The sequence below is a fragment of the Mya arenaria genome, chromosome 7, assembly GCF_026914265.1.
Source record: "Mya arenaria isolate MELC-2E11 chromosome 7, ASM2691426v1".
In the NCBI taxonomy this organism is placed as follows: domain Eukaryota; kingdom Metazoa; phylum Mollusca; class Bivalvia; order Myida; family Myidae; genus Mya; species Mya arenaria.
In genome coordinates this window covers 24,366,793-24,510,971 of record NC_069128.1, presented here as the reverse complement: position 1 = coordinate 24,510,971, position 144,179 = coordinate 24,366,793, and the positions used below count along the sequence as shown (strand labels likewise).

General features: G+C 35.8%; 6 protein-coding genes across 10 annotated transcripts; all 6 read right to left on the bottom strand.

Annotated features, from left to right (window-relative positions):
- Positions 1 to 20,656: 20,656 nt before the first annotated feature.
- On the bottom strand, positions 20,657 to 27,827 carry LOC128241022 (uncharacterized). Its single transcript, XM_052958007.1, has 5 exons — positions 27,680 to 27,827; positions 25,504 to 25,727; positions 21,425 to 21,551; positions 21,093 to 21,283; positions 20,657 to 20,779 (listed from the first exon to the last, which is right to left on the bottom strand). The coding sequence occupies exons 1-5, from the start codon at positions 27,825 to 27,827 to the stop codon at positions 20,657 to 20,659; spliced, it is 813 nt and encodes a 270-aa protein (XP_052813967.1).
- A 12,142-nt stretch (positions 27,828 to 39,969) lies between these two features.
- LOC128240538 (protein PALS2-like) lies at positions 39,970 to 59,878 on the bottom strand. The gene is made up of 15 exons (XM_052957200.1): positions 59,825 to 59,878; positions 56,656 to 56,730; positions 56,347 to 56,468; positions 55,677 to 55,844; positions 55,041 to 55,199; positions 54,650 to 54,728; positions 54,026 to 54,174; positions 52,644 to 52,775; positions 52,179 to 52,293; positions 51,193 to 51,252; positions 50,616 to 50,777; positions 49,380 to 49,582; positions 48,818 to 48,937; positions 46,917 to 46,949; positions 39,970 to 45,198 (listed from the first exon to the last, which is right to left on the bottom strand). Exons 2-15 carry the CDS (start codon positions 56,687 to 56,689, stop codon positions 45,022 to 45,024), a joined length of 1,713 nt encoding a protein of 570 aa, XP_052813160.1. The 5' UTR covers positions 56,690 to 56,730; positions 59,825 to 59,878; the 3' UTR covers positions 39,970 to 45,021.
- Positions 59,879 to 62,318: 2,440 nt separating this feature from the next.
- LOC128241571 (flagellum-associated coiled-coil domain-containing protein 1-like) lies at positions 62,319 to 97,072 on the bottom strand. 4 transcript variants are annotated; one of them, XM_052958573.1, is made up of 16 exons: positions 96,990 to 97,072; positions 95,605 to 95,716; positions 85,680 to 85,835; positions 85,110 to 85,218; positions 80,689 to 80,804; positions 75,218 to 75,241; positions 74,841 to 74,934; positions 74,340 to 74,401; positions 73,527 to 73,624; positions 72,769 to 72,921; positions 71,765 to 71,868; positions 68,644 to 68,715; positions 68,300 to 68,389; positions 67,711 to 67,820; positions 67,294 to 67,393; positions 62,319 to 64,977 (listed from the first exon to the last, which is right to left on the bottom strand). In XM_052958573.1, exons 2-16 carry the CDS (start codon positions 95,697 to 95,699, stop codon positions 64,675 to 64,677), a joined length of 1,686 nt encoding a protein of 561 aa, XP_052814533.1. In that variant the 5' UTR covers positions 95,700 to 95,716; positions 96,990 to 97,072; the 3' UTR covers positions 62,319 to 64,674. The 4 variants fall into 4 exon arrangements, with proteins under 4 accessions (XP_052814533.1, XP_052814535.1, XP_052814534.1 ...); XM_052958575.1 differs by lacking the exons at positions 95,605 to 95,716; positions 96,990 to 97,072 and adding an exon at positions 90,371 to 91,484; XM_052958574.1 differs by lacking the exons at positions 95,605 to 95,716; positions 96,990 to 97,072 and adding an exon at positions 88,766 to 89,131.
- Positions 97,073 to 100,321: 3,249 nt separating this feature from the next.
- On the bottom strand, positions 100,322 to 104,948 carry LOC128239907 (uncharacterized). Its single transcript, XM_052956352.1, has 3 exons — positions 104,791 to 104,948; positions 103,639 to 103,768; positions 100,322 to 100,789 (listed from the first exon to the last, which is right to left on the bottom strand). The coding sequence occupies exons 1-3, from the start codon at positions 104,886 to 104,888 to the stop codon at positions 100,490 to 100,492; spliced, it is 528 nt and encodes a 175-aa protein (XP_052812312.1). The 5' UTR covers positions 104,889 to 104,948; the 3' UTR covers positions 100,322 to 100,489.
- A 4,632-nt stretch (positions 104,949 to 109,580) lies between these two features.
- Positions 109,581 to 121,172, bottom strand: LOC128241858 (uncharacterized). 2 transcript variants are annotated; one of them, XM_052958967.1, is made up of 7 exons: positions 121,073 to 121,172; positions 115,475 to 115,537; positions 114,087 to 114,194; positions 113,358 to 113,498; positions 112,326 to 112,474; positions 111,661 to 111,789; positions 109,581 to 110,344 (listed from the first exon to the last, which is right to left on the bottom strand). In XM_052958967.1, the coding sequence occupies exons 1-7, from the start codon at positions 121,086 to 121,088 to the stop codon at positions 110,243 to 110,245; spliced, it is 708 nt and encodes a 235-aa protein (XP_052814927.1). In that variant the 5' UTR covers positions 121,089 to 121,172; the 3' UTR covers positions 109,581 to 110,242. The 2 variants fall into 2 exon arrangements, with proteins under 2 accessions (XP_052814927.1, XP_052814926.1); XM_052958966.1 differs by lacking the exon at positions 121,073 to 121,172 and having other exon boundaries at positions 115,475 to 115,595.
- Positions 121,173 to 125,617: 4,445 nt separating this feature from the next.
- LOC128241005 (death-associated protein 1-like) lies at positions 125,618 to 136,063 on the bottom strand. Its single transcript, XM_052957990.1, has 4 exons — positions 135,914 to 136,063; positions 130,776 to 130,869; positions 128,089 to 128,146; positions 125,618 to 127,530 (listed from the first exon to the last, which is right to left on the bottom strand). The coding sequence occupies exons 1-4, from the start codon at positions 135,963 to 135,965 to the stop codon at positions 127,408 to 127,410; spliced, it is 327 nt and encodes a 108-aa protein (XP_052813950.1). The 5' UTR covers positions 135,966 to 136,063; the 3' UTR covers positions 125,618 to 127,407.
- Between the last annotated feature and the right edge of the window lie 8,116 nt (positions 136,064 to 144,179).

The window sequence follows — 144,179 nt, the reverse complement described above, 5'->3', positions numbered from 1 at the left end:
TTGTGTGTGAGTGTTCTACCGAAATTCTAGATATAGTAACTATATTGAAAATGTTACTATTGAAATCTTATTTCCTTAAGCTTAATTAAGAAACAGAAGTCAAACGCAATCTTATGCACCAGTCAATTGTAACCACGGCCCTCGCAGGTCCGGGGATATACCGGGGATAGCCGGGGAAATGGGCCGTGTTTTTACCTTTCAAGTGAGCCCGCAGTGCCGGGTAAATGCGGTGGTTTTTGTCTTCGCGCAGAATATAGCGGGAAATGGGCCTTACCTAGGGTCCCTGGGGTGCGAGGGCATTTGGCGAGGATTTTACCATATGTTCGTCTCCGCAGGGCGGGGATTTAACCCGGGGTTGGCTGGACCGAAAGACAAAATACCCGCTATTCCCCGGACCTGGGGGGCCGTGGTTACAATTGACTGGTGCATTACAGACTGGCTGTATCCCGTTTGTGAGATGTTAGAGGACACGTCGCCGTAATCAAATCAAGCCCAATCCAGTTAATATATTTCAAACGGAGGATTTTTCATTCCGATTTATTTTAGCACACCAGATTGTTATTTCTAACACACCAGATAGGCATTTCTAGCATACCGGATAGGCAATTCCTGTGAATTCAGCAGTGCTGAAATAATATCTGTCATGTGTTTCCGTTCCGTATAGAAAAATCAAACCCGAGGGCACCTGCGTTGCCAGATAACGATGCTTGTCGAGTTACCGGCAACGCAGCGTGCTCGAGGGTCAGATTTTTCTATCCGGAACGGACACACATAAAATATATTTCACCAAAAAGCACGTGAGATGATGTTTACTGACCGTGTATTGCACATTGTTGTACATTGCAATTCAGTTCAGGTCATTTTTTCAAGGTGCATTAATTGTGTTAGTCAATAGTTCTTGTTTGTGTTCAGTTTTTCTCATTTAAAATTCTCTGTGTACCACCTCAAATATTTACAAAGTCCATTGACATCTGGCTTTGAAACTTTGCACGCTTGTTCACTATCATGCCTCCAACCTGTACAAAGGAGGAGGTAACTGTATCAAGCATTTTGACAAAATTATGCCCCTTTTTCGACTTAGAATTTACGTTAAAGTTTGCGTACCACCTCAGATATTTTCAAAGTCCATTGACATCTGGCTTTGAAACTTTACACGCTTGTTCACCATCATGCCCCCCATCCTGTACACAGGAGGAGGTAACTCTATCAAGCATTTTGACAAAATTATGCCCCTTTTTCGACTTAGAATTTACGTTAAAATTTGCGTACCACCTCAGATATTTCAAAGTCCATTGACATCTGGCTTTGAGACTTTGCACGCTTGTTCACCATCATACCCCAACCTGTACACAGGAGGAGGTAACTCTGGGAAACATTTTGACAAAATAATGCCCCTTTTTCTACTTAGAATTTACGTTAAAGTTTGCGTATCATTTAAAATATTTTCCATTCAATTTCTGTAAATATCTCAGCACATAATGTATTGCATTGAAATCTAATCTAACAGTGATCCATGCATGTTTCGCCAAAACTTTTCAATCTATACTCCGAAAAGCGGCGAGCGCGCTGTCTCTGTGACAGCTCTTGTTGTGATTGAACTCAATGTGACAATTAACTTGAAACTGTTAGTTCATTTCTGGATTGAAATGCTGCTTTATGTCTAAGCAATATTGTTATACTTGTATGTGTTAATTCTCTACATGTTCTGTTTATTAGAATTGTGCGTCTTTCAATGTGTGTATAATTTTAAACACATTTGTGAAAGCATTTGGAGCTCCTCCGCCATTTTTGTTAAAAACAACCTTGGATGTATGCTGGTAAAATAGTTTGTAAATGTTTGAATTTTATCATTAATTAAACGTAGGGTTTTAGTGTTGTATTTATTGATCTAAGTTTAAATTGATTGCTAGTGAAGTGTATTTTTGCAATTAAGATTCCGTTGAGTTAAGTCATGAAGTTGAACTGTTAAATAAAATTACTACGAAATCTACTTGAAGCAGACTTAAACATGCCGCTTTTTGAGTATGTAAACCGTCCAAATACATCCGAAGTTGTTTTCCATGAAAATAGCCGAAGACGTCCGAATGACGTTAAAGCCTTTAAAATGTGTGTTCTATTAAATAAAATTTTTGACAGGCTTTTTCAGTTTGACAGTTTTAAGTGACAGATACAATCAATAAAACGAAGTTTAGACTTATTATTAAGTTATTAATCAAATTCCCATATAGATGTACTAGATCTAGTCAAACTAAACTGAAAAAATGTGTCAAAATTTCAGTCACATTTTTTCTTGTGTGCCACTTTTATATTGCCAGTATAACGCAAAATCCAAAGTATTTAATTGTTGTTGACATATGTATTTTTGTACATCTTGTTTTACATTTCTGATGTTTTCGTGTTAATAAACTTAATAAGATTATTGCTATTTTTGTTGTGTAATGAAATATTATGTTGACATTATGTCATTTGTCCAACATAACTGTCGGTCTAGATAACGAATGAAAGACTAGTTATGCAATAGGTGAACACTCGAGATCATATATTTTAGGTAATTGGAATCAATATAATTATAATAACATTTATAACAAAAGTAACGGATTTCCCCAAATTTATTGCTTAGATATGGCCCATATACAGCCCACATACACAATGTGGGACCCATGTGGGACCCATATGGGTCCCATATGTTTTGCTGACTGGATGTATATTAATAATGACAGTGAATTGCACATTTTTTGCTATTGTATATGTATATTGACCGTGTATTGCACACTGTTGCTATTGTATATGTATATTGACCGTGTATTGCACACTATTGCTATTGTATATGTATATTGACCGTGTATTGCACACTGTTGCTATTGTATGTGTATATTGACCGTGTAATACACATTGTTGCTATTGTATATGTATATTGACCGTGTATTGCACACTGTTGCTATTGTATATGTATATTGATCATGTAATGCACACTGTTGCTATTGTATATGTAGATTGACCGGGTATTGCACACTGTTGCTATTGTATATGTATATTGACCGTGTATTGCACACTGTTGCTATTGTATATGTATATTGACTGTGTATTGCACAGTTGCTATTGTATATGTATATTGGCCGTGTAATGCACACTGTTGCTATTGTATATGTATATTGACCGTGTAATGCACACTGTTGCTATTGAATATGTATATTGACCTTGTATCGCACATTCTCTGGAGATGGAATAATCCGAATCACTACACGCATTATCAGCGTTAAGGCAATTTGCAGAAAACTCAATTTCCAAATCCATTGAAGAAAACCAACATTTGGTCTGATCGGATATGGGTAAATGTGTGCAATGGGGATTACTCATAATGAATTTATATTGTCATTTCAGTTGTAAGCTTTACGTACGGTACACTACTCTTATTCATCTTAAAGCTTTTTGCTTTGCATAAAAGGAAGATTTAGACGGTTGGTTTTGTTATCCAAAACAATGATGTCCCCCTCTGCACAACATGGTGAACAAGATATTTCAAATTCTTAAAGAGGTACAAGAGATATTGAGCGGGTACGAAATGTAAATATATGATCTTTAACCTCTATGTAACCTTTTACCGAACTGTTTGTGACATGCGCTCCGAACATCGTCTCAATATGGTGAACATTTGTATCGAATTATTTTAAAATGCAGCAATTCAAGATATATGGAGCGAACAAGTTTATTGACGGTCAGAGAGACATTTATACATACAAACATTTTGATATTAAGACATACATACAGACATTAAAACAGACAGAAATTTAGACAGATATGTAGACAAAGATACAGACATTAAGACATACAAACAGTCATTAAGAAATGCATATAGACATTTACACAGGAATTTAGACACACACGCACGCACGCACGCACGCACGCACGCACGTACGCACGCACGCACGCACAACATGCATCGATCCATTCATCCATCCATACACATACATAGCATGCATGCATGTATGCGGGCAGACCGACTGACAGACGAATGGATAGACAGACGATTCTAGAAAAAACAATATTTCTCCCCACTTAATAGGGATACATTGCAACACTTGCTTGGACAAAAAGAACATTTTGCAGAGCCTTGGAATTGTTAACAAGGTTTTTTCAATACAATTCAGTCTCGAGTGATTTAATTTTAACGTCTACAATACTTTCCTGTTACGACTTACAAAGCCGATAAAAGAACTGGGATGGTTAATCATCCAAATCTTTGCACTTCAAAGTTGCAGGAATATATAGCATCTGGCATGTATTATTTATTTTTCAAAGCTTTAGCAAGTGGTGAAGTACAAACAAGCCCCTAACAGATCCGATATGTGTTAAAGAACGCCAGGTCACTACCAAAATCGTTAAGATGTGAATGTATGTTATTGCAAAGGCCATTACTTTGAATGCATTATTATTGTTTTGAAGTGTTTCATTCTCTCTGACCTTCGAACTAAGAATAAATAATAAACCAGCTCCATCTGTCTAAACAAATCCTGTTTTAAGTGGTATGCGCATGTATACATGCCATGTGTCTAATTACTTTTTCACTAAAGAACTAGTCCCTTTGTTACCAATGGATACAGGAAATACATGTTACAGGACAGTAAGAGATTGACAAGTGGTAGGAATAATGTTTTATTACACATTATGGTAGTAAATTATCATTATTCAATACACGTTTAAAGAAATCATAGACATTTGTAGAAATATGTTAAAGATGGAAACACCTCTTATCATCCCAATCCACATGATTTATCCATCAATGTCAAATTGCAGTGCAGATGGAGGAAAATACACAACAAATAACACAGTGTATATACTACCATTGCTATGGGATTTGGTGGGTTATTGAAACAAGAGATTAAAATAGTATTTTAAACATGAGTTTGCGTTTGAACTTATTTTAGCCCATTTCCCTTGAAAAAGAACAAATGCTGGGAATAAAATTTCAATTTAGTTGTTTCTGGTTTGACTTTATTTCGGTGGTTTTCAAAATAATGAGGCAAAAGTGTGACATAGTGGTTGAAAATTCAAACCCAGTTTTCATGATTGTCACCTATTTTACATGAAAGTAAATACTTCAAATTACACAGGAACAACTTTGGGAAAGTATCAGGAAATACAGATAAAAAAATATTTTGACCTTTAATCCAAATATTGTGAACATTTCTTACAATATGGGTGATTTATAAAAGTGTCTTATGACAAGAACCTTGCATAAATCATATGCTTTTTCTGAATTACATAATCAGTAATTGGTACCTGTGTGTAGTCATGTGCATAATAACTCAGTTGTTTAAGAAAAATAAAACAAATCAACTCATTTTGTCTAAATTTGTAACCAAAAATAAATTGTTACCTCACAAAGTTTTTGCTGTAATTAAGACAAGAATCAAATAAGGGGAAAATCTACATTAACCTCACCTTATGCATCTTTTTAGACCACATACCAAATTTCAAGAATGTATTTTAACTTACAATTGCCAAATTTTTCATTTCAAAATTGAACTATTTTTCGGTGCACAGGGGACACATATTGAGGGCCAATATAATATGCATTATTATTCACTTTCATGTTAATAAAATAATGATTTGTGATCAACCTCAGACATTTCTGTGTATATGATAGAGTGTTTTCCTCAAAATTTCTTCAGTATCACATTTTTCACAACAATTTCCTCAAAATTCAATAGCATGTAATGATTCAAATGGAAAATAGTGGCTAAGAGAACAACTTACAGCAAACAATCACATATATAACATTTATTACTTCATATTGAGTCTAAAAATAAGAAAATATCATCAATGGTAATATAAAGTACTAGAATTCATACATGTTTAATACTTTGTTAAATAATGGAAAGGGTGCACAGGGGACAAATCATAATGCAATTAATATTTTTTTAATTATGTAATTATTTTTGTAACTTAACTTAACCTGGTAAACATTTTTACAATTTGTAAGAGGAACTGTACTTTCAGTAAAGCTTGAAACAATACTGTAATTTTTTGAAAGATTATATTAGAGCGTACATTAAAACTAATTTTTTAAACAATGGAATAAAATATGTCCATAGAGTGGAATAAAGATTTTGGTCTCAATGCACCTGTTACCATTAAACACTTATGTGAACATGTCTAAATTTAATTCACATGTCTAAATTTAAAAGATGCCTCTTTGCCTTTGGCATCCTACTCAATAGAATAGTATTTTTTTATTAGGCATTATTCAAGAATTAAATTCAAGAAAATTCTCAAGTTTTGGTTTCCACAAGGATTTAAATTCACCTGGCTTTGACATGATTTAACTTTGGTCCATTTTTAGGCGCTCAAATTGTCAAAGACTTTTTTTGCAACTCCACATATTCTTAGCATTGCTTGTGTATTCTAGCTGCCTTTTTATTTTTTTCCTGATTAAGTTGGTTTGCCTACTTTTCTTATGACTATGACTTACAGACATCACCAATTGTGTAATTTTCTACAACATGACTTATTTTAAGACCTTCACTTTGGTGTGGCATTATTACCAGACGGTTAATTGTGGAGGCCCATGCCATGGAATCCCTCCTAAGGGGTTGTTTTGCATGTTGTGCCTTTTCTGAACTGATGCTGCTTCAACTGTGTGTATTCATACCTTCTCATTTTAACCTTTCTCCTTTTATTCTGTCTGTCATTTTCTGGACTTTTGTTGTTTCCTCATTTCGCTTCATTTTATTTCTTCTTTGTCCCTGCTTCTTAATTTCTCCTTTTCTTTTATTTGTAAATCATATATAGGATCTATTTGTCCTCCTTCTTAGCATTTGAGCAATACCTGGCAAATTTTGCCCTTTTTCTCAGTATCTCATCTACATTTTCTGCACTTTTTGATCTTTCCTAAGTCATTCTCTGCGCTTCCTAGACTTCATTTTGTTAATGTTTTCAACAGTCTATTCTTCATTTGTTTTCATATTTTCTATGTGATCTCTTTGGGAAAGGAAGCTTAACTACAAGCTTTTCCACTAGGGTACTTATTTCCTGTACAAAATTATAATCTGGTATATTTGCTATCCATATGGAAAAAAATGTCCCCTGTGCACTGAATTGAAGAATATAATACCTTGCACATATAAAAGCATTACATGAATAATTTCAATTTGATTTGATGTTTTTTAATTGTCATGATAAAATCAAAATAGAATATTTAAACAAAATATGTTATCTTATGTGCCTCTGAATACTGAAACTGTATTTAAATTAATTTGATAAACCTTAAAAGAAAACATTTAATGGCTTTATAATTAAATAACAAAAAAAAATATTTTTAACACACTTACCATCAAGTTGCTAAACTATCAAGTGATGCCTAAATATAACATACACATTTCTCAGAATGTGGAAATAGCACCATATTTGTTGGTTTATGACATTTTATTGAAATCTGCTAAAACAGGATGCACAGGGGACATTGCTTTAAACCATGCAGTTGCTTCAAATCTCTGTATGTGAGAGGCAGAAAACTGTTTTTGCATCTGTTGTAACTTTCTTTTCTGGGAAATACAGCAGAATATCATTTTATTGAAGAAATTATAGAAATCTGACAACTAACAACCGAAAAGGTGCACAGGGGACATGTTGGGGTAATAAGTCATGCATCTGAGTTACGGACAAAATGATGTATGAAATAATAAATCTATGTTATTTATATAAAGCTGGCAGGTTAAAGTTATAAAAATAACATAGTAATTTAATATAAATAGTGTTTAAATGGAATGGTAGTATTCTCAATGTGAATACATTATTCTATCTTCTTTACTAAATGAATGGGGGTCAGTCATATGACATTAAAATTTGGTTAAGATAATACATATTTTTTATTTGAAGTATGTTTTTTTAAATGAGAAAGGGTTAAGTTACATAAAAAACAATAAAAAAAATACTATATCATTCAGTTTCAAAAAATAAAACACATTTGAATAAAGGTCTTTATGTAAAATGTCACACTTTTTTGGGTGCACAGGGGACAAATTTAGCAACATATTCTTACATAACGTTTTTGCTAATTGAGCCATTCATTTGAAACTCAACAATTTTCTTAACAAGATTGATTGGCCCATAATGCCTGCTTACACTTTCCAAAAGTGAAAGGAATAAAAGTTAGGAGAGATAAAAGAAAAAGCCTCATTATTTTGAAAACCACCCATTTAGCTTATAAAAGGACCGGTTTTCCCCCTATTAGACACACTTTAATTGTGTATTTGGATGAATTACATGCATTAAAGTAAAAAGGAACTCAGTTGTTTCGTTAAAAGAGTGCAATACATTTCATGCTATGACAACAAATGTAAAACGACCGTAGGTGTTCAATCGGTACAATATATTGCTATGGTTAACCTCCACGAAACAACTGCTACTTAAGTTAATAGCTGACTCGAAAAGTAACTTATGATAATTGAACAACAGTTTCAGGCTATATTTAGTGTGTTTAATGACGGGAGGCGAGGCGGGGAGCTGGTGGGGGGCGTTAACAGTACTGTACCGTTGTTGTGTAGAGGCTGGAGGCTAGTGGGGCGGTAACAGTACCGTACCGTTGTTGTGTAGAGGCAGGAGGCTGGTGGGGCGTTAACAATGCCGTACCGTTGTTGTGTAGAGGCAGGAGGCTGGTGGGGCGTTAACAGTACTGTACCGTTGTTGTGTAGAGGCAGGGAGCTGGTGGGGCGTTAACCGTACTGTACCGTTGTTTTGTAGAGGCAGGACGGTGGTGGGGCGTTAACAGTACTATGCCGTTGTTGTGTAGAGGCTGGAGGCTGGTGGGGCATTAACCGTACTGTATCTTTGTTGTGTAGAGGCAGGAGGCTGGTGGGGGCGTTAACAGTATTGTCCGATGTTGTGTAGAGGCAGGAGGCTGGTGGGACGTTAACAGTACTGTACCGTTGTTGCGTAGAGGCAGGAGGCTGGTGGGGGGCGTTAACAGTGCTGTACCGATGTTGTGTAGAGGCAGGAGGCTGGTTGGGCGTTAACAGTACAATACCGTTGTTGTCTAGAGGCAGGAGACTGGTGGGGGCGTTATCAGCATGTACCGTTGTTGTGTAGAGGCAGGATGCTGATGGGGCGTTCACAGTACTGTACCGTTGTTGTGTAGAGGTAGGATGCTGATGGGGCGTTAACAGTACTGTACCGTTGTTGTGTAGAGGCCGGAGGCTGGTGGGGCGTTAACAGTACTGTATCGATGTTGTGTAGAGGCAGGAGGCTGGTGGGGCGTTAACAGTACTTTACCGTTATTGTGTAGAGGGGGTGGCTGGTGGTGGACGTTAACAGTACCGTTGTTCCGTGGAGGGAGGTGGCTGGTGAAAGACGTTGACAGTGCTGTACCATTGTTGTGTAGAGGGGTTGGCTTTTAGGAGACGTTGACAGTGGTGTACCGTTTTTACTTCAACTTTCGTTGTCCGTATTTACTTCAACGTTTGTTGTCAATATTTACTTCAACGTTTGTGTCAATATTTACTTCAACGTTTGTTGTCAATATTTACTTCAACGTTCAGTGTCAGTATTTAAATACTTTAATGTTTGTTGTCCGTTTTTACTTTAACGTTCGTTGTCAATATTTACTTCAATGTTCGTTGTCAATATTAACTTCAACGTTCGTTGTCCGTATTTACTTCAATGTTTGTTGTCAATATTTACTTCAATGTTTGTTGTCAATATTAACTTCAACGTTCGTTGTCCGTATTTACTTCAATGTTTGTTGTCAATATTTACTTCAATGTTTGTTGTCAATATTAACTTCAACGTTCGTTGTCCGTATTTACTTCAATGTTTGTTGTCAATATTTACTTCAATGTTTGTTGTCAATATTTACTTCAACGTTTCTTGTCAATATTTACTTCAATGTTTGTTGTCAATATTTACTTCAATGTTTGTTGTCAATTTTTACTTCAACGTTTCTTATCAATATTTACTTCAATGTTAGTTGCCAATATTTACTTCAACGTTTGTTGTCAATATTTACTTCAACGTTTGTTGTCCGTATTTACTCTAGCGTTTGTTGTCCGTATTTACTTCAACGTTTGTTGTCCGATATTAACTTCAACGTTTGTTGTCCGATATTTACTTCGACGTTTACTCTAGCGTTTGTTGTCCTTATTTACTTCAACGTTTGTTGTCAATATTTACTCTAGCGTTTGTTGTCCTTATTTACTTCAACGTGTGTTGTCAATATTTACTCTTGCGTTTGTTGTCATTATTTATTTAACGTTTGTTGTCCGTATTTAATTCAACGTTCGTTGTCTGTATTTACTCCCTATCTGCCGTTTGTTTTACCAAGCTATCGTTTTCGGTTATTATCTATTCAAAGAAACTAAACCATCTATTTGGAATTTGACATTGTTTTGTTGCTTAGTAAAATGATGGCAGAAGGTAATTCTGGGTTTCTAAAACAATGGTTAGCTTTGAGAGAACGTTTAAAATGCAAAGAACAAAAATGAACTGAAACGATCATATTAATCCGATACTGAAAGTATTGCACTGAAAATATAAAACTAAACTATGTATTCATTTAGCTAGTTTAGAAATAAGGTGAAACGGTTTCTAATCAATAAAATCCCTTAGTTGATCGTGGGTTAGAGCGCTTCTATGTCAACCAAAGAAACGTACAAGAGAGCAAAATGATTTAAAACAATATTGAAGTATTTTTACTATCAATTGAAACACGTAAATGCTTGTTTGCACATCATATAGAAGTAGAGATATTGAATTTTAAATATATTTTTTAGTATCATGGTTTCGAAAATTAAAAACGTATTTAGATCCTTGTTTAATGTATTTCAGATTTACGAGGGGTATCACTCATGAACGTTTGATGCTTATCAGTGGTCAAACGGTCTAATACACGTTGTTGTCTTTTCGTATTGACTCCTACAAACTAACTTTTCACTTATTGTATCACGAATCCGATCCTGTTCATGCCACGTGAAGAATGTTATAAACAGTTTATTTGACAAATCATTTTCTGATAGCCCTGATTTTATTTCCAAACACATAAACTAGTATGCTATAAATGCAGGTAATTCGGCTTTGATCATTGGGGATACTGAGTGGATATTGTAGGAGAAAAGACGAAGACTTAATCATGGAATAATATACAATGTTTTATTGTTAATTGTCCGGTTGTAACAAGGTCATTTTTATAATATTTGTAGCATGTACTCTTACCGTTCCCATTTGTAATTGTAGTACTCATTATCTCCCTTAGACCATAATGGGGACTTTACAATAAGGTGGACTACTCTACGAGTCTCGTATGTTCAGATTCTAATATCAATCAAATGTGTTCCCTTTCATCATATTGTAACAACCACTCAGGTATGAAAGGTTTCCCGCTGTTTTTTTTAAACATCTTCGACTGTTGTACCATGTGACTGTCAGGACCACGGTTATAATAATAATAGACTGATTGGAAAATGTTCGAAGAGTAATGTTTGCCTACTTAGCTTTAGTCCAGGTAATTTGTAGAAGAGACTTTTACGGAATAACGTTTCCTTCGGCACCGGTGTCCAGTGTGAATTGAACTGTTGTGTCATCTTCAAGTTTTATATTTTCGTAACATCCATTTTGGCTGTTAATTGCCAATTCAGCTGACAATCACTAATCCCAAATATCAACCTATCTCTGATCATTAAGTCTTTTCTGGTCGCCTAACTCACACTTTTTGCCTTTGTTTTCAATTCCGTAGCAAAATCGTATATCGTTCATGCATTCTGTTGAATTGTCCAAAAAATAATTAAGGTTTTGTTTTGGCTCACACTACGCTCTGAATTTTGACAACACATTTTCTAGATTTTCGTCTCTTTCTTCTTCTTCATATTAAAAATTAATGTAAATTTCAATTCTTTCATATCCTATGCATGTTAGAAGAACTGCGACTTGGACTTTTTGTCTTGTCGGAAGCCAACATATACAAGTTGAATATATACGATTCACATGCCACAATGTAAACCCTGTTTAGAGGCGCAAGGCATGGGCTTAAACGGAAATAAGCTAAAGGACGGATTTGATCCGCTAGATATGGGCATGACGTGATCTGCTTGATCTCTAGTTATTAATTGAGATGACATGTGGTTAGTGAATATAAACATTTTTTTTTTCAGTAATAAGATATATCAAAGTTTACCTCTGAAACTGGATCATCCCAGTGGATCAGCATTTGGTTCTGGGCTCCTTTTCAAAATAGGTCGTAAAGCGTAAGAGCGTCAATTGCAAGGCGTTACCCCGTTATGGGCGCAAACTGTGTTTCAATTAATGTTTCGTTAGATCATGTATCGGATTGATTTGGTCCGTTACTTGACGGGAGCCCTAGAGCTGTCTTTATCAGCGGAACGTTTCCGACCAAGACATCTTACTGAATCAGAGCCCTGGTACGGGAGGTGTAGGAGCTCTGGGCCGTGTCATTCAAGAGACGCCTCAGATGGTGTACGAATGGCTTATAAGGTGCTTCTCTAATGTGTTCCTGTATCAGACACTGGTTGTCAATCCCCACTCGCAGCTTCGTCGAATAGTAATACTTTTAGTTTTTACTCAGAAATTGCATGTGTTTTATAATCACATCTTCTTAATTTAAAAAATTGGTTGAGCTATGCAAAATAAAATTGTAATGTGTAGATAAGGGCAGTATTTGACACTGAAAACACGTAACGGTAATTGAGTGTGTTATTTGTATACCATGACACTTGTCAGCCATTTTTTGGAATTGATTGTTTTTCCGTTATTTTTTTTCGTTTTGCCGGTTATTTAATGACACTCACACGGGCCTGCAATTCTTAACAATGAAGTGTTTTACTTTGATGCCATGTTACGTCCTTTCTTAAGTTAAATTGAGGTCGTCATTCCGTATATAATAAAACATCCTTATTCATAAGCTCAAATAAACGTTTTATCGCATGACATTCATCCACTGATAAAGTGAATGCAAACCTTTTAATTAAAGGGCATACACTTAATCGTATGTACTATCCTTATACAATATCGTCTTGTTATTGAAAATAAATGATGATTTTAAATTCATTCAATATCTCTAGAGCAAAAAAACAGCAAATACTACATCATAAGAACGTGTTTATTTCCTTCGCCTGGTAAAGTCAACATTTATATAATTTGTGATTTGGAGGAAGCTGGAAAACTTCATTGTGAAATAGACATCAAACACTCATTTGAACTGCCATTACTTAGCTATAAAACATAAACAATCCACACTAGTAGTTGCAAAGGATATACTGCATGTCTAATAAAACATATGAATTGAACATAAGTCTCATATTGTCTTGAAAATGTCAGGAATTATAAATAATAATTAAGCCTATGAATATTATCAACTACTGGATTGCAACCCATGTATGGGTCGGGGACACTGGGTATCTCTTGTTGTGAGACAGAACGACACCGGGTATCTCTTGTTGTCAGACAGTACGACAATGGGTATCTCTTGTTGTGAGACAGAACGACACCGGGTATCTCTTGTTGTCAGACAGTACGACACTGGGTATCTCTTGTTGTGAGACATTAGGACACTGGGTTTCTCTTGTTGTCAGACAGTACGACACTGGGTATCTCTTATTGTCAGACATTACGACACTGGGTATCTCTTGTTGTCAGACAGTACGACACTGGGTATCTCTTGTTGTGAGACATTAGGACACTGGGTTTCTCTTGTTGTCAGACAGTACGACACTGGGTATCTCTTATTGTCAGACATTACGACACTGGGTATCTCTTGTTGTCAGACAGTACATCACTGGGTATCTCTCGTTGTGAGGCAGTACCAAACGGGGTATCTCTTGCTGTCAGGCGGCATCAAACTGGGTATCTGTTACTATCAGAGAAAACCAAACTGGGTTCCTCTTACTGTCAGGCAGTACTAATTTTCGTATCTCTTACTGTCAGGCATTACCAAACTGGGTATATCTTACTGTCAGGCAGAACTAAACTGACTCTCTCTTACTATCAGTCAGTACCAAACTTGGTATCTCTTGAAATCAGACAATACCTAATTGAGTATATATAACTGTCAGGCCGTACCAAACTGGGTATCTTTTACTATCAGGCTGTACCAAACTGGGTCTATATAACTGTCAGGATATACCAAGCTGGGAATTTCTTGTTGTCAATCTTTCAAACTGGGTATCTCTTGTTGTCAGGCAGGTATCTCTTGCTATCAGGCAGTACCAAACTGGGTATCTCTTGTTGTCAGACAGTACCAAACTGGGTATCTCTTGTTGTCAGACAGTACCAAACTGGGTATCTCTTGTTGTCAGGCAGTACCAAACTGGGTATCTCTTGTTGTCAGGCAGTACCAAACTGGGTATCTCTTGTTGTCAGGCAGGTATCTCTTGCTATCAGACAGTACCAAACTGGGTATCTCTTGTTGTCAGACAGTACCAAACCGGGTATCTCTTGTTGTCAGGCAGTACCAAACTGGGTATCTTTTGCTATCAGGTAGTACCAAACTGGGTATCTCGTATTGTCAGACAGTAACAAACTGGTTATCTTTGTTGTCAGAAAGTACCAAACTGGTTATCTCTTGCTATCAGGCAGTACCAAACTGGGCATCTCGTAATATCAGGCAGTACCAAACTGGACATCTCTTACTGTCAGGCAGTACCAAACTGGACATCCCTTAATGTCAGGCAGTACCAAACCGGATATCTCTTGTTGTCAGATAGTACCAAATTGGGTATCTGTTACTAACAGACGGTAGAAAACTTGGTATGTATTGTTGTCAGATAGTACCAAACTGTGTATTTATTGATGTCAGACGGTACCAAACTTGGGATCTATTGTTGTGAGACAGTACAAAACTGGGTATGTCTTACTGTCAGGCAGTTCCAAACTTGGTATCTGTTACAGTCAGGCAGTTCCAAACTGGGTATCTCTTACTATCAGCCAATACCAAACTGGTTATCTCTTACTGTCAGGAAGTACCAAACGGGGTATATCTTACTATCAGCAGTACGTCGTAGGCTTAACAAACGAATGACAGCAAAAACATTTATTAGACCACTTAAAACGGTTATAAAGAGATACAATATAAAATGATGAACATGCTTTTCAAAGGATTTACTTTCGAAGACTCATAATGAAAGTAGTTGTAAAAGAGCATTGTCGAGCGTGGAGTATGGCATCTGTTAGAGTGGCTTCATACATTGTCCACGAAGTTTTGATGTATTGGGGTAACATCATTGTATTCATCATACAAGCATGACAAAACCTCTGTTGCAACATATATGCTAATGATTAATTTAAGCATTCTGTATAATTTTTTATGATTATGCGAATTTGATAGCGGGGAAAATAATATGAAAGCACCTGTTGATATAATTTGGATAAAAACAAACATTATTTCTTCGTTCGATTAAAGTTTTTCTTCGAAAAATTTGCCCAAATTTACAAATTAAAGCATTTAGCAAAGACAATACCACAATATGACAAAACCTTTAATGATACATCTGCTTAAAAGTTGACTAAGCCAAACAGCCAATAGAGGAACAAGTACATATGTGTATAATAAAATGAAAACACACACTGTGACACAGCCTATATTTAGTATGATTACATTAAATTCAATTCATTCAAACGTTGTACATATATTATGTGATAATAAATTATATTACAAAACGATACTGTATACACCTGGCAAAATTATCTACGCAACATATTTCAAATATTTCTAAAGTGTTTAACTTCATTTATTATCATATTTCATATGAACGTGCAAATCGTTATTACGGAATAGTTCATTCAAATTTGTGTTCAAATTGCCATGGTGATTTTTCTGACTATCGGCCGAACCGTTCTAAATAGAGTTGTACCTGTTCGGATGTTGATGTTTCGGATATTGATATGAAAGTGTATATATTAATGGTACTCTATGATATGCCTTAACAACGCCTTTATTAATTATAATATTTCGATACTTAGCTACGCACTCTTCACTTCCCAAACTTATCCGTGTCAAAAACGTTTAACCTAACTTCAAGTTTCTGTCAACAATTCAACGTATTTTAAATTAGCAAAAAGATCTGAAATTTATGTTTTAATGTTGATGCACACAGGAAAGTGATAAAAAAAATCCCAATAACTGCGATAGAAAATTTGCATAGGGAAATGTACGGATGCGTGTACGTGTGAGCAACAATTTATGTGCTACGGCTTTCAATGAGGTGTGAAATCAACTAGTTGCAAAAGATATGTGAAAATGAGTGATGTTATGTGGGTACCAATAAGCCTACAACTATAAACGGAAATTTCGCTAACAACCTTTGATCTCATCTGCAACCTTTACACATACCTCTATGTTTTCACAACACGAATGGTAAATTAAAGATATTGAAATACACATCTACTAAAGCGCTACATGTACCAAAAGTCGATTGGAATACATAATTTTGTTTCACACAATCGCCACTTGCATCGTCCTACTTATTGATACAAACAAATCTGGTGACATATCTAGAGAATGGTTTAGCTATGTTATAATGCAAATACAAGTCAGAAGAATCCGATCAAATTGTCCCTGTTATAGTAGAAAGAGAATAAGGGAACCGGTGTTAATACTCTAACTTCTTTCCGGAAGGTTAAATGTGTGGTACGTGATGGTCACAAGGAAGATAATGGTTGTTTTTCTTATTTATTGTATTGGTAGTTGTACATTATCAAAGCAAAATTAGAGCTGCGAGTGTTCTAGTGGTATAGTCTTGATCCTTATCCGAGAGGTCAGGGCTACTTGATCATGGCCTCTCAAAATGCACACAAGTAATGGTTTCTATTTATGAAGCAGACTCGAGAGAAACGGAGATATAATAAATAAAGTTCATTTAAATGGTGTGTGAGCACACACCATATGCGTGTTGTTTTCACTGCTGCTCTTTTATTGGACATCCAAGAATATCGAACCTCAGTGCGATCCCTTGATACCACGTGACTGGGTTGATTCTGACACAGAGAGCGGTCACCTGACTTGGGAACATCGATGTTACAACCGTATCCCCGTCCGTGTTTCCATCAAATATCTGTGGATATAATTAAACAATGTATGGCAATGCGTCATGTTTGCGTTGGTTTAAGCCGAGCGTTTACAATAACGCCAGTATATAATCTAATTTTAAAAACTACTCGAACATCCCACCTCGATATGCGTTGGTTTGAATAATCTATAATTAAACCTTACAACCGATATATACATGTATGTAGGGCTCACAATCGCAGGCTTCAACAAATGGGCAGAGTTTAGACAGTTTCCCACATTTAAAGAAATATGCTTTAAATATAAAAAATATGTCAAATGAATATTGCGGAATACACATTTTTTGCAACGAATTTAAGAAATGAAATTTTACCAACAATTTAATATATTTGAGTTAAATATTGAACCTTAAGTTATACCTTATTCTGACTGTTTGGAATATATTGGAATAATATACATGTATGTAATAACATCTCATGCATATATTTGTATACATAACATCCCTTTGTTAAGTTCTGTTCACCACTTTTCATATGTTATTTTTCATTGCTATAAACTTTGTAAGTTTAATGCCAAAATAAACGTATTGTATGGTATTGTATTGTATTGTATTGTATTGTATTGTATTGTATTGTATGGTATTGTATTGTATTGTATTGTATTGTATTGTATTGTATTGTATGGTATTGTATTGTATTGTATTGTATTGTATTGTATTGTATTGTATATAGGTTTTCCATAAATTGGCAGATTTAGTTCTTGCATACTTTTTTAGATTTAAACACATTCTTAAGCGTATCTAGTAAGTATAGTTTAATAGACTCTTCCAAGTCATAAAATCTGGTGTTCTCCGTTTGACTGCAAATATAACTTTTATAATTTGCCACCTTTTCTTAATATATAATCTTCGACATGTACTTGAGAGTTTAAGCTCGATTCAATTTGTAAACTTTGATGAACATTTTAAAAGGAAAACAGTCTAAATCAAGGAGCCTGACTTGGCAGCATCGATGTAATAACTGTATCCTTATCCGTGTTTCCGTAATATATGTGGAAATCAATGAATTATGTAATGTGTGAAGTTTTGCTTTCATTTGTAATTCGTATTTTTGAAAATAGAGACAAGCAAATACAATTACACCATCTCAAACAGGAAAGGTGCCACCAATGTGCGACTTCGATTAATGGGCATATTTGCGACATTTTCCCACCGACATCTGCCGGAAAGACTAAATTGTGCATGATTAATTTATCATTAGCAGTTATACTTATATCATCCCAACAAATCTTAAGATATGCTAGCATATATAGTTTGGTAGACACTTTGATAGGCTCAAATCTAGTACAAGCTGTTTATAACCGCCTTTTAATTTTAATTATTCGTTATAGCCTATATTTGTGTTCAATGATTTGAATCGACCTTACACTCTATACATGCATTTTTATAAGCTGCCACATGTTCTTACTAGAAACATTTAGATGTGTGTTTACGAGTGTAAGGTCGATTCAAATCATTGAAAAAAAAATATAGGCTATAACGAATAATTAAAATTAAAAGGCAGTTTTAACAAAACATTAGACATCGTCTTAAAGAATCCATAATTTGCAAACATCAACATTGGTTCACACTGCCACGGACGACACAACCACATATATCACACAAGGTTTACACTCAAAGAGAACAACTGAAACAAAGTGTGTATTGATATTATACATTACCACATCAGTCCCATTGGTGTTTTTGATAGTGAGAAAGTTAACGCAGTCTAGGCTGTATAGTACTTTGTAGGAGGTCACGTAGTTATAGTTTGTATTACCTTGCAAGGCCACGCCTACCACGTTGTTTGGACAATTGAACTGCACCTGTTTAAATATATATAAACTATACATTGCATAAGTATGCATCACTAGATCCCAATCAGTAACGTATTAAATACCTGACCGATATCGGACAGATATCTTTCAAACATCGGATAAACGAAATCGAATGTCGTCATCCGATACTCACGAGTGACTCGTTACCCGTGGATTATTTCGTTCTCATTCTGTCGTTGTCGTTGTGTGTCTTCCTTCAGACATTTAACATATCAAGCGTGACATTTCTTTCTAAATGGAACTGAAAACTTATTTGTAACGACTAGTCTATGATTGAAGAGTCTACATAAGACTGTAAATAGCCCGTGAACTGTGTGAAGCGCAATCGAATATTGAACTGTACATTTTGCGCTATACAAATAAAATTGTATTTGTATTCGAGGAGTGTTTCGAGCCATTTCATTTGTCACCTCATGACCTGATGGAATTTTGGTGCCAATGGTATCGCTCGTTTAAATTGTTTCTGCAAACTCATAAAATGATAGTGATGTTATTTAACTCGTGTAAAGTTAACAACATTGATAAGTATCGGAATAACACCGTCACCTTTTTCCGAAATTCAAAAGCATCGATCTGTCAAGAATCGTTTCGTTTACAACTCTTTGACTAAACAGCTATATACTAAGACAAAAATAATATCAAAGTTCTAATTTTCTTTCTCAAGGTAATACCTATTTTGAAGTATAAATTGAATTAAAATAATCATATTGTAAAGTAGTTAATGGATGGTGAGAATATATAGATTTTGTCATGGATATTATTTTCAATAATGTACCCTTGCATAATTCTAAAATAATTGTTTTCGTAAGTTTAAACCTGTTTATGCGAAAGTGCATAAATTGGCGAGGTCAAAATTCAATCAGGCTAAAGTGCGCCATATGGTAGTGCGAACAGCGGTATAATAGTGCAGCCCATTTCCACCACGCTCTTTGTGTATTTCTACATTTGGTTGGATTTTCGCATCAACTTCGCATTTTCTGCTCCCGAATTGGCACATTGTCACATTTTGGCCCCGCCCCTTGATGTGTTTTCGCATTATCACTTGCCACTTATTGCATTTTCAACTTCCGGTGGCCATACACAAATTGGTTTAAACCTTTACACGTATACAGCCATTGTATTTAATAAATGTATGTACAATTGTTTACACTTATGTATGTGCGGGGCGTTTCATCGCTACATAAATGCACAGGATGCGGGGTTTTTTCCTTATCATGATTTGTATAATAAGTCGAATCGTATTCGTTACTATTATAAATGGCACTTGTAAAAAATACAGTGAGTAGATTGATTTAATTAAATAAAAAGAAGAAAAGCACTGACAGATCATAATAAATAGAAATACTCTTATCCCTACAGTTGAAAAACCTTAAAGACTCTTTAATATTTTGTCTATTAACTCTTGCCAAAAGCTGTCGCACATGTATGAATACGCTGAGAACCCCTGGCATAATGGCATTAAGTAGTACAGCTTTGTTACGCCGTATTTGGTAGCGACAAGGACTGGAAGTGATAACCAAATCATCATCGTCATCATCATCATCATCATCATCATCATCATCATCATCATCATCATCATCATCATCCTTCCCCTCATCTCCATCCTCAGCCTCACCGTCACCCTCGTCCTCAACCACGTCTTCATCCTCATCCTGATCCTCACCTTCATCCTAATCCTTACCCTCACCCTCATCCTTCCCCATCGGCCTCATCTTCATCACCACCCTTATTCACACCCTCATCATCATCCACTTCCTTATCCTCACCCTCATCCTACTCCTCAACCTTATCCCAAACATTACCCTCGTCCTCATCGTTGCCCTTATCCTCACCCTCGTCCTTATCCTCATTCTCACCTTCATCCTCATCCTCACCCTCATCCTCATCCTCATCCCCCTAATCATCCTGACCTTTATTATGCTAATCATCCTCAGCATCATCCTCCCCCATTCTTCCCCTCCACCTTAACTTCATCATCACCCTCATACTTATCCCCAACCACATCCTCCTCCCCATCATCACCCTAATTCTCATCCTCAATCTCATCATCATCTTCATTCTCATCCTCACCCTCGTCCTCAACCTCGTCTTCATCATCACCATCATCCTCATCCTCATCCTTCCCCTCCACCTTATCTTCATCTTCACCTTCGTCCTCAACCTCGTCTTCATCCTCATCCTCACCCTCACCCTCATCCTTCCACTAAACCTCATCTTCATCATCACCCACATATGCATCCTCAACCTCATCCTCCTCTCCATCATCACCCTCATCCTCATCCTCATCTTCATTCTCATCCTCACCCTCGTCCTCAACCTCGTCTTCATCCTCATCATCACCCTCATCCTCATCTTGACCCTCATCCTCAACCTTGTCCTCACCCTCACCCCCCCCCCCCCCTTACCCTCATCCTCATCATCACCCTCATCCTCACCCTCGTCCTCGCCCTCATCCTCATCATCACCCTCATCCTCATCATCACCCTAATCCTCATCATCACTCTCATCCGCACCCTCATCATTAACGTCACTCGTTATCACCCTCATCCTCGTCCTCACCCTCACCCTCGTCCACACCCTCATCCTCACTCTCATTCTCGTCCTCACCCTCATCCTTATCCTCACCCTCACCCTCGTCCTTACCCTCATCCGCATCCACACCCTCATCCTAATCATCACCATCTTAATCATTATCTCCCTCGTCCTCATCTTCATTCTCCTCCTCATCCTCCTACTCATCCTCATACTCAGTATGATCATATCCCTTATCGTCAACTCAAAGTGACGATGATCATCTTTATTATAATGAAAATTAATGAAGATTTCCCCAATACTACCGAAATACATTCCATTGCAAGCTTTGTTAACGAATTGTAAAGACTCAGTCATTGTTGACTAGTATGCTTTTATTTCGTTATTTTTTTGGTGCAGCCACTTATACTTGCGTCTTCAAACACAAAGGTCAATTTGGGGTTAGAATTCAATCATGGAATGTCCCTGATTCGCGTGATTGTAGATCGTGATTAATATTCAATTAAAAAACAGCGTTACACGATCACGATTAGCAATTGTGATTCCGATTGTCAATTAAAAAAGGAACCTCAGGTATCACACACACACACTATGATTTATTTGGCACAAGCCTTCCGGAAGCCAACAAAATGCTAATATGGAAGTAGCACCATGTTGAGTTTACTCGGCAAAAATGCGACAATGCCAAAATGGGCAAAATGCCCTAAGTAGCGGCAAGTTGTGGGGGAAAAGGGGCCAATTAGTAGCGCTTAAATGTGCCATTTGGTGGGGCTCATTTGGCTGGGCTCTTTGGCGGGGCTGAAATGCGCCATTTGGCTGTTTTTGCCGGGCTGAAATGCGCCATTTGGCGTTGCGAAATAGCGAAAATGTGCTATGTAGCGGGGCGAAACTGCGCTAAAAAGAGGGGCGAAAGCGCGCGATGTAGCAGGGAGAATTTGCGGCAAGTGGCGGGCTAAAAACAATGTGCTGGGGAGAAGTGTGCCAAGTGGCGAGGCGAAAATGCGAAGTGGTCGTGCCAAAATGCGTCAATGATAACATGCGCTAAGTGGCGGAACGAGAATGCGCCATAATTATGTCGTATTTCACCCAGTCAGAAGGTGCATTTTCACCCCGTCCCTTGGCAATGTGTTTTCCCCGCCACATCGCGTATTTTATGCATTGTAGCCTTTTTGCCCTTTCGCAGCAAAAATGAGGAAACAGGAAATGGCTCAAATCAGCCATCAAAGGCCTGGCTACATAGGAGAAAAACATAGCTAGATATTGTTATATGTTGTGTATAGGTATTTCATATTCAGTACATTGTTTGATAATCTATATGTGTCCATGGTGACAAAAAATCATTTAAATACACTTTGTTTTCCCATTTGATATTTTGCCCTCTATTTGTCACGTTTTTTTTTATATAAAGCATCTGCATTTCTTTTTCGAATATCTACTGTATAATTTGTTTTCGTTTAACTATGTATCTAACGATAAATGGCCGATGTTGGTTCGCTTTTGTTTTCATATAACAAAAGTCATAAACGAACAAAATATCATTTATCTATATGAAGTACGCGTATTGAGACGTTTCGACAATGAACAAGTACACGTATTGAGACGTTCCGACAATGAACAAGTACACGTATTGAGACGTTTCGACAATGAACAAGTACACGTATTGAGACGTTCCGACAATGAACAAGTGCGCGTATTGAGACGTTCTGATAATGAACAAGTACGTGTATCGAGACGTTCCAACAATGAACAAGTACGTGTATTGAGACGTTCCGACAATGAACAAGTACGTGTATCGAGAGGTTCCGACAATGAACAAGTACGCGTATTGAGACGTTCCGACAATGAACAAGTACACGTATTGAGACGTTCCAACAATGAACAAGTACGCTTATGGAGACGTTCTGACAATGAACAAGTACGTGTATCGAGACGTTCCGACAATGAACAAGTACACGTATTCAGATGTTCCGACAATGAACAAGTACGCGTATTCAGACGTTCCGACAATGAACAAGTACACGTATTCAGACGTTCCGACAATGAACAAGTACACGTATTCAGACGTTCCGACAATGAACAAGTACACGTATTGAGACGTTTCGACAATGAACAAGTACGCGTATTGAGACGTTCCGACAATGAACAAGTACACGTATTGAGACGTTCCGACAATGAACAAGTGCGCGTATTGAGACGTTCTGATAATGAACAAGTACGTGTATCGAGACGTTCCGACAATGAACAAGTACGTGTATTGAGACGTTCCGACAATTAACAAGTACGTGTATCGAGACGTTCCGACAATGAACAAGTACGTGTATTGAGACGTTCCGACAATGAACAAGTACGCTTATGGAGACGTTCTGACAATGAACAAGAACGTGTATCGAGACGTTCCGACAATGAACAAGTACACGTATCGCAACGTTCCGACAATGAACAAGTACGCGTATTCAGACGTAACGACAATGAACAAGTAAAAGTACTCGGACGTTCCGACAATGAACAAGTACACGTATTCAGATGTTCCGACAATGAACAAGTACACGTACTCAGACGTTCCGACAATGAACAAGTACGCGTATTGAGGCGTTCCGACAATTAACAAGAACACGTATTGAGATGTTCCGACAATGAACAAGTACCCGTATTCAGACGTTCCAACAGAGAACAAGTACTCGTATTGAGATCTTCTGACAATGAACAAGTAAACTTATTGAGACGTTCCGACAATAAACAAGTACACGTATTGAGACGTTCCGACAATGAACAAGTAAACTTATTGAGATGATCCGACAATAAACAAGTACACGTATTGAGACGTTCCGACAATGAACAAGTAAACTTTTTGAGACGTTCCGACAATAAACAAGTACACGTATTGAGACGTTCCGACAATGAACATGTACACGTATTGTACCCGTATTCAGACGTTCCGACAATGAACAAGTACGCGTATTGAGACGTTCCGACAATGAACAAGTACACGTATTGAGATGTTCCGACAATGAACAAGTACACGTATTCAGACGTTCCGACAATGAACGAGTACCCGTATTCAGACTTTCCGACAATGAACAAGTACACGTATTCAGACGTTTCGACAGTGAACAAGTACACGTATTCAGACGTTCCGATAGTTAACAAGTACACGTTCCGACATTGAACAAGTACACGTATTCAGACGTTCCGACAATTAACAAGTACACGTATTCAGACTTTCCTACAATGAACAAGTACACGTATTCAGACGTTCCGACAATAAACAATTACACGTATTAAGACGTTCCGACAATGAACAATTACACGTATTGAGACGTTCCGACAGTGAACAAGAACCCGTATTCAGACGTTCCGACAATGAACAAGTACACGTATTCAGACGTTCCGACAATAAACAATTACACGTATTAAGACGTTCCGACAATGAACAATTACACGTATTGAGACGTTCCGACAGTGAACAAGAACCCGTATTCAGACGTTCCGACAATGAACAAGTACTGAAACACACACTGTATTGCAATCTTACTCTGAAACACACACTGTATTACAATCTTACACTGAAACACACTCTGTATTGCAATCTTACACTGAAACACACACTGTATTGCAATTTTACACGGAAACACACACTGTATTGCAATCTTACACTGAAACACACACTGTATTGCAATCTTACACTGAAACACACACTGTATTATAAATTTTCACCGAAAAATATATGTTCCCTTTTTAATATATGCCTACTTATAATAAGACATTTTATTACAATTTCTAAAAAAAAAGCGCAAACTCTTTGCACACGTAATGTAAAAGACATTTGATATTGTGTCCAGGCCCTGTGCACACTGATGACTGATTTAGATAACAGAACGTTAAATTTCGAAATATCGAAACAGTAATAAATATCAAGTTTTAAGTGACTGGTAAATTTCTTAGATTCACCGAAAAGCATTTAATAATCATGTCTCTACGCACGTGTACCTCAATGAATTTCGAATATGAACTATTCATATTGCTATTATTCTGACTGCAGTTGCGGACATAATGTCAAGCACATCGTATGTACATTTATACATTTATACCTGTATGTACTGATTTTCGTCAAAGGTCGATGGAGCCCATGCCCCATAATGCGTATCAGTCGGTACGGAATTGAGTCTGGAACCTCTTGTGTCAAACAGCGCGCTATCCACCGACGAGGCGGTTATCTGGTCGTCGGACACAGGCTCTGCTCCGTTCACTAGGTACTCTGTACTCTGACAGGCATCTGTTCCGCTCACTAGGTACTCTGTACTCTGACAGGCATCTGCATAAATAAAATAGAAGACTTAATTAACTGTACGTGGTAAAAACCGCTGAATATATCGACAAATTCAGCATGCCTTATATCTATTTTTTAATTGACTTAATATGTGACAATGTTCAATCCTTTTCCTTGTTTCATAATGGAAAAGTTCTGAATCAGCTTTTATAAGGTAACTTGTGTGTGGTTGAAATTTATGTTGATGTTATTGTATTACAATGGACTATATATGCTCAAGTTTGTACGATAAATTATTTGATCGTTTACGTTCCGTCCACGAAAACGGTATTAAAATAAGATTTTGGACATAAATATTTTTCTATGTAAGGTCTCAAGATTTTCGATATTGGTATAATGTAACGCAAACAAATAATATATCTATTTTACATTCAGAATATATATATATATATGGAACAATTTAGTTACTGAAAGGCTTCCTTTCACATATAAGATAACTAACAACATGTTAAAATAGGGAAATGTTCATGTAAATTACTATCTGACAATTGTTCTTTAATTTTTTTAATTAAAATTTGAAATTTCAAACAGAAATTATTTTTTCTCTAAAGTTGTCTGAGCCTCACCTTGATTTGATAAATAAACATGTATAAGCAGTATTGGATGATCTTTATTCAAATCTTTTTATCAATCACTAGGTGATATTTTGATAAATTGATGTGTTGTCTGGTTTGGATTGGATTAAATTGTCTCCCTTGATTATGTGCATTCCTATTTTAAAAAATGCCAACAATAACTATTTACACTCTCTTAACAATGTTCTTGCATTCTAATTGTAGTTTTAGCTTCCGACGTATTTTCGGAGAAAGAATACTTTCAAATACAGTTGTTCAAATGGTATTGAAAAAAGCTAATTTTACGAACTCATTCACAGTTTATGTATATCCTTCCTTTATATTTATATATATTATACCTCACATAAATTTGTCCCTTCTTTATATATATAATCTCGATCGGTCCGTATATCACTGTATTTGGATGAAAATCCAGTTTTATGACGTCAGAGGTCCATATTCTATTTTTGGCCGGTCCGGATCTCGCCAAAATTGTTATATGGACCGCTGTCGTCATACGATTGGTTAGTGCGGCTTACTATTTTCACAACGGCGAAAACTTGTCGCAAGTAAACATTATCAGGTTTGTCAAATAAAACACATTTAAATCGCTTCAAAAATATTGTCTTGTAATGAAAAGTGTTCGGTATAATATAAGAAATATAACACACCACTTCGGGCCATATGGCATTATAAGGACCGGCCAGTCAGCCCCGAATGTGAATGGACCTCGGCTAACGCCTCAGTCCATATACACCTTTGGTGGCTGACTGACCGGTCCTTATAATGTCAAATGACCCTCAGTAGTGTGTAATATTTCTTAAATATTTGTTTAAGAAATAGTAGAACCCTCTTGCCAGGGTCACCGCGTTTGACACAGTCTTGTAACAGCTCATAGAAACATCATTTAGGTTACCCAAATATCATGACCGTACACAGAAATAATACGACTGGTAGTGAGCTCAACCAACGTCCACAATGAATCATTCACTGAGCTACCATTCTTACCCCTAACTACAATAGTTAAAAATCCTCTTGCCCTACTTAACTACGATTTTATAACTGTCAATTATTAACAATTAAATTCTCAGTTTCTTTAACAAAAATTGCATGTGCGGACACGTGGTGTGTTGTGTGAGTGCATGCGTGCGTGTGGTTCGTTGTGTTTTTGCGTGCGTGAGTCCCTGCATGCGTGTGGTGTGTTGTGAGTGTGTGCGTACATTCCTGCCGGCATGGGTGTGTGTGTGTGTGTGTGTGCGTGCGTGCGCGCGCGCGCGCGCGCGTGTGTGTGTGTGTGTGCGTATGTGCGAGCGTGCGTGCGTGTGTGTGAGTGTGCGTGCTGGTTGTGTTTGTGCGACCCAACTTACAAGTGTATTAACTTACCATCAGCAGGTGTAATTAGAACGACCTTTGTGAGTTCAGAAGTACTGATGACGTCATCTTCGGTGTCGGAACTAAAGACACATGTTTTGGAGACTTTGTCATATCCGCAAATGTTGCTCGTGCCCTTCCTTCTAGCCAAGACGCACATGCTTTGACATTGTATAAGAGAAACTCCCAAAATACTTTCAGTCGATGTTGAGACTTCTTTCCCTGTATATACTTTGGCTCGAAATTTCTCTTTTGCCTCAATTTGTGTTGCTATTAAAAGAAGTATCAATAATACCACCAAGTTTAAAGACATATTGAACTATCACTCTTAGTACGCCAAGTAAAATAGTAGAACAAGAGTGTTTTCGTGCTCGTGAAGTCCAAATGGGATTTCTGAGGGAAATGTTAATCATAAATCATTTATAATGTTTGAAATCCTTTTTGAACCAATGGGATGACAGTAGTTTTCCAATTATTCGACGTTTAATATTCATATATCGACGTTTGATTAGCCGTATATATTAGTGTTGAGTCGTCAACATATTGGTCGCTCATATTGAAGGTTATTGTTATTCTAATTGTTTTATACAAAGTTATCTGACGCTTTAAATAAAATACTTGCGCTGCAAATATTCGAGGCTGTAAACACTACACGGGTAACGACCATGAATAACCATGTGTCAAAGTATAATTGACAAAATCTTATTATACCTATACTTTCCTCAAATTGCCTCATTTACCGTTGCTTCGGCACATATTCAGTGATAGAAGTGAAAGATATACGATTAGAGGCCAATAAGGTGGGGCTTCTTTCAGTAACAAAATATTTTCAAGCATTATATAAGTTTTCCATTATTTGAAGGTCTGTATGAAAATCTATCGTTTAAGTTTGGCCCAGCCATGCGAACGATGCATTATCATATAAACCTCCAAAAAAACAATAAGAAATATTTTTGTTTGTGTAACGCTCGCCACAACTGTTTATTTAAACCAAAATGCATTCATGCCAGCAAATAATAACAGATAACTTTATTTACAGATAATCCGGAAGAACCCTTCTCTGTGTTTATCGAATTACGTCTACCAGCAGATACTGATTGACAATGTCGAAAGACAGAAAATACATCAAACTTTTACACAACTCGATGATATCAGAAGTACATAACAATAGTGGCCACCTCAATCGGGCATATAAAGTAAATCGTAAATTTAAAAAAAAATGATACAATAGCGAACGATCATTATATCATAATTGATGCAACTGTAAAATGCCAGTACACAACTGTAAAATGCCAGTAAACTTTAAAATGCCAGTACACAACTGTAAAATGCCAGTACACAACTTTAAAATGCCAGTACACAACTGTAAGATACCCATAACACAACTGTAAGATGTCAGTACACAAGTGTAAGATACCAGTACACATCTGTAAAGTGCCAGTACATAACTGTAAAATGACAGTACACAACTGTAAGATACCAGTACACAACGGTAAAATGCCAGTACACAACCGTAAGATGCCAATACACAACTGTAAAATGTCAGTACACAACTGTACGATATCAGTACACAACTGTAAAATGCCAGTACACAACTGTAAAATTTCAGTACGCAACTGTAAGATGCCAGTACACAACTGTAAAATGCCAGTACAGACAAAAAAAGAAGTGTTCTTCTTGGTAAGCACATTACCTGTCAAGATGAGAAGTGTCAGAGCTCTGTTGTGCGTAATTTCTGATTTGTTATATTTGGAATAGACATGCGATCTACTTAATCCGTATCGATGGCCGCTACTGTCTGAGGTTGATTTTCTTTTTTCAATTTATTGTATGTATATAACGAGCAATAGACAAGAAATGGTAGAAACGGTATGTGTTGTTTAAATTCTACGAGCGTTTAATATTTGGAAATTGTCAAAAAAAGAAAGTCTTAATGCCCCACGGAGCTATATTAGTAGCTTATGGCGTATGGACACCTAAGTGGCTTCATTAAACGCTGAGGCCTATCTTTATATGTAGCTGATGGCGTATGGACCCCTCAGTGGCATCATTTCACACGGAGGCATATCTATAGATGTAGCTGATGGCCTACAGACCCCTCAGTGGCTTCATATCACACGGAGGCTTTTCTATAAATGTATCTGATGGCGTAAGGATCCCTCAGTGGCTTCATATCACACGGAGGCCTATCTATACATGTAGCTGATGGCGTATGGACCCCTCAGTGGTTTCATAATACACGAGTCAGGGTATTGCAAAAACCTTCGGGTAGTCCACTTGTATGTCGTTCTAAGGAAGAAGACAAGGTATTGCAAAACCTTGGGGTAGTCCACTTGTATGTCGTTCTAATGACAAAAGGCAGGGTATTGCACAAACCTTGGGGTAGTCTGCTTGTATGTTGTTCTAAGGAATAATTCAGGGTATTGAACAAACCTTGATGTAGACCACTTGTATCTTGTTCTAAGGAAGAAGTCAGGGTATTGCGCAAACCTTGGCGTAGTCCACTTGTATGTTGTTCTAAGGAATAAGTCAAGGTATTGCGATATCCTTGGTGTAGTCCACTTGTATGTTGTTCTACGGAAGAAGTCAGGGTATTGCAATATTCTTGGTGTAGTCCACTTGTATGTTGTTCTAAAGATGAAGTCAGGGTGTTGCGAAGTCAGAGTATTACGCTAACCGTGGTGATGTCCACTTGTATGTTGTTCTAAAGATGAAGTCAGGGTGTTACTTTTTATCAATAAACTTTAAATTAATGATTATTTTGTAAGAGTTCGATTCGGTTTCAGCGTGTTTGCAAAGATATTTTTGAAGCGCATTACGGAAATAAATGGTGCATGGTCGACAAATTATAATCATAGCTTTTGCATGATTATCATACCAGTGAGAATAGATGAATCATATTGTAAATTACATATAATGAATAATATATTTTTTAAGTTTGCGGCTACATATACAGTATGTATATAAAGCCCATGTTTTATATCTAGTTTGCTAAACAAAATCCAACGATTTCACTTTCATACCAATGCCTCAGATCTCAGAAGGTTTGCGTCATCATCCCGGCCATTGTCATGGTGCACCCTTAATAATGCATACGTTGGGATTAAATGCAAATCGGAAACTTTTGTTGTGAAACTAAACAATACACTGACATGACACAATCAGTTGAACAATGCCGTGGTAATGTTTCATGTTTTCAAATTCTAAAAGTCTTCGGTAGCGAATGAATAACATTTGAGATATAAATGTTTAATTCATGGTAAAAACTGAAGTGCGTAGTCATACAAGTAACTGTAAAGGTAATATATTGAAAACCAACGTTCCAACTTTAAATGCATCGGAAGTTCAAAACATGCCCATTTCAAAATAATAGTTTTTGTTTCTTTCTGCTTAACTTAACCGTTTTTGGCATTAACCGGGCTCCGAAAAGCGGAAATAAACAGGTGTGGCTTTGGTGCCGGGAATCAAACACGTGGCAGAATAACCTCGGCATCAGGAATACCGCATGAAATGGCCCGGAATCTTGCGTACATATATATAGCAGGTAACATCCTCATGACCGATATGGCCACATTTGAACAGTGCCGACACCAAAATCGAATTTTGCATAGTTTAAGTATTTTTCATAAATCTGTTACCGGTTAAGGACTTACTTTACGCGATACCATACGTTTCGTATCGGTCAGGGACCAACATTGCAATATACCATATGTGTCGTACCGGTCAGGGACCAACATTGCGATATACCATACGCGTTGTACCGGTCTGGGACCAACATTGCGATATACCATACGTCTCGTACCGGTCAGGGACCAACATTGCGATATACCATACGTGTCGTACTGGTCAGGGACCAACATTGCGATATACCATACGTGTCGTACCGGTCAGGGACCAACATTGCGATATACCATACGTCTCGTACCGGTCAGGGACAAACATTGCGATATACCATACGTGTCGTACCGGTCAGGGACCAACATTGCGATATACCATACGTGTCGTACCGGTCAGGGACCAACATTGCGAAATACCATACGTGTCGTACCGGTCAGGGACCAACATTGCGATATACCATACGTGTCGTACCGGTCAGGGACCATCTTTACGAAATACCATACGTGTCGTACCGGTCAGGGACCAACATTGCGATATACCATACGTGTCGTACCGGTAAGGGACCAACATTGCGATATACCATACGTGTCGTACCGGAAAGGGACCAACATTGCGATATACCATACGTGTCGTACCGGTAAGGGACCAACATTGCGATATACCATACGTGTCGTACCGGTAAGGGACCAACATTGCGATATACCATACGTGTCGTACCGGTAAGGGACCAACATTGCGATATACCATATGTGTCGTACCGGTCAGGGACCAACATTGCGCGATACCATAAGTCTAGTACCGGAAAGGAACCAACATTGCGATATACCATACGTGTCGTACCGGTCAGGGACCATCTTTACGAAATACCATACGTCTCGTACCGGTCAGGGACCAACATTGCGATATACCATACGTGTCGTACCGGTCAGGGACCATCTTTACGAGATACCATACGTGTCGTACCGGTCAGGGACCAACTTTGCGCGATATCATAAGTCTCGTACCGTTCAGACACCAACTTTGCGCGATATCATACATCTCGTACCGGTCAGGGACCAAGTTAGCGCGATAGCATAATTCTAGTACCGGTCAGGGACCATCTTTGCGAGATACCATACGTCTGGTACCGGTCAGGGACCAACTTTGCGAGATAAAATACGTCTCGTACCGGTCAGGGACTAACATTGCGAGATACCATACATGTCGTACCGGTCAGGTACCAACTTTGCGCGATATCATAAGTCTCGTTCCGATAAGTCTCGTACTGTCGTACCGGTCAGGGACCAAGTTGACGTGGTACCATAGGTGTCGTACCGGTCAGGGACCAACTTTGCGCGATATCATAAGTCTAGTGCCGATAAGTCTCGTACTGTCGTACCGGTCAGGGACAAAGATGGCGTGGTACCATAGGTGTCGTACCGGTCAGGGACCAAGTTGACGTGGTACCATTCGTCTCGTACCGGACAGGGACCAAGTTGGCATGGTATTATAGGTGTCGTACCGGTCAGGGACCAAGTTGACGTGGTACTATACGTCTCGTTACGGTCAGGGACCAAGTTTAAGCGGTACCATAGGTGTCGTACCGGTCAATAACCAAGTTGGCATGGTATCATATGTGCCGTACCGGTGACCAATGTACTTCAGATAGATAGTGACCGAGGTACTTCAGATATTAAGTGACCGAGGTACTTCAGATAGATAATGACCGAAGCACTGAGGGTCATATGACATTATAAGGACCGGTAAGTCAGCCCCCGAAGGTGTATATGGAGCGAGGTCCATTCACCTTCGGGGGCTGACTGGCTGGTCCTTAAAATGCCATATCATATGGCCCGAAGTGGTGTGTTAAATTTCTTATATTATACCGAAAACTTGTTTACCATTTAATAGTTTTAAAGCGTCTTTGATGTATTTTATTGAACATATCTTAGAATGTTTACTTGCGAAAAAAATGTCGTTGTGAAAATTGCAATCATCACTCAACAGTTTTATGAGTGGATTTTTATTAAAATACATTGATATAAGGACCGATCAACTTTATATACCCAAAGAATGGACACATTTATGTGAGGTATAATATAGTTATATAGTGACCGAGGTACTGAAGATAGATAGTGACCGAGGTATTTCAGATAGATAGTGACCGAGGTACTTCAGATATATATTGATTGAGGTACTTCAGATGTTTAGTGACGGCAATACTTCAGATTGATAGGGACCGAGGGCCATCAGATATATAGTGGCCGAGGTACTTCAGATAAATAGTGATCGAGGTACCTCAGATAGATAGTAAGCGAAATACCTTAGATATATAGTGACCGAGATACTTCAGATATATAGTGACCGAGTTACTTCATATATATAGTGACCGAGGTACTTCAGATATTATGTGACCGAGTTACTTCAGATAAAAAGTGACCGAGGTACTTCAGACATATAATGACCAGGGTACTTCATATATAAAATGTAGAGGTTCTTCAGACATATAGTGTCCGGGGTACTTCATATATTAAGTGACCGAGATACTTCAGATTTTTAGTGACCGAGGTAGTTCAGATATAAAGTTACTGAAGTCCTTCAGATAGATAGTGGCCGAGGAACTCCAGATAGATGTCGACCGAGATACTTCACATATATAGTGACCGAGGTACTTAAGATAGATAGTGACCGAGGTACTTCAGATAAATAGTTACCATGATACTTCAGATAAAACTTGACCGAGGTGCTTCAGATATTAAGTGGCCAAGGTACTTCATATTTAAAATGACCGAGGTACCTCAGACATATAGTGACCGAGGTTCTTCAGATATAAAGTGACCGAGGTACTTCAGATATATAGTGAACGAGGTACTTCAGATATAAAGTGACCGAGGTACTTCAGATATTAAGTGACCGAGATACTTCAGATTTTTAGTGACCGAGGTAGTTCAGATATAAAGTTACTGAAGTCCTTCAGATAGATAGTGGCCGAGGAACTCCAGATAGATGTCGACCGAGATACTTCACATATATAGTGACCGAGGTACTTAAGATAGATAGTGACCGAGGTACTTCAGATAAATAGTTACCATGATACTTTAGATAAAACTTAACCGAGGAGCTTCAGATATTAAGTGGCCAAGGTACTTCATATTTAAAATGACCGAGGTACCTCAGACATATAGTGACCGAGGTACTTCAGATATAAAGTGACCGAGGTACTTCAGATATATAGATACCGAGGTTCTTCATATATTAAGTGACCAAGGTACTTCAGATTAATAGTGACTGCGGTACTTCAGATATATAGTGAACGAGGGACTTCAGATTAATAGTGACCGAGGTTCTTCAGAAAGATGGTGATAGAGGTTCTTCAGATATATAGTGATAGAGGTACTTTAGATAGATAGTGACCGAGGTACTTCAGATACAAAAAGACCGAGGTATTTCAGATAAATAGTGACCGATGTTCTTCACATATATAGCGACCGAGGTACTTCAGATATAAAGTGACCGAAGTATTTCAGATAAATAGTGACAAAGGTTCTTCAGATATATTATGACCGAGGTACTTCAGATAGATAGTAAACGAAATACTTCAGATATACAGTGACCGAGGTTCTTCAGAAGAATAGTGACGGAGGTAAATTTGATAGATAATGACCAAGGTACTTCAGATATATATTGACCAAGGTACTACAGATATATATTGACCAAGGTACTTCAGATATATATTGAGCAAGGTACTTCAGATATATATTGACCAAGGTACTTCAGATATATATTGACCAAGGTACTTCAGATATATATTGACCAAGGTACTTCAGATATATATTGAGCAAGGTACTTCAGATATATATTGAGCAAGGTACTTCAGATAGATAATGACCGAGGTACATTTGATAGATAGTGACCGAGGTACTTCATTTAGATAGTGACCGAGGTACTTCATTTAGATAGCGAACGAGGTCTATGTACTCACACTCTTGGAACACTTGCCCGCCGGCCTCAACTTACATATTATTTTGAAAAGTGAGAACAGATGCATATTCTAATCAATTATAGGTAATACTCAAAGCTTCCATGCGTCGAAAGGCTTCTTCTGGTAACGTTTTGCGAGTCTAGTCATGTCATTGTAAATTAAATTAACATAAACATCTATAGTAGTATAGATAGCATATGCTTGCTCATGACTTCCGTCGCAAATACTTTTAGATTTTTATGCTGATACATAATCACATGTAAATCAAAACCATGGAGTATCTGTCACTTAAAATATTCATTTAATGCACTGCCACGGATAAAGCATTAAGGCATTTTTAGTAAAAACTACTGTTCACTTCAAACATGAGTGAGTCGTATTTAATTTACTACCAGGGAATGACCGCTAAACCAAATGCATCCAACAAAAAGGATTGGACATGTTAATTAAGATCATGTTAAGGTGTCTTTCTACTATGACAGGATCATCGCGAAAAATTATTTTGTATCGAATCACCCACATACTATATTTTCCTGTATGTGGTAATGTACTTTAATATTGCCCTCAACCTATGTCACTCGTAGAGAAAATAAACAGATTTGCATCAGCTTCAGTTTATTTGCAATATCAGCTAATACATGTTTTTGGCCAAAATAAACATCAAAGTTTACTAAGACACTAAAAGAGAAGAAGAAAAAAGAGAAAAACATCAACATACAAACATATAAGTATGTGTGGATTATAAATATGCATATGCTCAAGACTTTGGGCTGAAATTTGAAATTACTGAGACAAACTGAGAAATCTTCACACACTTTCTGTTCCGTTCGGCATTACATGACTATACGCACAACTCCTAGCAGGCCGAAAGCCTGTCAACGCATTACGAGCTTTGATTTAAATTGTAAAAGTTTATAATATGCAATTAGAGAGTGTTAAAGGTTGTTGGTATGTACTCAGTGGCGGATCCAGGTTTCTCAGTTAGGGGGGGGGGGGGGGGCGTAACTTCTGAAATTGACTTCTGTTGGCCGCTAAGGCCCCCATGTCTTTTCATGGTAATTCAGGGGGTCGGAGGCCTTCGCGACGGCCTCAAGCTCTTAAACTATTGCATGTGTTTACTATGGAACGCCGGGGCTCAATGCTTCTTGCGAAATGCGTTATGCAAATGCTATATATAGAACAATAGTTTCATTTTCGACCAATCGAATGGCCGGGTACGGAATTACGGAAGCTCGTGCTATCTGAAATCTAAATATAGTAACACCTCCTGAATAACGGATTTCCTTCGCATTTCGCATGAAGCATTTTAAAAGCATTTAGCATCTCGCATTTTGCACAAAAATCATTTTCCAAAAAGCATTTCGCATATGGCATAACACAATCAAATTGAATCGGACGAAATATTGTGCACGTTCCGAACTGCTCCCGGCAGTGAAGGGGATGTAAGACATAGGCTACTGATACTGCTACAGAAATATTATTATACGGTGGAAGAAACGATACTCTTTCTTACCTAACGCGTTTACAGCAATATACAGAGTTGCACATCTTGCTATTCGCAATCTAACTGACTTTCTGGCAAATTTTCTCTAGGACACCTCTTTACTTTACCGTATCTGAATATTGTATTGTATTGGTGTGTTTATATATGTTATTCTCATGAATAGACACAACAAACGTATTATTTTTCACCTCTATTACATGCAGATAAAAGTATTTTTCAAATTAATGTGTTCCTTTTTTCATTATATACAAAATGATTCTGCTCAATTGATGCTAACAACGGTAAACAATATTGAATCGAAGCTTTTCGCATTTCGCAAACAGAATATCGCATTAAGCAATTCGCAAAAAGCATTTCGCATAAAGCATTAATTAAGCGTTTTGCAAAAAAACATTAAGCATTATGCAAAAAGCATGAAGTATTTCGCATTTCGCAAGAAGCATTGCGCCCCGGCGTTCCATAGTTTACACTGTTTTTACAAAGCTTGAACTGCGAGAGACACTTTGTAACGTAGTAACGCCGTTAAGCTGATCGTCACCTCCCTATAGATCAAGTTTTTTTTCCCCGCATAAGTTGAAAGACCTTGGTAAAATTGAAAAAGTAATTCATACAGTTATTGGGCAAACCATAATGTTTGTTCAGTGACACCGAGTGAAAGTGTCTGCTTAAAGCAAGTAGTCCGCTGAATTCTCGTGTATTTGATCTCTTAAGTTAATCTTGTTTCATATTATCGGATTTGGTGAAAATGTTACTGGATTGCTAAACGGTTTGGATCCGGATTAGACGCCGAGTTACTCGGCGTCTGATCCGGATCCAATCTGGTTGACGACATCACTACGGTCGCTATCGGCATGCTTAGGGTTACAAACAAAACTTTATCGAAATTACCCATTTACTTCATAGATACGCATGTATTAGCATCTCGAGCAGATAGAAATTGACGCCATAGTGGGAAATTGTTTTTTTTATGAGTTTAAATGAATTGCCTCTCGTAAATTGTCCCTTACCGCTATAAACAGTGTTGACCCTTATCATACCGATCGCGACCATAGTAATTTTAAAGTTAACCAGCTTGGACGAACCAACTCGGCGTCTGATCTGGATCCAAGCTGTTTTACACTCAGTCAACTGTTTTACCAGTTTTCAGACGGACCAAACAAGTTTTAATGACAAAACACATGATAATTCAGCGGACTATTTCTTTGAAGGCAGGATGAGGGTTAAACCATTACAGTTTGGGAGCTATGGAAACCGGAATCGGATCTGAATCGAGCACAAAAAAAAACGACATTACCGTGTTCAGGCTTTAAATCTAACGGCATATCTCTTCGAGCACATCCTTTGAAAATAGCAGTCGAATCAGTTCCGATTGAACGGCGTTTTACTTCCTGCGTATAGCCGTAAAAACGGAGGATAGCCAAACGCTAACACATTATACTGAATACGTCATAATAGATAATTTAATCGATAAGAGCGTTCCACAACGTCTCGGACCAACTATGTTTCGTAAGAGTCCAATGTGGCCAAATAGATGTTCGATACAACCACGGTAAATCGAGATCTATTTTTTTGTGTGGAGCAAATCATAACCTTAAATTTAAAGCTATCTACAATGATGGAACGATATTATTTAATAATTTATACATATACATGGAAAATTTTAGGGGGGCGCGCGCCGGGTCCGCCCCCCCCCCTGGATCCGCCTATGGTACTTATATATATGTAAATGGATTGATATGACACAGTCGCATAACCACTTATTTTTTGTTAGTACAAACTAACAATCTTAAAAAAAATGTCAAGTAAGAGCCGTTAGGCTATTAACATAGAAAATATACTTCTGAATGAACTACAATCACCAAAACAACTGGTTACTGTATAGGTTAAATTGAAACATTTTGGTTTGATATCTTACACCAAAAATGAGCATTGCACCTTCAATACGATTAATGATTTTTCCGGGATTTAATGGGTTCTTCGAGTTACTTTCGGAGCATAAATCTGTCCGAATGCGATGACCCAGATTCTATTTTTTAACCGCACTGGCTGCGACAGATATGTACATGTAATTATTTTGATTCAGTACGCTTTTATTTTGAATCTATTTGCTTATTTTGCTTTTTATATTGCGTTTTGTAACTCGTCGATATTAGAATAAATGTTTTTCTATGATTTTAATTGAGTAATTACGCAAAAACGCAGCTTATTCGCACTTTATTAACCGCATTAACATTACAGCGCTTATTTTAGCAAGCTACTTATTATGCAGAATGCAGACGATAGGTATTGGAGCAGATTGGTGAAAAGGTAATTTAGATGTAATTGTTAATGTAAATTAGGTTTTTGACCACTGCAGTTCCAACAGCACTGGGGTTGATACGCCCGTGCGCGCATTAATTCGTCAAAAGTTAAAAAATTTATGTCGATCAGCCGATGGTAGTTTTTCAGATACGGTTATAATAGTCTGCCTAGCGGCCTACAGCCAAAAGAACAACAGTTTATCTGTCATACTTAATTTATTTATATGAAACCAATGATTTATATCTAGTCTGCATCTATAATTTTCCCCGTCATTTCCATGACGCAAACATCCATGTGTCCTCATGTGTTATGTATCACTTTCAGTGCTTGACGTATTGTTTCTCTTCTTTAATAATGCATTAGCTGTGATCAAATGCAAATTGGAAACTTTCGAAACTTTTGTTGTCGGACTTCACATTGAAATAACACATACAATAGAACAATGCATCGGTAATGCAGTACCTTTTCAAACTCTAAAAGACTCCATTGGTGATAGAATAATATTTGCATTTAATAATATTTGGATGGATTTTAAATATTCTATTCATTCAGACTGAATAGACTGACACGCAAATGCTAATCAAAAATAATTTCGTTAAAACGAAATTCAATTTCAATGCAAAGAAGTAATGTTCAAAACATTTAAATTAAACATGGTAATTGTTTCTAGGAGGAGACAGCTCATCAAATAACAATTTGTTTAATACATCGTGTCATTCCATAAGCGCCAGAACATTCCCTTCGTTATCCCTCGAGGACATCGTCAGAGACATGAGATTTAAAGTGGCACTAAAGTACATCAAACTCGTGTTTGAATATGTAATCAATATAACCATGGTATAATTATAAGCTTAGAATCTGTAAAGTCCTGAAAACTATGACAATGTATGGGTCGAAATATATGAACATAAAAGTTGCTCATATAAAAATTGTATTTATTTTGATATAAAGAATGGCGAAATATGACTAACATGAATATATGAAAGCAACTGTACACAAGAACATAAAGTTAATATAAAACAGAGGCAAACGAAGAAATATCAACTGCAATAAATATGTTCCAAGTTAGGTTAGCAAATAAAGTTATCATAAGTCTGTTGAAAGCAAAGGACCTACTAGTTCATATTAGGGCCATGTTATAAACACAATACAGCACAATATTGTAGATATAATATTGTATTTAAAAAATACACTTAAGTCACTAACTTTTACTTGTAAATTAAATCTATGTGTGTCATATATGACCATTCAATACTATTTGTTTTGCCATTAAACCGGGTTTATGTTTAACCAGGTAACTTTTTGATACTGAGCTTGTTTCTGTAGTTTTTCACATAAGTATTGAAATGAATAATAATAATACTTAGAATTACTAATTGGAAAATGACTGTACGATTTGATCAAAATCAAAATGTAGAAGGAACTGTGAGTAGCACAAGAATGGTGCATATAAGATGAGGAAAGTTCAATAGCATTGTGCCAGGCTTGTCAAAAATAGATAAAAGACTCAATCACTTTGAAACAAATATTTTTTTTATAATTTAAATTACAGAAAAATAATCTAATTATAATACATTGTACATAGATATTTTTGATACTTGGTGATAAAAGGCACATGTGAAGTTACCAAAAATGTGATATGTCTGTGCTAAAATGTTGCATTATTACAAAAATATATATTTTATATAAAGCTAGGTGCCAATTCATCAATACACCAAGGAGCAATTTTGTACCGAATTGAGATTATCAGCAACAGTGTTGTACTGGTAAAATATCTCAGAGGTCCAAAACCACTTGTAGGATTTTTTGACAAAATGGGACACTAATATTCTTAACAATAAGGCTGAATACATGTGTATGGTGCACATTTCTGAATCTAACATCAAGTAACAACATTTATAATTATATTACCAGTCTGTTAATAAGCAAAATAACACTTTCAAAATATATATCTTATGGTAATAAGAGCCTTTTATGGGCCGACCGTCTAGAACTTTGCTTAAGTTAAAAATGATGTCAAAAATCACAATGGTTTATGACATTGATGTTAACTTTAGAAGGTACAATAATTGATGAGGTGCTCATATATATCTTAGTAATGAAACAGTTGGCTCCAGTGTTGTTAAAAATACTGCAAATCACACATGTATCCATGAAACTTCCAGAGCAGAAATGATCGAAAGTTAACAATGATAACGTTAACAAAGCTTTTAACAGTCGGCCCAATATATCTAATATCTACAAATATCTTTAAATGACCATCTAATATTTTATATATTGTTTCAACATTATACACCTGTTACTTTAACAGTACTAAAACAAATAATCAACACTACAACCATGTTAATATATATAAGCATCAAAAAAGTTTAGTTTAACAAATTTGTACTACAGTAAACATACCACCAGAATATTAGTATACATATAGTACATAATCCCCCAAGATACGATTCCTGCCAGCAATGTTTTGCATTGGCAAACAAAAAATCCCCCCGTATGATTTTAAACTTTTCTTGCCTTTTTCAAAGTTTATTTACCATCTATATCAGGTGTATATTTGTTTTTATTTTATTTTACTTTTAACAACAATCTTTCTAGACACAAAATAAAAAGTAAATGCATGGGGGTATGTGGGAATTGATGCAGGGGGAGTTTTTATCCTACACTCATTTACAAGCATACTGGTGCAGGGGGAGTTTTTGTCCTACACTCATTTACAAGCATACTGGTGCAGAGGGAGTTTTTACCCTACACTCATTACAAGCATACTGGTGCAGGGGGGAGTTTATTCCCTACACTCATTTACAAGCATACCGGTGCAGGGGGAGTTTTTACCCTACACTCATTTACAAGCATACTGGTGCAGGGGGGCGTTTTCTCCCACCTCAGATAAGTAGATCCAATAATTTAACCATGCTAGATATTCTTATCTTGCCCACGGGCGAAGATAAAATGCCCGTATGGAACTCCTTTTACCACATTGTAATTACCTCCCTTGTTGAAGACTGTCGTCAGTAGCATCCAGGAAATCTTGTCTTATGGTAATATTTAGAACGCTAATTAATTATTTCTCGCTTAAATTGTCACCATAAAACAGTTTTCAGGCACCATTCAAGAAATAATGCTTCATTCACCTTAGAACTATTTAAAAAGGTCGATTTGACTATTAACATTAACTGGATCACTGCGCATATATCCATGACAACCACGTGCTATCGCATATCCATATGCAATTATTTTCACTAAGCAAAAAAGAGTTCCAGCAAAAAATACATTTTTACTTAATTTTGTTTAACTGAGGTGGGAGAAAAAGCATCTACCATAGCCGCTCGTATAAGATAGGTTCATCCCGACCCTCGCGCAGGGTGTTTTGCGGAAACTCCGTAAACCTCGTTTCCGCAAAACACCCTACGCTCAGGTCGGAATGAACCTATCTTACACTACACTCATTTACAAGCATTGTTCAACTACCTCATTTGTCAAAACACTTTGCTTGATTGGTTTATTCCATCATTGAACAGTTTGGATTCAATACTTTTGTTCTGTTGAAACACTTAACACATAGCAATAACATTGCAACAGACATGACAGAATTACACATCTTTAAATGGCTTGAAATATGTACAGAAAATGTTTGTGAATTTATACTTCTAAATGATGTCATGATTACTGTTATGTTCTGTACAATAATTGGTTACAATTTTAACAAAAGCGCTGCAGATGGAATGAAGTCTGTTTTTGTTGTTTTTTCAATCAAATTACTGAAGGCAGAGTTGTGGACCTTGGTCTACATGTTGGTATTGTCTCTGGAAACATGTGTACCAAGTTCTATATCACAGTTTTTAAGAGATGGCCTAGGGTCAAGTTTTTGAGCTCTGATCGTGACACCAAGGATATGACAATATCTCAAAGTTTATCATATAAAATCATACAAGCTAACAATAAAAACATGCTGTATTTACACATGATAATGCTCAAGGGAAAGAGTTAACCGACCAAAATTTACAATTTTGTGGCATATCCAAGGCTTTGAAGTTCAAAGAAATTTGCATAATATAAATATGGAATGATCAAGAAATATAAGGAGATAAAACATTACAACACACATTGATCTCTCAAACATCCTGAGGAATAAACACTGCATATCACATTCAAGAACATCTTAGGCCAATGTAAATTAATTGCTAGATTTTCATCCAATTTTCTTTTCAAATGGGGGCGGGGCCGGTGACATTTTTTCTTCTTAGATAACTGCTTCACCTCTGAATTTGTGTTCATGCTCTTTCTTATTGCATTATGGACCATATACATTTGTTTCTAGACGAACCACGAACTCCATCGTTACAATTTTCCTTTTTTACATGTGAATGTTATACATCAACAACGTTGTTATGAATAAACGCCGTACCCGGACAATACCTGACCGATACGCACCCTAGTTCAACATTTTCATTTCAGTCAACAACAAATTAAGGGACGGCTAAACGAGTTGGATGAAAATCTAGCAATTAGTTTAAAGTCTCCATAAACACATGTGTTACAGGGGATCTTAACTGCTGATAATTGTCCATCCGGAAAATAAGCCGGGGTCTGTTTGAGTATGAGGGATTCGTGCCAAAAGCAGGGTATAGTGGCTTAGATCCCTTTTGAAAATGTTTACAAAGTCATTTATATTCATGTCAAGGTACTTCCTACGCTTTTGATGCAAACGTCGTAACAAAAAACAATCTTTACCACTGTGGAATAGTCTGAAGTTAAAAGCACTCAATCCTGATTTGTGAATTAGTCCTGCACTTTAGAAACCCCGATGTAAATGTCTAACGCATCCATCAAATACCATGTTTATTTTATTAGCCAAAAAGAAAACAATGATAGCAGCAAAAATGTTATTTGATCATTTGATCAGCCTAATATTTCTGGCAGGAAAATAAATTATTCAAAAGGGAATTATATCCTTCAACAAAATATTATGTAAATCATTTAAAAACCTTCAATACGGTACAATTGTATTCAGTTTTATATGGTAATCATGCAATGAATAATTTTACATACAGATTGAAAGCCAACGTAATGTTTAAATAGTGATCCTTTTGATTCCAGATAAACGTGATCCAAATATCTGTCTTCCATCCTCCTATTATAAAGGGGAAAAGTCATCAACACATCAGTGAATTATGTCTTTTTTCCATGAAGAGCTTATTTCAACACTTTGGTCAAATAAAATTAAGGGTGGTTTCTCCAAAGATACAAAAATGTCCACCGATGGTTTGGACTTGTAATTGATACTTGTGAGTTCACCATTAATGTTTTAAACCAGGGGTCATCATTCAGTCAGGGCTGCTTAGTGACAGCAAAATAATTGTGTAGCAAGCAATGCTGTAGGTGGAATTTACCAGGTATTAGGTTATTTTAATACTTCATACGTGAATATCATTCAATATCTTCAAAGGTGTCAAGGTTTGCCTAAAAATGATAAATGCACCAGATGAAATATACAGGCAATGTGCAGACTTGAGTCACCTGAATTGCAGAAATAGCACTGAAGGCATTTTCTTGCAGATCGTTTGTTATAATTTCATTGTTTTACATAACTATTTACTTTACTCAAAACCTTTTCAAATGATACCAAAACAATATGGGGGCACTAGGCATACACATTTCACATATTTGTTGTACAGATACCTGAAGGACTTTGTAGGTGAAATTCCTTAAAGACGTTGTGGGTCCCATTCTTCAAGGACTCTTGCAGTTGGATGCCTTTAAGTTACATATTCCCAAATATGTTGACAGAAGTCTTTACAAGAATACCTTAGTTTGAGGTTTTTTTGTGAAGGCAACAAACATCTATATCATAGCATATTATAGTAGCTTTGAATGAACTCAAAGGTCTGGAATCCCTGTAGTTTTCAATGAAGGCAAAGTCAGGTCAACAAAAAAAACAAGCACTCACACAAATGTCACAGAATATGGCTAATACACCCAATTCACCGGCACCCATTGTGTATCTGTGCTTAGAGTATCCACAATTTTGCGAATTTCCCGGAAAGTTTCCTCAAAACTGTCATTAACAATTGTGGTGTCGAAATATGACTTGTAAACTTTCTCAATCTGTGCAGACTCATCGATTATTTTCAAGAAATCTTCCTCCTAAAAATGAATAGACAATAATCATGATATGAATGTTAAACATCTCAACTAGTTATTATTCCATATGCACAAGTTAAGAAAACAAGTTATTTTTAATTGTCAAGTTGTTTGCAAAATCATATATTTTTCATTTATAAAGAGAAAACATGCTTATATCTTATATAAATGCGCATTGGATAATGACGTCATTGTTAATTCCATATCGCTGCGCTCCCACTGGATAATCGTAACATCATTAAACCAGTGATATACAACATAACAGTTATCAGCTATTGTTTTATACAAAGTATCTTGCTATTAACCTTAACAATAAAGACTCAGCTGCGGATTTAACTAAAAAAAAAAAACATAATGAATAGTTCAAAATGAAAATATAAGGATAAATAACTTTTTTTCCATGTTTTCAAGCTGTATGAATGCAGCAGGGCTCTCTTGCAATGATCCCACAAAGTGCTTGAGGGCTTTATGCAATTTGCTTGCTTGGATTGCTTGCAAATCAAGGGCCAGGGGGCTCCATGCAATTTGCTTGCTTGCAAATCAAGGGCCAGGGGGCTCTATGCAATTTGCTTGCTTGCAAATCAAGGGCCAGGGGGCTCCATGCAATTTGCTTGCTTGCAAATCAAGGGCCAGGGGGCTCCATGCAATTTGCTTGCTTGCAAATCAAGGGCCAGGGGGCTCCATGCAATTTGCTTGCTTGCAAATCAAGGGCCAGGGGGCTCCATGCAATTTGCTTGCTTGCAAATCAAGGGCCAGGGGTCTCCATGCAATTTGCTTGCTTGCAAATCAAGGGCCAGGTGGCTCCATGCAATTTGCTTGCTTGCAAATCAAGGGCCAGGGGGCTCTTTGCAATTTTCTTGCTTGCAACCAAGGGCCAGGGGGCTCTATGCAATTTGCTTTCTTGCAAATCAAGGCCCATGGGGCTCTATGCAATTTGCTTGCTTGCAAATCAAGGCCCAGGGGGCTCTATGCAATTTGCTTGCTTGCAAATCAAGGCCCAGGGGCCTCTTTGCAATTTGCTTGCTTGCAAATGTACCATGAAGGGTCAGGGGGCTCTATGCAATTTGCTTGCTTGCAAATGTCCCATGAAGGGTCAGGGGGCTCTATGCAATTTGCTTGGTTGCAAATGTCCCATGAAGGGTCAGGGGCTCTATGCAATTTGCTTGCCTGCAAATGTCCCATGAAGGGTCAGGGGCTCTATGCAATTTGCTTGCCTGCAAATGTCCCATGAAGGGTCAGGGGCTCTATGCAATTTGCTTGCCTGCAAATGTCCCATGAAGGGTCAGGGGGCTTTATGCAATTTGTTGTCATGCAAATATACAACAAAGGGCCGGATGCAAATTTTCCAAGAAGCACCAGAGCAATTCATGCAATATTCTTGGTTGCAAATGTCCAAAGAAGCACTTGAACACTTTATGCAATTTGGTGGCACATGTTCTTGAATCATACAGTATGAACACACACAAAAAGGCTATCAATCCTTATATAGAAGTCAAGTGTATTACTCTTAAGGAAACAAAATCATTTTGCATGTTAGTTTCACATTACGGTTTTAGCTTATAAGTTATAGGAGGTTGTTGCTACCTGTCCTATTTTGGTAGCACCCCTTTGCCCTCATGGAAACCAGCACGTAAACCCTTCTGCATTCTCAGAGTTAAATGATTTAGATGATCAATTGGTATAACTTAAATGTATGTTACCCAGTTTATAGAATTACTTACCGTCTTGAAATCAATAGTCCCTGGACCAGCGATCTGCAACACAAGAATGGAAACAATAGAAAATCTGAAACTACTCAAAAGAACTTATTAATTGAAGGTTTGGGAGAATTGAATAGTTGTGGGGTTTGCTCAGCCAAAATATACCAAGGCCTAAAAAAAAAATACATTTGGTTCGGGTTACCCGATCCTACCTACGGAATAGGCGCCGACCCTACCGTTTTTATAGTCAGTTTGAAAAAAATAATGAAAAACTTAAAAAAAATATTTATTTTTTCTTTTTTTTTTTGGTTTTTACCCGATCCTACCTACGGAATAGGCGCCGACCCTACCGTTTTTATAGTCAGTTTGAAAAAAATAATGAAAAACTTAAAAAAAATATTTATTTTTTTCTTTTTTTTTTTGGTTTTTACCCGATCCTACCTACGGAATAGGCGCCGACCCTACCGTTTTTATAGTCAGTTTGAAAAAAATAATGAAAAACTTAAAAATTTTTTTATTTTTTTCTTTTTTTTTTTGGTTTTTAAATATGGAGTTTAAAATCTTAAATGGTTATACAGGAGATAACTTAAACACTATTCTCCAATGATGAAAATGACATTCTTATATAAAGCCTAATAAAAAAATACAAAATAAATAAAAATAAGCCTACCTACCCTACCTATTTTTGAAAAGGATGTAACCCTAACCAAAAAAAAAAAAAATTAGGCCCAAGAAAATTTTGAAACAATTGCAATATCTATACAATGTCAATCAACTTTACCCATCAAACAAAGCTGACTGCAATGCACCTTCAGGGTATAAGCATATTCTTTCATGTATCACACTGAACTTACCACTTAGATACAGGCTCATACATTCACAATGGATCCACATGTTGCACTGGTGTAACATCATCTGGCCAATTTAATTGAAACCTTAAATTGCGCTTTGATGTGCCAAAACATTTTCTGTTCAAAAAATCATTTGAGGCGGTACAAATAATTGACATGGTTCTTTGTTGCAAAAATGCATTATGATATTGCTTTTATTGCTCATTGACGTGAAGACTTTGCTTAATTTATTATCAAACAATATAAAGTATTCTTTGCAAAATGTCAATTTCAAACATACAATTTTTATACTCTGCATTAAAATCACCAATATTATGAATTAGTATCTATAGAATCTATTTTACAATTGTGAAGAAAGTTATGTTTTTTAATATTCTAAGTCACTCTTGATGGCCTGACATGGGACTTGTGTTGTGGTAGAAACCAGAGAACCCGGAGAAATCCTGCTAGCCTTGCTAGGGTTGCTGTCCATGGTAACAAACTAACACCTTGGTGAGAAACAAGTGCACTAATCCAATAAAGTTGACAATTGCTGACTCATTGCTCAGCTTGCCATTTAGATATTTAAAGAGAATTAACTCCATGATGCCAACACCTCAATATCAATTACAATGTTAAGTCCCTTATAACAGGATTGTGCAATATTTTTGTTTAGACATTTTGATCCTTTTAATGGAATTTGTTTTTTTAAGATAATCGCAATAACCTAATTATTGTTTTGTTCAATCAAGATAAAGATAAAAATTGGGTTCATTGATATAATATGATACTTAACCGTATTTCTTTTTAAAAACCAGATAATTGAAAAAACAACTCTTTCCACTTGCCAGTTATATATGTAAAGAGAAATAACTCAATGACGACAAGGCTTTTTAAACAGGAGTGTGCAATGTTCTAAATATTAGAGCAGTTGATACATTAAGATACCTAAGCGTGAGTTTTGTATAATCCATGAGACCGGAGAGCCGAATTTCTCAAGTTTAAGCACTCCTCACTGTTGACTTGAAATAATAAAGTGACAGAACTTGAAGAAGAGTCAATGTCTAGATGAGCTTAATATCAGTATCTTACCCCTCTTCCGACTCCTTTTCTCCGCCCCTCCTCATACATGACCATTAGGGCCTCAGCACTTGGTGCAGCTATGAAGATGATGTACGGCATAAACTCTGGGTTCTTCAAAACCTTCAATGACTGAAAACAGCACAGTTGGTTAATATCTATGCGTTTCTGCTTAATTTTGGAGATAAAGGAACGTTGCTTTAAATTTCTCAAGTACAATTCCTTGACAGAAACCAGTACGGTGCCATTTTTAGAGAGGCCAAAAGGTCATCTCCTTGGTGAAGATTTGTCTTTTACTTGACTACCAGATCACTCTTACTCTCTAGCTGCTCCAGGAAATATTGAGCTGATCAATACTGATTGCGTCAAAAGTTTGAACAGCAGCTTTAAAGACAATTAACATGTTCAGTGTCCTTTACTTTCTCCATCTCTTTTATAGCATTAATAATTTCTAGGAAAAATGGGAAATCCCTATTTAAATCAAATCATTTTTGTCCTTGGCATTCAGAGAGACAAAAAAGTGGATAAATCAATATTGGCTTTGCACATTTGTAATATCATCTTGAAGACTTACGGTGGGATTCACATCCAGGACACACATTCGTCCTGACCGGATTGTGTCATGAACTGTCTCTAACTTTGTCCCGTAAAGGTTCCCGTTGAATTCCCCGAACTCCAGGTACAAATCAGCCTTAATCTCCATGTCCATTGTTTCGCGGTCTGTGAAAAAGTATTTCTTCCCATGGATCTCGCCATCACGTGGGGCTCGTGATGTGTCTGTGAAGATAATATGTTACATTACATCGGTGTGTGTGTTTTTTAAAATTAAAAAAGAGTAATAACCCATGATTAATATGTTCGTTATTTTAAATGTGGGTATTATCTCTGACAACATGTATACAAAGTTTCACATGAATAGCATGGATGGTTTATGAAAAGTGGTCAAGGTTATCGCACAACTACCCAAGCGACGACAATAACACTAAAGCTATGATAAAACTTTTTTAAACTAAAAGAAGAGCTTAATTGATTGATTGCATTTGTTTTTTGTGTATTATGCTACATTACAAATTCTGAACATCAGACATTGTGAAAACCTTCGGTCTGACAGTCCTGAGAGGTAAATTTTGACTTGGTCCGAATAAATCTTTAATTGGGTCGGTCCGTCAGACTGAAAGTTTTCACGTTGAAATATTACAAATAGTGGAAATCTTATCTTGATCAATTATCAAACACGCTTAAAAGTAATAAAAAATATATTGTTTCATTGAAAATCGCATTTTATCAATGATATTGTCTAATAATCATTTGTTTACAAGTCTGATGTCTTATTAGGTAGTGTAGAGGACGGAATACGTGTACCATACTAAGTCAAACGCAATGCAGAGTTTTCCTCCCATTGCAATAGATAACCAAATATTGTATAGTGTATATATATATATTGCGCGATGTTTTGAAATGATAAACTATTGTCATAAACATTGGATTCTTTAAAGTATAGTTCCAAATGTTCCAAACATATATCTTATTCTTCTGAACATGTATTTGTAAAAAAGGGCACTGTTAAAATTAAATATTGAGCAAAACCTGGCACACATATCTGGTAAATATCTAAATACCTTTTTATTCCTTGTCAATGTAAAATTAGTAATAAAGGCTTTGAAAAATAAAGTCTTCAAACAAAAATTATCAGACCGGCAAATTTTCTTTCAGACCAACAAAACATCGGAGGCTGTATTTCCGAATGACTGACACTTTCTCTGAACTTTCGCGATGTCTGCAACATTATATATAATAATCACACACTAACGTGGAATGGCTGCAGCGAATCGTCGATTGTCTGACTTAATCAGTCTTTCCTTGAGGGATCGTCTCCCGACCCCATTCGCTCCTACAATGACGAGGGTTTTTCTCTGGAATGGCGGCATACGAGTCACCTCCTCGTACAAGACAAGGTCTGCAGTGTCCCAGTCTAGATGGAGATAAAAAAAAAACTAGGTGGTTGTTTTTGCAATTAAAAACAGATGTCTCCCCCTATGCACATAGCCTAAATATGTTAAATATAGTCATATGACTTTTGACCTGTTAGTGTGAAATCATATGGAGCGGCAGAAAATGTAGTCTAATGACAATTGTTATGCGATGATTCACGAGTCGAACATATCCGAAGATGTTGTGTTCATCAGATGATAACCACAATTGCAGAAAGGCAGTTCATTTAAGGAATGGAAGTTGAGGTGTAAATATAAAATTGTGATGACGTACATGACAATGACACCATAAACAACAAGATCTTCTACCATGCTACACTGGTTACCTAAAAAGGTTATCTCGTACCAAAACATTAGACATAGATATGGGGAAAGCATTTAACATAATTTACAAACCTTTATTTTTGGTTGCACTGTACTTTATCTTCTTTTTCTTCTTTCGTTTTAAACCACATACTGGAATGACAATATCAAAACTAAGCACACAACTTTGCCTTGTAAATTTTGGCTTTAATATGGCTTAAATACTTCCACAAGCAATGATTACCAAAATTAACTAGAGCTGTCACAGGAGTGACGAATACCCCCAAATGCCGCCTGGACACAGGAATGGCAAACCATTCCTTTGAAAAGAGGCCATAACTCCAAGGTTACTGCACACTGCATCTTCTTTTATCATGCATGTATTGTTTTATTTAAATCTGTTGGGTAATTTAGAAGTTACACTGCTGACAAGAAAAACTAGCCTTTAATGAGTTATCGTCCGGAAACCGTTTTTCTATTTTTAGTAACAGTGACCTTGACCTTGGCCCCACCAGCCCCAATATCGAACTTGACCTGTATCTTCTGATGTTACACCTGTGTACCAAAAAAATTTCAAATCTGTCTAGCCTTTCATGAATTATCGTCCGGAAACCATGAAAACCGACAGACCGACAAGCTCACTCCTATATACCCCCTCAAACTTTGTTTGTGGGGGTATAATAAATTGCTCACAAATAATATTGAAATTGGAACCTAACAACGATATCAAACTGAATCAATAGTAATTTAGGCTTATAACAATATACTTCATTAATTGATAGTTGTAATTAAAAAAGATTATTTTAGCCAGACTCGCTGTCATGAGTTCAACCCCGATTTCCCACAATTTTACAAATCTTGGTTATTGTCAGTTTTCATACAAAAACACAAAGTTGTGACCATATTTTGCCAATGTCATCACCATTAAAGCCTCTACAATAAGTCGGTGGGAAATCGGTGCTATATCCTTCTGAGAGCCCACCTTAACATGGATTATTTTCAGGCTTGCATGATCAATGATAGAAACTTTCCATGAACTATCAACTATGTTGCACGATTTCAACCCAAGCTTTACTCACATAAGCTGCTTTTGGAGTAATCCTGATCCGAGCGTACGAAAGCTTTCCTGTTCTCCTCCAGGTTCTTGGACGGTATAAGACCAACTCGGTTCATCTCATCTCCCACTATTTGAGCCTAAAAGTTGACTCTATCATGTATGTGAAGATTTAACAAATACATTGCAGACAATTCTTCCTGTTTTTAACAAGGTTTTTGGACAGTATTGCCAGTCAAACTCAATTGGTCTCATTTCCCACTATTTGAGCCTTAAGTTTGTATATTGCATTTGATAAAAGCATTCATTTTCAGCAATAATTTTTGAATGTTACACCTTAAAATGATAAAGACTATTTTAATCTTAGGTTTTACTAATGTGTCGATTTATAATGTTCTGATTATATAATAATTTGAAATGCTGTGAAATGTGCTTTCACAGCAAACAGAAAATTAACGTCATTTAGAAAGATAACAAGAAAATACTGTACCTGCCACCAGTTAGGATCATCATGATTAAAGATCAGTAGGATATCGCCATCCTGGAATGACAATCCCGCCTCTTTGCTGGGAATGAGCCGGTCATTCATTGGATTGTATGTGAAATGTGCCTTCATGAACATCTGTGAATAAAGATCAAGATTTATGGTCAATGTGCTAGTGTATTTTGAATATCACCATCCTGGAACGACCTGCCTCTTTGCACCGATCAAAATAGTCGTTAATCCCATTGTATGGGAAATGTGCCTCCATGAACTTTTTAAATGAACATGTATCTCACAGTACATGCAGGGCTTTTCCTGCCCAATTTGTAAAAATACCCTTGACATTTTGGGAAAATTTGTGAAATTTTACAGTTAAAAGAACAAGCTTTACAGTCTCCTGGGAGTGAGAAAATTATCAAATGTTAGTTTCTTTTCCCTTTCAAAAGACCCAAAATGGCTGAAATATCAATCCTTGGGGTGTAAACTCTTTGCAATACTTCATGACAGATAATATTTCATGCTGATCTCAGAATGTGATGGAAATCAGTAGTCGAAATTAACACAAGCCCATAAGCCCTGCACTGGTAAAATGTCTTTCAGGCTTGCTTATTTTATATAGCAGGGCTTGTTCAATAATTTGATGCCAAGCAGTAGTATAAGAATTTGGGCTTGTTCATCCAAAAGTTTAATTTCAATGACTGGGAAATGCATGATTTCTGAATTCAATTATCCCCAAAACTTTACATCAAATAATTTATTAGGATGTTGAATGAACCAGTACAGGTAAAAATACTTTCATAAAAAAAGAAGATAATTATTCTTTTGTTTTTACTTTTGATTGTTTTTTTTTTTCTGAAGAATGGGAAAAATATCATATATTTAGCTTTGGAAACTGGTCCGATAGAATGGTGCCTCTAAATAAAACATCTGTGGATGAAAAAACAGGGCCTAATTTTTTGAAGTGTCTTAAGTCACTTATAACATGATTCAGCGGAGCTCATTATTTTTGTTATGGTATAATATGTGCAATACAGACATTCTTAAGAGTGTTAGAACTTTCAAAGAAATGATCTTTATGATAATTACAGTAACTTTGGTTTGTGAATGGGGCCTGCCTGCCTGCAGGGAACTTTTAATTGTAAAACAATGATCCTTGAAATTGAGGTTTTAAGATTGTTAACAATAGTATCTATGCTGAAACAATAGGAAGCAATTAAAAACATCTAATGAAGAAAATGATGTAAGAAAGCGAAGTAAAATATGTAATTTTTGTATTTGTGATTATAAGGGCCGAATTTCCGAGAAAAAACCACCAGACAAGCATACATTCACAATTTACTAATAAATACATCCAAGCCGTTAGTGCCAGTATTTCAGCCGAATCTTACCTGGGAGGTATGATGATGCTCCTGATATGCTGGGATAATTTTAAGGTTAACACGCTGCTCCGAGGTGCGAATAATGTCCATCAACATTTGCGGTGTATACACTGGCATACCGTTCACCTCTTTAATAATGTCCCCAACATGGAGTAAACCTGGAAAATGATTCTGTTCAATAGTTATAGAGTTACCTTTTAAACATTTAAATCAGTGTTTAAAACCATTTTGATATTGCGGCCGCAGCTTTTCTGTTTGGAAAATATGCATTATTTCGACTAAACTTGGAATTCTAACTTAGCAATTGAAATGGACAATAATGCTTTAAACAATAGACAGAAAAGATCAAATAAATGGGATAAAGTTTGGATCATAAAACATAAACAAACCCTTCCATACAAGACTAAAAGAAATCCTCAATTAATATCACATCAAGTTGAGGGCTATTCCAGTAAAACATATAACCCACGGGTGGGAAAGCAATTATTTAAATAGTATATGGGTGGGTGTCTTTTTTTGCTAACTTGGACCCTGAAAGGGTAAATTGCTTCTGTAGGGGGGTGGTATATTCTAATAGTGCCTTTTCCCCAAATGTAACATGTTTAAATGGAATAGCCCTAAACAAGAACATACCAAGTTTATCACTCATGCTGCCAGCCAGGATTCTCGCTATCACCAGGTCCCCTGTGTCTTCTATCTTCACTGTAATGCCCTGACATACAATTTTATGTGTATTACGTAACGGTATTCATAGATATATGCTTACGGTAACAGTTTATAAAATAATTAATTACTAGTAACGCTTAAAATGTATTTTGGGTGTCTATCTTACTTTCTGCCAAATAATTGTGGTGTCCTGTCGGGAAACCAGACTTGGAGGTTCCTCCATCAAATTTTGGTGCCATACATGATTTTATAAGCTGTTGTGCATATTAAATTAATTAGCTCTGATTGGCATGTTTGATTTGACATGTTTGAAGTGATAAACTATAATAGCTTGTTAAGGTTTTGACTGAATACTTACAAGTGGTTCATCACTCTTCATTATGCCAACGAGTCGGATATTATCCTCAAGGTCCTGGAAGTTGGAGGATACCGACTGGAACAGCTGTGGTCGATGTTGTTCCTCTACCATTTCCTCGAAATTACGGTCAATTATATCATCATGAGCGTCGAGCAAGGCCTGTAACACCAAGAAAAGTATAATCAGGTGTGCAAAGAGCAAATCATGCTGAACAGAAAAATGACCTCAATCAAAGGCTTAAAAAAAAAGCGTTTAATGCATTGTCTGTTGGATTTGGTTAATATATTCTATTATGTTTTATGGTTTTATGGTTTGAATTTCTATTAATGAATATGAACCGTCCATACATGATAACAGCCAAAAACCCCAATTATGAAAATCAGTTTGAGTTCGAAGTTTTGAGACCTAAAGCAGGGAAACGATGCTTAGATTCCTGTTGATATTTATGTTTTAAAAAAAGGATGTATATCCATATCATTCAAGTTACTTCATACTATTTTAATGCAAATTTCAATCAAATAAACAAACTTTAACAAATGTATGGTTAAGTCTAAAATCCTGTTTTCAGAATTAATCCTAAGTTTGGTAATACGGAAGAGACTGACCAACAATCAAAAATACTGCATTAGTACCAACCTTCACGTGAGCGTCTCCAAGTATCTGGTTCAGCTCGTGTACATTTGGGTCTGTGTCTATCGACCCCCCAATAGCATGATACACATCACCGATACACTTGGCAGCGTGTTTTTCATCTTCAGGACCCTCAGGTTGATCTTCCCGGTATTCTTCAAGTCGATCTTGGGCCTGTTAGTGTTACAAAATAATGCATCATTCACATGACTTACTTGCAGTTCCTTTTAAATAGCAGAAATACCACAAAAAAACACAAGTTCCTTCAGTAAACAAAAGACTTAGAATTTTTAATCTAACAAAAATATTTAAGGGGTTTTGAGAGGATTGTCAATCCTGAAAAATAGCCGTAGGTCTTTTTGAGTAAAGGGATTCATGCAGAAAGCAGGGTATACATCATGTAGAGTCAAAGATCCCTTTCGACAATGTTTCCAAAGTCATTTATATTCATTTCAAGGTACTTCCTACTGCAAAAATGCATAGTCAAAGAAGATCCCAATCATTTGTGTAGATGGGGTGAAATTTTAGTAAAAAAGGTTTATCTAATTTAACTTATCAGTTGCCCTGGAGGGACAAAAGGTCTTATTTCAAAAGTATTACAAGTACTTCATCCTACTAGCCCTTACTCTCAAAAATACCTACATCAACAACTATGACCTATACAAACAATACCTACATCAACAATAGCCTGAAATGTTGGGTCTGATAGAAGGTTACTGAGAAAGTCAATCTCGTTGTCTGACGCCCCTGTGGCATCTTGTAGCCTGTCAAGATTGTTTTGCAGGGTCTGGACTGCAACTGTAGTACCAAATTTTAGGTATATCACATGGAAATATAAACCATTTTGCCCTATTATCATTTATTATCTTCAATTTTATCTTAACCTTTCCAAAAATGCTGATTTCTTAATTATTAAGTATAAATCAAAAGAAGTGCCATAAGAAATCATTCAGTATTTACTATCAAATATTTCTTAAAAACTTACCAAGTCCTGATTCATCTTGACTAGCGGCTGGCATCCTGTCAGGTCCGCAAGAATACCAACAGAATGGTATTTATCCTGAAAATGCCAAATTCTGATATTTCTAAACAGGATCTGGGTTCTTTTAATCAACAATGGTAAAATTAGAAGCTCATATTGATTGATAATTTGTTTTACAAAAAAACTGTAGTTAAGTTAGCTGTTACACATATGCATACTGTCAATGTTTCTTGTTGTTTGTTTTTTAGAGTTTGCAGGGTTTTTCAAAACCTATTGTTTTATTGCATAGTAAAACATAGTAAAACAGCCGAAAATGTTTAAGTAGTAATATCACCTTTTTTAGGGTCAATGTTTATACTACAGTCCAAACTCGCTATTTTGAGGTCGGATATCTTGACTTTCCGGTTGTGTTAACTTTTTTCTCCAGTCCCGAATTTATTCCTTCTTATTCTATATAAAATAAATCAGCTTGAGTCGATTTTTCTACCTCGATTTTTTCGCTATGTTGTCCTCCTATTTCAGTCTTGATGGTCGAATTTCACACATTTACTTGTTTCTTATGTTGAACTGTATATCGAGTTATAGGTGCGAAAATATTCATGACGGTTTGCTGCATGTCGCTAAATTACCGTGCTATCAAAATAACAAACTGTCATAATTGGAGATTACTTGGTTAACTGTGAATAATTAAAGTTGTTTGTTTATGTTTTGGATTAAAGGACATTTTTTTCCCAAGCTATTCATTGAAACGCACAAGGACGGCGATGACATCCTCGGAAAATTTGACAACATTGAAAGTTACGCAATGATCAATTTCTTTACAATACATGTAGAAATCAAACCATCATAACATACAATTTTAACCATTATAATTTGATACAAATAATTCATTTTTATTTCACTTTATTTTTCAATAATACATATTGTTTTCACGACAGAACAAGGCTGTTCAATGGCAGAAGTCTGTGTTGGACATAAATCAAACTCAAATGTGTTGGGACTGGTGATATATTTTTTTTAAATTCAGATGTGTCGAATGTTCGTTACCTCGACTTTTTTCCCTAGGTCCTGACAAAGTCAACATAACGAGTTTGGACTGTATATCAAAACAAAATGCCATTATTCAGTGATGATATAAACAAACATTGTCAACAATGCAGATAGGACTGCATTCTTGTGATAAGCTAACTTCATGAATGCGAAACAATGTTTTAAAGCATATTCAATATATTTCTCGGAAAGATGCTGAACAATAAGGAAAAGGGCAGCGGAAAACCAATAACAGCAATTTACTGTAGCTGTCAAAAGCGACTGACACTTATATTAATACGATTGCATATCAATGGAAATTTTTATTTAGTCTTTGCATGTTTTGGGGTGTTAGCCCGTCCGAGGACTGCCGCATTTCGTAATTCTTTGGCCGACTCGGATCAGCCTCTGAGGGCCAAAAATCCAACACTGCAGAACCTGAACAGTCGATAAATTCATTATGTTGGACGTGAAAGCCAAAACAGCAGAGGGATATAGAAAGTGTCTCTAACTTGACGAGTGTAATGTAGCTCTCTTTGAATAGATTCCTTAGTTCTTCAATATGCAAATCACTAGAAATATATGTGAGACCACTTTCCTGGCCTTAAGTCACGACTGGGACCATAAATTTGCTATACTAGACTCTTATGCTACTTGTGTACAATATTTTAATGTTGTTCAGTGTACAATATTTTAATGTTGTTCAGTATGACTTCATACTGTCGCTGATACATGTACGTACCTAGCTACAATAATGAGCGATCAGGGATACTTTTTTATTATTTTGACATTTCATGTGTATCCCTGTAACGCTACATCTCTCTACGATTTAACACTGGACGAAACAATTTATAGTAATATTATGCATCGATGTTGATTAATAATGATATAATTGTTACAAATGTACCTAACAGTGATCTTAACTGGGTTGGATTTGTCGTTAGAGTCGTTATTTTCACATAAATATACTCTGGGTCACGAAATGAGCGTAGCAGTCCACCATTTTTTTATACATGTTGACTTTTATCGAATAAATTTGTACCCATCCGTCAATGATGGTTAACCCTGTGCGCAGTCACAGTTATCCTCCCTTTCCTATGTATTGTGCAGAGCAACGCAACAGTGTTCAAAAATGGTGATACCTAATCATCATCATCATCATCATCATCACGAACATCATCATCATCAACTTCTCCCAACTTGACCCATCAAACACGTTAGCGTTCAGCGCATTGAAATGGTTGCATTTTAATAGTGTTATTTAACCGAGCCTATTAACGACCAAAATATTCGAAATCCTCTACCCCGTTTCATACATGTACACAACCTGTCAGATTTGTCCTAGATTTACAGATTAATGGATACAATCGATGCATGTAAGTGCATTATGGTATCTGAACATGTTTTTTTGGCATAATGACATAAATAAATGTGTGTTTGATAGTAGGCAATGATATTTTCTTAGAAATTTGAATTTATAACAAAGATAATTTAAAAATTGTGGCCGCGAGGATCCTCTGCGCAAGGCCCGTTTGCTACTTTTTGCTGGGATGGTGGACGTCACCAGTCTGCCATAGTCTAAAAATTGTCAAAAGACTGGTTGACGGCCATTTAGGTGGACTAGTACGTACCATACCATTTATGAAATATATATGCACTTTTTTTCATGTAAAGTTCTTATTATTCAAAAAAAGAGTCCTTTATCATGTACACACACAAAGATCTTGAGATTGCTAAATATGTATACCAAGCTCAGTTAACTGAAACTAAATGTAGGTCATTTATACATACGTATCCTATATGGTTTATAATTGACACACGTTCAGAATCACAACTTTCAAAAGAACTTTATTTGCCACTAACATACTATGTTTAAATGAAGGCAAATAAATATGCAGAAATTAGCTCGCAATACACCGTAAAAACACAAAAGTCAAGTTTGTTTACATGATTATATTTTTATTTCCGGATTGCACGATCGGCCATTTTCACGAATTTTGAAACATACCGGTTCAATGAATGATCAGGTGTGATTTTCAAAAAGAGGCATTACTTTTGCAAATCGGGAACAGTTTATCTGTGTTTATATTGAAGGAATGTTTCAAGTGCGTTGCATTTTTTCGAAATAAATATTAAGTCTCACCTGAAATATTTGTGAACGCTGACGCGGTTTACAACACTCACCTGAAGTCACGTGACGTTCATGAAATGTAACGATTGTTTCCATTGGCTTATGTGAACATAGGTGAGATTCCACAACATTTAGCTTTTGTAAAAGCTTACTCGCATATGAGTTGTAGATGAGGTACTGTTAACTAGTCACGTACGCATAGCTATGCTCACTTTTACATTGGCATTATACTTTTCTTTTGTTAAATTGAAATCAACTTTTAAAGCACAGTCTATATATTTGTTTTTAAATTATTCCTCAATTATCGATATATTCTATAAATAATTTCTTACACCAACATTTTTTTCCATACGTCGACAACGTTTTTGCGTGAGTATTTTTTTCAACGAACACAACGTTTGCCAGTGAGCTTCAACTCTATAAATTATAGACTTTTAAACTTTTACTAGCGGACCTGGACGTTTGCCCAAATGTCGGAAAAACATCCTAGCTTAAGGAATAAACAACAAAATGAAATCGTGAAGAGGACTTGGTTTGTCCCATTTGTGCTAAAATTACAATTAAAAGCAAACATTCACGGCACACAAGATGCGAGGCATCATCCTTGTAGTTTTTATAAGTACAGGGACTGTGCAGGTATCAGGGGCCATTAGAGATATCAGGGCCCATTATAGATAGCATGGACCATTATACAGATATCAGGCACCAAAACAGGATCAGGTCCCTTAATAGATATCAGGGGCCATTATAGATATCGGGGCCCATTATATATATCAGGGGCCATAATATATATCAGGAGCCATTACAGATAACAGCGACCATAACAATATCAGGGCTCATTATAGGGTCATTACAGATATCAGAGATCATAACAATACCAGGGCCCATTATATATATCAGGGCACATTATTGATATCAGGGCCCATTAAAGATATCAGGGGCCATTACAGATATCAGAGACCATACCAATATCAGGGCTCATTATATATATCAGGGCTCATTATAGATATCAGGGGTCATTATATATATCAGGGACCAAAATAGATATCAGGGCCCATTATAAATATTAGGGGCCATTACAGATATCAGAGATCATGACAAGATCAGGGCCAATTATATACATCAGGGGCTATTACATATACCGGGGACAATAATGAGTATCAGGGGCTATTACAGATATCAGGGGCCATAACGGGTATCAGTGGCCCTTAAAATATCAAAGGACCATCACAGATATCAGGGGCTATTACAAATGTCAGGGGCCATAACAGGTATCAGGGTCCATTATAAACATCAGGGGCCATTACAAGTATCTGAGGCCATAACAGGTATGAGGGGCCAAAAATCTACCAGGGGCCATTACAGGTATCGAAGGCTTTAACAGGTATCAGGAGTCATAACAGATATCAGGGGTCATAACAAATATCAATGGGCCATAACAGGTATCAGGGGCCATAGCGGGTATCAGGGGTAATGGTGTCAGATTCGGTAAGAGGTATCAGGGGCCATAACAGATATCATTGGCCATGACAGGTATCAGGGGCCATAAAGGGTATCAGTGGAAATAATAGGTATCAGGGGCCATAACAGGTGTCAGGGGCTATTACAGATATCAGGGGTCGTTACAGATATCAGGGGCCGTAATGGGCATCAGGGGCCATAATGGTTATCTGGGGCTTTTAAATATATCAGGGACCATAACAGGTATCAGGGGCTATTACAGATATCTGGGGTTGTTACAGATATCAGGGGCCGTAATGGGTATCAGGGGCCATAATGGTTATCTGGGGCTTTTAAATATATCAGGGACCATAACAGGTATCAGGGGCTATTACAGATATCAGGGGTTGTTACAGATATTAAGGGCCATAACAGTTATCAGAGGCCATAATGGGTATCTGGGGGCATAACAGGTGTCAGATTCCTTAACAGTTATCAGGGGCCATAACAGTTATCAGGGGCCATAACAGTTATCAAGGGCAATAACATATATCGGGGGACTTAATGGTTATAAGAGGCCATAACATATATCAGGGGCCATAACAAATTTCAGGGGCATAATAGGTATCACTGTTTATACCGTTCACCACATCTTTGGTCAATCACAGTATAATATATCATCAATTAAAATATATAATTATATAGAATTTATTATAATTAACCGCAAATTGAAAATGATCCAAAAAAATAGTTTTATTGGCCCCAAACTGTAACTGTTATAAAGTTTCCTAACAGTAGTATTTAAGTAATAAAAGGTATTTTAATATAGTGGTCTTTTATTTTGCACTATTTTAAACCACACTTGATAAAAAAATTACACTCTAAATACCAATTTGTTTACCCAGCGCATGAATTCTTTTAACGTGTCATGTCAAAAAGTAGATCTGAGGGAACCTGATTGTGGTCTGCGGTACTAAAGTCTGAAGCCTGCAGCCTTTAGCCTTAAAACAGATAGTATGAGGTTACAGACAATCATTTGATCTCAGGAATATAACAAGGGAGACAATTGTGCTTGAAACCTACTTTCATTTTCGTTTATTTCATTATACAGTTATAACATAACGGGTCAATTATTCAGAACTTTGTTATAGTGAACAACGTTGTTGAAGGCATAATTGTTAACTTTTGAAGGTTAACTATTGGACCATGTACGGTATATGCTCATGAATATTCATATATTTAAGTAAAACGATCACAGAAAAAACAGTTGCCTCAAATCTTGTTAAAAATACTGCAGAACACAGGTGTGTCCATGAAACTTCCAAAGCAATACGATTTAAAAGTTAACAAAAATGACTTCAAAAATGTTGTTACCTTTAAGAAAATTATGAACAATAGGCCTTAGTATTAGCAAAACAATATTTATGAAAATGAACTCAAGACTAATAAAAGGGAGCCAATAAAAAAAAATGTACTTCGAACCTACTTTCATTTTTCATATCTTCACATAATAAAGTTATAACTTAATAATTAGCAAAACAATACAATTAATGAAAATGAGCTCCAATCTGATCCAACATGACATGTCATAACAAGAGCAAAAACAGAGCCGACGCCAAAGCTGTCTGTTTTATTTTATGTCAGTCAAAATAGGGGGCATAACTCAACACCAGAAATGAGAATTGCTATTATGCCTATTGTGACTGGCAACATGTGTACCAAGTTTCATTTAAAGATCTTGAACAGTTTATAAACTATGGCCAAGGCTAGTTTCTGCACGCAGCTGCCCATGCTGCCAAGGACACAAACACTAGGGGTATGACAATACCAAAACTTTTTCTTTAAAGCTGCACTCTCACAGATTAAACGTTTTGACAGCTTTTTTATTTTTTGTCTTGGAAAGTGCCAAACATCCATGGCAATCAGTTAATATAAGACTGCTGACGAAAAATTAGATTGCAGATTTTTATATTTAAGTTAAAAAATTGATGTTTTACGCATATTTCTTAAACCGTTAGTAACGGTTTAAGCCATAAAACATTAGTTTTCGTCGGAAATATGAAAATCTACGATCTGATTTTTTGTCAGCAATATTATATCATTGGTTTGCAGATATTTACGCAAAAAATTGCTCTTTCCAAGACAAAAAATAAAAATGTTGCAAAAATGGTATATCTGTGAGAGTGCAGCTTTAAGACAGAGGAGCTAGAAACAACTAATTATTACTCATTTATGAAAAAAGAATAAGAAACATAAATAAGAAATGGGTTAAAACAAATTAGTTGGGGACCATTCTAAACATATTAGTGACTAGCGCAGATCTAGAAACAAAAGAAAAAAACATCTTTTAAGTACATAAGTATCACAGATAAATAAAACATAACAATTAAATGGTAAACATCTACATATTCAATGTTGTTGATATATTATAAATTAAATGTTAAATTATAAATGGAAAATATGGTAATATCTTGGTAACAACAATATATCCGGTCTTGTAAAAGATGATCAGGCCATATGGTTGTATTTCTATGTTAGTGGGTTTTCAGGTTGTGAGGTGCTTATATTTAGAGATTTATCTTTATTATAGACAAATTCATTTTTCACAAGATGAAGGCATGTTATAAAAATTATGCACTTTTTGAAAGCTGGTTCCGCCAACAAAATATGTAAATTTTAAAATTTTCTTTATTTAAAGCTTTTTTTATGATTTATTTCTGATAACTATCTGTATTTTAATTTGTAATTGAGGAAGGCAATTGTTTTGAAATCTTAAGATGATACTTATAATCCCTAAATTATATTCCATATGAATTGGTGAGCTTTAATTGTCTGCTTTTTCGGAAAGGCTGTATTTGATTTGGGGAATAGATAGCTGGGTTTGGAGAAGATGGGAGTTGATGATAAACATAGAAATAAAACAGTATGGACTGAAAAATTGGCATCCTGCAATATTTGGCAAACATTTTATTGACAATGTGAGATTTCAATCTAAAAGCATAACTATAACTTACAAAAATACATTTTGAAGTAGGTAAAAATTGCTACCACAAGATCAGTATAATTTCTAGGCTGACAAACACAGCCTTCAAAAATGTTGAAAAATTACTTTTTAAAAGTGCTTTATAATATTTTTGAATAATAATAATAATAAAACATTCTTATTCATTTAAAAGAATAAAAAGCTTTCATCATATAATCCTAAACAAATTTTGTATAATATGTAACCATATTTTTATAAATCAAATATTTTTTGGTATTTTCTAAAACTGAAATATCAGCATCATATATTCAACATTGTTACATTAAAAACAATTTCAGAAAATAAAAAAGTCTAAAAATGAACATTTTCTTTTCAAAACAGTCACCCTGCAGGTAAATTTTAAATTTACATTAAAAAAATCAGAGTCCTCTACCAAAGATCATGACACAGTGTTCGATATACTATCATCCATTGGTTTCGACCTCACATCGGCCATTAATTCTTCCCGTAATTTCTGAATTTCCTCTGTGTCTTCCGGCAGGAACACTTCTGGGCGTACATACTCTTCCTGAGCATGCCGTAAATGTTCCGTCTCTCCGGCACTTAACGAGGCCGTCTCAGTCTCGCCTTTAGTGATTGGTGCGCTACCAGGTCGAACCTTTGGCGTGCGTTTCCTCTCTTGTGTTTCCTTCATGGATGGTGCAAGATTCACGTTAGCTTTGTGCTTTGATTGTAGCATTTTCTGTCAGAATAAAATAAGAATGTTTTACATAAGCAGGGATGTGATTGACCTGGCAGCTGGAGGGATGAAACCATTTCGGCCATGGGTTCTTGGGGCACTTTTGGGGTCAAAAGCACACTGCCGTAAAAGAAAAACTGGCTTTTTAGAAGCTCTTATGAGGGTTCTTCTGACTTTAAATTTGAAGCAAACTGGGATATCAACTCTAGTAGCTAAAAGCACACTAGTAACTATTTTAATCAGCTAAAAAAAAGTTTGTTTTTTTAAAAAAAAATTATTGTGGGGTGGGGGGGTGTCCCTGGGGTCATTAGATCCGCGGAATTCCGCGAATCCGCAGACAATTCACATCCCTGATAAGACACAAAAATCAACAAAAAAGTTTTTAATAAACAAACATCAAAAGCGTAAGGTCTTTATTATTTGTTTTTAGAAGCTCTTTTGAGGGTTCTTCTGTCTTTAAATTTGAAGCAAACTGGGATATCAACTCTAGTAGCCAAAAGCACACTAGTAACTTTTTTAATCAGCTAAAAAAAAAAAAAAGTTATTTTTTTTTATTTTTTTTTATTGTGGGGTGGAGGGGGGGTGTCCCTGGGGTCATTAGATCCGCGGAATTCCGCGAATCCGCAGACAAATCACATCCCTGATAAGACACAAAAATCAACAAGAAAGTTTTTAATAAACAAACATCAAAAGCGTAAGGTCTTTATTATTTGTCATAAACACTAAGATTTAAAGAGGGGAATATTTATTTAAGGTTTACAAATTTTGAAGTTATCAAAGATTTTTTTTTTTTTATTTCGATCATCATCAAAATGACACCCCACTTTTACCTGAAAAACCAAAATGTATTCATTTTAACACTGAATAATGGTATTTTGTCACAAATGAAAACAGCGTTTTTTAACTTTATAGGGCTGTGTGACTTCTTGCACTACCTTTCCTATTTTAACATAACAACATCAAGAAAGTTAAATGTATCTGGATGAAAGTTTGCATATTGAGAGAAACAATTTATGGCAATTTCTGTGATATGTACATTTTGTATAATATAAATAAGTCATTACCTCTATAAAATGGTTTGTGTACAGTATCTATGTATTTTTTGAATGGCCTTCATACTTTAAGATTAGGATTGCTTATATGACAAAAATGGGAAAGGTATCGCCAGATATTTGGATCAAAATATGGTCTTGACCAAGAAGAGTTTACTTTTACAAGGAAACATTAAGTCAGGCAAAACATCGTGACTTATGTCTGTACATGTACAGTGTATATATGAGGAGTCAATTGTTAACTCCACTATCCCCTTTTTCTAGCATTCAACTTTATTAAAGCTAGCTGGCCTGCAATCCCCCCTCAACTTTATTAGAGTCAGCTGCCCTGCTGTCCCCCTTCAACTTTATTAGAGTCAGCTCTCTGTCCCCCCTCAACTTTAGTAGCGCCAGCTGGCCCTCTGTCCTCCCTCAACTTTAGAAGCGCCAGCTGGCCCTCTGTCCCCCCTCAACTTTAGTAGTGCCAGCAGGCCCTCTGACCCCCCTCAACTTTAGTACCGCCAGCTGGCCCTCTGTCCCCCCTCAACTTTAGTACCGCCAGCTGGCCCTCTGTCCCCCCTCAACTTTAGTAGCGCCAGCTGGCCCTCTGTCCCCCCTCAACTTTAGTAGCGCCAGCTGGCCCTCTGTCCCCCCTCAACTTTAGTAGCGCCAGCTGGCCCTCTGTCCCACCTCAACTTTAGTAGCGCCAGCAGGCCCTCTGACCCCCCTAAACTTTAGAAGCGCCAGCTGGCCCTCTGTCCCCGCTCAACTTTGCTAGAACCAGCTGGCTCGCTATCCCCACAGCCTAAGCTTGCCCGACATCCCCCCTCAACTTTATTAAAGCCTGAGCTTGCCCGCTGCTCCCTTTATTTCGACCAGCTGGCCCATTGTCCCCCCTCAGCTTTATTAGAGCCATCTCGCCTGCTGTCCCCCTCAACTTTTTTAAAGCCTGCTTAAATGCCCTTCCCCCTCAACTTCATCAGTGTCACCAATAACCCCCACCCAACCATTGTCACCAATTTTTAGCTTCATAAGACACCCTACATGAAGGCCTGTATCTTCAAACTGTTTTCAAAAATGTCTTTTTACAGTCTTGAATAAGCTCTTAGATGCTCCCAGAAACATTCTAGAACAAACTCTTTTTGGCCTGTCTACCGGGCCTTTATAAACTATTAATTTGTTCTAGCTATGAAACTGCCATCAACCAACCAATCCCTTGATGACACAGTCCTACTCACACACTACAAATTTAATATGTGGGATTATAATTCAACATCAATCCACTTACGTTCATGGTTTCTTTGGCAGTCATAACCCTCTGTACCCTGTCCTTCTCATACATGACTTTTTCTTCATATATTTCTTCACATTTGGCTCGATACAGGCGTCTGAAATAAAATGCAAGCAATTCTTGAATGATTAGCACAATGTTATGCTGATGTCACTGTATTTAGTTGAACAAAGTGGGATAACTCTAGGTACTCAGGCAAAGTGGGATAACTCAAGGTATTCAGGCAAAGTGGGATAACTTTAGGTACTCAGACAAAGTGGGATAACTCCAGGTACTCAGACAAAGTGGGATAACTCCAGGTACTCAGGGAAATTATGTAGTTTTACCAAGGTTTCATCGACCTTATAGGATTTTAAAGGATAAAGCATTATTTTCTACGTAATAGGGAAGTAGAGCCCATTCCCTTGTATATACTTGAGTTCAGTTTTCTCTGTGAGCAGTTCATTTATCCTGTCCTGATATTTCTCGTCGACCTCCTGAACTTTCAGGTCAAATTGCTCCTCAAATGCCAGCAACCGCATTTTCTGAAGAAAAAAAAGTAAACACAGTCAAGCGTTAATCTTTGAAGTTTTAAGGATTTTGTAATTTTCCTTTCCCGTTATTTTAATCAAATTTCTTTACTAACCAATAAATCGCAGGAAATATTTTATGAAACTAAAATTTGAATTATGTCCAAATAATAACAATGACTTTAAAAACACATAGATATACCTATATAAGGTGACCAGTACCTGTTGTTTAAGACTTATACCTTCCTCTAAAAGATAGATAAAATGGAGCTGATCTTTTTTTATTAGGTAATCCCTCCATTAGTATTGCATGAAAATCTTTGAGATGTTAAAGCTAGTGATGAGATGAACTTTCAGCCCATTATGGTCACACATGATAATGAATCTGACCATATGTCTAACATCGGGCAAACACAGTCCTCCAACGACAGCTGATGTGACTCAGAGATTTGACGAGATAATGATGGATGGAATACCTTCATGTTGGGACTTACCATGTCAGTGAGAGTGCGGGTGACGTTGGTGAGTTGCTGGCACGTCTGGTTGTAGCTCTGCTGGACCTCTGCCAGCTCTTTCTTGGTTTCCTGTGTGGTAAGACATTGGCATTATTAATAATAATTTACGGCCATGATTGTAAAACATTGCTTCAACAAACATACTGTGCATATTCATTATCAAATAAATATTGTTGTCATTTACTTGATTTTGAGCAGTTACCAAACTGAGATTAAGTTAAGATAGGCTGTTATATTGAGGAATACAGAGGATGGTCTCCCCTGAACGCCTTTGACTTGGCAGTTTAACATTAAACTTCACCTGACTTGAAAGTATCACTAACCTCCAGCTCCAGGGTACACTTTTCCAGTCTCTCTTTGTCTGCAGCATGGTCAGAATACTTTCGTAAGATGCTCTGAAACCACATAAAAGGTAATATTAGTCAGTTTATATCTTACTTCTTGTAAATACGGTACAAGGAATCTAGAAAATCACTACAAGCCTCTGTTCTTGCCTGTATAGTCTGCAATAAGCTCACATTAACCAAGGGGTCTGTACATAATGAATGTTACTCTTTCTAAATGTTTATATTACAGTGTATCAGTTACATCTGTCTGACCCAGAGAGCTCCAATGTTAAAATTTCAAAGAGAACTTTACCAGTTACTTACTATGACTAAATATTTTCAAAAAACCTTTAATGTACCTATAAAACTCAATGTTCAAAATTATCATACATTTTGTACATACTTTAATATATAAAAATTAAAGTCAGAATACACTCTCTGGTGAGTAAGTTCTGAGGAAAGGTGCAAAAAGCAGTTATTATTCAGAGAAAAAGATGCAGATGTTCATTCATTTTACCCAAGCAAATATATATTACATGTATTGTAATATTTTCCATGCATAGTTTATGTAAGAATTATTTCAGAGGCAAACAATCAATCCATGCAATATATTACATCTAATTTTATGATCTAGTTTCAAAACTTTGAGGTACACTTATTTCTAGAATAAGGTCTTTATCTAATAGACTGTTACATCATAACCAACACGCTACACACACTTTTTTCTATTTTATTGCAACCATTATTAAAAACTTGCATTTTATATAAATTATGATTATAAAGTTAAAACTACTTTATCAAAGCAAAGGACTATCATGGTATTATATATAGGAAAATCATTTGCTTCAGTGTAAGATTGTTATATATATTTCACCGAGTGATCACCAAAACCTATATTCTACAAGTGGCGTAGCCACGAGTGAAATATTTACTTTTGGTGTTGGCACAAGGGGAAACATATTGCAAATTTGCACTGAAATGAACTTTTTTTGTTATATTATATGCTTAAAAATAATATAAAATGATAACTTATTAATATTGTGTGTTTTTAAGAAAAGTTTGAAGTAGTGAAATATCAATTTTATTTCACTAATAATTTTTTTTATAAACCACCAAAAAGCATATAATAAATATTTTTATTTAAATTGTACGTTTTGAAAACATGAATATTAATTTTTGATTAATTCCACATGCATTCCAAACATGCAGTATATTAGCTACAAATAACTTAGGTACAAACATCGGGGAATTCATCCTGAAAAGAAATCGGTAAGATGTTAAATGGCACACTTTTTATATCTTTCTTTTTGAAATAAAATTACAAAATATTGAAATACTGGGATATTAAAGACAATCTTCCTTTTTAATACAAGGAATTACAACTGTTTCATGGATGGTCTGTATTTAACCTATCAGTGATACTCATGTTTCAGGCCCTCATAGATAATTTATCATGAAATTGGTTTAATGAACACAGTTTATTGCCCATCATCACTTTCAATCAAGTTTATCTACAAATATATATTTAATCAGGGCCTCACTAATTATGTCTGCCACAATTATGATCATGGTTCTTGTGCAATGGTGAAAGCTATCGATAAGTGTGTCCATTAGATATAAAAAAAATGTTTTAAGTAAATATTGCCTTTAAGCATTTTTGGGCAAAGAATCAATTTTATTTAAGACAGCATATTAGAACTAAAATAGACTGTTAACCTAATACCAAGAAAATCTAATAAAAAAAAAAACATAATTCATGTAATCAGCAAGAAAACAAAATAAATATACAAAATATATTCATCTAAATACCGTTATTTCAAATGTTTTACATACACATGGAAATTCTTAACTTATTGTAAAATTTAGATAGTAAATAAAATATGAAATAAAAAAAACTTGCACACTAATTATCAAGGTTATATTAGTATTAGTAAGCGACTTTTTAGGAGTTGATCAGGACACGACTTTCAAAGCCAGATTAGTTTTGCATTAATTAGTTAATTCAAATAAATACCCGTAGTCAAATACTTTTCCTTTTTACAACTTCATTTATTTCATGATTTGATTAGTGAATATCAAACGAAATATCTCAGAACAATTCAACCTCTGTGGGGAAACCACAATCAAATTTCATTATGTACAAACTATGATGATAATCCATCGATATATATATGACATAATTATAGGCTGGAGAAAATGAATTTTCAGATTCTTTCTCCGTCCTGTATATAAAAAAAAAGTCCAAAAGTTTTTAACTTACAAAAAAATGCTTCATCAAGAAGCAGTCAAATATCTGGGAATTGCACCAAAATCCAAACATACTTTTGACTCTCTGTTAAATCAGGGAAAACAGGCACCAATTTTGGATATTTCAAAATTCGGATGAAATCTTATAATAAAGGAAAGGCAAGTCCATCTCAACAAACTGAAATGAAAATTATTGTTAAACAATAAAAGGACAGGTTCACACCAAACCTAGATAAGCCTAAACCTTACTTTCTCCTGTGCCTGGCAGAAACAACATAACAATCAACATACAGAAACAACATAACAATCAACATGCAGAAACAACATAACAATCAACATGCAGAAACAACATAACAATCAACATACAGAAACAACATTACAACATTATCTGTGTATTGATACGTTAAACAATTTAAGATCAATCAAACTGGTAAAATTAATAAACTCGATCTGCAGTTTATAAACATGCATAACTTTAATATTACATATACATGGTATAAAATTGGTATTATAACTGCATACTGGGATTTTATTGAGCTTTATTCAGTACTTTAAATTTTGGAACTTAAATCTCAAACAAATACATTATCGCATTTAACTTTTATTTTTGGTGAACACAATTGTTAAGTCAGATTATTATCAATAAAACACGTGGTTTAGCTGTAATATACATGTAGCTCCATCCCAAACTCACATTCATCTCCTTGGTTTTTAAATTCCAAAGCCCAATTAATAGTGCTGAAAACTCTGGCTAGGTTCAAACAAGCGATACAATTGGAATTGCAAAAACATCAAACTCAAAACCAGACTCAACTTGACATGTTCCCCCCCCCCCCCCCCCCCCCCCCCCCCACCCTGTGCCCAAACTTACATCAAGTTCCCGTTTGTGCTCCTTGCGTAGATTTTCCAGAGCCCGATGGTGTTCCCTACTGTACTGGGCTTTCTCCAAATTCTTCTCCTGCAGAAACTTTTGTTCTGTAAAAAGTATGAGTAGTGTAGTAGGTTATTTCCCAATGAAATTCCTAAAAAAATTAATATGCTAATTGAGTTAAACATTTATTATCCTAAAGATACTGGGTACTGACGTTCAATGATTGTAGCATAAAATCAATTTTCAGTTTTAGTAATACAATGAAAGGTACAGGGAAAAGCTCAGTAGTCAAACTAAGGGCGTTTTTGTTGGTTATAAACTGGTTTCGGTTTTATATCGGTTTCACAAACTGTGCATTTACTGTTACAGTTTCAAATAAAACCAAAACCAGTTTTATCGGGTTTTTTAACAAAAACCGAAACCGGTTTTCAAAACTATCGAAACCACTACCGGAGGCGGTTTCATCGGTTCGTTCCATCCGAAAACTAGTTTACTTTGAAACCAACATGGCGGAAAGTGATCAATCACCTTTGCTAAAACTCGATCCTTTTGATAACAATGCCTTACAATGGGCAAATGAGCTTAATGATAAAGGTTATATTTATAATTAGAAATAATGGCTACATGCAGTAGCTCCACCATGTTGTTTAAACTGTACACAAAACCATTCATTTGTTACTTGAAGCCAAACTATCAAAACGGAGATCGAAACTGCTGAAACCATTGACACCAAAACTGAAACTGGTTTGGTATCAACAAAAAAATACCACATACACACCACACATACACCAGCCACACACCACACACACATTACAGAACTAAGATGTTTTCTGTCTAGACTTTTGTGAACACTTCATGAGCTTATAGAGTAGGTTTCCTTATAAAAACTGTGTTTTTTTGGGACAAGGAAGGAATGACAATCTTTAGCCCTACATGCAATAGTAAAATATTTCAATATTTTTAATTCAACTTGGAAAATGGATACACAAAGCAAACTGTATTACTGATTTCCTGAATTTCTTGGTTCTTTTTCTGCTCTAGCTCTGTGGTAAGGTCCTCCTGTTTCCGCGCCCACTTGTCGCTCGTCTCCTGGTGAAGCGATGATTTGTACGAGTCAAACGCCCCCTGAAGAAACTCTATCTCTTTCTTCATACGGGCTGGAATATAAGGTTGTTTGATTATTTAAAAGCATAATTTAAATTACGTCAAGTCAACACCTATTCTAGGGCAGCACTAAGCAAAGTCCACTTCTCTTATTATCTTAATAATTTTATTCAGTTCAACAAGCAGCAACTTGACAATGATGAAAGCCAGAATCAACAGCCTTGGTTCACGGCAAAATGTGCTCACAGATGCTAAACAATAACCGACCGTATAATGTATTGAGCTAAAGTATAGTCATTGAGCCAGTGAAATAACATAACTTCTTTAAGGGTGGCCTTGAAATGTGTTTCAATAGTATCCCAGAATGAAAAAAACAACATACAGGTGTCAGATTGTTTAAACATGAAACTCTTTCACTTTCTACACCAATTTGCAGGGTGTTATAGTTATCTTTTATAGCAATTATTCTGTGAAATAATGTATATGTCCTATTATGGAATATGCACAAAATCAAAAAAAAAATTAAGCCTTACATAAATAGTGTCAATTTTTGTTCACTACACATAAAACTCAAATGATACCTAACTAACATATATTCACCAGGCACCTTGTCACATAATTAAATATTGGATGCCTTAATACATGAAAAATAGCATACTTATTTGTCCCTCAGCTGTAGCCTTATAACTGCTGTGTTCTGTCTCCAACTGGCTTCTTACATTTTCCAACTCATCTTTCCATTCTCTCTCCTTCTCCCTGAAACACCACATAGGCATGTAACATGGCTACACTCCTAGCATGATAAAGCAAAATGATCATGTAACATGGCTACACTCCTTACATGATAAAGCAAAATGATCATGTAACATGGCTACACTCCTAGCATGATAAAGCATTATCATGTAACATGGCTACACTCCTAGCATGATAAAGCAAAATGATCATGTAACATGGCTACACTCCTAGCATGATAAAGCAAAATGACCATGTAACATGGCTACACTCCTAAGATTGATTATGTTGCATGACTGCAAGCATAACATGATGAAGCAACATGATAATCATTTTAATGTAGCATGGCTACACTTCTAGCATGATTATATTGCATGACTGCAAGCATAACATGATAAAGCAACATGAGCATGTAGCATGGCTACACTCCTAGCATGATTAAGCAATATAATCATGTTACATGACTTCCTTATAACATGATAACATTACATGACTACACATGGAAAATCAACAAGATATAATATGCTACATAATAACACTATAATAACCTGACCATATAATATTCAATGTTACAGAACCTCAGCAGTGGTAATGTTTTGTAACTGTTTTAGTCTGAAACAATTTCCAGTTATTGTTTTTAAACAACAAGTAAGGACATATACAAGCAGCTGCAGATGCAAACTGTATACCACTCATTTAACTAGATTTATAAATATATTTATTAAAACAACAATCTTACGCCACAGCCTGCTTTTTTGCATTTTCTAATTCATCAACCTTGTCTTTTAGAAACTCTTCAGCCTGAAAAATAACATATTTCGAATCAGCGATGCAGAAAAGACATTTTTCTAAATTACGAGGCTAGAGTCTGAAGAAGTTTTTATCAGTAAACCAGTACAATGTACCTTTTTATTTGTTTTATTCAAGGAGCAAACCTTATAACAGTATTTTACTTTCTCTGTCTATTTCTAAAGGCTTAGCTTTTGTTGAGGATAAATGGGAATTCTTAAACTATGCCAAAACAATGCATTTTTTCCAAATGCCTTTTCAAGACGGTGTCAAAACAATGCATTTTTTCCAAATGCCTTCTCAAAACTATGTCAAAACAAAGCATTTTTCCAAATGCCTTCTCAAAACTACGTCAAAACAAAGCATTTTTCCACAACACAACCACAAAAGTATGGATAAAAACACTGATGATTGTTGTTTGTTTGTTGTGGTATTGCTTGTGATCAGTTACCTTCTGTTTGGTCTGTTTGTGGTTGAGTCTCTCCTCTTCCAGGTAGAGGGTTAGGTCCGATATCCGGTTCTGTAGGTCCGAGATCAACCCTTCCCTGGAAATCACACAGATAATGGGCTGGTCACAAAGGGTAAGAAAGTCCTATGAAAATACTGCTTCAATGGGAGAATGGTAGCAAGAGTATATTGTACATATTCTGTTTCCAAAGTTTTTCTGTCATGTTATGCTGTTTTCTAAGGTATATTATAGAGAATCTTTTCTCAGTAAAGCTCAATATTTGAGCAGACTCCTTCTCCCATGACTAACCCTTCATACTGTTATTACCACTCGAGCCAAATAAGCCAAATTTTCATTCTTTGAATGGGAAAATCATTTACCTTTCATGGTCAACTTTTTTGTTCCTGAAAAATACAGAAATGACAAAGATTAGAAAACTGAGATACCTATAAACAGGAAACAAAACAATGATCAATCAATTTCAAACAAACAAAACACATCATTCGAGAAAAAATGTGAATGATTTAAATTGAAAAATAAAAACAAAAAAACACACAAATTATATAACGAGTAAAAGAAGTTTACCAAGCAAAGACGACAAAAAAACTTTTTATGAGAGCCACAAATGAAAATTACTATAAAACATATCAGGCATATTACATCAACACAATTAGTCATGCACTTAGTACCCTATATTCACAAACAATCAGTCATGCATTCAGTACCCTATGGTCACAAATAATCAGTCATACATTAAGTATTCTATGGTCATAAACAATTAGTCATAAATGCAGTACACTATACTCACTAACAATCATAAACTCAGTACTATATAGTCACAAACAATCATACACTCAGTACTATATAGTCACAAACAATCATACACTCAGTACCCTATAGTTACAAACAATCATACACTCGGTACAATATAGTTACAAACAATCATACACTCATTACCATATACTCACTAACAATCATACACTCAGTACTATATAGTCACAAACAATCATACACTCAGTACCCTATAGTTACAAACAATCATACACTCAGTACCCTATAGTCACAAACAATCAGTCATACACTCAGTACCCTATAGTTACAAACAATCATACACTCAGTACCCTATACTCACTAACAATCATACACCCAGTATCCTATAGTTACAAACAATCATACACCCAGTACCCTATAGTCACAAACAATCATACACTCAGTACCCTATAGTTACAAACAATCATAAACTCAGTACCCTATAGTCACAAACAATCATACACTCAGTACCCTATAGTCACAAACAATCATACACTCATTACCATATACTCACTAACAATCATACACTCAGTACTATATAGTCACAAACAATCATACACTCAGTACCCTATAGTTACAAACAATCATACACTCAGTACCCTATAGTCACAAACAATCAGTCATAAACTAAGTACCCTATAGTTACAAACAATCATACACTCAGTACCCTATACTCACTAACAATCATACACCCAGTATCCTATAGTAACAAACAATCATACACCCAGTACCCTATAGTCACAAACAATCATACACTCAGTACCCTATAGTTACAAACAATCATAAACTCAGTACCCTATAGTCACAAACAATCATACACTCAGTACCATAAGGTTACAAACAATCATACACTCAGTACCATATAGTTATAAACAATCAGTCATACACTCAGTACCCTATAGTCACAAACAATCATACACTCAGTACTGTATAGTCACAAACAATCATTCATACACTCAGTACCCTATAGTTACAAACAATCATACACTCAGTACCCTATAGTTACAAACAATCATACACTCAGTACCCTATACTCACTAACAATCATACACCCAGTACCCTATAGTCACAAACAATCATACACTCAGTACCATAAAGTTACAAACAATCAGTCATACACTCAGTACCCTATAGTTACAAACAATCAGTCATACACTCAGTACCATATAGTTACAAACAATCATACACTCAGTACCCTATAGTTACAAACAATCAGTCATACACTCAGTACCATATAGTTACAAACAATCATACACTCAGTACCCTATAGTCACAAACAATCAGTCATACACTCAGTACCCTATAGACACAAACAATCAGTCATAAACTCAGTAACCTATAGTCACAAACAATCAGTCATAAACTCAGTACCCTATAGACACAAACAATCAGTCATACACTAAGTACCCTATAGACACAAACAATCAGTCATAAACTAAGTACCCTATAGTCACAAACAATCAGTCATACACTCAGTACCCTATAGTCACAAACAATCAGTTATACACTCAGTACCCTATAGACACAAACAATCAGTCATACACTCAGTACCCTATAGTCACAAACAATCAGTCATAAACTCAGTACCCTATAGTCACAAACAATCAGTCATAAACTCAGTACCCTATAGTCACAAACAATCAGTCATAAACTCAGTACCCTATAGACACAAACAATCAGTCATACACTCAGTACCCTATAGTCACAAACAATCAGTCATAAACTCAGTACCCTATAGACACAAACAATCAGTCATACACTAAGTACCCTATAGACACAAACAATCAGTCATAAACTAAGTACCCTATAGTCACAAACAATCAGTCATACACTCAGTACCCTATAGACACAAACAATCAGTCATACACTAAGTACCCTATAGACACAAACAATCAGTCATAAACTAAGTACCCTATAGTCACAAACAATCAGTCATACACTCAGTACCCTATAGACACAAACAATCAGTCATACACTCAGTACCCTATAGTCACAAACAATCAGTCATACACTCAGTACCCTATAGTCACAAACAATCAGTCATAAACTAAGTACCCTATAGTCACAAACAATCAGTCATACACTCAGTACCCTATAGACACAAACAATCAGTCATACACTCAGTACCCTATAGACACAAACAATCAGTCATACACTCAGTACCCTATAGTCACAAACAATCAGTCATACACTCAGTACCCTATAGACACAAACAATCAGTCATACACTCAGTACCCTATAGACACAAACAATCAGTCATACACTCAGTACCCTATAGACACAAACAATCAGTCATACACTCAGTACCCTATAGACACAAACAATCAGTCATACACTCAGTACCCTATAGACACAAACAATCAGTTATACACTCAGTACCCTATAGACACAAACAATCAGTCATACACTCAGTACCCTATAGACACAAACAATCAGTCATAAACTAAGTACCCTATAGTCACAAACAATCATACACTCAGTACCCTATAGACACAAACAATCAGTCATAAACTCAGTACCCTATAGACACAAACAATCAGTCATACACTCAGTACCCTATAGTCACAAACAATCATACACTCAGTACCCTATACTCACTAACAATCATACACTCAGTACCCTATAGTCACAAACAATCATACACTCAGTACCCTATAGTCACAAACAATCAGTCATACACTCAGTACCCTATAGACACAAACAATCATACACTCAGTACCCTATAGTCACAAACAATCAGTCATACACTCAGTACCCTATAGTCACAAACAATCATACACTCAGTACCCTATAGACACAAACAATCATACACTCAGTACCCTATAGACACAAACAATCATACACTCAGTACCCTATAGTCACAAACAATCAGTCATAAACTCAGTACCCTATAGACACAAACAATCATACACTCAGTACCCTATAGTCACAAACAATCAGTCATACACTCAGTACCCTATAGACACAAACAATCATACACTCAGTACCCTAAAGTCACAAACAATCATACACTTAGTACCCTATACTCACTAACAATCATACACCCAGTATCCTATAGTTACAAACAATCATACACTTAGTACCCTTTAGTTGTAAACAAATACAGATAGTGCTATCTCTTCTTTCGATTTTGAACAATTGCAAGATAAAACCAAATAACAAATAAATTTGCAAAACTCTCAATATTATCTCTCTACTGTGGTCACTCAAATGAGTGTTCACTGAGGCAAATTACCCAACAGCAAAATAAGTTCAAGTAAGTATCAATATTATCTTATCTTTAATCATGTTTATACACATTCTTAAAAAAGAAGAAATTGAATGGATACAATGAGTGAGTTATATCTCTGATCTTTTAATTGTTAAAACAAAAACTTGAATTCTCTAAATTCACAATGTCAATATTTGTAATTGTGTCAGGAAATATTTGTGTTTTTTTTTGTACTGGTGACATGTAGACATGTAGACAATGCATGATGAGTCATGCGCAATTACAAGTTTCACGTCTTTTAATGCAAAATTTCATACATAATAATAACAAAATGATAAATTATTTAAGCTCCACATTCATGTTATGGTCTTAGTAACTCAAATTATTGTGAGTCATTTGACGTCAGGACACAAAGATACACACGCAAGCTTAATTGCTACTGTATTTTGCATGCGACTTATCGGGTCAGATTTTTTCATCCGCACCAGAAACAAATAAAAGATACTTATAACACTACTTAGGGAGTAAGCTTTGTGAACATTCTAGAGAATGTAGTCCATTTTAATATTTATGTCAACAAAGTTCTAAAGAAAAAATGCCCGATTAAAATGCCTTATCTTTAATTCAAGTGTAGTACTTGAAGTGAACTTCAACTGTTGAACACATAAATGCCTAAGGCATCAAGACAGTGTACATATTTAAAGTGTAACTACAGTAATGTTTAAAACATGCACAAAACAACAACTTTCTATACGACTTACATGCAATAAAATAAATTCATGCTTTGTGCTATATTATCGTTGATCTTCATGACAGTATTGAAGGTGTCAGACCCACAAATGTTGGATTTGGAGCCTGGTGACCCTAAATTGTATAGCTATGTTTTGAAAGCCTTTCGCGTGAAGAAAACGAAAAATGCAAAAAATACCCCAAATAATATTATCAAAACAATCAGAGATTACAAACTACGTCATTTAGGTCTGATTTCAGTTGAAATAAATAGCTAATTAATATACAAACTGTGATAACTTAATTGTATGTTGTATCTTTGGTAATTTATTTTCACATATTATAGAACAGACAAGAACAGAGTTTTTATTCGACTTAAGCATAGAAAGCTCATTGTCACAACAATATGTATAGAAAGTATTAGAAACAAACAAATATTATACAAATCCGCAAACAATTCCCTTTGATATGAAACCAGACTTTGTATGTGGTCACCAGGTGGGGCATCAACAATTAACATAAAGGTAAATGGAGCTACCAGAGAAATAGCTTATTTGTGGGACAGATGCCTTAATACACTGTAGTCATTAAATGATCACACAAATACAACACTATCCTCGGTTACTATACCACTTGGCTTCTAGAGATTTCACAGAAATGTACGGGGCCTCCAATACTTTGCTCTCCCTAAATTGAAAGTCTTAGCAGCTTTAAGATGCACTCTTAAACTCCAAAATAAGATTAACTACAATTAATACAATTGTTTATAATATACTAAATAGGATGAATAAATGTAAAAAAAACCAATGGTCTTTGCAACTTAAAAACCTTTATAAATGAAAACAGCATTATTCTATACCTTTTATTAATTTTACTCCATATTTTTTGTTCAATAAATAGACAGATCAGTTTCAATTTCTAGAAAATAGAAATTTTCTGTTACACAATAACAACACTGTAACCTTTTTCATTGAAAATTAACAACAATTTAGGGGGAATTACAAAATATCAAATTATCAAAAGTTCAATAAATAAATAAAAATACAATGTTTTCTACAATATAAACTCAACCTAATCGCCATGGTAACAAAAGTGACATACTTTTTCTCCTCATCGATTGGTGGATCGAACAATTCGTCTTTGAGTGTGACAGCATACTTTGTTTTACTCTTGGACAGGATGTACCCAGGTCCAACGACAAAAGGCACCAGGGGTGGCTGGAAATAAATCATTATATTAGAACAATAAAATTAAACATAACACAACACAACAGAATAGAACACAACACAATGAGAAGATGATAGAAAACATATTTTTTTTACTTTCACGTATTAATTCCTGTCATAAATTATTCCCTTATATGATGTAGCATAGATAGAGTATACCAGTTTATTGTGTTAATTAGTGCTTGAAGGACTCAATCTGTCAGGAAGATAAAAATGCTATGGGGTTAAAGTTGTAGTGTAATGGCCTTATATTGGAACAGAGTAATGATGATGATGATGGAAGTAAGTTAGAACTAGTGCTGGTCATTTTTTAGGACAGTATACATCATCACTCATCTGGTCAATTTAAGCACTAGTCCGACAGCAAAAAACGATTATATTTTCTCTCGGGCCAGTGAAAATTCTCCAAGTACTAGCCCAACTTGCTAGTGACAAAAATAATTTCTACTCTCACTTTTGCACCGGCTAAAACCTACTTTCACTTTAGTAAAGAAGTATCGATAGCTGGAAAATTGTTTGACCGACAAACCAACCTAAATCTCTTATATTGATGTGCTGCTTTCTGATATCTAATGGGCATTGCTGCTTATACAATTTGAGTCTGAGAACCGCAGTGCAAAATTAATTTGGTTCCAGACTTCGTACTATATATTTAAATTAAAAACATACACAATCCAGTCCCAGGAAAAATGGCGTGGAAGGCTCTCAGCCAGGAAAAATGAAAAATGGAGGTGGCTGGTAAACTTATAAAAAGAAATACAAAGAAAAATGGGATAGGAGGGGGCCATTGATAGGCTGGTATTTTTGCATTCCAGAGTCGAACGAATATTAATTTAAAAGAATAAAAAGTCATTAAAAACAAATATTGTGTGTTTTATTTGTTCATGTAAAAAGTGATCTCACAACGCATAATTATCAGTGATTTTAAGACGTAAACATCAGAAAAATATTCAGGCTAGTGAATTTTTATTCAGGCTAGTAAAAAAATTGTGATTTACAAGTCTGATTTGCATATGAGTTCAGATCTTAATTTTCTATGACTGCATCATCATCAATATGTCTTCGGTGATCTCTTTACAATACTCATTAACGAAGGAATCAGTTTTATATTGTTATTTCACATCAGATTTTTAATACCGTACATTGAACAATAATTCATTTAATATTGTCAAATAAAACAAAATGAGAAAATGTGTTTTAATACCTCTTCCACTTTTTTGCGATTTTTTAGCTTATTCATACTAAACACTTTTTAATACTTATCCAATGACTATGAAATCAATTTATACTTGTTTAATACAGTCCACTAAAACTATCCATTATATTAAAAAAAAAAATCTATAGTTCTATTCTATTCAACTACACCACATAAAAATCCAAATAAGTGAAATAAAACTTATTCTTAACATCACATTTGTTTCATTTTCATTTCTTTCATATAAAAAATACAGAGAAAATTCTCTCTGTCTTTGTAAAAGGTAACTGTCATTAAATATCTGAAATGCACATATTTGAATGAGTTTAGCTCCTGAATGAAAGCTTACAAATGACTACAAACAAAATAAGTGGTCCTTGTCTTGTACAAAACAAAAGATCTATACAGCCCATTTGTTTATATTGTAGACACTTGTTAACTTGTCTGTAAGAGAGACAAACGGAATGAAATTTCAAAATTTAAACAGTTTGGGATTTGAAAAGAAATTTGTTTTATCACAAATGTGCAAAAAGTAACAAAAGTTGATTTTCTTTTGTCACAGTAAAGCCTAAAATTAGTATTGACTAACATAAAAAAATTGGTTTGAGAAGTTTGTATTATACATGGTTCAGAATTTAAATTAAAGATAAATCTTTTACCTATGAAGTATATAAAATTACTTAAAGTAACAACATTGTTAGGTATGTAATTAATTGGAAATGAATTGTGTAGCTATTTTCAATGCATTTATAATACATAAATGCTGATTTGTTTGTAGATTAGAAAACACCAAATCTCAGAAATTCTTTACATGTTGCAAAAATAAATTATATTGCGGACAAAGTTTCTTGAAAATACATACATTAAATTATTCAATAACTTACTCAACTCACTTTGGCCTCAGCATGGTTCAAAATATCATATATCTTTTCTATTCCTATTTTCTGACATGAAGCATATTGATTTTAATTTTTGGTCAATATTTTAAACAGATTAATTGTTCAAATTGGAGCAAGATTATGGACTTTCAATCAAGTTTTTAAAGTTGTAATGAACAGTTCTAAGCATTATTATTTAAATGACCATGTTAAGACAGGACACATGGGGGTAAAGGTTAAAAATATTAAGATATTTAAAAAATCAATAAAATCTGGGACTATGCGAACTACCTGTAGAGAAAGAGACACAGCCTGAAAATATGTGCACCATTTTTCTACTTAAGGTCACCGCCAACCATTTATCACCTGAAGGTCATAGCACCCTTGACCTTTGACCTACTGATCTCGAAATCAAAAGGGATCATTTTCTTGACATGACCAATTTGCCTACCAAGTATAAAGTACCAGGGCCCAATCCTACTCAAGTTATTTTGAGTTATTGAGTTCCTGGGAGCAAGTGTTCTTTTGTTATTGATCAAAATCTGTTACCGGAACCTTGACCTTTGACATACTGATTTTAAAATCAATAGGGGTCATTAACTGATCATGACCAACCTACATACCAAGTTTGAAGTTCCTTGGTCCATTGAGCGTTCTATCGTTATTCAGCAGAAACAATGTGTGATGTACCGACAGACAGACTGTCGTACAGGCAAAGGAACAGGGCCAAAACAATGTGTTTCCACATGAATGGGGAAGACATAATTCCTTGACATCAACTGGAGCTAATAACAAGAGCCGTCGTAAGACAGCGCGCTCGACTACGCCACTTTGACTTAGAATACAATAACGATGTAATAATACCAAGTTTGGTCTCTTTATGTCAAACCTAACTAAAATCATTCGATACATAAGGTGACTTTAATGCTGCCCTCCCACCAGCCCGCCCAAACAACGATGCAAGTCATTCAAATAACTTGATTTCCCGTTATGAAAATGTGGTTAAGAATATACAAATATGCCTTTCAAAGGAAATAAAAAAATAAAAAAAATAATCAAAGGCCATAATTTGTATTTAGGCTTAAAACGGAGTTATGTTTCTAGTTGTAAGATGGTCATAAATAATTTTGAATTTTATTAAGTTCATTTAATGAACGGTATAGAAGTTTTTTTTATTAAAATCCCAACTTGCCCTTAACTTTTACTTGCCTAAAACTTTAACATAAGTCAATCAGGGGCCATAACTTGTATTTAGGATAATATGGAGTTATGTAACCTCATTTTGTAATGGTCCTGAACAACTGTGTGAAGTATTAAGTCAATTGAATAAAGGGTATAGAAGTTATTAAACAATATCCCAACCTGCCCTAAAACTTTAACCTAAGTTCCATAGTCAATCAGGGGCCATAATTTGTATAAAAGATAATTTGGAGTTATCTTACCTCATTATGTGATGGCTCTGAACATCTGTGTGAAGTATTAAGTCAATTGAATGAATGGTATTGGAGTTTTAAGTGAAAATCCCAACTTGACCTAAAACTTAAACCTGCCCTCAAACTTTAACCTAAGTCAATCAGGGGCCATAACTTTAGGATAATATGGAGTTATGTAACCTCATTGTGTGATGGTCCTGAACAACTGTGTGAAGTATTAAGTCAATTAAACAAAGGATATAGAAGTTATTAATAAATATTCCAACTTGCCCTAAAACTTTAACCTAAGTTCCATAGTCAATCAGGGGCCATAATCTGTGTAAAGAATAATATGGAGTTATCTAACCTCATCATGTGATGGCACTGAACAACTGTGTGAAGTATTAAGTCAATTGAATGTAGGGTATTGGACTTATAAGTGAAAATCCCAACTTGCCCTAAAACTTTAACCGGACGCCGACGCCGACACCGACGCCGGGGCGAGTAGTATAGCCCACCTATTCTTCGAATAGTCGAGCTAAAAATGCTTCATTGTAGTCTCAACTATCAATTTTGGCCTGCAAGTTACTGCCTAACATTTTTTTAACTGGAATGACTTGTTTTTGTGATTGTGTCTTCGCAATGATTTATGTATTCCATCTTAGATAATAAGGAATAAATGCTGCATAGATGGAAATTTTGTGTCAAACTTACTACCAATTATGTCTCATGTTCCAGTTAATAAAATGGCCCATGGATTAAGACTGGGGTGGGAAATGAACCTCAAAACATGTCTACAAACACAACTTACGTCAATTTTTGCCTGCCATGGTGGGGGTTTGGCCTTCTTTACGGGCATGTGGTTTTCTAGGTTGTGTCTACGTGTGGGCTCATGCTCCAGCTGGGCCACTCTGTCACAGCTACAAGAAGAAATTAAAACATAATTTCTACTAACCTATAACAAACTACAACACTGGTCTCACAATAAACCATTTGAAAGATTTCAAAACAAACATGCACAAAGTTTACCAACAAAACCAGATTGCCATGGAGCAAACCCCAACACTCGCCTGTTGTTTTTTTCAGTCAACAATGGGCATAACTCAACAGTTATAAAAAGCATGGTTATGTCGCTTGCTATGCATGTTTGTATCATATCTGGCTACAATGTATTAGAAGTTGTATTACAATATCTTTTTGAGTTATGACCTGAAGACTTATATTTTGGGACATTGACAATGATTATGATGACAATGCCAAATCTAAGAATGTTTTTCTCGAAAAAGCAGACTAGCTAATTTCAATTTCTCAACAATGGGGAGATATAAACTATTGTGATGCAAAATGTACAGTCACAAATGTATATTATTGTAGTATTTACTCCCTAGTGATTCCCAAAATAGCTGCTGCAGTTTTTGGTCTACGAATCCGATTTGCGGAGAAGCCATTATGACTACCATCAGTCGTCGCTGTCCCCGGAGGCATGTACGTCACATGACCATATGAGGTTGGTCGTGTTGCGTGGGCTGGAGTTGACCTGAAAATTAAATAAATTGTTTTGAAACTTAACTGGTTCAGTTTAAACTATACAATGATTCTGAAACAAGATACTTCAAAATAATATTAGTCATTCTTGTTGGCATAAAGTAACTGTGCCACAGAGTGGTCAAGTATGTTATGGGGAAAACCAAATACAAGGGTGTCCACCATCCAAACCGTCATGTGCCTTGACTGAAAATCAATCATGAGGCCTGTTCAGGTGAGGCTGAGAATCAATCATGAGGCGTGTTCAGGTGAGGCTGGAAATCAATCATGAGGTGTATTCAGGTGAGGCTGAGAATCAATCATGAGGTGTATTCAGGTGAGGCTGAGAATCAATCATGGGGCGTGTTCAGGTGAGGCTGAAAATCAATCATGAGGTGTATTCAGGTGAGGCTGAGAATCAATCATGAGGTGTATTCAGGTGAGGCTGAGAATGAATCATGGGGCGTGTTCAGGTGAGGCTGAAAATCAATCATGAGGTGTATTCAGGTGAGGCTGAGAATCAATCATGAGGTGTGTTCAGTTGAGGCTGAGAATCAGTCATGGGGCGTGTTCAGGTGAGGCTGAAAATCAATCATGAGGTGTATTCAGGTGAGGCTGAGAATCAATCATGAGGTGTATTCAGGTGAGGCTGAGAATCCATCATAAAGCGTGTTCATCATTGTTTACGACATTTGTTCATCCTTTTTGGTATGTTAAAACTATTGTAATAGATGTTTTAAATCTTATTTGGGAGAAATAGTGTATCTTTAAAATCTAAACTCTTTTATCTTATTTTTTAAGCATACCATTAAGATAGCATTTACATTCCATTTATGCTTTTTGAATTACAAGTTAATGTATAACTAGCTTTAAAATTAAACAAAAATCTTATAAAAGAAATACAAATGATTGAAAGAAAACATGAAGTAATTTAAATCATAAATTTTGCAGCCAAGTCTAATACCTGACATGAATATTGAAGCACAGGAACTTAGTAAGTGTATTTGTAAATGTCTAATGTCAATATTGTAGAACAGAAATCCAACAAAAAGAGAATGATTATATTTGCTTAATCAATATGAAGTGATCTGACATGGTCTATTTTGCGCTTACATGAGATGCATTTCCCTGATTATGAATTAGATTTCAATGCAATCAATCTTCCTGTCTTTAAAACCATGTGCAATCAATATTTTCAATTTAAAACATGCACTTGTCATCCCTGTAAACCAGCCTGATATGTATAATCTCCACATCTGAAAGCGACTCCCATTGATTGGGCTTATTAAAGGGAAATATTGAACAACTATTTTTTCTTCTATTTTCATACGTCAAAATGAATGTGAGTTTTTTTACAAAGAAGTTTGATGGTTTTATATACCATAACACATAAATCAGAATAAAGAAATGGACAAAGATTGTTGGTATACATAAACTTAAACAAATAAATGGTTTGATGTACACAGTTGTATAAACGTCTATTTTATGTACGTACATACTAACAATTGTTAACATTTTAGTGGTCTACATTTCATTGAGTAAACTACCTACTGTATGGGCCAGCCATTACTTCACCTGATTTAAATCAATAATGGCCCGCTGATTTACTGAAATAAATGTATTTGAAATATTGAGAAATACTGCCTTCTCATTGGACAAAATAAAATGTTGACCACTAAAACTCACGCAGCATAAACATGAAGTATGATTCGAGTCCCGACCCCCACATTTTCTAGAACTGTAATTTGTGTACATGTTGTGTCAATGATTATGCAATTCTAGCTCTGATTTATGTGTTAGGGTATATAAAACATGATTAAAGGTTTTCCCAAAGAGAACCATTTGGGCCCGAAATTGCTCACCTTTCTTCAAAAGACTTAATTTTTTTAAGGCCCATGTTAAAGTAAAGAAAGGTCTTGCTCAAAGCTCAGAGTTGCAAATGCTTGAATATCTGCCTGTACATATACAGTTGAAACGCTGTTGGCTCAAACTCGTTTGGCTCAAATTCCTCTTTGGCTTTAACTTGATGTCAGGATGAGTACCCATTTCTTGAAACTGAAGGTAAGAATTCTCGCTTGGCTCAATTTTTTGGAGGCTCAACGAAGGTATTATTTGTTTGTTTAGCCTTGAGATCAAATCCGAGAGCCTGATTGCAAATAAGGTGCTCTACCGAGCTAACCAGCCAGAATAACTGACATATTCTCTGATCTGTGTGAGTTAGTACCATGACATTTAATTCACCCCTTTAAAATGGACCTTGGTACTCAAATTTCAGGACACCAGTGCTACAGGTTACAGAATTAAAAATTATTTTATTGAATTGAGATTTCCAAGTGCTCCCTGATACAAATACAAATTTCAATTAGAATTCTAAAAGCCCAAAGGCATGATGATTTCAAATAAAGAAATGATGTTTCTTCTCCATGTGAAGTATTCCATGGACTGCAGTTGGTGCTCATGCATATATTCAAAAAGAAGTGACAGTGAAATTCAGGTTTGTATTAAATCAATTCAATCACAATTTGACTTATTGGTCAGACTAAAAGCACACTTAAAACAAAAACAAGACTGATGTTTTCTTGTTTAAAATCTTGGTGCTTAAAATTCTTATTTGGTAAAGGGAGGTAATTCTATAAATTTTAGCCCAAGTTATGGTCCTTGCTGCACTTATTTCCAATGGTAATTAATTAAATCCATGTGAATGTCTTTTAATGGTTTTTGAGTTATTATAAGTCAAGTGTTCCAAGTCTTGGTAAAGAAATGAGCATACCAAGTTTGAGGACTCTAAGACAAGTCATTCAAATGTTATTGATCAGAAATGATCAGAAATGATCAGAAACAAAAGAGTGACTGACTCAGTCAGGCAATGTGGCCGAGAATGCCTCACAAAGTGGCATATGTGCCTGCTTAACTACACAAAATCTAAGTACCTTAACAACTTACACTCTGTAAATAATTCCGTCTGTTGTATAAAACCATCGGATTTTTGTCATCATTCAAGTTTTTATAACGAAATAATTTCAACACAAAGTCCTTTCACATCAATGATGAATACTGCTACATTGAGCAATACCCAGCAATTAGTTATATTGAATGTAATATCCTGTTTTTGATTTAACACATACACATTTACACTATAAAACTGCCGCTTTTTTTTCATTTAACAAGAATGAAATGCAACTAATTATAATATTGGACGAATATCATTTCACCTCAATAGTTGTGTGCTTTATAATTCATTTCACATTTAAATGCCACAATTTTCAATGAAAATACGCCATAGACATAAGTGATTTCCAATTCAATGATCATTACCGTATTAAAGCCATGGCTTGGGACTGCTAAAAACATTGGACATCACAATGTCAGTATCGGAGTTGGTTTACAAAACCTTATAATTAGATGTCTATTAAACCTCATGGCTTCAATAAATCTGAAATCTTAATTCCAAGACTAATATTTGCTCTCAGCATAACAATAAATCGTTATTCTATATATATAAAATTCAAATTGAAACTAAAACATGGTAATGATCAAAAAGCATTGAATTTCATTATTCATGCTAAGTTCATCCATTAGGCTTATGACAACAAAAATACACAATGAATGAATGTGATCATGGTTGCGTTAGACTTGATATTTCAGTCATGAAAATACATTGTTTTCTTGAGCTGAAAGAGGCAGTCATGCAATTATAATAGGTTGATGCAAAAAATTCTCTTTTTTAATTTTAATGCATTATTATGTTTGACTTAAATGATCAGAACATTAGGAAAAGCATATAATGATTTGTGTACATATAACAAAAACTAAGTTAAAACTCTTGATAACATTTTATTTCTTTAATAATAGTTTCATGGCCACAATTCTCCAGTTTAAAAAGCACCAAATTATTACTTATATTTTTTGTATTTGTATACATTTTTTTAATTATATGCTTTTTTTAAATCATTTAAAAATTAATGGAGGAACTCAATATGAATTTTGTTTGTTTTTCTTTTGTTTATTTTTTGCTCTACTTATAACAATTTAATTGTCAAGTTACCGGTACTTGTTTAGTTAAGGGAACATAAATGATAACTATCTTCATGTTTGGTGCGCATGTCTCTAGACTAAGTCAGCCCACATGTATGCAGTGGCAGTCCAAACAGGGGGGCAATTTTAAAGCCAGTTTGCTGGCAGACAAACCCTAAAAACACCTAATTTTAACCTTAAATTGATACCTTAACATTTAAAACACTGTAAACACATAGTTTTTTTATAAGAATGTCCACTTATTTATAAAAGTATACTTGAATGAAGGGTTGAAATGCATCAACGATTTTATATTACATGTGATGGCATTTCAATACCTCAGTGAAATAAAATACTGAGGCTGTTTGACGGTTGCCCCCCTAGTTATGAATTCTTGGATCTGCCACTGTGTATGAACCATTTAATTACCCACTTAATAAACCAAGTTAATGATGAAACAAAATTTTGAAATTATCAAATACAGAGGTATGTAGAAATGACATATATATAATTTAACATAGTTTTAAAGTTTACCTTCTATGAGAGAACATCATGACATGTCCATAGTTTTCCATTTCAACATACATGTACAATCATATTGTCTAATTTGAACGTAGAAACATCGAAGAATCTGTTAGAAGCTCATCTAATATTGTTACTAATTTGTATGCTATAAATTACTGAATGCACCCAAAACTCAAGTTATTGAAATTATACATGAGTGCTGAAGCAGGAGTGTAAAATTTCAATCCCTAGGGTAGGGGGTGATCATAGTAACCATTCTGTACCATATGTTGTCAAGGACAATGTTTGATGAGTAGCGTTGTTATTTATTTGCATGCTAGTTACTGAACGATAACACTCCGCCTACTGGCTTCACTGTTCTGTTAAGTGTTAGTTAATGTAGATACGAAAACATAGGAAATCCTCTCAAACATGGTACGATGGTCCAATTATAGTGCAGTCAGAAATGACAATTTTTTACATAATCCTGCTCTATTAGTAATAAATAATTCAACAGGCTTTCATCCCAGTAAACAGTCTTAAAAATCCAGCTTTTTTTTAAACATTTCACATAACTCATATTTGATTTGCAGAATTTTTAAATGCCATACAGTCCATGCTTAAAAACCATCCAGAAATCTGCATTAAATGTTAATATCTGTCACACTAGATATGATGACAATGTATTTGAATGCCGATCTAATCACTTTCCTTTTTCAAACAGATAACAAATGGACTGATTTTCAAACAAACTTGTACTTGTCCATTTATCTTTTTGATTTGAAGTGCCTTATCATTTTGCAGTCTTCTTTCACAAGATTTCTACATAAAATACCACTAATTTTCATCAAATTAACTATTCCACAGCCGTCAAAGTAGACAATCTTACAGCTAAGTTTATCTGCTCCTTGCATTTTGCTATGCTATATTATAAGTATGAGCTTAAGACCTCAAATATAATGGTTTTATAAGTTTAAGAAAATATTTTGAGACATTATTTTTATATTGAAATCAATACATGAAAACACAGCCATTCCCAAAAATCATAACAAGTATTTCTTTCTGTCGCGTTCAAACATTTGATCACTAAAACCTTTAGAATGTCCAGAGAAAGCTATCCATAGTTTCCATCTTAAACAAGATATGTCCAAATAGCCAATGTTCATTAATTGAGTAATAAATCAAAGAAATGAGATAGCTCAATTACTGATGGCGCTATTGAATGACCCTTTAATAGAGCTTAAACTAGTTGGACTAAAGTTAATATTTAAACTGTATCTTTACATTTAAATATTGAGGAAAAGTGTTCTAACTTGTTCTAAAACAGTAAGGTTTTCAGGGTTCTAAGACTTAATGTGAAAGGTATGAAGTAACACTGTAATTTCATATCTTTTCACATTAAGGAAACCTTGAAAACTATTAAAGAAGAGTCGTCGTAAGACTGCTCAGGTGGGCACAAAAATGGGACACCAGGCACATGACAGGTATACGCTTTTCCTCAAGCTATACACTACTCGAGCGGGCGCAGGGTGTTGATGGGAATCTTTGCTTTATATATTTTAAGTTCCTGATTCAAGTACTTTCCTTTGAGAAAATGATCTCAAAACGGAAATGTACGAGGTTATCCAAAATTATTGCTTTTAGACGTAACATATTCAAATCTTATGGATGCATAAAATTATGTAGATAACAACTTTTATTTTATTTTAAAATATATTATTCAAACTTATGCGCACCTTTTTAAATTTTCTAGTTAATTTCTGTTACTAAAAAAATACCAGTAAGCTAAATTCTTAAACTTAATTTACAATTTATATATTGAATTACAGAAGATAATTATAAATAATTGCATGAAAAACAAGAGCAACGTGAAGCAATTAAATGCTTCGCTGTTATTTTACTGTTTAAAAAGGGGGAATAACTCAACAATTACTATTGCCAGTTGCTTCCCCTGTAGATATTATCTCTGGTAACAGGTGAACCAAGTTTCATTTGACTATGAGTAAAAGTTACCTTAATGGATAAAGAGTTTGCATGACAACACCGCCTTCTATGATAACAGAGGGCAATATTTATCGTTTTGGCATCAAATGCATTAAGAAATGACAGCCCTTGTATATAGTCGAACAGTCATTGGGGTGTGCTCAGTATTGACGATACACCATCATGATCATGAACAACTGATTTTTGTCAAAACTTTATTTGTTAACTTAAAGAACATAAAACATGTATAATCATATGATTAATTTTATCCTGTGATAACATTATATATACAATTTGGCGCTGTGAATGTAAGAAAACTGAATCCTTTTTCTTTCTTTTTTTTTTGTCCATCAATATGTTGGAAACTTTTCAAATGTATAAGACATAGATGTTTTTGTAATAAATGTGACCATCTTCATAATGATGACACTTTCAATTATATCTGATTTAAACTTTGTTTCAATTTTATGATCGTTATGCACCAGTCAATTGTAACCCAGCCTGCCTAGGTCCATTGAATAGTAAGGACTTTGACTTTTGGTTCAGCCAATCCCACGTAAAATCCCTACCCTGCTGAAACAAATTGCTGGTAAAAACCCCGCCAAATGCCCCCGCACCCTGGGGACATGCTAAGTAAGGCCAATTCCCCGCTATTTTCGGTGCAAAAACAAAACCACTGCATTTACTTGGCACTACCTGGAAGGTAAAAACACGGCCCATTTCCCCTGCCATTCCCGGTATACCCCGGACCTGGGGGGCCGTGGTTACAATGGACTGGTGCGCTAATGAAATTTGTCTGATTATACCTTAGACAATAGCTAAAACCTCAGTATACCTTCACAACTACAGTAAATTATTCATTTTCGAGAAAACACATGTTTTCAAATCAATAAGACACACACATGACAAACATAAATGTTTCATGCCATAGAAAATGATCTTTATAAGTTTTTAGCTAACGACCAAATTCTTAATTATTTGTATTGAAATTTATGTTGTATTGTTTAAAACAAAAACTAAATGTAAGGCCACAAGAAACGAAAAGCCAAAGAAAGGTTAAAAATCATTCAGATGGCAGGTTTGAAAGTGGGTCAGGAAATGCCAAACTATTAGGCCTAGTTAATGCTGTTCTGACTACTCACCTTCTGCTAAAAACAAACACTTTGATAGGTTCCCTTGATGGAGCTGCACCACTGCCGTAAGAACTTTGGGACTCAGTCTTGCTCATTCTTTCAATAATTCCAATCCCAACATATCATGGTTACAAATTTACCATTTTTTATCATGGACTTGTATAAAGGTGTGACCCACTAAACCGATTTTTTGCTATTATTTCACAATTTACTGTTTCTTTTTTTAAATTCCCCCCTGTTTCACCATAGTTTCAACAGATGCAGACACTGTCACTTATAATTCTTCAAATTTAGTAACAAGAAGGTCGTCTATTTTAATTAACTTCATTAATTACAATTAAAACCAAAAATTATTTCATTATTTAGATATAAAATATTTAAAACCATTATGCACTCTCCAACAATGTTTTTTTTTTTCACTTAATTTTACAATTCTTTTACATTTTTTATTCCAACCACCGTCACTATTTATAAATAAAACAATAACACTTGTTATCTCCTGCAGTTTCCTTTATAGAAAGATTTAACAAAATTGTGGACCATTGAAGAACCATGGATCATAAATAATCAGTCATAATCCTTGTTTGGAAAGTGAAAAGTTGAACAATAAAACATTGAGGCCCTGGGGTATGGTTGAGTCATCAATTGAAACAGGCAAAAAATTGTATAGCAATGATGGCAGCTTTATGTGAGGGTAGTGGCTTAATGTGACAAAATTTAATATTATGAACTTTCTCATTATAATTTGTGCAAATATCTAAATGGTGGGAGCACAAACAAAATTGCTGCTTTATAATTTTTCCTCCACCTATTTCATATTTTTTGTTGTTTTGGATTGTAAATCATTGAAAGGTCTTATATTTATTATACATGTATGGTGTCCAGTGGTGTTAAAAAAAATATGATTGAAATAAAATTAATATTTCACAGTTTCAAACAGTGAAAATATCAATTTGATATTTGTCACTGTATTGAAATTTTAGCCTGTTTTCAAGTCGAAATCAAAGCAAACACATTGGGCTGAAACACAATTTCAACAATGTCATTTTTGTAATAACCTAACTTTCACATACAATTTTTGGTGTGCCGTCCGATAAACTTAAATTAATTGTCATTTTATAGCCTTTTTAGGCATATAATACAGTAATCAAAAATAACGCAATAAAATAGCCCGGGCTAGCTGAATTCTGGATTTTATATAGCAGGGCTTATTGATTTTTTTGGTTCAAAGCCCTAGATTAAGATGTTGGACTTATGTTCATTTGAAGTGAAATTTCAATGACTGTAATAAATAGATTTTTTTCAGTCGCAAATTTTTCACTCCATACAAATACAGTAAATATTCCACCCATGAAGTATATATAGATTTTGGTGCTCACTTTGTGAAATATACTGCCTGGATCTAACACTAAAACATACTGTTTATTATCCACCTTATAAAATACATTCAACAAAATTGGTCCGATTTTTCTAAAAACTACAAGAAAATGAAATAAGCTTCCATCTCCTCAATGCAGATTTACAACTCATTGTCATCAAGATATTGGAACAACTGCAAGCCTTCATCATAATTTATTCTGCAAACAAGGGTTCCTGATCGATACATAAAACGGTAATCTACCATTAAAAGGAAACACAAATAGCCCATAAAACAATCATAAGCCGACAGGAGCATGTGAAATGCTGGTTTAAATTTCTTTATGATGGCGATATTGAATAAAATGTATCATTTTGATGGTAACAAAAAGGGTCATTCAGTACATGTACATTTTTGTATGTTACTAAAATATTCATGTTCAAGGTTTAAGCCAGGATTTAAAAAGGACAGAGTGCTGTAAAAGAGGGACAGGAAGGAGGAAAAGAACACATTGTATTGCGCTGCAAAGATTTGTACACTTTGATTTTGAGTTTATATATATATCAAAACAAATGGAGTATTTAATTTTCTTAGGCACTTAATTCTGTAAAGGCATGAGGTGTTTAGGTGCTGGTCTCAACCGTGGAAGAAGGGTGCCCATACAGACATCCATACAAAGGTGGAAGGGCAGGCCTCCAGGAGACATAAGTAGAGCATATTAAATGAAATGTTAATGAACTAATTACAAAGTGAGCAATACGATTTAAACAAACTTAAGAAGACTTTCCTACCTAGGTCGTTTAGCCCGATGGACATGGCTGTCTGTGATGTGGTATGTTCCCACAACGCGGGAGCTGCTGGGGGAGGGTGACAATAAAATCTCCATCAAAAGGCTTGCCTCACCTACAATAAGACGGAAACATCTGTTAATGTCAAAGTATTAATAATAACAGATTGTTAAACACTTCTAACGATAGCATTTAAGAGCAAATCTGTTTTTTTTTGCAAAACCATTGGAATAACTCAACTATTTATAAAGCCATAGATATGAGCCTTACTATACATGTGCATATTGCCTTAAAGCAACATAAGTAACAACTTTTTGTTGAATATCTTGAACCTATTTTTATGTTATAACCAAGGATAAAGTTTCTGCAAGATGCTGCAACTGCTTACATCAACGGCACTAAAGCAATGACAGTTCCTTGACTTTTTCTTTGATAAGGGACAAGCTTATTTTTCATTCTTGCCGAAATTTGAGTATTAATTTATTGAAACCATGACTGTGTTAGGTGGACCATTTTATTGATTTACACACCAGCAGGTGTGTACAGTTACACTATAGCAGATACAAATTGCTGATTTGTCAGTCACTTGCTTTTAACACTGCCTACTTTCTATAGGTGATAAACAAAGTCACTACTCTACACAGTCATGACTGATCATCAAATTCAGCAGATATTTAGTTTGTTGAATGGGTAAAAAGTTTCTTATGTAGTGCGCAAGAGTCTCAAAAAGACAGGAGCCTGGCACGTCTAATACGACATTGACAGTATTAGACATAAACACAAACAGTTGCTGGTAAACGATGGAGCCATGACACCAGTAATGGTCCTCCAGAGAAACTTTTATAATTTTGGACAATACAAAGATATTTAGTAAAAAGTGAGGGGTTACAGGGCATCATAATAAAAACTTCATGATTAAAAAGTTTCTTTGAACGAGCAATATATTAAGTAAACCTGGGAGGTAAAATGAGCCAGGTACAGGACTCAAATTCATGACTGCCAAAACACATGCACGGTGCTCTAACCAATTGAGCTGATTACATGGCTGGTTCATAACCACACTCACTACATTTATATATTGTGGCTAGGGGTTATTGTAAGAACCGTCTTCCTCACAGTTTCAGCTTCAATATAAAACATTATTGCTGTGGATAATGCAGGGGGTTGGAAAGGTGGATGGGTGCTAAGGAAAGTCAGATATGAGAACAATTCTTTTTGGACTAGTTTTGTAGGGATTAATTATAACCATTCATATCTGGAAATGAAACAATCCACACTAGCATTAGCTATAATTCAAATGCAATATTCGTATTTTTATTTTAAATTAAAATAAGGACTTATATGTCTATACCAAACTATTTTAACTAAAACAGATTGGTTTTAACTACCTCTTATAATACATATTCGAATATCATTTTTCAGAAATAATAATTGTTTGTTTCCAATGACGCGCAATTGTTTTCAATAAAAAATATATTACGTTTGTGATTATCGCGATTTAAAGGTTATCTTACACCATTATTTTTCAAAACAACAATACAACGCTGTGACCTCCCCTCTTATCATGAATTTTATTGTAGTGTTTAATTTTCCACTGTTCAATTTTAATAAAAATATGTATCATGTATTTTTTATGATGAAATGAGAGACATGTTGATCTGTCGCTGTAGTTTTTTTTGTACTAGTTCATAAGTATAAATCTCTCCAATGTCTCATACATCTTTTCAAGGAAAAAAATGCGCCCGATAATCTTTGCAAATAAACAGTTATCCATCTAAGTTGATTTTTATTTTGACACTTGGTCTTGAATTTCAAATTATCAAAATACAAGATACTTTGGATGCGCAATGTTCAAATGAAAGCCCTGATATGAGTGGATGAAAGCCTAGAGAGAAAAAAACTACATTATCCCTGAGAGCAAAATAGTATTATTGCTAATTGGCTGTACACCATTCTTAAAATAATGATACAATTTGCATACTATTAAAGCATTAGACTATAATCAAGTTTCATTAGGGTTTCTTTACCATATATTGGATACCAATGTTGTTGTTTTTTTATTATTAAGAGAATATTTAAAGTAACAACAAAACGTTGCAAAACAACTTCTAAAGGTTATGCATGGCTGCATCGCATTTGATAAAAATGTTTATATTAAGAACAAAACAGTAACAGTGAATAAAACCAGGTGTTTATTTCAAAACAGTTGCGTAGATAAATGTATACTCTAAACAGGTTGCTCAACAGGCGGCATATAGGTGCATGATGCTACTTAAATCACTGCTTTCCTGAAGCTGATACTCATATATATACCTTCTAGCTCAGATAACATGTTTAGTGAAAAATTAACAGTTTAGCTTTTGAACTTTAGGCTAAGCTATATAACACACATTCAAATGATTCTTTTCTTATTCATTAAATGATGAAAATGATTTTGAAAAAAAATCAAAGCTGTTCTCTTCTTCTTCTTATATTTTTTTTATATTACATTCATATTATTATTTACTTTTTAATCCCTCAGACCATCGAGCTTCCAGTTCAGGCAGTTTGATTTTCGATCTTAATCTCATAAAAAACTGCCTCATACAAACCGAAAAGCTGGGCTTTCTCGGTATGGCCGCATCCTATTGTATTGTTCTGTGCTATGTATAATAAGAACATTCAGTAACAGATCCTTGTGTGTGTATGTAAAGGGCAAGTCAGACACGAAACGGGATTTGTATAATAGGTTTATTCGGTACAACAGTTTAACAACAAGTAACCTTGATTATTGAAATACATGAATGTAATGCAGTGAAAGCTATTCGATGACGACTAGCTGGTAGGCGGAGCTTATCAGATCCTGTAGAGCATATCAGACACCACTACACCTATTTTTATACTCATATGTGCACCGCCAGATACCTGGGCTTCCTCGGTATGGCCCCACCCTGTCTTCATACTCCTACGTGCACCGCCAGATAGCTGGGCTTTTCGGTATGGCCCAACCTTATTTTCATACTCCTACGTGCACCGCCAAATAGCTGGACTTTTTCGGTATGGCCCCACCCTTTTTTCATACTTATATGTGCACCGCCAAATAGCTAGATTTTATCGGTATAGCCGCTGCCTCTTTTCATACGCCTACGTACACCGCCAAATAGCTGGGCTTTTGGTATGGCCCAACCCTATTTTCATACTTATATGTGCACCGCCAAATAGCTAGATTTTATCGGTATAGCCGCACTCTCCTTTCATACTCATATGTGCACCGCCAGATAGCTGGACTTTTTCGGTATGGCCCCACCCTGTTTTCATACTCCTACGTGCACCGCCAGATAGCTGGACTTTTTCGGTATGGCCCCACCCTATTTTCATACTCATATATGCACCACCAGATAGCTGGACTTTTTCGGTATGGCCCCACCCTATTTTCATACTCATATGTGCACAACCAGATAGCTGGACTTTTTCGGTATGGCCCCACCCTATTTTCATACTCATATGTGCACCACCAAATAGCTGGACTTTTTCGGTATGTCCCCACCCTATTTTCATACTCATATGTGCACCACCAGATAGCTGGACTTTTTCGGTATGGCCCCACCCTATTTTCATACTCATATGTGCACCACCAGATAGCTGGACTTTTTCGGTATGGCCCCACCCTATTTTCATACTCATATGTGCACCACCAGATAGCTGGACTTTTTCGGTATGGCCCCACCCTATTTTCATACTCTAATGTGCACCGCCAGATAGCTGGACTTTTCGGTGATTCCTAGCATAAAGTTACCATAGCTGAAAGCAAAATTAATATCTTACCCCCGGATAGCTTATAAGCAATGATTTATCGAGGGGTTTCTGCAAAGTAACCGCAATTTGTATATATAGTGATTTAGGAAATGGCAAATGCAAGTTATGACCGGGAGTTGGCTGATTAATGCAGACCATTGATTTTTTACCGTATAAAACTGTTTGTGCTCTTTATTTACATATTTGCGCTCATAATAACTTTTTCTAATCTTTTTTAACATAATTTAACTATTTGATAATTAAAATAACAAAACAATGTCATTCAAACACACGATTTTACAATAAATCATGCAGAAAACAAGTTAGTCCACGATGACCCCATGTCCTTCCATAGCCTTTTTTATCGAAAATTCCAAAATCCACAATTTATCATATTTAAAACGTAGAAACGGCTTTTAAGTGTCATGATTCCAATGTTGAGTGGCAAAACAGATAAAAAAACTTGGAGTTTGGTATTTTGGGGTAACTCCGGATTTACCATTAAAGGCGCAAAAAATAGGTTGAGGCAACTCTTTTTTAAGATGCATTATTGCGTTTAACTCATTTGACTTTTGTGCTCCGAGTATATGATTCAGGTACAGATAAGATATTTTGGCGCTATTTTAACTGTGGAATTTTTCTATCTATACCTTAATCATATGCTTATTTTTTATTTATTTTTTGTCTCCCAGGCTCAGCTAGACTGTTTCTGAAACAAACCACGTGGTTGAAAGCGGGATTTAAAAACATCTGTACAACTTGTACATGTGCATACACGTACCCGTACAGGTAATACAGGCGTTCCCCTCTGGTATCCGGCCGTGGTGAAAACTTGTGTAACATCTTTATACAGGAAAAAACAGACACACCGTCAGAACGTACAGGTATTGAATAATAAGGTGGCAATTATACATTTCATGTAAATAACTGTGTAGTATTATTTCAACAGTACGATATACTTTCATATTTACACACACAAACAATTACGTACAAAATGTGGCCCGTTGATGTTCGTATGCTGTTTACATTTATATAGTGTTTTTTTTCAGCATAGTATAAATTGTTAAAAAAAAGCAGGAATTTAAGTATAACCTAATTTTCGGTTGTCTGTCAACTAACCATTGGCAGGTACTCTACATGCAAAATGGTGATTGCCGATTGTCATTCTGTTGGTGGCAATATACCACTGATTGTCTTTAATACATCCGTTTCCTGCGCAGAAGCTCACTGCGCACCTCGTAGGATCAGCCGCGCATGCGCAGATCGCCTCCTTGGCCGCAATTAATGCGTACAGATATTCATCGTTATTTTCGCGTTTTGCCTTGACCCAGGCCATATCGTGTCCTGGTAGATCTAATGTTTCGTATTCGTGATGTTTTCCATTGCCCCAGGTTGCTGATAGAACATCTTGGATCTGAAACAAAAGTGTAAAAAAGTATGAGCAGGAAATGCATGTATTCTAATGTTATAAAAGAGCTAATCTGTTCCCATTATTCAAATGTAATCTGTACAGTTTTGAATTGTACATTATGTAACACATTAGTAGCGCCGAGTTATGTACTTGTTAACAGGAACTACAAGTTTAAACCCATGCAATAGTATCACCTCGGCCATTTTCCTTCGAAACAACCTCGGATGTATATGAACGGTTACAATGTCAGATTTATTTACATTTAACTACGCTGCATGTCAGTCACCAAGCTAGACACATGGGTTTTCTCCGGGCGCTACCCCACCCCAAAACCGAACATCAGGCTCTCGCGCAACATCATGCCAACGGGAGTGACTGAGTATAAGTTCATAAAACTTTCTTCTCAATCGTTGTTAAATAAATAAAGTTAAACATGAACCATATTGACAATGGTCCTGAAAGATATACATGTATGTATACAACCCCTGTGTACCTCATTTTTAAAGTAAGTCCGACGTTACCTTTGGGTTATCTGACCAGGGTTAATACATTTATACAACCCCTGTGTACCTCATATATAAAGCAAGTCTGACGTAACCTTTGGGTCATCTGACCAGGGTTAATACCTGTATACAACCCCTGTGTACCTCATATTTCAAGAAAGTCCGACGTAACCTTTGGGTCATGTGACCAGGGTTAATACATGTATACAACCCCTGTGTACCTCATATTTCAAGAAAGTCCGACGTAACCTTTGGGTCATCTGACCAGGGTTAATACATGTATACAACCCCTGTGTACCTCATATATAAAGTAAGTCTGACGTAACCTTTGGGTCATCTGACCAGGGTTAATACATGTATACAACCCCTGTGTACCTCATATATAAAGCAAGTCTGACGTAACCTTTGGGTCATCTGACCAGGGTTAATACATGTATACTACCCCTGTGTACCTCATATTTAAAGTAAGTCTGACGTAACCTTTGGGTCATCTGACCAGGCCCCTGTGTACCTCATATTTAAAGTAAGTCTGACGTAACCTTTGGGTCATCTGACCAGGGTTAATACATGTATACAACCCCTGTGTACCTCATATATAAAGTAAGTCTGACGTAACCTTTGGGTCATCTGACAAGGGTTAATACATGTATACAACCCCTGTGTACCTCTTATATAAAGTAAATCCGACGTTACCTTTGGGTTATCTGACCAGGGTTAATACATGTATACAACCCCTGTGTACCTCTTATATAAAGTAAATCCGACGAAACCTTTGGGTCATCTGACAAGGGTTAATACATGTATACAACCCCTGTGTACCTCTTATATAAAGTAAATCCGACGTAACCTTTGGGTTATCTGACCAGGGTTAATACATGTATACAACCCCTGTGTACCTCTTATATAAAGCAAGTCTGACGTAACCTTTGGGTCATGTGACAAGGGTTAATACCTGTATACAACCCCTGTGTACCTCATATATAAAGTAAGTCTGACGTAACCTTTGGGTTATCTGACCAGGGTTAATACATGTATACAACCCCTGTGTACCTCATATATAAAGTAAATCCGACGTAACCTTTGGGTCATCTGACCAGGGTTAATACATGTATACAACCCCTGTGTACCTCATATTTAAAGTAAGTCTGACGTAACCTTTGGGTCATCTGACAAGGGTTAATACATGTATACAACCCCTGTGTACCTCATATATAAAGCAAATCCGACGTAACCTTTGGGTTATCTGACCAGGGTTTATACATGCATACAACCCCTGTGTACCTCATATTTAAAGTAAGTCCGACGTAACCTTTGGGTTATCTGACCAGGGTTAAAACATGTATACAACCCCTGTGTACCTCATATATAAAGCAAGTCTGACGTAACCTTTGGGTCATGTGACAAGGGTTAATACCTGTATACAACCCCTGTGTACCTCATATATAAAGTAAGTCTGACGTAACCTTTGGGTTATCTGACCAGGGTTAATACATGTATACAACCCTTGTGTACCTCATATATAAAGCAAGTCTGACGTAACCTTTGGGTCATGTGACAAGGGTTAATACCTGTATACAACCCCTGTGTACCTCATATATAAAGTAAGTCTGACGTAACCTTTGGGTTATCTGACCAGGGTTAAAACATGTATACAACCCCTGTGTACCTCATATATAAAGTAAGTCTGACGTAACCTTTGGGTTATCTGACCAGGGTTAATACATGTATACAGCCCCTGTGTACCTCATATATAAAGTAAGTCTGGCGTAACCTTTGGGTCATCTGACCAGGGTTAATACATGTATACAACCCCTGTGTACCTCATATATAAAGTAAGTCCGACGTAACCTTTGGGTTATGTGACAAGAGTTAATACATGTATACAACCCCTGTGTACCTCATATATAAAGTAAGTCTGACGTAACGTTTGGGTCATCTGACCAGGGTTAATACATGTATACAACCCCTGTGTACCTCATATATAAAGCAAGTCTGACGTAACCTTTGGGTCATCTGACCAGGGTTAATACAGTTATACAACCCCTGTGTACATCTTATATAAAGTAAGTCTGGCGTAACCTTTGGGTCATCTGACCAGGGTTAATACAGTTATACAACCCCTGTGTACCTCATATATAAAGTAAGTCTGACGTAACCTTTGGGTCATGTGGCAAGGGTTAATACATGTATATACCGGAAGTTGTACTGACATTGTTGTTGCAGAATATCATAAACGACCTCCAGTAATAAACAAGGTATTTTGGATGTCCCGATAAGTTCCTTATAAGCAGAATATGCTGAATCTGAAGGGAATATAACGCATAGAGGCAGAATGCTTATGTTACTAACTGTGTTAGGATATGCCTGATGTTTGACTCTGTTGACCACACTGTAAGCGACCGCTAGTTGTCCCCTGTACGCCTCCCCCCGGGACTCGCCAAACACAACACGTGCTACAGAGTCTACGTCACTGCTGGTGCTGGAAAATACAGAACAGATACGTACATGAACAGCACAAATGATCCCACATCCGAACATTACTGAAGTAGACCCCAGATTCAAACGGTTAATCCTGATGTTATCGTAAATCTCGTTCTAGCGGAGCACTGACGGGAAGTATATATTTATATTTGCGCTCTCACAAATCCGGAGGTCATTAATGGGAAAAGAACCACTAACAGCTATTGGATTGAAAAGGGCTGGTGCATTTACACCAACCAATATTTATTGAATGATAATGTAAGTAAGAATATAAGTGAAATAATAATCCCAAACCAAGTCCAACCGAAGGATATTTTGATGTAAGACCAAGGCCATATTCACGTATATTTTAGAGTTATTATTTGTGATCTTCAGAAAATGAAGCGAGCGCAGCTCGATCTTATAATTTAACCTAGATCTTATAATCTCATCTAGATATAATAATCTAAATATCAACAATTTGCTGATTTTTAAACGAAAATAAAAGGTAAAACACCGAAACATCAAAGTATATTATAATAAAACGTTCATGTTTCGGTGCCTTTCCATTTTTTTGTACTTACATCAATCAATTTTATTTGCTTTTTTCATGAGCCGCGACAATTTACCATCGCCAGACACTCATTTGATGAAACGAACGTCTGGGTGGTTAACCTTCGCGCCAAAACAACACACGACTACACAAAGGGCGGATCTTGTGGGTCAACTTATTGCGAACAACAAATAAGTTAGAGTTCATTTTGGCGATCTACAGAAAATAGTACCAGCTTTCTTGGCCTGTGGTCTCGCTGCGCTCGCTCAAGTTTCCGTAGATCGCCAAAATGAACTCTTACTTAGACTTGAAACACAGTTTGTGAAGTTCTTGCACTTTCTTGCTTTAGAACAGAAAACCATAGATTTGAACTTGATGATCGAGTCAGTTAGTCAGAAATAAGCTGGAAGTATTTTTTATTCATATCAAGGCTACACGTATAATTGAAACATCTGAAAAATGCCGCAAACAAAATTTTACACACTTACCACGAGGTCACACACTTCAAATCAAATCTTCTTCCATAAGAATTGTTAATCCCAAGAATTAGCGCCGAAAGCCAAATTGTAAACTGTTTCACCATCATTCCTCAATGTTATTTCTATCTGTTTATATAAGCTGAGTTGTATATATTAGCGTACAGCTGACATATATATCAGTGTTTTTGCCCTTATGATCGCGAATGCTGTCGTATTATTAATTAATCTTCATGAATTCACTTACAAGCGGTACACCGCGATATTGCGAGGTCATTGTCATTACTCAAATGTCAACACATTTTTTTCATATCATTTTATTTTAGCGGGAATTGAGATTGATCATATTTCTTTTTTTTTGATAATTTGATAGCAATTTACGTTATTACCCTCTTTTTGTGGTTGTTTGTCAGCAGTGCTCACGTCGTGTGTTCAATGGTATATGCGGATATAGTTCACCGAAGATTAGTGGATATAGTGTGTGAACTTTTGAACACTATTCTTTCTTCTATGTATTTAAATGTTCACATTACTTATTTTATTCAACCTTTGTAGACAGTGTTAATATGTTGTTGTTTTTTAAGATTATAGTCTATGTCTATGAATTGCTGGTTTGTCTTTTGTTTGGCTTATTTTTACGTATTACAGTCGAACCCCGTTCGCCTGAAATTGCTTGGCTCGAATTCCTCGTTGGCTCGAACAGGATATAAAGGACCGATTTCTTCAAACTGAAGGTAAGCCTTTCCGTTTGGCTCGATTTTTTCGTAGCTCGATGTATTTTCGTCGGTCCCTGGGAGTTCGAGCCAACGAGATTCGACTGTACGTGGAACAAACTACTAAAGTGGCGGGCTTATCACACAAAGCAGCCGCGCTTGAACAGTTTCTTTTGATTTTACTTCAATCGGCCTCTCTTTAAGGAATTGAAACTGACTGTTATACTGAAATAGACTGAAATAAACTGTGGCATCTCAAAAGTGGTGTTTAAATTAGGATACTGACAGCTGGATCACAGCAGCAAATGCTGCTCAAATATTGTCTTTAAATGCCACACTTTCAATAGTTGTTTTTAGCGGATTGAGCGATTCGTTGTTGCGTGTTTGCGTGTTTGTTACATTGCCATTATCACGTAATGTTATCAATGTTTTGTTAAAATGTCAAAACATTTATCACTGTAAAGTCATTGTGGCCTAGTGGTTAATGTGTCGGTTTTATTCTTGATTTTACCGGCGTGGGTTCGCTTCCCACTGACACCAAAATATTTTCTTGCACTTGATTTTTTTTCTGCAATGTCGATATTATAGAGTAAAATAATACAACAATTAGAATTTTCATAGTTATTACCGTGCAGTAATTTTGGGTCCAAAATCATGAGCGAGTACCTTTAAAGCAACCGTCAAAACGTAGCAAAAGGTCTGTCTGTCTGTTCGATGCAAAATGACATTGCGTGCAATGTAATGATTATAACATCCATCCTTAGAAACAAATATATTTTCTATACATTTTTGTGTAGAATATCACTTTTTTTTTGTTTTTAAATTACATGACATTGTACATGTTATATAACAGTTGTATTGTGTTTGTTTTTAATATTGCATCAAATAAAAAATACATACATTTTATTAGGGCCAAAAGAAATTGGTTTGGTTAGGGTTAAATCCTTTTCAAAAATAGGTAGGGTAGGGAAGCTTTTTTATTATCAGGCTTTATTTAAGAACGTTATTTTCTTTCATGCTTTATGATGAAATATGGGGTTTTAAAAGTGAAATAACAACAGTGAAAATATCAATTTGATATTTTCACTGCAAAATAAGGAGTGAAAATATCAATTTTCAGAACTACTTTTAAAATCCTTTGTTGTTACATGTACAGTACTTGCCTTGGTCAAAACAGAACACTGGACTTCAGTAAATTATGTAAAAAAATGTTTAAAAAAAAATATATAACTAAGAAGAATGGTTAAAATCAAATGAGTATCCACATTTGTTTTGCTGTACATTTGACCTTCCAAATTTTCATTCTATAAATAGCGGCGTAGTAATTTGGTTAAAATAAAGTGTTTTCATTATTTTTTGGAACATTTGTGCACTAATAATACTTCGTTTTCTACTGTTCATAAAGCTTTGCAAGAAAAAACGAGCGAATATTAAGCTATAAGAATGAATAGCAGAGAACTATTTCTCAGCAAACCGAAAGTAGAAAAGTTGACAGCTATAATTATGCATGAGGGGCGCTCCACGGGTAGCGGCGTAAAGCCCACCCTTTTCAAAAAGGGGGTAATTCAGAAATAAATAGAAAAAAACAAATAAAACTCCGAAAATAAGCATAAAAGAAACAGAAAATTTGTTTATTTCAGTGTAAGATCGTATTTAATTTCACTCGTGATCATAAAAAAACTACATTTTCACTCGTGGCTTCGCCACTCGTGAAAATATGTTTTTCTATGACACTCGTGAAATAAAATACGATCTTACACTGAAATAAACAAATATCCTCTATTTATTCATTATATATAAACAAAGACCAATTCTCGTTGAAAATTATAACTTCTTCGTAACCTACAAACAAAATACCTGGCTCACAGATGCAGTGGCCCGTTATATACACGTAAACACCTGTATTCTTGTCAAGGGAAACAGGAGACGACGAAAATGCTTCAAAATGCGAAATATCACAAGCGCTAGCCAGACATTATGCTGTCAAAATGACGTAGTACCCGTTTCATATTACAGTATAGGGTATTTTTTATTTTTTTTTCAAATCTCATTTTATGTTTATGGCAATGTATTATATTGATAATAGACATGTTCAAGTATGTATAAAATATAATGTTGGCTAGTTGAAATTATTTATTGTGACTTTAATGAGCCTTTGTCATCAAGCCACTGTGAGTTTGACTACACCATACGTTGTCCACAGCTTACCTTTTGGCTAGTTTACACTTAAATAATTTGATTTGTTAATAATAACTAGTGGATACATATTGGGCAAGCAATAAACATTTTGGCTAACTTTGACAAAACCAAATGAGTTATTTAGTTTTTAATAAAACGGCCGGTGTACCTGTATGTTCACAAAAGGTATATTGACATGTTATGTCTATATGACGATCGTTATTACCAGGATTTCTCCTTATGCGCCTTCATAAATTATGTACAATACTTTGCGGAATAAGCGCATACACATTTCTGGCACTCCAGTGTCTGCTGCCTTGAGGTTTCCGATGTGCCACTATAATTTGTTGTCATTTTATTCATCTATCGACAGCAATGTTTGTAACATAATGATCTTATTACGGTTAATTTTATGATATAATTAGCTTTTAATTAAATGGATATTTGTCTTCATACTGAATGTTTAGTAATTATAGTAAGGCATATTAAAATAATTTGATTGTCATTGAATGCGGAAGAGGTTGACAGCCGACTTGGTACACATGCGCTTTGGGTTGTTAAGCTGTCACATTTGCCTCATATTCATAGTATTTAAGCTGGATCATTTTCTATGAGAAGCAGAAAGGGACGGGTGAGTTCACCCGGTTGAGTTCTTTTTGGACTAGAGATTACTTCTGGAAGCAGACGATGTTTAAGTGGACACTTAGAGAGTTCTCCGTAGTGTTACGCTACATGTTAACTGTTCATGCCTGGTGTCCCCATGTAATTATTTATATCATATGAAAGGGAATTGCTTCCTGATTACAGATTATGTAAAATAAATGACCTAAAAAACGTTATAGTTACATGTAGTTACCATCTACTTATAATCGCATTTTTTTTATTTCACTGAAATATAATTGTATAATATTTTAAGGCCAAAAAAGCGATTAAGTAATATTTGTTATGGTTTAATTTTGACTGTTTATCTACTCAAACATCCCTTTTAAATGACGCACACGATATATGGGGTCACTAGGTATGTAGATTGTGCATGAGAATGAAAACGTCTCTGTTACCCAGCATTGCATGTAAATGAAATATCTGCTAACCCGAATAGCTGTCAATGTAGTCTTTGTTACTCTGCATTGCTATCAATGAAGTCTCTCTTTAACCCCGCTTTCTGTCAATAAAGTCTCTGTTACCCCGCATTGCTGTCAAAGAAGTCCCAGTACCAATGTAATGCTGCCAATACAGTCTCTCTTGAAGTCTCTGTTATCCTACATTGATGTCAATGAAGTCTCTGTTACCCCGCATTGCCGTCAACGAAGTCTATGTTACCCCGTATTGCCGTCAACGAAGTCTCTGTTACCCCAATTGCTGCCAATAAAGTCTCTCTTTAACCCTGCATTACTGTCTATGCAGTCTATTTAACCCCACATGGCTGTGAATAAAGTCCCTATCACCCTGTATTGCTGTCAATGAAGTCTCTGTCACCACGTATTGTTGTCAATGAAGTCTCTGTCAACACGTATTGCTGTCAATGAAGTCTCTGTCACCACGTATTGCTGTCAATGAAGTCTCTGTCACCACGTATTGCTGTCAATGAAGTCTCTGTCACCACATATTGCTGATAAAGAAGTCAATGTAACCACATACTGCTGTCAATACAGTCTCTTTCACCACGTATTGCTGTCAATGAAGTCTCTGTCACCACGTATTGCCGTCAATAAAGTCCCTTTCAACTTGTATTGCTGTCAATGAAGTCAAAAAATTGACTTAAAATTCACAATAATTTTTTTCTCGCAACTCGTAACAAGTCAAGTACTACAGTAATGTTTAAGTGCATTCATAATCTCACATCTTCTTAAAGTGCCTTTGCTTTGTTTCCTTGTTTGAAGTATAATATCGTACATCATAATTATAGACATTATGTCGCTTTTTTCATAATTCTTAAGGCCCTGGCCAATTCACAAAAAGGTGTAAAACACTGATACACATGCTTATCGTACCACGAAAATATGCAATCAATAATTTAAGTTATTGGGTTAGTTGGTGACCCGATATTGTTTTCTGCGCCCCGTATATCCCATATCGGGTCACCTACCAATGCCGTAACGTATATATCACGTCGACCACCTGTTTTCATGTTTATGTGTTTCATTTATTCATCGGAATATTCATCGGAATCGGAAAATAGACGCCATTTTTGGTACGATATAAATTTGGTGACCCAATATGGAAAAATATGGGGTCACCATGTGACCAGCCCTGGACCAAAAGCGTTTCGTCATTTGTGTTGGATGCGTGATATATGACTATATGAACATATAATCAGCAAAGTCATTGCCAATTTAAATGTACATATATATGTATTGATTTTGTGTGTGTGTGTGTGTGCGTGCGTGCGTGCGTGCGTGCGTGCGTGCGTGTGTTTTATATTTGTGTGATGTGACGATGAGATGTTGCTTAAGCTACAATCTTGGTGGATTAAGCTGATGCTTAAGGAAAAAAATGTCTGTTCTGTTCGGTAAAGAAAATGATATAATTGAACAGAAATTCCAACAGAAATTTCATAAACACGTCATCAAAATTTAACTGATGGTAAAGTAGATATCCGGGTCTGTCCTATCGTTGTTGCCTCGACTGACCACGTGCTCAATGTAGGGGGCGCTGTCACAGTTCTGAACCGCCATCTAAAATTTAATAAAACATATAATTTAAGTATCACGAAATATTTTTAGTTTCACAGTCGTGCATTTAATGTCTACTTTGTTTGCATACACTGGATTGCGCCTTTTGTAACGAAGTAATAGTTAAAACATATAGTGTTAAATCTTAACAGTTAATAGGGCCGGAGTAAATGAGGCGAGCAAGCATTGATTTCGAATTCAATCATCTCTGTACATCAAATGAAAGTGTCATTATATGTATCATCATACCGTAAATCCACCAGGATTTATAATACCTTAAAACATAAAACCTTAAATCCATATCATCGTACCTTAATCCATATCATCGTTCCTTAAATCCATATAACCGTACCTTAAATCTATATCACCGTACCTTAATCCATATCACCGTACCTTAAATCCATATCACCGTACCTTAAATCCATATCACCGTACCTTAATCCATATCACCGTACCTAAATCAATATCACCGTACCTTAATCCATATCACCGTACCTTAAATCCATATCACCGTACCTTAATCCATATCACTGTACCTTAATCAATATCATCGTACCTTAAATCCATATCACCTACTTAAATCCATATCATCGTACTTTAATCAATATCACCGTACCTTAAATCAAATCCATATAACCGTACCTTAAATCCATAAAATCGAACCTTAATCAATATCACCGTACCTTAAATCCATATCACCGTACCTTAAATCAATATCATCGAACCTTAATCAATATCACCGTACCTTAATCAATATCACCGTACCTTAAATCCATATCATCGTACCTTAATCCATAACACCGTACCTTAAATCCATATCACCGTACCTTAATCCATATCACCGTACCTTAAATCCATATCACCGTACCTTAAATCAATATCATCGTACCTTAATCAATATCACCGTACCTTAATCAATATCACCGTACCTTAAATCCATATCACCGTACCTTAATCAATATCACCGTACTTTAATCAATATCACCGTACCTTAAATCCATATAACCGAACCTTAATCAATATCACCGTACCTTAAATCCATATCACCGTACCTTAAATCCATATCATCGAACCTTAATCCATATCACCGTACCTTAAATCCATATCACCGTACCTTAATCCATATCAACGTACCTTAATCCATATCACCGTATCTTAAATCCATATCACCGTACCTTAAATCAATATCATCGTACCTTAATCAATATCACCGTACCTTAATCCATATCACCGTACCTTAAATCCATATCACCGTACCTTAATCAATATCACCGTACCTTAAATCCATATCATCGAACCTTAAATCCATATCACCGTACCTTAAATCCATCGGGATTGTTGAGACACTCTATAAATATACCGGATATAGAGTTCTTAGAAACGTGCTGGTTCCCAGTGCTAGAAACAATAGCAGTGTAGGCTGGAATGGTATCACAATTCGTCATTATCTGAAAGAGCAAAAGAGTGTGATTTGCCTACAAATACTGCAGCAGTGAGGTAAAACAAAACATGTTTGTTTCCAGTTTCTCGACCGATACTTTTTCTGTGTATGACCCTATTTTTACTGTCACCGGACAAAATAGCGTTGTTGTGAAGTTAATTGCAACGGAAAGACGAGTGTGGCATTTTTAATGAACACTGTAGTTAACGTTAACTCTTACAAAATGGTGACTGTTTTAAGTGTGGAGATAGCACTCAGACTCAACTTTACCTAAGCAAAGAGAACACCACAGAGATTCCGAGCTTTATTGATTGGCAGTGAAATCGGAAACGATTTACTTGTATTCCTATGTTGTTCGAGTTATAAACGTTTTGTTTTCAATATAATACAGTTTGTAGTTAAATATGTCCATCCCCGTGTATTTTAACAGCTGTTCGTGTTGTAAAGTAAAATATGTTTGGCTTGTAGGTATTCGCCTACTGGCTATTGTGTTTGTCCATATAGTTTGTATTGCATTGTATGAATTGCAATGTAATTATATACCTTTCTGCCAACACGCCACTCCGCCGGGTGCTTAACCGGGCAGGTATCGAGGACGAAAGCCGACGAGCAGGTTGTGGCGTTTTCGTGTGTGGATACAATACTTTCAGCAAGGTTATACACAACCAAGTATTTGGAACAATGGAATCTTGCTGGAAATGGAGGATGGCATTTGTAACATGACCGAGCATTTGGAACAATGGTATCTTGCTGGAAAAGGAGGATGGTATTAGTTACACGACCAAGTATTTGGAACAATGGTATCTTAACGGAAACGGAGGATGACATTTGTTATACAACCAAATATTTGGAACAATGGTATCTTGCTGGAAAAGGAGGATGGCATTTGTAACACGGCTGAGTATTTGGAACAATGGTATCTTGGTGGAAAAGAAGGATGGCATTTGTTACACGCTAAGTATTTGGAATAATGGTATCTTGCTGGAAAAGGAGGATGACATTTGTAACACGACTAAGTATTTGGAACAATGGTATCTTGCTGGAAAAGGAGGATGGCATTTGTTACACGCTAAGTATTTGGAATAATGGTATCTTGCTGGAAAAGGAGGATGACATTTGTTACACACTAAGTATTTGGAACAATGGTATCTTGCTGGAAAAGGAGGATGGCATTTGTTACACACTAAGTATTTGGAACAATGGTATCTTGCTGGAAAAGGACGATAGCATTTGTTACACGACTAAGTATTTGGAACAATGGTATCTTGCTGGAAAAGGAGGATGGCATTTGTAACACGACTAAGTATTTGGAACAATGGAATCTTGCTGGAAAAGGAGGATGACATTTGTAACACACTGAGTATTTGGAACAATGGTATCTTGCTGGAAAAGGACGATAGTATTTGTTACACGCTAAGTATTTGGAACAATGGTATCTTGCTGGAAAAGGAGGATGGCATTTGTTACATGACCGAGCATTTGAGACACAATATTTCGCAAAAATGAACATGCCACTTTGACCTCTGTTGACTCATTTTCTCAGCTGATGTTACAAATGCTTAATACATTTCTTACCCAATGGTTTTATTGTTGTTCCCGGTGTAGACGTCAACCTTCGTGTCAACGGTGTAGTTTTGGGCGACCTTGTTGTTGGTTGTGTTGGTGCTGGTGTAGATGTAGTCACAATTGGTTGTGTGGTCGGCGAAGCGAGCAGATCTGTCGAGAACAAAATGAAACATACCCCGTCTTTGGTTAATACTCACTGTAACTTCTTTTTATTGAGAAAATGGAAAATGCCCATTGCGGGCAGTTAATGGACGAAAAAATAGTATATTTCAATTTTTAATGTTGCTTTTATTGCCATTCGTATTTGAATGTCGAATTTTAACTTTGGCACAAACACACATTTTTAACGAGTTCTCAACATTTCCGTGATGTCATTTTGTAAAAGTAAATGCATAGAATATCAGCAGGCATAAACTATCATATGACTTTTATGTCAAAGGTAATGGGATTCACTTAAGAAATGAATTCAGTAACAAGGGAGTAGAAGGCTGCTAGGCACGGAGTTGTGATGAAGATGTCAGGTGTTGTGTAATCCCGTCATGTGGTCGGGAAGTATTATACATGCTGGAGAAGTACTCACAATTGGAACCAGTGTATCCATGGTTACAGTTGCAATCATTCTATGACCGGAGATATCGTGGGCTGCAAGTGCCTGAGGGTTTAATGCGATATGAGATGCCGAATTATCGCGATATGTGTTCAGAAAATGTACATGTAATATATTTAGAATACACTTACGTTCACAATGGTGTCCGTAGTATCCATGGATACAGTCGCAGTGATAGTAAGGCCAGTAAAAACGCGGGCTGCACGTGCCTGAATTCCTACATGTATCAGGTTGGCATACTGAAGATATTATTTCATCCCATAAAAAGCAATGGCGCAAAGCACAACTCTGTATTCATTGTATTGAAGGAAATGGTTATTTTTTTTTAGCATAACTCTTTGTATTAGCCTGAAAATGGACTTGTGAGATGGTTATCGGATATATAACGCTAGCGATCTGAAAAAAAACAAAAAACAATCCGAATCCCTAAAATGATTCCACGCCGTGAAATGAAAAATACCTGGTTTGTTGACGTTTTCCTAGTACGCGTGGAACCGTTTCAACAGTAATTTACCAATAAATGCCAATTAAATTAACATTTTTAACATTTTCCTAAACCTTTTTGTTATATTTTTTTTGTGTGAAAGGTAAACATTTATTTCACTGGTCTGTGATCAGTTGCTGATATAATTTTCGATCTTAAAGCTGCACTCTCACAGATTAACCGTTTTGACAACATTTTTATTTTATTTTGGAATAAGCAAATGTTTGCATTTAGGTCTGGAAGCCAGTGATATAAGACAGCTGACAAAATATCACATCGCAGTTTTCATATTTACGTCCGAAATTTAATGGTTGATGGCTAAAAGCGTTACTAACCCTTTACGAAAAATGAGTTGTTCGGCATAAAAAACTTCAATGGTTGAACGTAAATATGAAAACCTGCGATCTGATCTTTTGTCAGCAGACTTATATCACTGGTTTCCAGACATTTACGCAAACATTGGCTGATTTTAAGACAAGAATAACAAAGTTGACGAAACGGTCGATTCGGGAGAGTGCAGCTTTAAACCGAAATTTAACATTTATACTCTATTGCTTTATTTAGCAATTGTGTGTCTGTTAACGTAGAATTTGAATTGTAACAAGGGAGGCAAGTCTGTCAAATCTAAAATGATCTTTTAAGGTTTAATATTTAATGTCTAGTAATTGATACGATATTTTTATACCAACTAAGCAATCTCTTATCAGAGCCAATTACCCAAAACATTTTCGAGTAAGATATTTTTGGGGCTGGTATTTTCAGTTGTTACCTTAATGGACGGCAACATAAAACTATACCAAATATACACGCACGCATGCACGCACACACGTACGCACGCACGTATGCACGCAATAATTTCTTTGCTCCATTTTTAGTATAGAAAATAATATGAATATTTTTTTTTTAATTTTATCTTATGTCAAAAGTCCTCTAACTTTTTTTCAAGAACATTAAAGTTTCAACACCTCTTCCAGAGCTAAATCTCTGATTAGCATATTGCCTTAAATAGAATACAAAATCCAAAGATACACTTACCATATGAATTCGCGAGGGTTGATGACAAATAGATCACTGCCAGCAACGCTCTCAGGGCACAACCTGTGTGTAAAAATATCATACTCCGTCATATGATTTATGGTATAAGCGTTGATTTCCGATATCACGCAGAGTTAATGCCGGGAGCCAGAAGGTACCACCGTATCGTTAATGCCGGGAGCCAGAAGGTACCGCCATATCGTTAATGCCGGGAGCCAGAGGGTACCACAATAGCGTTAATGCCGGGAGCCAGACCGTACCAACTTAGTGTTAATGCCGGGAGCCAGAAGTTACCAACATATCGTTAATGCCGGGAACCAGAAGGTATCTACATATCGTTAATGCCGATAGCCAGAAGGTACCAACATAGCGTTAACGGTACCAACTAACCAATGTAACGGTAAGGCCGGGAGCATAAGGTACCAGATTATCGTTAATGCCGGCCCCAAAAGGTACCAACGCGTTATGGGACCATGTAATGAGCGTGCATATGTCATATTACAATATCATGAATTTGGGTTAGATATCAGTTAGTGCTTCTCATTAATATGAACGTTTTTGCTTGCAGAATCAATCAAAGCGCTGATAGCGCTGTATGAACAGGGTTTTATACGGGGTTTCACCATTATGATTTACGATCATGTGTGTATTAATAAGGTGCTGATATGTTGCACAGTTAATCTACAACCATAGGGGCCGCCCCAGGTTTATTGAAGCATGATGGTAAATAAAAAAATAATGATGTTCTTATCTTCTTATCTTATCTTTAACAATTCTTATCTTTAACATCATGCTTCAATTATACGGGGTTTCATCATTATGATTTACTATCATGTGTGTATTAATAAGGTGCTGATATGTTGCACAGTGAATCTACAACCATAGGGGCCGCCCCAGGTTTATTGATGCATGATGGTAAATGAAAAATTAACAATAAAATTAATGTCACTGTGTAAGAAGGCAAACAATGATGGAGAACGTAACCAATCCGAGAAGAACTCCATCATATGGTGTTACATATGAGTATATATATACTAATCAAACTTTACTCATTAGAAAGAGTTTGCCTATGTTTGCCTTGTTATTCACAAAACAACTTCGAAAATAAAACAGATTAAAGAGAAATGGTTTCTTAATTAAAATGATGAAAAATTAAATAATTGATTTCAAACAATTGTAGATGTATATACATCATATAAAGTTAGCATAACATCTTTAATTTCAAAACTTTTTTTCCTTCATTGTCTATATGGTCAGCAACTCTCTTCTATTTCTATATCGTCAGGTAACTCGTCAGCACTTTAGCACGTTTGTTATTCCCACGTGGGCTATCACGTGACGTTTTAAGCAGGGAAACTGTGTGATAATTGAGATCAATGAGACCATTGTTGCTTTCTAGATCATTCCAGGTTTTAAGATGAGAATATATTTGTAATTCCTAAGCGAGGTTGGGTCTATATGTCCAGGTTACCATATGTAGCAGTTAAAATTCAAACAACAAACACAGTGTTCTTCAATATTTCTATATTCAACATTATCGAATGAGATATATATAATATCGGAGCGTCATGAAAATATAAACAACTATAAGATAATGAATAATAACATGTTTATAAGTTAGCATCGTAAACAGTCTAATATCTTATACCATGTATGATTTAATCGTGTGCAGTGGCAAATTAAATTTAATGGCAAAAGCATATAAAACACACATATAATACCAGCGATTACAACAACAACAACACAGTTCATCATAAAACAAACTATTGACATGGAACTTACTGATTTATGGAATCAAACACTCCTACTCCCTCGTACTCCCATGGTGACTTCTGTTATCCATGCATGTTATCATCAGTAACCAAACCCACATATATTAGTATATGGAAAGAGGCTAAAAGAATATCACAGAACTGCCATTCTCGGTTTAAATACAAAATCTGCTGATGTCGTAAAAATACATGACAAAACTAAATAAATGCAGCTGAATGAAATAATGATCATTCCAATCCATTGCTAACCCAAGAGAAACACAAAAGACTACAAATGCAAATCAATACTAACCATTAGAACATCAGTTTCCAAGTAAATCAAGTTTTCTAAAACAAAGTAAAACAAACATCTCTGTAGACTTCAAATGTGCACGACAATCAATCAAGCTTGGATTTCCCGCTTCTTCTTTACAAAGGCAAGGCAGAGAAATCTGATTAACTTACTGCATTACCTCATTACATGATTATCTCTCTTCGACTGTAACTTCACTTGGCTTTATCATTGTGTCACGTGATTGAATGATGCGCTTAGAGTGGATAGTAATTCTTTGTTTACGTTTCGAAGTTCATTCATCTATTCATCTTTTGGTGCAGGGATACTACTTTAATGTTATCTTTATCTAAGTTCAACAGATTAAATTATTTAAATAGATATTGCGTTATGATTGCTTCTTGCTTTGTCAAATCTACCTCGATTATTTGAAACATAGCTTGCAATTAATATAGTTTCCACTTTCTCAAACAATATTTTTGGTGGTAAATCGGCTGGCGACATTTGTTACTATTAATAGGAATTTTCTGTTGTGAGTGTCGAGTTTGTGGCTACACTGAACAGGGTTGAAGACAACCCTGTTCAAAAACGCATTGTTTACACTGACAGATGCAAGAACAACATGCATTAAACATAAGTATTTATTGCTTATATATTGAATTTTCTAACGTAAAGTCCACTTTGCAAGACACCGAATGTTGCGTTGTTTTATATCATAACGCAGCCAACGAGAATTGCTACCTTCCAAATAATCATGCCAAAATGATTCTGTAAGATTTATCGAAAAGAAACAGAATCAACGTACTAAGCTTTGATCGTTTTGTGAATTGAGTCATGCAAAACAATAAATATATACACACAATATACATATAATTTGAACAAACAATATAAGTGTTCATAACAATAAGTACATACAAAATATACACACATTACAATACATACACACACACACTATACATTCAGAGAGCACTATATAAACACACAGAACAATATACACACACTAAATACAAAAAAAAAATATATATACACACACTATATACACAGAGAACAATATGTACACACACTATATACACACAGAGAACAATATATACACACACTATATACACAGAGAACAATATATACACACACTATATACACATAAAACAATATATATATAAACACACTATATACACAAAGAACAATATATACACACACTACATACACAGAGAACAATATATACACACACTATATACACAAAAACAATATATACACACACTATTTACACAGAGAACAATATATACACACACTATATACACAGAGAACAATATATACACACACTATATACACAGAGAACATTATATACACAAACTATATACACAGAGAACAATATATACACACACTATATACACAAAAACAATATATACACACACTATATACACAGAGAACAATATATACACACACTATATACACAAAAACAATATATACACACACTATATACACAAAAACAATATATACACACACTATATACACAAAAACAATATATACACACACTATATACACAAAAACAATATATACACACACTATATACACAGAGAACATTATATACACAAACTATATACACAGAGAACAATATATACACAAACTATATACACAGAGAACAATATACACACACTATATACACAAAAACAATATATACACACTCTATATACACAGAGAACAATATATACACACACTATATACACAAAAACAATATATACACACACTATATACACAGAGAACAATATATACACACACTATATACACAAAGAACAATATATACACAGACTATATACACAAAAACAATATATACACACACTATATACACAGAGAACAATATATACACACACTATATACACAAAAACAATATATACACACACTATATACACAAAAACAATATATACACACACTATATACACAGAGAACAATATATACACACACTATATACACAGAGAACAATATACACACACACTATATACACAGAGAACAATATATACACACACTACATACACAGAGAACAATATATACACACATTATATACACAAAAACAATATATACACACACTATATACACAGAGAACAATATATACACACACTATATACACAGAGAACAATATATACTCACACTATATACAAAGAGAACAATATATACACACACTATATACACATAAAACAATATATACACACACTATATGCACAGAGAACAATATATACACACACTATATACACAAAAACAATATATGCACACACTATATACACAGAGAACAATATATACACACACTATATACACAAAAACAATATATACACACACTATATACACAGAGAACAATATATACTCACACTATATACACAAAAACAATATATACACACACTATATACACAGAGAACAATATATACACACACTATATACACAGAGAACAATATATACTCACACTATATACAAAGAGAACAATATATACACACACTATATACACAAAAACAATATATACACACACTATATGCACAGAGAACAATATATACACACACTATATACACAGAGAACAATATATGCACACACTATATACACAAAAACAATATATACACACACTATATACACAGAGAACAATATACACACACTATATACACAAAAACAATATATACACACACTATATACACAGAGAACAATATATACACACACTTTATACACAGAGAACAATATACACACACACACAGAACACAATACATGTATAAACACAAAGAACAATAGATATACACACACAGAACACAATACATGTATAAACACAAAGAACAATATATACACACACACAGAACACAATACATGTATACACACAAAGAACAATATAAACACACACACAGAACACAATACATGTATAAACACAAAGAACAATATGTACACACAAACAGAACAATATACATGTATAAACACAAAGAACAATATATACACACACACACACACGCACACACAGAACACAATACATGTATATACACAAAGAACAATATATACACACACACAGAACACAATGCATGTATAAACACAAAGAACAATATATACACACACACAGAACACAAAACATGTATAAACACAAAGAACAATATATACACACACACAGAACACAAAACATGTATAAACACAAAGAACAATATATACACACACAGAACACAATACATGTATTTGTACAGAAAAATATATATACACAGAAAAATATGGACACACATAACAATATATACACAGAATATATATATACACACAGAACGATATATACACAGAGAACATAATATATAAATAGAACAATATATTCACACAATAAATACACACAGAACAGTATACACACGAGCATTATATACGAGTTCACATAACAATATATACACCCACAATAATATATACACACAAAACAACATATATGTACACGCAATAAATGCACACAATATAAATATACATATAAGCAGAAATGATATTACATCAGACCATAACTGTTAAACAGTAGTTATATACAAAGAGAGCGATACGTTAACCAATTCTTAAAATATATAACATAATTACCTGCAGAATGAACCATGTTGGAATGATAGCGTTTGTTGATAGCAACGCTTGTTTGTTAAAATGTTTCTGATTTTAAAAGGAGTCAAATATGGAATAACCAGTTATGATTTGTTCTGATAACTCTACTTATCTCGTTTATAGGACAGTGTAAGAATGATAAAATCATTTAAGATAAAGATGACAGTCAGGGACAAATACTGTTGCAGTACACCATGCCAAGTTGGGTCTATATTTAGCGTCACCTGCTAGGTTTAAACATACATGCCATATCCCCCGGAGGGGGAAAAATCCCCCGGAATTTCGACACATCCCCCGGTCTCCCGGAGGGGGATTTTCATCCCCCAGAATTAAAAAAAAGTGTGTTTAAAATTACGCAAATTTATCACAGGGTTTAATTATATATGCCTGTTTACAGTTATAATGCCCTTCATGTCCTGAAGCTTAATTGGATTATCAACTGATGGTGTGTTTTGACAACACCTATTGGGCACATTTCATGCATTGTTTTGATTGAAATTGACAGAACTTGCGTAAGAAGTGTCAATTAGACTGGTCAGATAAAAGGTCGATTTTCATTGGTTAAAACTATAGATTTTATCGAATCAGAGAGGATGTAACAAATTAAAGCGTTCTTCAAAACATGTGTCATTGTCATCAAAAGGATTAATAATTTAAAGGTGACAGTAAATTATTCAGTAAAGAAAAGGATTTAAATAACTAATAGACAATGCTGTTCTTTGTTATGCCTCACTAATATGTATACATACTTTAAACCTTTTTGAAACCAACAACATTGTTTTTTAAACCAAGCTAATGCTGATCGAGGAATTTGCGTAAAAAAATGTACAACAATCAACTAGTTTGCTTTAGAAATGTATGAAACTAAAACTAAGTAGACTTGTTTAAAAAAGTGTTACATAGCCTGATTGCTTTCTGTATATCAAAGAAGTTACATTTCGGCTTTGGTGTGATTTTGTTGGTTGTCAGCTTTTTACTGATTTTACACATAGTATATTTTGGGAACTTATTTATAAATGTAAGGAAAGGTGTAAGGTTATGCATCTGAACCAGTTTAAACCTCCATTAATCTCGTGTTCCAGTGAGCTCGTGTTTCACTGGCCGCTCCAAGGTGGTAATCCCATCGTGTATTCATAAAGGTTTTTAGATGTGTATGTAGTCTGTTTGTGATGTTTATTCGTTTGCTCCCCCCAGTTTCTTATTGGTCCTTATCTTGACCCTGTGAACAGAGTTTTATTTGAATATTTGACTACTTGGCTTGTCCATGTAACTTGTTACTTTCGTGACATTTGCTGTCTTATTTTGTCCTTATGTATCCAAATACAGATGTTTCAACATACTTTAGATAATACATGTATAAACATCCATTACACTGCATTGAACGGTAAATATAAATATTACTCATGAACTCATGTAAACTCTCAATTAAACACTGTTCGGTACTTGGTACCACATATCATCGTAAATTGGGGCCACATATCATCAATTCTTTGGACCACATATCATCTGTACATGATGCCACATATCATCGGTACTTGGGTCCACATATCATCGGTACTTGGGACTACATATCATCGGTACTTGGGGCCATATATCATCGGTTCTTGTGGCCACATATCATCGGTACTTGGGGCCATATATCATCGGTTCTTGTGGCCACATATCAACGGCACTTCGGGACACATATCAACGGCACTTGCGGCTACATATCAACGGCATTCGGGCCAAAAATCATCGGTTCTTCGGACCACATATCATCGGTACTTGGGGCCAAAAATCAACGGCATTTGGGAGGACCACATATCATTGGTACCTGGGTCCTGATATCAACTGCATTTGGGCGACAAATCATGGGTACTTTGGGCCATATATCATCGGTACTTGGGACCACATATCATTGGTACTTGAGCCCTCATATCATCGGTTCATTAGACTACATATCATCTGTACTTGGGCCACATATCAACGGCACTTGTCGCCACATATCAACGGCAATTGAGGGCCACATATCATCGGTACTTTGGGTCACAAATCAACGGTATATGGACCACACATCATCGGTACTTGGGGTCACATATCAACGGCACTTGGGGCCACATATCATCGATACTTCAGGGCACATACCAACGCTACTTGGGGCCACATATAATCGGTACTTTGGGGTCACATACCAACGGTACTTGGAGCCACATATAATCGGTACTTTGGGGTCACATATCAACGGCATTAAGAGTCACATATCAACGGCACTTAGGGCCACATATCATTGGTACTTGGGGCACATATCAACGGCACTTGGGGCCACATATCATCGGTACTTGGGGCCACATATAAATGGCATTTGGGCCACATATCATCGGTGCTTGGGACCACAAATCATCGGTACTTGGGACCACGTATCATTGGTACTTGGGGACACATATCAACGGCTTTTTAGCCACATATCATTTGGTACTTTGGACCCCGTATCATCGTTACTTGGGGCCACATATCATCGTTAATTGGGGCCACATATCATCGGTCTGTCGTTTGGACCACATATAATTGGTACTTTAGGCCACATATCATCGGTACTGAGGGCCACATGTCATCGATACTTAGGGCTACATATCAACGGGATTTGGACCACATATCATCGGTACATTGGGCCCTATATCATTGGTATTTGTGGCCTCTTTTCATCGGTACTTTGGATCACATATCATCGGTACTTTGAAACAAATATCATCGGTACTTGGGGCCACATGCCATCGGTACTTGGGGCCCACATATCATCGGTACTTGGGACCACATATCATCAATCCTTGGGGCCACATATCATCGGTTCTTTGTGCCACATATCATCGGTACTTGGGGTCACATATCATCGGTACTTGGGGCCACATATCATCGGTACTTGGGACCACATATCATCAATCCTTGGGGCCACATATCATCGGTTCTTTGTGCCACATATCATCGGTACTTGGGGTCACATATCAACGGTTTTTAGGACCAAATATCAACGGCACTAGGGGCCTCATATTAACGGCGCTTTGGGCCACAAATCATCGGTAATTGGGACTACATATCAACCGCACTCGGGGCCTCATATCAACGGTGCTTTGGGCCACAAATCATCGGTAATTGGGACTACATATCAACGGCGCTTGGGGCCGTATATCAACGGCAACGGGAACCACATATCAACGGCGCCAGGGGTAGAACATCGACGGCTCAAGAAGACAAACATTAACGGGACTAGGGGTGACATATCAACGGCACCAGGGGCCGCATATCAACGGCACTAGGGGCCATAAATCAACTGCATTTGGTGCGACATATCATCGGTAGTTCGGGTCACATATCAACGGCACTTGGGGCCATATATCAACAGTACTAGGGGCCACATATCAACGGCACTAGGGGCCACATATCAACGGCGCTTTCGGCCATATATCAACAATGGGGGTCACATAACAACGGCGCCAGGGGTATAAGATCGACGGCACAAGAAGACAGACATCGACTGGACTAGAGGTCACATATCAATGGCACCAGGAACCGCACTTTAACGGCACCAGGGGCCACATATCAATAACACTTGGGGCCATACATCATCGGCACTTGGGGTCACATATCAACGGCACTTGGGGCCACATATCAACTGCAGTAGGGGCCACATATCAACGGAACTAGAAGTCACATATCAAGGGCGCCAGGAGGGGGGGGGGGGAAATCGACGGCACAAGAGGACAAACAAACTTATCAAGGGCGCAATGTGTGTGGTCGGAAAATACTGCTGATTGGCTTATGTCATTTGTATTAATGTAGTAATATATATAATAAGTTTCATTGGACTCCTCATACCATATCACTGGGTATCGCTAGCAATACAATAGCCGAATCCGGTGTTGTTGCCATAGTGACAATTCTTGTGTACGTATTCGTTTTTGGCACCTTGTCACTTGTAACCGAAGTTCAATGTACCTAGCTTGCATACTTTGAGTTTATCACATGATCCATCTTTTCCCAGACGGATTGAGACAAGATTAAGGATTCTGTTGGCATAGAAACCAAATGTATTGTCCCAACAAATAGAGCTGACACAGAGACAGGGCGCTCGACTATTCGGTTATGGATCACTGTACAATAAGATTAAATGAAAACAATCTACTATAATTTCTTTTTCCTATTTAAAAGAATAAAGGAGCAAAATATGTATTTTATGCACGATAGAGTTATAATACTTGATTGTGTATATCTTCAATGCAATACATCAAGAAGTTGATGGGTTAACTTATTGACTTTTGACTTGTATTTGCTTACATGCAAAACCATAATCATAATTTCTATGTCGAATAATAAAGGGCAATTATAAGTATTTTATGCAGGATAGAGTTATCTAAATTGATAATATAGAATGTTGGATGGTTGGCAGCCCTTCTACAAGGTTTCAATTCTAGGGTGAATAGTAAAGCTCTACTAACTCTTTGAATAGCTTCTAGGTTTGTTCCTGGAGTTGTAGTTTATATAACAAAACAAAGATAATCTTACTTTCAGGCAGTGTTTTATTCTAACGGCTAGTCCAATCTTAACAATTGTAAAAGTAAGTCATTTTTTCTCAACAATATAAAAGAAAAGCAGAGAACAAGGTTTCACACTTATGAGTAGAAATTATCATCTAATGGCACAGTATAAAAAACATGTAATTATATATTAACAGACTGAGTAAAGCCTTAATATGAAACTACATAGTCATTAATCAGTTTAAAAAGATTCATCAGCCAATAAATGTCTTGTTTTTGACAGTTCAACTGAATTGAAACGTGGTACACAAATGTAAAATATTTCGAAAAAAAATCATTAATATGTTTTTGACCTTAAAGAAAACAATAATTATTTTAAAACCTTTTTAAAAAAAAACTAATTACTTTTTACATGTGTAGAAAAGTACAAAGCTTAACAAGAAACTATATAAAATGAAGGAGTCTGGCTTTATACATGTAATATCATATTTAAAAAAAATATCTAACTGGGATTGAATAAAGTAATGGACATGTTTCAAACATCCTACAATTATTGCCATTTTCTCATATGCAATTAACTTTAAAAAGTTTACAAAGCTGAAAGCGTGTATACCAGTTGAAGTCTATACAGTATATACCAGTTGAAGTCTATACAGTATAGGTATTTAGTATAACACATGTGTGATTTTACATTACGGATAAAAAAATACGTGAAAATTCATAATCTATCATCAGATATTTTTCGGACAAAATAATTCAATTAAAGATCGCCTACATGTATGTTATTAAGTCAAAATAATGTTTTAAATGAAGAGGTATGAGGCTTACAAACTGCAAATACCGTATATATAAAATGTGCAATCTTTTACTGCACTGCAGCACATTTCCATTTTTAGTGAACACAATCAAACAATGATATTCGGTTCTTTAATTATGCGTTCAGTGCTCGGCAAACTCAATTTTCAACAACTTTTAAACATTATATTATCCGTAACTTACATAAAATGAACACAGTTTTGTTTAACAGAAAAAAAACTTACAGAAACTTCAATAATATGCACCAATTACCCAAAACAAAAATATATGACTCACAAAAAGTGATAGAAGCAACAACATTTATAAAACAAGAGTGCCAGGAGCAAACTCCTTAGCTCATCTGTCAATTCCAGTCAAAGGTGCAGAACTCAATTATCATGAATGCCAAAATTATGGGTCTTGCTAATAATACACCTGCGCACATTGTCTCTGACAACATGTTTATCAACTATGTTGCCCATAACAACAACGACAACGCTCTGACAATACCCAATTATTTTTCTTGAAAAACAGACAGGCTAAAAAAAATCTAAAAGATAATCAATATAATAACACATATGACTTTTACCGATTCTTAATTCCATTAAGACTTTAACATATAAGTATCTGCTAATAACTTTCCGTTATGCTACATTCCAAATGAAAAATGTATATGCTTTTAATATTCAAATTTCAACAACCAACCTACAAACTACATGGTGAGTTACACATGTACAACATATCAACAATGCCATTCATGTAAGATACTGCTGAATGTTTTAATTTTGCAAGGGTTGAATATTTGTGAGTTTTGTTCATTAATCAAACAAGAGATAACAATTTCAAAAAGTTTGTTTACTATTAAATATTAGTATCAGAATTTAAACCTTACATTAGTGGCATCAGCAAAAAAATAAGGAAAACGTCCCTTGCGAAATTATACCATTCTACAGTAGTTGACGATGCTCTGAATTTGGACCTTCACCATGCCAATGACCTTGAGATGACCTTGATCTACTTCCTTGGCTGTTGAATCTGCACCTTGGTGTTTGGTGACTGCATGGGTCGGTTAACGTGGGTGGGCTGGGGCTTCTCGTGTATCGCCCGAACAGCTGCCTCAGGGAAATCTTTGTCTCCCTGTGTATAATTATTATGATTGTGTTAACCCAATATGACACATGTATAGATCAAGTCCTATTTCACTTCTTGGACGCAACACAGTGATACTGACTGGAAGGTTTAAAATATCAATCAATATCTTCCAGAAATATGGTCTTGCACTCTTTTAAAACTGTTTTTTTCGGACTCTCAGATTTCAATTGAATGCTGTACACTTATATAAATCTTTATTTGGCTGCATAAGCATTTTCACTCTGTATTGTTTCAACTACACAAGTCAACCACATTCAAATAAACTATAGAGGGTGAGAGTTTAGTGGTATAAATGTCTGCCTCTCACCCAAGAGTGGATATAATCCCTGTCAGAGGTAATTTCCCCTCACCTCCGACCTCACAAAAAGGACACAGTACTAGCTTCTGCCAGAGTAACTCAAAATTATAACAGCATTCAGCTTTCTGTACAGTCAAACTAAGATAAATTGGTGTAAACCAACTATTGCTACGGTCACTAGCACACCAAGACCTTTCATTTTTTTGTTAAACAAGATGAGCTCATTATCTTCACCATACACCTACCTTGGTTACAGCTCCTGAGATTAACACTTGTTGATGGTGCTTGTCCACTTTGGCCGGTCTGTAAAATATGTGTTCATGGATTAACAATAAAGCTGGATGAACAACTAACTGCTTCAGGGGCTATCATTGCCTGTAGAATCTGAACAAAATACTTTCACATGTTCATTGTATATTAACTTTAATGAATATATAAAATTCATATATATGTCACTCATTCATTATGTGAAATCTGCAGGGACAGTGAGTCAAGTGGAGGAATAATGTATTGTTTCCTCTCCGTGAAAAACATTGGTTTAAACATTTAATTGAAAATAAGTGCATTAGAACAGTCATAAATTACAAACATAATAAGTAACTAAGGATTGAAGAGATAGCTTAGAGTGTATATACAAAAATTACATATATATATAATATACCTCTCTCTTTATTATGTGCCTCATAAGCGGACTTGTTATTCAAATAAATTGGAAAAAAAATATATGATTTTTTCCAGTTGAAGTTTCTAGATCATTTCAAGAGAAATCAATTAGTATATATCCTTTCTGGCTGTTTATAGCGTTTTTTCAGCGAATTATAATGTTTATAGAGATTTATCAGTGAAATAAAATTGATATTTCACAGATTTTAAGTGAAAATGCCAATTTGATATTTTTCACTGTTTTGAAATTTTACCCCATTTTCATATGTAGCCAAATAAAATATAAGCGAGCACAGGGCAGAGACACATTTTCAATGATGTCATTTCCTAAATTTACATTTTAGGCATATAATAATAAGAAACAAGAGCTGTCACAGTATGTGACGAATGCCCCCGAATGTGACATTGACCTACGAACAAGGTCAGTACATGAAAAGTTGATCTTGCCTTCACGTGTCAAATACATATGGCAAGTTATTTTAAATTGCCTCTGAACATAAATAAATACCACCCATACTTGACAACCTACACTGTTATGTCCTTATATTCAGAATTCCCTTGTGAATAAACACTATCTTTCACCTTAGAGGAAGGGACATGGGTCTTGCACAAGACACGTCGTCTTCATATGTGGAACACATGTAGCAAGTGATTTTAAAATCTGTCCATACAAGGGAAAGTTACAGCCCTGACACGACAACCTATACTCTATGTCCTTATATGCAGCACTCCATTGTGAATAAACACCAAGTGTGACCTTGACCTTTGAGGTAGGGACACGGGTCTTGCACGTGACACGTCGTCTTGGTATGTGGAACACATGTGGCAAGTTATTTTAAATCTGTCCATACAAGGGAAAGTTACAGCCCGGACACGACAACCTATACTCTATGTCCTTATATGCAGCACTCCATTGTAAATAAACACTAAGTGTGACCTTGACCTTTGAGGTAGGGACACGGGTCTTGCACGCGACATGTCTTCTTGGTATGTGGAACACATGTGGCAAGTGATTTTAAAATCTGTCCATACAAGGGAAAGTTACAGCCCGGACACGACAACCTATACTCTATGTCCTTATATGCAGCACTCCATTGTGAATAAACACTAAGTGTGACCTTGACCTTTGAGGTAGGGACACGGGTTTTGCACGCGACACGTCGTCTTGGTATGTGGAACACATGTGGCAAGTTATTTTAAAATCTGTCCATACAAGGGAAAGTTACAGCCCGGACACGACAACCTATACCCTATGTCCTTATATGCAGCACTCCATTGTGAATAAACACTAAGTGTGACCTTGACTTTAGAGGTAGGGACACGGGTCTTGCATGCGACACGTCGTCTTGGTATGTGGAACACATGTGGCAAGTTATTTTAAAATCTGTCCATACAAGAGAAAGTTACAGCCCGGACACGACAACCTATACTCTATGTCCTTATATGCAGCACTCCATTGTGAATAAACACTAAGTGTGACCTTGACCTTTGAGGTAGGGACACGGGTCTTGCATGCGACACGTCGTCTTGGTATGTGGAACACATGTGGCAAGTTATTTTAAAATCTGTCCATACAAGGGAAAGTTACAGCCCGGACACGACAACCTATACTCTATATCCTTATATGCAGCACTCCATTGTGAATAAACACTAAGTGTGACCTTGACCTTTGACGTAGGGACACGGGTCTTGCACGCGACACGTCGTCTTGGTATGTGGAACACATGTGGCAAGTTATTTTAAAATCTGTCCATACAAGAGAAAGTTACAGCCCGGTCACGACAACCTATACTCTATATCTTTATATGCAGCACTCCATTGTGAATAAACACTAAGTGTGACCTTGACCTTTGAGGTAGGGACACGAGTCTTGCACGCCACACGTCGTCTTGGTATGTGGAACACATGTGGCAAGTTATTTTAAAATCTGTCCATACAAGGGAAAGTTACAGAGCCGGCCGGCCGGACGGACGGACGGTGCGATTTTAATATGCCCACCTTTGGGGGCATAAAAATGTTTGTTTCTGTGTAAGGTTACAAAATATTTCACCTCATGAACTCTAACAGTGAGATTTTCACTCATGAAATATAGCTTTTGCCACTCACTTGGTGAAATATATTGTGATCTTACACTGTAACTAACAACTATCCTCTATTAAAATTTAAATCTATCAATTACAAATAATATTGAATATTAAAAGGGTATATCCTTCAATCCTCACTTCAGTAAATGTGAGGAATGCATATGTTTTGCCCATTTTCTACGTACACTTCATATTCCTCAGCGTCATCCTCCTCTGGTTTTTCATCGGCTGGCTTCTCAGGTTTTTTATGAGTTGCAACCCTCATACCACCAACTTTCACTGTAAAAAACATTCAAATCATTAAATATTATTTATTTCAGAACGAAAGCTTTTTCTAAACATAGAAGATTGCAACCAACTATACATCAGTAAAATCTTCACTCCAAGCTATAATAGACCAAAAATATATGTATAATATACATATATGAAAGAAAAAAAAAGATGATTGTATTAATTAAAAAACACCCTCATATGCAGCACGTTTTTTAGCTGATTATGCAACTGAAATTGATTAACAAGCACAATTATTGGACTTCTTTGATCAATTATTATAATTTTTCAATATTTCATAATATTAAAATATTAATTTATCTATAACAGGGCCGTGATACAATAATTACAAACATACGAATTGCTAAATACATGTATATGTGCAACTTGTTAGTGCTTATTAATTATCAGAAATGAATGGACAACACTGGTTAATGCCGATAGAAGAATAATTTCCTGGTTCTTGCTGTGAGGGCACTGTGGATTGTGGGTTAACAAAATACCATATTGTTTCTCCATTATCTAGCAGTTTCCGATCAATGATTTATGGGTCGTGTTGTCATCAACCAGCCCTTTTTTTATGGCAAATTTGGGGCCGATATTGGGCCCCATTCCCCATGGAGTAAAGTTTATAGTTTTCCCCAGGTTGTGTCAAAAATTCCCCCATTGTGGAAATTTTATTTTACTACTATCTGTAGAAGTCATATTTTCATTGTCAAACTGTGAAAACTGGTAAAGATCAGGTGGGCACTATGTTAAGTTTCAAACAATCGATAATCTAGCTCGCATGATGGTAACATGATTTTTGCAATATACAAGTTAAATTTCCCCTGTCAAAAGGCCCCGCCATACTCCCCAAATTTGGGGAAAAAGGGCTGTCAACTGTGTATTTTGCTTACGTTTTGGTTATTATAAATGTTCAAGAGACTAAAGAGAATGTATCTTTATTAACATTTTCAATGGATGATCATTCCTAACTTTAAATGTTTTACAGTATATTGTTCAATGGTACTGGTTGACGGTACATTTCCGAACAGGGCACAAATCCCGAACACTGGCTAAAACACGCGTTTGTTTACTGTGATTGATTATTCAATATCATCTAGATCAATACAGAGGCTTGCCTTGGTCACATTTGCGAAGTTTCATTTTGTATTGTTCAGTATTTATCTAAAAAAATGCCATTCAATGCTTATACGCTTAAAGATCAAAATGTAGCACATGGGGGAATGACTTCAGAGGGCGCACGCGCATCTTTAGGTTTTGCAGTTATGTTGACCTACATTCAAGGTATTTATAAATAGAAATCACGGTTTACATTTGAAGCGAATGTTTTGTAAAAAACATCGGAAACAATTAATCACTTTGCAGCTAAGTGTTTATTTAATATAGCATACTTTTTAATTATAATTGTATGACTATGTATTTTCGCTTTTCAAGTGTTCGGTATTAAATGTGCCCTCCATAGCATAATATTAAGGGTGATTTACTGTCCATAAAATGAACGATTTTCGACATAAAATAGATGAGATCGTGAATCTGTACTTTGACAGCTGTTTTCACATGAACCAAAGATGTTTCATACGAAATTTTAACTTACTACAACAAAAACTCTCCAAGATAATTGTACAAAACCTCAAAAAGTGTTCGGATTTGTGACCTTAGCCAGTACATTATTAATCCGAACACAGTACAAATCCTGAATACCTGCTAAAACACGTAAACCCTGTAATATTTGACTCATCAATGATTCCTATCCCTTCATCAGGGATGATAACAGAGCCAAGTTGCCAATCCTGAAAATGTCTGCGTGGGGTTCAGGGGGCCGCTGAAGGCCCCCGATGGGTCCATGGCAAAGTCCTGGTGGGGGGACAAGGGGGGCGAAGCCCCCCGAAGCTTTCCGTGTATTTCAGGGTTTCCAATACCTTTTTTTGCCTTAGAATAATGTTCAAGGTTACACCTTTCGGTTTGGTAGATATAATTATGTTCAACACCAGACATCCACAATCAGAACAATTATCAGGAATCTTAGCAGTGAAGTTTAACACCTATGTCTTTAAACAAAGTTAAATTTACTTTTTTTTACCTGAAGTCACAGGCATTAGACATGTACCTGGCATTTTGGTTCAGTTGTCCACTTCCCATAAAACTCAACTGGCTATGATCAAATGCATGTCTACACTGTGGGATGTTTGATTTATAATAATGAACAACATACCAATTATCATGCTTGCAAATGCTTATTGCAAAACTAAAAAGTGTATTTATTCAATTTTTGTGTATCATAAGAGTATTTAATCCATTTTCTGCAAATTTGATGAGAATATAATGTTATTAATTATTATATAAATTATTCCAAGTAATATCCAAACGGGACTTAAATGCTTTGGCAGCGTAGCCGTTGTGGACATGGTGGACTTTGACGTATTCTGGTCCCCAAGCCAGATTTATTTCCCCTCATGGTGTTACATGAGTCCTGTAACACACAAACTAGATTGTCCCACGGCAGTTCAAGTCTCTCAAACAGGCTTTTAAATTCTATGAAAATTCATTCAGAATCAGCCCTTGTGATTTTTAAGGAGGCCAAATGTCTCAACACTATTTCTTTCTCTATAGCATAAAAATAGCTGCAACAGTTTTCTCATTGTTTGTGTTTGTTGACTTGTTTAAGTTGAAACAAAACCGAGTTTCACGTAACTCCTCCACATGTTCATCATTGAAATGGCTAGCCACTCCGTAAGTCATCTTGTATGTTGCTGTACACCTTTGAAGTTTTAATTCACTGAGAGCTTTTGTATCTTTGGCAAGTGTCTTAACTTCTCTTAAGTAAGACTCACTACTGTGGTGCCAGGGAGCATGTTCAGCCATAAATCCAAGTATCGTGGTCATTGCATTGGATTGTCAGTCATTGACAGGAACAACTGGATGCACTGGCTAAGGTGTCTGTTCATCCCTGACTTTTGGAACCATCAACATACCTGGAAATACAAATTACAACTATAGAATTTAAATCCCACTCAAACTGGGTCATCAAGAAGTTTTGTTGAACTGTCTCAAATAGAAAATAAAATGCTCCTACGTAATATATATTACTACTACAAAATATTTATTCATTTTTTTAAAATTTGAACCAACCTAATTTTCATTTGAACTTCCCATTATAGTCAACAGCCACTACTTATTGAGAACAATGCTTCAAACATTATGAAAACAATAAAGAAACGGTTTACAGCGTAAACTTCAATCGGCCAAATAAAATTTGTAAAATAAAAATCGATTATTATGACACAATCCGAATCGGGATGTCCGAAATAATGCTACATGCGCAAAATTCATTCTCAGTTTGATCATATTCTATTAACTTAAAAAGAAACGTTTCGGGAATTTCTCTTAAAAATAAATGCCAAATATACCCTTAAAATCGACGAATCGATGTTTTTAGAAGTTGGTGGTCGTCGTTTTTTTTCCAATTTTCCAAAACCCGTTTAATCGTCTTCGTCGTCTGTCATATCCGGATACTGTCTTCTAGTCCCATCGGTAATTTCCGTAATCACCGGATGCTATCTTAATACCTGTAATCTTCAGGCCGTAAATTTAGCTTACCAATCATATAGCTCGATTGCCAAGACGTAAATATGCTCGTTAATTTCCGGCTTTACAAAACTCACCTTTCGTACCCATATTGTTCGAACTGAGCTCGAATCGCTCCCTGTACCCCTCCCCCCTAGAAAAAAAACTCAACGGATTTACATTAATCTTAAAATCGATCCGTGAGGCCTTAAATCCGGAATTCCGCATTAATCCGGAATTTTATCATCCCTGCTTCATTCATCCAAGATATATTTGTTTAACCTAATACACCAGTCATTTGTAACCACGACCCCCACCTCCAACCCCCACCACAGGTCCAGAGGTTAGTCTAAAATAATAGACGTGTTATACGGGATTCTTCCAATCCCTAACGTCTAAACGGGAATGTGCAAAAAACGGGGGTGTTTTAAAAATATTGAAATTGTTTTAAGTGAAGTATTTTATGGTTGAAATTGATCATAAAGAGTTATTTTCATATTTTGCTATGTAAGTGAAATGTTATTTTGCACAAACAAGCATGTAATGCATTAAAACAAGTTGTTTACCTTTCCAATAAAACGAAAGTTGACTGACACAGACAACAATTATGCGAAGGGGAACAACTCGATACAATCGTACTAACTCGGCCTCCTCCGACAAAGCTTCGAGATAGACCTCGTTATACAATCGTAACAACTCGGCCATGGCCGAAATGTCCCGAGCGATTTAAAACTGTGCCCTGAAGCCTTGCAGGTGCCCTTCATGTATATATCGTTATGTTTTGACAGAATGAAATGAAGAAAAGCCGTCAAATTCATAATTATAAGTTGGATAAAAAAAAATTGTGTACGGAACTAATATAAAATAACATTATCTGGTAATATTTCTTGTTTTTATGATATTTTATAGACGCTATATGCTTTAACCCGGAATCCTGATCGGAACAACTACCCACTTTTGATACTAAACAATTTGTACGTGAAGGATTTGCCATATCAAAAATCTAAAAAAAATCCGTCAACGTACAATTATTTGGACTAGGGCAAATGGGCCGTGTTTTTACCTTACCTATCAAGTGGCCCAGCAGTGCCGAGTGAATGCGGTGATTTTGTTTCAGGCCGAAATTAGCGGGGAATGAGCCTTACCCAGGATGTCCCCAGGGTGCGGGTGTATTTGGGGGTGATTTCACCAGCAGTTTGTCCCCACAGGCTAGGATTTTACCTGTGGTTGGCTGGACAGAACCTCAAGTCCCCCCTGACCTGTGGGGGCCGTTGTTAAGACTGGTGCATGACAACTATACCAGTACCAAATGCCAATGTAATTGATTCAATATTCAGACTGATGTCAAGTTATGAAATACATTGTACATGTAAGTTCCAGAAAACTAAATAGACTTTTAATTTTAAGTTTTATTGCGCATGCCCATATTTTGACAAAAAATCACATATTGTGCGAATACATGTGGAAAGAAAATTTGTCTAACCTGCAGGAGCGTGTCCTGCCTTCAGATTGGGATCTTCAGCCTGGTCTGCCATTGTCCGCGTTCAATAAAATTACGCAATTTATTTCTAAATAAACAAGATACTCTTTAAGTTGTTCGACGACGTGTTGTGTTTGCGTATGACGTAATCAATTTGTGTGTATTCATAAGACGCAAAAACTTGTAAAATGGTTGGCTACACTACACTAACATAAGTATACTCGACACTTAAACGCAGTGATCTCCCGCAGTAAATATTTTATAACATGAACGAGGTATCCAATGAAGTAGGTTCCAATGTGTTATTATACATTTATATGCTATATTTTTCTAGCTGTAACTATTCAATAAACGTGTGAGTGGTAGGCGCATGGGCTCCTAGTTACAATAAACACCCCAGGTACAATTCAGTTCAAGACAGGGCAGATGGGCATGAAAAATAACTGATATTTATATTAAACAAATTTTTCAAATTATAGTGTAATGTAAACGATAATAACACATTTTCTCTTGTTTCATTATCTAAATAATTTCGAATATAAGCAGATGGAATATATTTCTGTTCTTCGAGCTATTTACTGATATTTTGTGGTTTTTTTTAACCAATATGAACTATTACTAGCATTTTGAACAATCTGTTGGAAAGATTGGCTTGAATATGAGGCTAACATATGATTGTTTGTCTCCTTTAAACTTAAATTAGTTTTAAGTAGTAGATTTTTCCTTCTGTCCAGTAAAGAAACCAATCCAATTTCTTTCGTCAAGCCCGTTAATTATTATCTTTTTTTTCGATTATATCTTTTTGTTATTGAGCACGATTATCTCATAAAAACGACATATGTTCTAAATGCTACCGGAAGGTAGCCAATATATAGCCCAATCGAGAAATGTTGAGGTGACCAATTTACCTAGCTGCTTTGTATGCATTATTTTAATTCAAATAAGTGACTAATTACTATTTTTAGAATGTTCAGTTTAATAAAAGGAAGCACGCGGAGAAACGGAATGCGTCAGTCGCTAGTATCAGACGATGCAGATAAACCATCCCCAAATGGAATATACACATCAACATGATCAATCCTTTTAACACAAGATCAACTTGTACAATGGACGTATACCTCGATGCTTACCAAAGGTAGCCAACACGTACACGTACCCGTACAAGTAGTTGTTCGCAACCTCTCTAAAACCTATCATGTACAGGTAGGAATCTATTGTTCATGGTTTTCAATGATTCGTAATTTCATGCAATAATTAAGTACTCTTCATTTTTAAGTTTCTTGTGTATGCATTAGATCCATAAACAACATTTTTTGTCATATCCCTAAATCGAAGTTAAAGATGCTATAAGCCGTCTCTCGGTATGTGAAGCAGCTGGGCCTGATGTCATTAATAATCGTAATACTATTCTACCTGAAGCTTCCTCAGAACTTAGCCAACCTATATGTGATTTGTTCAATGCTTCGTTAACTTCTTGTGTTGTTTCTTCACACGTATGCACTGTCTTTAAAAAGAGTAATCCTTCCAAACCATCAAGTGATCGTCCAATCTATCTTTTAAGTACCTTGAAATAATAATATTTAAATATGTATTTAACTTTCTCCGTGATACACGTTTCTACTGTCAACCAGCCTACCTATGTATATAACATTTTTGTCAAACTTTCGACAGTTGTCTAGAAATAAGAGTTGTCTTCTTTAAAAAATCAAGCTTTCGACAAAGTTTAGCATCGCGGTCTACTTTATCCACTCGACAAAGCAGGCCTGTGTGGTAATTAATTGTCTTGGTTTTCCAACTACTTTGAAAATAGGCGTCAGTGTGTGGTAATTCCGGAAGCCACTTCAGCATTAAAATCCATTAAAGTTTAAATTCCTCAGGGCTCAGCTTTGTGTCCTCTTTCGTTCCTTGTTTATAATAATACAACAGTAAACGAGATGTATCCAAATATCAACTTATTTGCTGAAGCTACAAGTCTCTCTGTTAAAGTGAACTCCCCTAGACTGCAACTTTAAAACAACAGACATAGATAAAAAACAAACTATCCCTCTGAGCTGATTGGCTTGTTAAGTTCAATCCTTATACATCTGAATCAATGGTCATGTCGAGGAAAAAAAAAACATCCATCCACCTGTGTACATGTTAGACGCTGCTGTCCCATTTGTTGAATCTCACAGTTACCTTGGTATTTTTCTTTTTAATGAATGCAATTGGCATACTCACAATACATATATTAAAGACAAAGTTTGGTCTAGAGTTAATATCCGAAAACGCCTGCCGTATTATCTTGATAGGGGGTCTCTGGATGTTATTTATTTATCTTTCATATGAGTAGTAGGAAATTGAGGGGAGCAGTTATCACTTGGTGATGTTTTACTCATATAGAATTGAGGGGAGCAGTTATCACTTTATGATGTTTTACTCCTAAACGAGATTTTGTCCTTGGAAAGGCCCTTGGGAGGGGGCTAGACTCGTATTGTATACTGTGATGGTCCTTTACGATATAAGTAAACTAATTGACAATAATGCGAGTGTGTATAAGTAAACGTGAATGAAAATTGTTGTAGACCGATATTGTTCTTTATAGTATAAGGGAAACAACTGCTACACTACACGAGGTGGAAATACGGAGAAGCGTTATTCTTCTTGAACACAGTCGATGGGTTGTGAGAGTTCTTTAAATTAGTACTTGCTGTTGCTAATTCCAGATCGTTTGTTTATATTTAAAAGCGAGGATTATAAAGACCCTTTGTATAGCTAAATGCTTTTTCAATGTTTGATTTTAAGCTTGTACCTCGCAAGTATTTTTAATGTTACCACTAAGTAAGTTAATTTCATCTTGAAAACAAGGTACAGTAATGTACGGACTTTATCTAGGACATCGTAAAAATAATATGTTGTGAGAATAGCTATACAGGTAAACACAGGTACATACCATAAACTAACACAGTATTAAAATAAAATTAAATCTAAGACAAATATCGTGAACGCTTTGAAAACCCTTTAAACGGTGTGTATTGTTCAATAGGACACAACAAAAAGTTATCGGATTATGGTAAGGGTTATTGGTCACATTTTTACAGTCTGTACATGCAGATTTGTATGAATTACTAATTACTCTCACCAGTAAACATCGGCTTAAGACGCCTTACATAGCACGATGATATGTATAATTGAGGTAAGTCGTTGTTATTTTGGTTTTAAAAGTTATTGCTAAAATGTTTGATGAAAATGCTAGCGCGTTAAAATAATGCGGCTAAAGTTGTAGTTTGTATTACGCATCAATACTGATTATGAGACAACTTTTCTATATATTTATGCTTTGTTTTAAATAGTTAGTTCTCTTTTAAACAGCTGGATCCATTGAGCTATTTAGTTGCAAGATAAGCTTCAGTTTTTATATAAGGAGGAATTTGTAATAGTAACACATATATTTGTAAGTACGCATTCCTGAAGGTCGGTGTTTATATCTTTAAAATTACCTTTTTTTGTAAAATATGTAAATGATGTAATTACCCCCCCCCCCCCTAACCTTCTGTATTATAAATTTATATAATTATCTTCTTTTGAATTGCTTTGGAGAAAATGATACAGTATAACTCTGAGATTGCTTTACAAAACCAGATAAGTGTGGAAATGGAAATGGATCTATCTATCTATCTATCTATTGTCCATACTTGTATTAAGTTTTACAGATGAAAGTGAGTAAAGTGTATACAATTTTTGTTAAATAACTTACCAGAGCTTACACTATCCCCGTTTACGTAGACTTTAAAAAAATGCCTTATTATACCTACTGTATTCCCCGCGTTTGACGCAGTAAAAAATGCTAAATACAACAAGGCATTCTTTTCTTTTCCTCTCACGATTTCCTTTTTCCTACCCGAATTAAGGTCTCCGGATTTCACTTATATTTATCGCTAAGATGATTACTTAATTATCCGAAAATATTTGCTTTATTTCGAGACAAGCAATGTTAAATTGAGGTCAATCGAATAAAAGCTTCAGTCACTTATTGTATTTTAAATTTTAAAGTATGTTCACTTAATTACTCCTTTTGGCGCACAAATATAGTTTTATCCGAAGTTTAAGCCACTTGTAGGTCACTCCATTTTACCATCATTTACTACAAGATCTTGCAATGTATTATCGATATTTCTTCTTATCCTTTTCACGCAAGTGCTATCACCTTGATTTAAATCGCTTCAACCCTTTTGTATCCTTTTATCATTTAACAGTTTTAGTTGTTGTTTTAGTTTTTAAACCTAAATACGCGATCACGAAAGGTAATTGACTATAGTAGCAGTCAACATTGGCGTTTGATGCAAATTGACAATTGACTATTTCCTACTGAGTGATATCCCTTTTCGAGCGGAGAAAATCTGTGACACCGCGTAAGACAACTAATTTGAATTAAGCTTATTATCGTTTTATTTTTGATAAATAGATATGTTGCGTGTATTAATGTAATATTGTATTTAAGTTTTACGAAATAACTTTTTACATTTAATAAATGTATAAGAAAATTTAAACTTCGAACTGACGTTTCTGGGATTATCAAATACTCATAATAAGAAAATCACTTTGCAGTTTTGGCTTTTGTCCCTTTACTTATAGGTTCTTGTTCTTTTTTCAGAGTCTTTTTCCACCCTATCAATATGTACCTCAAATACAACAGGAGACGGGAGGGATTGACGAGGACACAGGAGGCTGGGAGGAGTGCTGAGGAGGCTTAAATGAGTGTCTAGTAGTGTTTTCCCAGCATTTGAGAAACGTGAGGGTTGATATGTGCGCATGCCTTTAACAAATATACTTGTGTCGAATCAAAGTCAGTGTCCGGCGACATATCGTTGACAGATCTGCATTTATAATGGAACGAAACGAGAATGAAATACGTCTATATTCGTGCGTCAAATGTAGGTACTTTTTCTTTTCCTGGAGAAATCTGTTGCACCATTTACGAGTATGGCATACCTGCGCGTATTATTCCTACACATGTATATGCTGCGAGCAAACGTTTCAGGATCGGAAAACATTTTTGCTGCATTTGAAGAAAAGACTTGGTACAAACCCGCGCGGTTAATGATGCTACTATAAAATCAAGTGTCATGAAGTTTTCAACCACAGTGAGTGTTTGGATGACAAGTAGTCAAGTCGTACATTAGTGGAAAAAATGGATCTATTGGATACACGAAAATATAAGATGAGGAGAAAATTGAAAAGCAGTGCCTCTCAAAACAGACATGAGCCTCTCTCCAAAATGTATATACGGATGGTTCTCCCGGCTGAACAGACGACAGCTATCGCCAAAAGCATGCTTGACCGTCAGTCGAAACCTAAAGGGACTTGGATTGACTTGGAATTACAAAGAATGAAAGAAGCCAGCAAAAAACGAAAAGGCAAAGTGCTCAGTGCGGGTGTTATCGGTAATAAGGGCAGCAAGAAACCTAGAAAGGTGGCACCATCTAGACAGAAAACGCCGAGACAAACTTCAGAAAAGTCCGAAAACATCGTTACCATCGGGCAGGTTTAAAGCTGAATGTTTCACTCACTCCTCCTCATTAACGCTTAAGGATTTTGTTGCGATGCACCAGTGTGATATTTGTTTGAAAAGTTTTGGAAGACGCGATAATATGTTGCGACATAAAAGGTCTGCGCATTCAAACGAAGATTCGGATGAAGACGCTATGTCTGACGTTACTGACCAAGAGGATATTTTTGGATCTGTTGATGAAAACGAGTCTGATAACAGCGACGACGACATGTCTGTAACCTCGGAGAACTCTTCGGGTATTGATCCTTGGCAAGAGGTTGTCGATGAGGCTTTTCAAGAGTGTCAATCGCAGTATGAGGAGGAAGTGCGTGAAATTATGCAGGATGATACCGACCTTAGTGAAAGCGAAGCCAAGAAGGATGTCTTTGAGGATATGCGAAGTACTTACAGAAAGGCCCTGATGAAAAGTTTTGGGGCAAAGCTGATGTGGTTTGACTCTATCAAGCGAGATACCATCTATAAGACCATAAAGAAAACAGTAAATCAACTTAAAGAAACAGAGGACTACGAAGAACAGGAAGCCGTAAAGTACGCCATCCTTAAGCGGAGATTTCTGTTCGATAAGGTCTTGGACAGTTACGACGTTCCTCAGTTGGATGCAGAGCAAGAGGAAGAAACAAAACAGTGAAAATCATTCAAAGATACTTTAATTCGTTCGAACTAGAGTGCTTTGGGAAATTATTTGTTTTCAATCCTTACACAATGCAGAATACAGACGCCATTTAATTCCATAACACAATTGTATCTGATAGTTTTGCAACACGTACTTGTTTTTAAGTAAAATAAATGTCTTTAATGATGTAAAATAAAATGTCTAATAATACGAAACGGAGTTGTTCTTGTGTGTTTTAGTTGTAGTTTTATTTATGTTTTAAGCGTTTTCCATATATAAACAAGACAAATGTTGATGCTGGGTATCAATGACGCCACCAGATCAGTTAAAAATAATAATGATTGCATTAAAATATTATGTTAATATTGTATTCAGTCATACCTCTTAGTTTGTAAAAAGGTGTGCTAAAAATTAAACATCTCAACTGTCCAAATAATGAACTCATTTCATTGTACTGAGCATTAGGTTTAAAGCTACAATTACTACAAAATTTAATCAAGTAAGTTTTATATCTGGTTACAATTCATACATACTTCATAAGTAATATTCGCGATGACATTTATTACCCAGCTTGTATGTCTACAGGTTATGTTCTATTTTTATATCTCTATGTTATATGCGTTTACTAACACATTAATTGTGTATGTCATCTGCAACAGTGCAAATCCTTCTTCGCCTTTGATATCTGCAACACTATATCTATAATATGCGTTTCAATCTGCGCCCGTAACCAGACTGCTGTAAATGTGCCTTTTCGACTGGTGCTTCGAGTTCTTTTCAATCCTAGTTTGACTATTGTTATCAATTTTAAAATAAAGCGAACTTTGCTGATTATATCCTTGTACAACATTGCTTGCCATTTCTTGATAAAAAATATAGGGAACCAATAGCGAGAAATGTCTATAATACTTCCGACCATCGTGAATTAAAACTCTGCTAGCAATCACGCGATCTCCGTCGGATTGTTTCAATCGAACACATCCATGATATTTGATAAACTCAACGCTCACATTTTTTGTTGTATTTTATACCTGTTCTAATAATACTTATACTGCATATTTTCTTAGCTCTTACTTGAAGATAAAAAATATCCATTTACCTTCTGTTTGGTTTTCTGATTTTCCTAAAGCTATATAATGGACACGTCTAAAGAAAAGGGTAAACCAATCAGGTATCGCTTACAGATCACATAACCCTACATGAGGGGTGGGGGGGGGGTACCTAAATATATAGAATGGAGTAGTCTAAAAAAGAGATCAACCAATCAGGTCTCGCTTACAGTTAACATGATCCTACATGTTCCCATATGAAATTTTCCTCGGCCTGGAACTACGTTGACTAATTACATGTAAATTGAATCCAATGAATAATTAAGAAAATCGAATGTATGCAATTTAAGTTAAATATGTTGTGCTGCTCTAACGAGGTCGTCCTAACAGACATATTGATATAAATATATATTGCTTAAAGATAGATCTAGGGTTCTTCAATACATGTTTCGTGGAATGCATACGTGTGACAACAATACGAAACATCAAGTCTGTTACACGCTTCACCTTTTATATAGTTCAATATAGCGTATTATAGTCAGGTGTGGCTATACAGAAAAGAGGCGCTCTGTTGGACCCTTCTATATCGTTATAAGTCCGCCATCTTTATGTATTACCTTCAAAAGGGAACCGAGGCTCTTCCCGAACACTTAAACAAGATCCTGACTCCCTCCTCCTTCACTCAGAGGGCCTCCTGACCCCCTCCTCAAATCTCTTTAGTCACTCCGAGGGCCTCCTGATACCCTCCTCAAACCTCCGGAGTCACTCCGAGGTCCTCCTTATACCCTCCTCAAACCTCCGGAGTCACTCCGAGGACCGTCTAACCCTTCATTGAGCCTCGATTCCCTTTTGAAGGTAATACATAAAGATGGCGGACATATAACGATATAGAAGGGTCCAACAGAGCGCCTCTTTTCTGTATAGCCACACCTGGCTATAATACGCTATATTGAACTATATAAAAGGTGAAGCGTATAACAGACTTGATGTTTCGTATTGTTGTCACACGTATGCATTCCACGAAACATGTATTGAAGAACCCTAGATCTATCTTTA

Coding starts and splice junctions, on each gene's coding strand:
- LOC128241022 (XM_052958007.1), bottom strand. CDS start 27,827: ATGTGCGTCTTGGCTAGAAGGAAGGGCACGAGCAACATTTGCGGATAT. Junction 25,728..27,679: donor TCTAATTACACCTGCTGATG/GTAAGTTAATAC, acceptor TTATTTATGCAG/ATGCCTGTCAGAGTACAGAG. Junction 20,780..21,092: donor TGGGTGATGATGAAGATGAG/GTTTAGTGGAAG, acceptor CAGGATGATTAG/GGGGATGAGGATGAGGATGA.
- LOC128240538 (XM_052957200.1), bottom strand. CDS start 56,689: ATGCCAGCCGCTAGTCAAGATGAATCAGGACTTG. Junction 55,845..56,346: donor CATTTCAGGCTATTGTTGAT/GTAGGTATTGTT, acceptor TAACACTAACAG/GCCCAAGATCGACTTGAAGA. Junction 46,950..48,817: donor GAAAAGGAGTCGGAAGAGGG/GTAAGATACTGA, acceptor CTTGTGTTGCAG/ATCGCTGGTCCAGGGACTAT.
- LOC128241571 (XM_052958573.1), bottom strand. CDS start 95,699: ATGGAGATTTTATTGTCACCCTCCCCCAGCAGCTCCCGCGTTGTGGGA. Junction 85,219..85,679: donor ATTTTGGGAATCACTAGGGA/GTAAATACTACA, acceptor TTCTTCTTGTAG/CTGTGACAGAGTGGCCCAGC. Junction 75,242..80,688: donor CCAATCGATGAGGAGAAAAA/GTATGTCACTTT, acceptor TGTATTTTTCAG/GAACAAAAAAGTTGACCATG.
- LOC128239907 (XM_052956352.1), bottom strand. CDS start 104,888: ATGATGGTGAAACAGTTTACAATTTGGCTTTCGGCGCTAATTCTTGGG. Junction 103,769..104,790: donor TTGAAGTGTGTGACCTCGTG/GTAAGTGTGTAA, acceptor TGTATTTTCCAG/CACCAGCAGTGACGTAGACT. Junction 100,790..103,638: donor ATCAGGCATATCCTAACACA/GTTAGTAACATA, acceptor CTTTTGTTTCAG/ATCCAAGATGTTCTATCAGC.
- LOC128241858 (XM_052958966.1), bottom strand. CDS start 115,556: ATGATATTTTTACACACAGGTTGTGCCCTGAGAGCGTTGCTGGCAGTG. Junction 113,499..114,086: donor CTACGGACACCATTGTGAAC/GTAAGTGTATTC, acceptor TGTTCTCGACAG/ATCTGCTCGCTTCGCCGACC. Junction 110,345..111,660: donor ACAATCCCGATGGATTTAAG/GTACGGTGATAT, acceptor ATTAAATTTTAG/ATGGCGGTTCAGAACTGTGA.
- LOC128241005 (XM_052957990.1), bottom strand. CDS start 135,965: ATGGCAGACCAGGCTGAAGATCCCAATCTGAAGGCAGGACACGCTCCT. Junction 130,870..135,913: donor GGCAGGACACGCTCCTGCAG/GTTAGACAAATT, acceptor TGTTTTTTACAG/TGAAAGTTGGTGGTATGAGG. Junction 128,147..130,775: donor GACGCTGAGGAATATGAAGT/GTACGTAGAAAA, acceptor CATATTTTACAG/ACCGGCCAAAGTGGACAAGC.